The sequence below is a fragment of the Vidua chalybeata genome, chromosome 6 (genome assembly GCF_026979565.1).
Source record: "Vidua chalybeata isolate OUT-0048 chromosome 6, bVidCha1 merged haplotype, whole genome shotgun sequence".
NCBI classification, from domain to species: Eukaryota; Metazoa; Chordata; class Aves; order Passeriformes; family Viduidae; genus Vidua; species Vidua chalybeata.
In genome coordinates, this window is record NC_071535.1 from 16,915,795 (window position 1) to 17,059,973 (window position 144,179).

General features: G+C 38.4%; 2 protein-coding genes and 1 long non-coding RNA gene across 9 annotated transcripts; 1 reads left to right on the forward strand and 2 right to left on the reverse strand.

Moving 5' to 3' along the window:
• Positions 1-18,607: 18,607 nt before the first annotated feature.
• On the reverse strand, positions 18,608-68,023 carry KCNK13 (potassium two pore domain channel subfamily K member 13). 3 transcript variants are annotated; one of them, XM_053945636.1, is made up of 3 exons: positions 67,562-67,713; positions 34,531-34,603; positions 18,608-20,127 (listed from the first exon to the last, which is right to left on the reverse strand). In XM_053945636.1, exons 1-3 carry the CDS (start codon positions 67,628-67,630, stop codon positions 19,235-19,237), a joined length of 1,035 nt encoding a protein of 344 aa, XP_053801611.1. In that variant the 5' UTR covers positions 67,631-67,713; the 3' UTR covers positions 18,608-19,234. The 3 variants fall into 3 exon arrangements, with proteins under 3 accessions (XP_053801611.1, XP_053801612.1, XP_053801610.1); XM_053945637.1 differs by having other exon boundaries at positions 34,531-34,607; XM_053945635.1 differs by lacking the exon at positions 34,531-34,603 and having other exon boundaries at positions 67,562-68,023.
• LOC128789536 (uncharacterized) lies at positions 37,699-40,207 on the forward strand. The gene is made up of 3 exons (XR_008431437.1): positions 37,699-37,736; positions 38,486-38,588; positions 39,830-40,207. It is a non-coding gene; the product is annotated as an uncharacterized LOC128789536 (long non-coding RNA).
• Positions 68,024-72,434: 4,411 nt separating the features above from the next.
• TDP1 (tyrosyl-DNA phosphodiesterase 1) lies at positions 72,435-113,722 on the reverse strand. 5 transcript variants are annotated; one of them, XR_008431597.1, is made up of 18 exons: positions 113,675-113,722; positions 112,414-112,964; positions 111,460-111,503; positions 110,742-110,797; positions 108,671-108,767; positions 107,559-107,593; positions 106,415-106,507; positions 104,652-104,822; positions 102,997-103,075; positions 99,880-100,065; positions 99,067-99,115; positions 95,828-95,894; positions 90,896-91,003; positions 89,259-89,361; positions 88,404-88,499; positions 85,376-85,424; positions 84,635-84,694; positions 80,325-80,414 (listed from the first exon to the last, which is right to left on the reverse strand). XR_008431597.1 is itself a non-coding variant. In XM_053946371.1 (17 exons), the coding sequence occupies exons 2-17, from the start codon at positions 112,958-112,960 to the stop codon at positions 72,836-72,838; spliced, it is 1,920 nt and encodes a 639-aa protein (XP_053802346.1). In that variant the 5' UTR covers positions 112,961-112,964; positions 113,675-113,722; the 3' UTR covers positions 72,435-72,835. The 5 variants fall into 5 exon arrangements, 3 of the variants coding, with proteins under 3 accessions (XP_053802346.1, XP_053802347.1, XP_053802348.1); XM_053946371.1 differs by lacking the exons at positions 84,635-84,694; positions 85,376-85,424 and adding an exon at positions 72,435-72,909 and having other exon boundaries at positions 80,300-80,414; XM_053946372.1 differs by lacking the exons at positions 84,635-84,694; positions 85,376-85,424; positions 113,675-113,722 and adding exons at positions 72,435-72,909; positions 113,449-113,456 and having other exon boundaries at positions 80,300-80,414.
• Positions 113,723-144,179: the final 30,457 nt, after the last annotated feature.

Genomic DNA, 144,179 nt, shown 5'->3' on the forward strand with positions numbered 1-144,179 from the left:
TTTTTCTGTATGTGGAACAATAGTCCTACTGTTATTTAATGTATGGCTGTGCCATACAGCTTTGTAATAAAAAAAATTTATGAAACTTTCAGGCTGAGGATTTTGCAGGGCCAAGTCCCATTATCCTCAGATTGCAAGTGACCGTGGGCTGCTCATCAGTGCACTGTAGGCACTGATGCTCCCAGCCATAAAGAAGGATCCTTTTTTCTCTTCTCAAATACTGTGGTGGCATTTGTCATCAGGAAACCTGACCAGTGGGAAGTGTATAAACATCAAAATCAAGTTCCAGCTTTCCTTTGCCACTTGCAAGGTTACATCAATCAATATAGTGCTGATTGATGTACACATGAATCTAATGGTTTCATGCCCGCCATGCTATTAAGTTTAGGCTTAAGCTGGGACAGAATGGGAACATGCAGAAAAGACAGTTTCAAAGCAATAAATCTGTCCTTTGGAGGAAGGGTGTGCATCTATTATATTATGAGAAGTCAGAAAGCAATAACTGAAATATGCAATACTGTCAGACATCTTAAAATGAAATTATTAATAATTTAGTCAGAGTTCATAAAACTTAGGTAGTTTTTTAATATGAAGGATGCCTTAGAAGAAGACAATGAAATATCTTTGTTCTTTTTACTACTGCTGCTATCAATTATTAAGTTGTAACCATATGTCATCTTGTCTTATTTTGTTACCAACTTGGGAAAGTGTTTAGCTGAAAGGAATATAGGTGTTTACATAGGTGTAATAGAAAAATGTTAATTAGAAATGTTTGAAACATCCCAGTTTTAGGAGCACAGGCCTTATCTGCGCTGTTTTTCTCCTATATACTCTGTGTAGATGTTTAAAATGTTCCACTCAACCCATGAAACTCTGATACAAGGTTTACACAGAACAAAGTAAAACAGTATCATCCATCTGAATGTGACAATTTGATATTAGATGGGGCAATATTCTAAGCAATATACACTGTGTATAATTTCTAAGTGAATGACATTAAAGAGACAGCTCCCAGATAAGCAAATTATTTCATAATTACTGATTAATAGAATTCAGTCACTCTTCTCTAAGGCACCTTGCACTGGTTACTGCCAGAAACAGATTTGATACACCATTCATCTGTACTCCAGTATGGTATTCTTGTTTCCCCATAAAGATAAAATAAAGTCCTAGGTGTTTATTCTGGATTTTTTTTTTAGGGGGTGACTATATGAAATGAGACAAGGAGTTGGAGAATTTATGTTTTTTAAATTTTTGTTTCAAGATGCTCCCTACCACCTTTTTACTTCAAATGCATTAAAGTTATATTAGAAATAGTTTAACTACACTTCAGAAAATAAAAAAAAAACACAAAACCTATCACCACATCCAAAGAATTTCCACCATTAAAGGTACTGGAAACTGGATTTTGCGTAGAGCAGAAGAAAATTGTGATAATATTTTCCTAAGCAAGTCTTGACATTCTTTAAAATACAGAAACACATTATTTTAGGAAAGAGACTGACATGACAACAGATTTTAAACCCAGACATGCATCTGCTGGAGTTGGATGGGATTATCATGCCCAGGATGCCTTTATACAGCTTAATTGAGTAACAACAGAAGCAAAGCTATGGACAGGCACCAGCTCTAACTGCACAATCCTGCCAGAAAACTTTAATATTAACTCTTGCATCTAGGCCACGCCACAATGTTTGCACTGAAATTGTCATTCAGTCTCACTTGGCTGAGTGGGAATGCTACAGTGACCGTAATCACAGAACTGATAGCAGACCTCAGAATCAGTGAGCTGCAGCCCTTAAGCATGACTCCATCATGTCCAGCAGTGAAAGAAGAAGAAGGCAAAGCACAGACAAAATGTAAATCAGTTTTTTTTTTCACCTTTCAATAACTAGCTGAAGAGCTAGTTCATAAAGAAGTAGTGGTTCTGGAAGATCAGGTTTGAGATGTCCCATCTGTTGGAGCATCACTTGGTTTCCAGAAGGCAGGCTACTCTAGGGTAAACATTTTTCTCCCTTTCTTTTATTGCAGCTGTATTAAATCTTAATATTTGTATAAAATATTTGAACAGTCATAGTGCAGCAGCTTGGCCTCTCAGGCAACCTAGCAGGTGAAATACCAGGTTTTCCAATCCCATTCATGGGGAAAAAAGTGTCTGTATATGAAAAATGAGTTATCAGCATAACTCCTTGGGAAAAGGAAGAAATCAATTTGAACACTTGGGGTACAGGTGCAACGTGAAGTTAGACATCTTTCAAGAACCATGTATTGCAACCATAGGAACTATAACTCACAATCAAGGCTAGCAATAAGAAATTTGGTAGGTTTTATTACTTACTTGTGACCATTTGATCAGCATCTGATTCTTATAACTAAGACAATTAAAATGGTGGTTTTTTTTCCTTGTCAATGTACTGTTCTGTTAAGCTTGCATTATCTGAGAAGATAATTTAGGGGAAAAGTAAGTATCAAGCCCTAGATCACCATGACACCAGGAGTTGGCTCTGAGCAGAGGTAGGATCAGGAAGAGCATTCCCTCCCAGAAGGAGATGTGTGTGGGCAGAGCACAAACACAGCAGCAGAAGTGCTCAAGTGGGCAATGAAGCTGGTGGGGCTGAAGGCTGTGAATGACAAATGTTGCCAGCACAATACAAATTAGAGGTGGGAACAGGACATTTAAGTCCAGTTTAGCAACCTCCTAGTTCAAAAAGGGAAGGGTTATAGAAAGGATTGGGAACATGTTGAGAATACAGCTGGACTAAGGGGCTGCTGCAGGCATGGTCTGTAGTTGGCAAGGCCAGGGAAGGTTTGAAATGTTGGCACAAGTATGGAACACTTGAAGGAGAGGAAGTGGCACACCTATTGATTGGAACAAACTGGAACTGAAGCAGTCAGCTGCTACTGTTTCACCACAGTTAGCAGTTTTACAAAAAAGTGTTTACAGCTGGCATCACAGAACAAATACTATTGATCAATAAATGAGACCTTCAAACTGGTAGTTCCAAGTTGCCTGGGTTAACCATAGACAGTCTAGCACTCACCACCATAGCTCAGCTGCCTCTATATGAACACATATTTGAAGATCCAGTTGCTTAATGGAACATCCATAAGGGACAAGCAGCAGTTTCCTTCTGAAGTGTTCATCCGAGGAGCAAAGACCACAAATGAGTGATTTAGTAAGAGCTGAAATTACCACCCTCTTCTTATGAGTTCCATTTTGTATTTATCAGAGCCAAGCTGCTCTCTGAAGGCTTGTGTCTTTTTCTCTAGACTCAGATAATTTTGCCCATGAAAATATTCATTGAGCCACTTGAGATTGATGAGAATTCTGAGTCTTTTCAGGAAGAGATGTAGCTGCTATAATTGGTGAACAGAAATTGCAGTATCTTACTTTGATAAGCAAAGAGAGTCCAGGCTGCTGGGGAGAAAAATAATTTCTATAGCTCATTGGCTTCAATATAGCTTTGAATTTTCCTTGTTTCATGTTCTGAAGAGGTGGTCTGACAAGACCTAGGGATGTTAACCAGTCCCTGTCACTTGCACTAGTACAGTGATTAGCACAGAGCCACTTGGCTGTTTCAAGTTCTGATCCTTGCTGCCATGACCTTTAATTTTAATATCTTAAAAGCATTTTCCTGTTCACTTTCCATAACCCTACAACCACAGCCTTGTCTAGCATTCCTACCCACAGCCCATATTCAGTGTGTCTGCTAAAAGTGGAGTTTGATTTAATTTCCCTCAGATTGATCATTTTGTTGGCTTGAATGATTCCCTACCAAATGGGACCACAGGTCACTCCAGAGAAACACCATTATGACACAAATGCAAACGACTTAATACACTTTATCCAAGTGTGGATGTAAGTTGTTACTGCCCATGGTCAAATTTGATTCCTCACTCCTTGATAGAAGTGAAGTGGTAAAGAGCCAATATTCTCAAAATTCTGAGATTCAGTCATCAAGACAGCACCTAGTGGCAACAAAAGATACATGTCTTTATTAAAAACACCAGAAAACCACCTGCACTGTGGTGCTTTTTAAAGCAGGTGCTAGTCTAAACACTCCTGCAAGAAGCCGAATATCTACAAATAACCTTGCAGCTTTGTGACATATTCTCAGAGTATTAGAACTATTATAGATCAAAGCTATTTTTTAAAAGTGTGTAGTTAAAGTAGTGCTGCATTAGGGATAATTGTGTACAGAAAGTGTCTGATTATGCACTTAATGGCCAGATGTCATTCTTTTAATATCCTTTTGATGTTGGAAATTGCATTTGAACTTGTTCTTATATTTTTGCTGCAAGTGGAATTGCTCAACTTTGTGCTATATTGCTGGAGCAAAGTTAACTCCTATTGCTCGAGTGAAAGGTGAGTCCCAGATGACTGTGACATGCATGGTGATGAACACAAAATGGGTGGACATGGATTTGTTAAAAAGCTTACAGGTAAGTGACACTGTCATCACTTTTCCTACTACAGATGCTTCTGTTACTTATATCTTCAGGATTTGAAATTATAAAGTAATTTTAAGTACTTTTACCATCAAACTTGTCTGCTACCAAATCATTAAGAGGTAATGAATTCTCAAAGTTGGGAAGAGAGATACATAGCAGTAAATAGTGGATGAGTGAAAAAAAAGATTATGCACAGTGAACATAAATAAAATTTGTTTAGAGCCAATATAAAGTACATATGTACATGCAAGACATATAATTATGAAATTTTCAAATGTAGTTCAGTTGAATATGTCTCTGAGACATATCTCAATTATTCCTCTTGCACAGTCTGGTCTGTGAGCATATACTGGCGATTTCAGTTCCGCCTCATTTCTGAGATTATGAGAAACCTTACATGGTGCTTCTGTTTAATCTATTTAGTTATTCTAATAGTCTATTATTATTCTTAAGATTTGGCTACCATCCCAGGAAGAGCACATAGATAAGGGAAATATTTGCAAAATAAAGGTGAAACCTTGGAAGAGTTAATTCAAATAAGCTAAACAGGACTATTTCATTCAGGAATCTTAGAAAATCTAGTTGCATAAATTCAAGGAACTTTAACGTATAGAAATTGTTTTTACTGTAGTATGACTACCACTTGCAAGTAAATCCACTGCTAGTTGTTAATTAGCTATCTGGACAACAATAGCAATGAAAGCACAACTCATAAACACATTATCAGACTGCCTGTACATAGGAAAATTACATAGGTAGAATCCCCAGGTACTTTGTGTTTTGGTTCTTGGTTCACAATAAAACTCAGACTGTCATTTTCCCTACTGCAGACATTCCTGAACCTTCTTACCCACACATGCTCCAGACCTTCTCAGTGTTGTTCCTTTTACACTTACTTTCTTCCAGAAGGAAAACAAAAACATCCATATTTTTGAACTGTGTGCATATAGACTTGCAAAGATGTGCACTTCAAAATGGCATAGACATTAACTGGCAACTCCAAAGAAAAGTGCTAAATTTTTGTCTAAGGCAAAACACTTGAGGTAAAATCCTGTCACTCAAAATAACTTTTTCCCAGAGGAGACAGAATAAAATATTCTGTATTTTCAGCAAATAAAGAATGGAAAGGAGAAAAATGTTTCCTTATTCTTTTTGAGGTCGTATGTCCCATCACAAACTCCATTTAAACAGGCTAAAAGAACCCTGGTGTAATAATCAGGGAGAAATGGAATCTTCAATCATCTCCTTTTCAATCGAACATTTTAATTTGGAAGCAGAAGACTGAAGTAGAGGAATATATGGAAACTCATTCTGCTCCTGGATATTAGATAACTATTCATAAGGGTGCCACATCTGCTATATGCATCATAAAAGCAGAGGAACTGCCAGTGTATTAAGTGGCAAATTTCCATGATTGTCCTTAGATTTCTATCAATCTACATATGTAGACTTCCTCTGAGCACAGTTTCTGACATTCAAATCAAAAATAATGGTCAAGAGAGGTAAATGAGACTACTTGCATCTATATTCATCAGCAACAAGTGGTTTTAAATTATCAGTGTCATGGACATGCTATGAAAACCTCTGAGACAATCAGAAGTAACAGGAAGTAATCAGTAAATTGGGGGAGTCTAAAAAGTTAAAAAGAGGACAACTTTAGCAGAGAGTGCGTGAAATGTGGCATGAAGCACAATTCTCCCCTCAGATGCTCTCAGGGTTGGTATAAAAATTATCTAATCAAAAATCAGTTTAATCAACCTGACTACCCCTTGGAGTAGGAATAAGGCTTTCAGGCATGATTAGAGTAACCATACCAACTAGAAAACTATAAACTGAACAAAAAACATCCAAGATTTGCCTCACTACTTCATTAGGACTTTACTGATCAGCACTAAGAGAAATCTGTCACCCAATAAATGTCAGAAGTAACACTTTGAATAGAAAAAAAATGGCAGAATTTGTGATTATTGCATCTGAAGACTGAGATTTTTGGAACTCACAAACTGCCCAGCAAAAGAGGTTGCTGACTAAAGGAATATAGGTTAGAATGCAAACAAATGAAGAGTAGAAAATCCATAGCATAGTCTCTTCTATTCTCTTCCATTCTCATGGCAATGCACTGGCCTTGTCTGCAGATCTAATCGTTTGGACAGGCTTTCAATTCTGACCCTTTAGTTGACCAGAATGGATGAAGACCCAGCATCTGGAAGGCTGGACACTAGACTTTGGGTCTGAACATATCAAAAGGAGTAAAAGGGCAGAGCATGAATCTTCAAAACTGTAGCTTCCCAGAAGCTCCTCTAGTCTCCTTGGCACTGATAAGAAGGAAGGGCAATATCAGGCAGCGACAAGCCAGTGTCATGTCCAAAGTTTTTAACATCAAACGAGCCTGATGCTCAGGGTAAAGCACAACAGCACACTTCTAGCAGAGCACGTGGTGGTTGGTGTTGATTGCACTGGAAATGAGGAACAGGGAGAGTAAAATTAAAATAATATTAAGTTCAAGGGTACTGACAGTCAACGAGCAAAGAACAACAAGATTCGCACTGACATTTACATGTGTTTGTCCTTTTTCAGCTGCTATATTATCAGTCCATCATGCCACAGACAGTGTGCTACAGTCAGGATTAAAATGGGGCTTTTTTTTTCACCTAACACAGCAGAGTCCTTCACCACCCCAGCTCTTTCTGAAAATGCATCACATATAATTTTAGGTCCTAGAACAAACTCTTTTTTGAGTAAAAAAAAAAACAACACAAAAAGTACATGGAAACATCCCTAACAGACCTTTCCCCCACCAGTTTGTTTAATTTTCCTTTTAAATAATTTGATGTTTTTGCTGCTTACTAATTGGAGAAATGTTCTATACTATAATTTTTGTAAGATATAACTTAAAGGAAACAGATCATGACACTGTGACTAAGACACTAACCTGGTGTGTAGCAGACTGCTCTTTAGAGGAACAAAAACTAGGTCTGATCATTTATTTCCAACAGGAATTTCAATCTGAATACTTGTTGTCTGTTTACACAAAGCCAATGCCAGCATTTTCCTGTGGGATTTCTCCTATACTAAGCAAAGCAAGAGGGGACTAAATCCAGTCACAAAGAATCTGTAAAACATAACCCCCAGGTTATGCTCCAAGAATAAGATTATCATTTACTACCCATGTGGAACATGAATTCTCCCTTCACTCACCGCTGATAGTGTTTGTCAGGAGCACAAACTCAAACACAAGAATAGCTTTGGAAAAGATAGAACTGAAGACATAAAAATAATCTTAATTATAGCGATGGAGTTTCAGTGAACAGAAGCATCTGCCTTTGGGCAGACAGCACACATGGAGACTACGCGTGGGTGCGATGCCTCACATCAGAAGGGACGAGTGTCTCAACCAGCCATTTGCTGAGACCATGGGAGCGCTCAGACAAGCTCCTTAAACATCCCAAAAAGGTCTTTGGAAGAAACCCCAATGCGTTTCCTAAGGTCTGCTGGATTATAAGGTTAAGCATACATGTGATAATGTCACCACCTTTTATTGAAAAGAAAACTATCAGTATCCTAATTTATGAATAACTTACAAACCATCTCTGGGCAAGAAAATAAACGGATTGCATGCTGTTAATACTCTCATAGCTTCTCTGTTTGCAGGAGACAAATTTGGTGATGATACTGCTGAATGTTGGATATTGGGTATCCAGTGAGGTATTTGATTAGGCTGTCATTGTGAATAGGAAGAAAGGGGATGGAGAACCTGCCCCAGGAATGTGCAGGGGTCTCAGCACCCAAATTGCTGGTGGGACAGTGAAATCTCTGTCAGAGACTGGGCAGATGGCCCAAAGCACAGCCTTTTCTGCTACCATGGTGGGTGGCTGTACCCAGCGTGGGTACTTCAGGGTGTGGTGCCAAGGAAGCCCACAGGACAAGTGGCTGCCTGGCTGGAAAGCCTGCTCCTTGGGAAAATCAGGGCTGGATAACCGTGAAAACAAGCTGCAAGAGTGGGGAAAATCCTTGTAGCACTCATGGGATGGGCTGGGCATGGCTTGAAACCCTCCAGGTGTGAAAGGGCCCCAGGCGTCTGTGCAGAGAGAGAAGCATGTGGTGGCTGCGTTCCTTTCGAAGGAGGCATTTGGGGTGGCATGGGCACATTCCCCCTTTCTGTGGAGCTGTGGTGTAAGGGGACGGTCAGAGTGGGCTGGTGCTGAAAACATAGCAGCTGTTTTAAGGCAACCAATGGAACTTGGCTGAAAATAACTCTATTTTCAAGTTCACCTAAATTATCTACATATATTGGAAATTTCATTTGAGAGGATCCTAGTCTGTTTAAGATATTCAAGTCCTTTGCTTCCCTTCAAAAGAATACTCTGTTCCTGTAATAACTCAAACACTTTGATTATCATGCATTCTCCTGCTGCAGTTTACCACGACAATGGGATTACCATGCATTTGCTTACACATTTCTTAAAAACCAGGCCTAAAAATTTCCACTTTAGCATGCCATCAGAAAGGAGACCAGTGCTTCCCTTCTAAAAGTCCCAATGTGCATCCAGTCTTTAACATCCAGTGTCACTTCCTAATGGTAATAAGAAGATGAGGAGTATATTTAGTCAAGCCTCATCACTTTCCTTTCCGTAGTCCTGTTCTACATGGTCTCTGTTGTTTGTTATTATTATTAACCTATATTTGCCCCCAGAGGCCCCATTTAGCTCTGTGCTGGAAATTGCTTACTGCAGTTATTGCTGTTGCCAAACAGTTGTGGTACAACTCCTCTCATGAGCCCATTCAAAGCTGATCAAAATCAAGAGAGTGATGACTTTACTGTAGCGACCTATTTCACACAAAGCTGATTTTGTATATTTAATGTGTAACTCTCCAGGGTTCAGAGAGGGAGCAGCATAACTTCCCTCCAGCAAGCCTTAGCTCAGGCCAGCTTTCCTGCAAGAAGGATTTGCTTATGATGGGTACCTGATAGGGGCACTAAGTACATTTAACACCTTCTTTTTTCTGTCAGAAGAGCATTTGCTTGGACAATTAGCCAAGATGTCTTAAACTAATGAATAATGAACTTGCTCACGTTCAGCACATACATTTAAATCCTCAAGGTTTTTTTGGGAATCGAAGCAAGGAAGTTTCTATCATCTACTGGTCACATGTTCCTGCTGTCCTTAAGGAGATCAGTGTTTGAAAAAAGATAATCAACAGCCCAACACATCAAGGGAAGAATATTCTTGAAAAACCTTTTTGTCACATACACAAAAGTAGTTGTTTTGTGTTTTAGTACTTGTAGCCAGTAAAGTTAAATATATCTAGCATAATTCCACTTCAAATAGGATTTTATGTATAAGCTTAAACTAAAATGATATTTATGGAAAAATATTCCATGCTGATGTTTGGCTTTTTAAAAAATGGATTTTAATCAGTAGAATGGAAATACATGCTGTGTTTTACACATGTGTTGGGGATTAGGATTTTTACTTTTGTTTCTTTCTCTCATGGAATTTTGTCCCATCTGTAATAACTATTGTTTTTAAGAGAATAAAAGAAGAGGGGGAAGGTGCAGCTGGTTACTTTCTTACCTGGGGGGTTTTCTCTTAGGAAAGGCAAAGATACCGGGAAGTTTTGGCCGGGTGGTGATGGGCTGGGTCTCGCTTTCAGCACTGGAGGAGGCACAGGCAGTCTGTGGGTGCTGCCCGGAGGATTTGCTGCCATGATGAAGCTTTGGTCATCCCTTTGCTTCTGCTACTGTGGTGAGCCTTTGCTCATTAGAGCAGCTGTTGAGCTGGGACCTTACTAACACCCATTCTGACTGGAAGGGACCCTTACCATCTATTGAGGTGTCTCAGGGCAAAAACCCAGGACCCCCACCCATTCCCCCTTCCCAGAGGAGGCGTCTCCCTGGCTGCGTGTGACAGCTGCTGCGGAGGAGCCCGGCTGCCGCTGCCGAGCCCCGCTGCTTTCTGCTGCTGTCTTGGGCTTTTTCACCACACTCAAACCCACACTCCCTGCCTGCTGGGACACTCCGTGGCTCCTGCTACAGGTGCGGAGTTTCTGATACATTTCCTTTGCTACTCGGGGGTCTCCTCATCCCTGCCGTCCCAGCCGCCACCCCGCGGTTCCTGCTGCAGCCCATTCCCCCCCCAGCCCGGCCGCCATTGCCGCGTGAGGGAGGCCGAGCTCGCGCCGCAGCGCCCCCTGCAGGCGCGGGGGAATCATCGCACCCGCCCTGCCCGGCCGGGAGCCAGCAGCGCCCCTGCTGGCCGTGAGCGGAACTGCACGGAAGGGGAAGTGCTGCGGCCGAGAGGCGTTACTGGGTTTCTGGTTTGGTTTGTTGTTGCTACTGTAGTTGTTGTTTGTTTGCCTTGTTATGTACTTATACATACTAATAAAGAACTGTTATTCCTTTCCCCTTATCTTTGTCTGAGAGCCCCTTAATTTCAAAGTTATAATAATTCCAAGGGAAGCGAGTCTTATTTTTCCATTCCATTCCAAGGGAGGTTCCCACCTTCCTTGGCAGACACCTGTCTTTCAAACCAAGACAATGTGTAAAAGTTGACCCAAGTCCTTCCATGTATTGCCGAAGTACTTCTGTATTTTTCATCCTGAATTCTTCCAGGTGATATTTCTATTAGCTTGATCTGTTTCTGTAGCTCTGGGAACTCAACTATTTTACAAGATGCAATTGTAAAAGGACAGAGTGGAGTTTTATGTTGGAGACTTGGCAAATCAAGATTTACTTTTGTATAATTTTAAAATTTAACCATTTTTCCATCAACTAATCTGTTGTGCAAATTCCCTTGGGATCTGAATTCTAAATCTTTATTAGCTCATATCTGACAGCATGGAATAAAAATATTCCAATTGCAGCTTACTGTCATTTACGCTTGATGAAACTAACATGAAATGAGTGTAAAATTGATTGGGAAACAGTGTTCAGACAACAGTAGGTAGAGCGAATAGTTTTGTTTCAAACAGGGAGAAAGCATTGACTGGGTTTTACAAAAATAATGGGTCAGTGTTTTTATTACTAACTTGGATGATGGATTACAGGACACAATTTTAGGTCTGAAGATGATTCCAGGCAGTCAGGGTAGCAAAGATGCTGAAAGACAAGGATTCAAACCAATATGCATATGGGAAAGAGATCTGAGAAACCCAGAAACAACTCAATAACAATCCATGAAAGATGGTACATCGCAATAATCACCTGCATAACTGGAGGCACTGTAGTTTAGGTAACAGTTTTGAAAAAAAAAAATTGGCATTGATATTATATGAAAAACTGAAGATGAATCAACAGTGTTTTAAAATAGCAAGCACCAGTCCAGAAACAGGAATAGGATAGGTAGGTAAGATGAGGAAAATAATCATGCTGCTCCATGCTCTATTAACGATATATTTCCTCTGTCTCTGTATCTCATTTTGAGCACTGTACTTGAAAGGAAAAGTGACCAAGAGATGAAGCACAATCTGGAGCATGGTAGAGCAATGGTAGAAAATGTCACATAAGGAAGGGGACATTTCTAGCCTGAGATAGCAAAGACTGAGATGAGATATTGTAAAAAATACCTTCCTTTCAAAAAGGAAGGGAATATTCTGTTCTCCGTATCCAGCAGGGCTCAAATGCAAACAATGTGCCTCAGCTGTAGCAAGGGAGAGATAAATTTAGTGTTTGGGAAAATGTTTAAAATTAAGATGCTCTGCAATAGGTTTGAAGTAGGTTGCCTGAGAAAACTGAAATCTCTAATGCTGGAAATTCATTAGAAGCATGACAAAGTTCTCAATTTTCTTATCATCATGGGCTGTGGTTTGTGGATTCTAATTCCTGCTATTGCACAGACCTATTACATGGTGCCAAACAAGGACCAAATCTTCTGCAAATAAGGAAAACAGAACTACAGAAACTACATTTCTGTAGTTTCAGTTGTTCATGCACAGGTCTTAAAGCCTTAGGCATCCAAAGAAGGTAAAAGAGCGAAATGCAGGGATAGCATCATGAATAAAGAAGTTAAAATCCTGGCAGATTAAAGGGATTTCTTTTTTAGAGATGCTAAAATATCACAACACTTGCTGTTTACCCTTTGCATCTATGCTGCAATCTGAGGAGGTGTAAGCTCTGTTTGACACCTTCTCAGCTGATGGGGCATTCAGAACTCTCTGTGCCTCACTTGCTTTTCCTGCTGACTTACTTTGTGTGGTATATATATGTATATTTGGCCAACAGAAGAATTTGATGAATTAAGAAAAAAGATAAATGGAATGGAAAAAAAGAGGGAGAAGGGTCCTGCAGGTGTGGACTGAGAGCAGAAAGCTGAGGGAAAGAAAAAGCTTACACAAGCAGTCAGCACAGAGCAAAATCTACCCTTGCAAAACTGCAGGAATTTTAATGGAAAATGTGTTATTTGTTAGAGTTTTTTCAGCTGATGAAATGAATGACTACCAAACAATTCTTAGAGATAATAATCTGTCTACTGACAATTTTAAATTGGTTTTCTTTAGAAGTAGATTATTATTTTGTAGACCAAAAAATGGTTCCTGGGCAATAACTTATTGCAGAACACAGCACTGCATAAGTAGAGTTAGCATTTGCACAGTTGGTGGTAAAACCGAAGCAAAAGGCTAGTCACATTTCTTTGGATTATTTTGTAAAGTGAAATTAATTCTTGTGCAAAATACCAGATAAAGAATCCAGAAGCAAAGTCTCCATTGATTTCAGCAGAGCAGAATCCATTCTTGAGCGAGAATCCAGCCAAATCCAATGCATAGAGCCATAGTGCCATGGGTTGTTTGCCAAGAGAGTAATACCCCTGCCTAGGAGCCTAGGGCAGACAGACTGACCTTTTCAGTCTCTGCCATCTCAAATAAGACTGCCAACAATAATGATACCTAGGGATCAAAATACCCATCTGCTATGTATGAGGCTGAGAAAAGCAGCAGTCTGGATGCTATTTACAAAGAAATTTATTTAACTTAGAGCTAAGTATTTGCCCAAATGTAATAGCGCAGAGGAAGGTTTGTCACTTTCTCTTGGTAGGAGTGTTGTTCATTACTTCATGCAAGAAGGGCACTGTCAGTACACTGTGAAGAGAGTGCTGAAGAAGCATCACCCAGCAGATTACAGATGGGCAGGAACTAGCTAGGCCTGCTTTGGAAAAGGGTGACAGGATGGCATCCAGAGGCATCTTCCATAGTAAATTATTCTGTGCATCTCTGAAATGGTGGTTTTGGGCGTATTCACTGTCTAGTTCTGGCCCTGGGTGCTAAGTGCAGACAGCAGGACACCCAGAGGTTAATGGCCAGCAATTGCTGCTACTGCAGCACTAAGGATTCTTCTGGACACTACTCAGTGTCTCCCTGACCATTGCAGAGATGAGAACAATGCTAACAAACTTAGAACAGCACCCACTGCTCAGACCATCAGCTCATTGGCTCATTTAACAGATGAACAAATACAACTTTAAAGTCCTTTCATCTGAGCGGTGACTACTCACTAGTAAGACCAAACCTCTTTGGTGAGCTAGAGAAATTACTCTGGTGTAAACTTGAGTTAGGATAAAGAGGAGGATTTCTGCAACTCCAAGCAATACATGTAAAGGTTATGTAAGGTCATTTTTGTTTTTCTTCATGTGCATCTTTTTCTTCTAAAGATATGAAAAAAGCAACGTTAAGTTTTCTCAGATAAGACAAACAGAAAACACTGACAGTGTTCTATGGCTTTAAAAGGGGAAGTAGCTTTGAAAAGCATTTCAAAAGATAACATTTGTGAAAACTAAGCCATCTTGCTCCTCTGGGAGCTTCTGCTTGTGCCTAATAGGAAATCCATTTGAGTCCAGAAATTGCACCTTTGCTTGGAAAGTGTTGATTCTGCCTTTCATCAAACTTCCCCTTTATAGAAATCTAGGCAGCCTATGGGAAATAATATTTCATTTAAAACATATCTCACTATTGTGCTTCTCAAAATCTTTGCAAATTTTTATTTATTCTATTATCATGAATAATGAAAACTGAAGGCCTATATTAGAGTGAAACTGTAAAAAAACAAAATATAACATAGTGTATTTATTCCATAAGGTTGTTCTTAGACTTACTGATGCTCTTAAAAGTCTGCAGTGATGTGGTTTATGTGTGGTTTGACATAAAAGAGCTCTATAAACACAGCCTATATCAAAAAGCTTCTGACTACTTGGATATGAAGTGTCTTTCTTTGTGTTCACAGTTTCTCTTAAATCTAATGAAAAATAAGACTGTGTTGGTCCACCTTGAGGAGCAATGGCTTTCATTTTCCTAGTGAAATGTGACCTTTTAAGTAATAAGCAGAGTGCTGAGTAGATATTGTTGCCAATAGATGTTTGGAAAATAAGGAGCAGAGAAGGGATTATATTCTTATTTCCTGGATTAAGCAAAAAAGTGCTGTGAACATTCTCAAACAGACACATTGTACTTGTGTATTTGGCAGTATTTTCTGCCCAGGGGAAAGAAAACACTTGGTGATTCTCTACAGCTTGCACATGAAATTAGATAAAATAACTTTACTACTTCTTGAGGAATCAAAGAAAGTGCTGTGCTATCCCAGCATTAGTAGCCTAAATTAAAACAACAGAAGATTCCAACTGTATTGCTTGGAAATGCTTACCCTTCTCTAAGTTAAGGCTCACTGAGCTTCTGTTCTCAGCATGGGGACATCAGAGGGTCACACAAACAGTTCCACTTCCACAGCTATTGGAGAGGAGTCATCCAAACAACTTAATACCCTCCACCTCCAGATAAACTTTATTCAAACATAATGTTGATCAAAAAGCTCTCTTCCAAACCTAACCTCTTTGTCTTGATCAATTCAGTCAGAGAAATGGAGCTGCTTTATTTTTTATGCCTAGCCCAACCTTCTCTTTGTTCTTCAATTTGTAAATGTGTCAAATATAATTAAAACTGACAGAGGCCAAAATTAAATCAAACAAAATGTAAATATCATTTGTGTTATTTGGTTGATGTAAAGCTTTCATCATAAAATGCTTTTAGATAAATTAATTCAGCTATTAGAGTGCTGCAGCACTGAAACTTTGCTCCAACCGTTTGAACTTTTCAGGGACACTGTCAGGTCATCTTAGATTCAAAACCAAATACATGGCTGGGATTCTGAAACTGCCTAAAGGAATCAGGTTCCTGACTTCTACTGAAAGTTGGTGTGTGGTGGGAAGTTAATTGACTTCCAGCAAGAATTATATGCCTTTGAAGAGTCTGTTCATGTCCTTGCAAAAAGCAGCCCATGTCCTTCATGGAGATAAATGAATGTAACTGCTTTCACACCTACCTATGAGCAAAGTGCCTGATGCACTGAGATTTTAGTGTTAAGCAATATGGCATTAAAATTGACACAGCTTTGAAAATAGATCCCTGACTATCTCTAATTCCTCATTGCTACTTTAAAAAGTAATGCAAGAAATGTGATGTTATCTGTATTTTTGTTGTAATTTACTTTTCACACAGGATCGGCATTTGTGACTCCTGTGTTAAATTCTGCTCTTTTTTTGGTATGTGTATCTCCACTTGCTTTACATATTTAATATCTGATATTAAACTATAATATCATAGCTCATTATAATCAGAGCTTTTGGGGGTTTCTCTTGTTCTGTCAGTGTTACTGACAGAACAAGAGGACACAGTCTCAAGCTATGTCAGGGGAGGTATAGGTTGGATATTAGGAAAAAAAAATTCACCAAAAGAATAATAAAGTACTGGAATTGTCTTCCCAGGGAGGTGGTGGAGTCAGCATCTTTGGATGTGTTTAAAAAAAGACTGGACATGGCACTTGGTGCTATAGTCTAGTTGAGGTGTTAGGGCATAGGTTGGACTTGATGATCTTGGAGATCTCTTCCAACCTCATTATTCTGTGATTCTGTGATTCTGTAATGCCTTTAGTAAAACAACTGTAGTAGTACCATGGGACTGTAGTCAGAAATTTCTCTCTCTGATCTTAAAAATCTTATTTATCCACATATATTCTCTAAGAATTCTACACTCTCCTTGACAAAGTTACCTCATTCAATGTTGAGTGTGGCTGCTGTAAGGGAGTTTAATGACAAAGTCAGAGGTCTCTTAGGGACAGGATGATGTCATGGTACAAGATGGCACAGGGACAGAATATGCTAGTCCTTCATCTCTGGCAATTGACATCTGAACAGAGATGATTAGTGCAGCTATTCCCTCGTTATCTTCAGTGGACATAAAATCCAACCAGAAAACCAGAGCAGAGATCTTGCACCTGGCAGGCGTGGGTCACGAGGAAGGCAGTGCTTGAGTGAGCAGAAGGTCAGGGCTGATCAATGAAAACAGAGCTAGCGTACACCAAAGATCCCTCACAGCCTTGCCAGGTCTCTTGGATAAAGACTATTTATTAGTCCCTTGCTTTCCTAACCATAGATGTTTTCAGACCTATTGAAAATAGCTGACAAAGATTCCTCTGTGGTGATGAGAAACCAACACTGTACCAGAAAGAATGGAACACAGCAACACAACTGTCTCATGTCTTGAAACCATCTGAAGACCCTCTTAACGGTTGCTGAAGCAATGGGTTAAGTCCTATACGATTTCTGCTAGTTGGCAGAGGAATGCATCAGTAACAATGAGATCTTAGGATTACAGGCAGTGAACAGAGGTGTTTCTGAATGAATTTGGAAAGCAGGCTACAGAGCAGTACAACTCTGTTTTTATAGCCAAGTACTTTTATTCAGTGTGATTAAGACAAAGAAGGCCTTGAGATTAAAAAAAAAAAAAAAAGTGTAACAGTGTAATAATGGATCTTGGGTATTATATCATCTGAAATAGCTCAGTGGCAATTTTTGCTAATATCTCCAAAACCACAAATAAGACTGCTTTTCTCACAGAAGTTAGGTTTGGAACCTGATTCAGATTTTACATGGATGCAAATGTGAAGGGATACTGTTAAGACTATTCCATTGCTGCAATATGAGTTGACAGATATCAGAATCTGGACTGATGACTTCAGCTTGAAGCTTTCCTTGTAACTAAGAACAGCAAGATTTGACGTTAAATCAGGATTTTTACCCCTAATAACGTAAAAAAAGCTTGCAATTTTTTCACTAGTTAAGTACATTTGTTGAATATCTTGGGTTAGCTTATTATATGAAAGGATTCCAGGCTTCTGTTTTCAAATTCTAATATTGATAAAATGAGTATAAAAATGTTATTCTACAATATTAGAAATGTAAGTGAAAGAACTATAGGCTAGAATGAAGAAAAATAATTAATTCCTAATTCAAATTAAACTGAAGAAGCTATCTTCATTGTTCCATGTGAGAGAACTACATCATGATGTTCTAAATTTTTTAATATTCCAGTATTCTGAAAGGCTTTCCAGCTGTGAGAAAACACAGTCCTGATGCAATATACTGTTCTTTTCAGGGGATGGGGTCCTTTGTGACCAGTTCTGCTTATTTATGCTCTCATATATTGTTTAGCTTTTGTGTGTTGCATGTTTAAAGGAGAATCAGGAATTCAGCCCAGTCTTCCTTAAATTTTTGCTAGATTTTATGTTAATTTAATTCCTTATTTCTCTAGCTACCTAATACAAAGGATGATTTCACTGTCATTTAAGATCACTTATTTTCCTGTTTTCATCATCTTCTCACTGTTATTATTCTTCTCATTGAAATTTCCGTTCTAGTCATAATGAGCACTCAGAGCATTTCATTGAGAAAAACAAGGAATTAAAATTTTTTCTATTTCCCTAATCAAGACCCTGTCATTATTATCACTGAAAGCCAGAGAAACAGATGAAGAATGACAGAGTTACATGAAAAAGAAAAAGAACACTGCCAAAGTGATTCTTTTATCACTTTATCATTTATAATAACACTCTGGATGCTGGTATGGCAATCTAATTGCATACTAAAGCCTGTTGTGTAAACTCAGTTACTAGTTGCATTACACAATGCTGGTGCTTCAGTCACAATTGAGGCAAATATGAACAGAAATTTGGAAAATCTTTGATTGCTATTGTGGAATAATTCATACCACTCATCAGTATGTCAATTTTCAATTTAATTTGACATTTTTGTAATAGAAAGCCACAGTGATTCAAATCTAGAAGAAAAAGTATTCTTGGAAAAGAATCATGTTTTGCAAATGAAGAGAAGAAAACAAAAGTAAGATAAGTTTTTATTCTATCACTTTTGACAGTATCCTATTATAGGAAAGACTAAATCAATTCTAAAGGCAAAATTCTCTCCCCATTCACATTACAATAGCTCCAGAATATACCTACCAACTTTCATACTATTTTCCATTAAATTAGGTCTGCAATATCACAAAGGTTGATTCATCTTTTGGTCTCAGATAAGTCACCTCCAGGAAACAGGCATGATAAGAGTAAGACAGAAAGCTCCAAACAATTTCTGAATTAAGAATGTGCTCAGTAGACACACTTAGTTTCTTCCCATCCCACAGATTTCTTATCCTGAAATCTGTATGTCACATAATGGAGAAGAACAGGACATGGAAATTTTATCTGAAGGCTAAATTAAAATCCTCCTGCAGTAACCTGCTTGAGGAGCAGAATGATGGGGGAAAAGGAAGGCTGGGACTGGTACAATGCAAAACCATTAAGTGACAGACCCCATAAAAGTCAAGAGGTCTTCCATCAGGAAGATGTGATCACGTCATCGCACCCACTGGTGGTGCTCTCTCCCTTGCTATTTCACTTGATTCACATTGTTTCAATACCTGTTGAAATGGTTCACACTGTTTCACTGCTATTACTATTATTATTTTACCTATCCACACTTGTCTCTGCCAGTCTGTTATTCATAATTGCTAGGGCTCCAACCCCACCAGAGAACCCATTTTGCTTCGAGTTAGAGCTCATTTGCCGTGGATACCCATTAGCAGTTTCTGACAGCTGTTTCTGCATGATGGCCAGTGAGACTTTATTGGAGGCCAGGAAGTCTTTCATGGAGATCATCTCTTCTGACAGACGGCGTCCGTCCGTGTCACTCTCATTGACACCGTCTGTCTCGATGGAGATGTTCCTCCGGCTGCGCACATTTCCTGGCATCACCACATTCCTCCGTGAACGAAATAATCTCCTTTGGCACCTGTGGCAGCACTTGCAGGCTAGCTTCTTTAATATCCAGTTTATGGACTGTTTGATGACAATAGAGATCACATTAAATAAGGAATAGATGCAGCACACCCCCATGAGTATGAAGACAAAGTTGCCAAAGCGGTAAAGGCCTTGGCTCTCATACCTGATGTTCTGGCTGCTGACCAGATCACCAAAACCAATGGTGCTGAAGGCCACAAAGCAGAAGTAAAGTGAGTCAAAGTAACTCCACCCTTCAATCGGTGTGTACATTGCAGAGGCACAGCAGGAAATGATGAGGGATGCTACACATAAAATTAGCATTACATAGTACACAGAGGGCTTCCAGCCCGCCAGGCTGTCCACCTCAGAGGTCCCCGAGCCCCGCCGGCCGTTGTGAGGGAGAACCCCTTTCCTCCTCAGCTGTCTTTCGTGGCAGGACTTCATGATGTAAGCTATGACAGTGATCAAGCGCTCCAGGAATAGGTTAAAGAACAAAATGGTCCCTGCACATCCTATAAGGCCGTAAAATATCAGAAAAATTTTGCCTCCAACGGTGGCTGGGGTGGTCATACCAAACCCTGGAAGACAAAAAAGAACAGTTGAAAAAAAGAAACCTGTAGGTACCATGTTAGGACTTTCATCACGTGCAAGACAGATGAACTGGTAGCAAATCCTTGTGGTACAGCTCAGCTTTGAAAAAAAATACCTTCTCCCCAGATGTCACCCACTTGTGCTTGACTATGTCTGAGCTGTAAGGGGAAGGAACACATGCCAGCAATTCCTCCATAATCAGAATGAAACAAAAAGCAGAACAAAACACATGGACAGGAAAAGAGAGTTTAGAGGAGGCCAGAATTTTGGTCTGGTTGCTAGGTTCACTCTTTTTCTCTTTGTGCTTTGGATTGCTTCCAGGCTTTGGGGTTATTGCAGCCGCTTTCTTCTATCTGATGCTTTTCTGCACCATGGCTAGGTCCCAGGGGTAGCTCTTGCCTTCCAGAGACCCATCTGCACCAAATCTTTGAAATACAAGGTGAAATTTCTCTGAGGCTCACTTGACTCGTGGTGATAGTGCAGGTGGCACATCAACCAGCACTCAGAACCCACTGTAGCCTGGCTTTGGAAGCCCAGGCTGGGAGTACACATCAGATGACAGCCCCTGACAGGATCACCATGAACGTCCCAGTAGGAGTTAAAGATGCCCTGCATCTTACTTGGCTGTCTGTCACTCATTATCAACCCCTTTTTAAATCAGCATTGCTGAAGTTTTTCTGTTTATCTGTGTCTCACTCCATAGCTCAATTCTGCATGTGGATCTTATCAAAAGTCTCCTCTAGTCTGATTCCTTGTCATGGGATTTCTCAGGCCAGAGGTGCTTCAGTCTACTCTCAAATATTTCCCATCCTAAAGCCTGAAAATAGTAATTTTGTTTTGGTTAAAGCTGTTGATAAGACAATCTTGCTTTAAAAAGATATTGCTAAAGAATAAAAAGATGTCCAGAACATCACTGAGCAAATTGGAGTAACACTCATGACAAACCTTTACTGGTGTTTTATTAAGATTATTAAAGGACTACATAACTGACTAACTAAGCAAAAACGTTTTTGTTGACAGGACAGAAAAATCACAGGATTTTTTCTTTCTCTTTGTAAGTATGAGATGTCAATTATGACATTAGGCTCTGAGAAACAAAGGAAAATATAGTCAGTATATAGTAAATATAGTATATATATACTATATATATACACACACACTATATATAAAGAGTATATAGTATATAGTCACTTGTACTTCAAAGACAAGAAAAGAGCAATGTGAAAAGACCATGTTTCCAACAGTGCCAAACTGCACCTCTCTTCCCTTCACTGGCAACCTGCTGCCAGCACAGATTCTTCTCTAACACTGGCCCTGCCTCACAGTGTGAAGTGTCAGCCCTCACTCTCACCCCTCCAGCTCGAGCCCCACTAACACCAGCTGCAAGCGTGGGCTCTCCAGGGTCTGCACTGCACTTTTGCCTGCATCCCCAATCAATCCTCAAGTGGTCCTACAGGAGGCTCCAGCCTCCTCATTAAATTTCTGTGCTAGGGAGAGCTGGACCGCAGCTCTGTGGTGTGGAAAACAACATGACAAGTGACAAACCACAGGCAAAATGTTCTTCACGACAAGAACTTTCTCCTGTTGTTGCCTTTGGCACACAAATATTTCCTCTTGCTTTCCACCCTCCCTTTCTGTTCCATGACTTGATCCCTCTATAATTGTAGTTTTAATGCTTATTTTAGGTGCAGGCTGGCTTATATGCAAGTCATGACCTCCACCCTGTGGACAGACACAAAAAAAACAATGGACAAGAGGAATCTCTCAGCAGCTGGTGAGATCAGCCCAAAGAAGCTGTGGGAGGGAAGTGTCCCTGCCCTGGCCTGTTCCTTGAAGAAGGGAAGCAGCTGTAGGCTGGGCAGAGATGGAAAGGTGGGGAGCCCCGGCACAGGTTGAACAGCATTTATGGAGTGGCATCTCCTACAGCATAAAGCAGATGCCCTGGAAAGAGGAATGCAGTTAAGGCTCACACTCCCAGAGCAGTTTTATGCCTTTGGGCTGCTTCCCACTTGTCCCTCTCGGGATCCTGCCTCTGGCATCTTGGCCAGAGCCTGAACTCCTCAGGCTGTTTTTTTAACTGACTGGATTTTGTTGCTGGGTTTGTTCTGCGACCCACTAGCAAAGGCTTTACAAAGGCATTCAATAGGCATTCCAGGGAGTCATGGTGAACTATGAAAAAATGACTTAGCGAGCAATTAGAGCACCAAAGTGAGCAATTGAGCACCACTGTGCTCAATGGGACCCATAGAGCACAACAGCAAAAGAACAAGAAGTTACACTGCAGATTGGGAAGCAAATACAAAATGAAATTATAAAATCATATAATACAGGAAATAAAAGCAGTGGCTGACACTTGGAGACTATTTGAAAGTACAAAATTGCTTCTCGTGATGAAGATAAAAAAAAGGACACAACTGCAGGAAAAAAATGTCGGTGATTTTATGATATGAGAGAATGCTGATTAAGTTTAGCAAATTTTATTTTACAAGCTGGGTGACATTTCTTGAAAACACTGTTTCAAGTAGCAATTGAGATTATAGCTAATCAAGTGGAAATCAGATCATTCTGAGTTGGGAAAATAAAATGTTTTTAAGGTAGTAAAAAGTGTTTCAATCAATTTGTTAGACATGTCTTCAGATATGGCATTAGATTATCACTATTGATAGAAATGCATGACAAATCCTGACTTTACCAGCCCAGCAATGAAGGCAGCATTCTTAGTAAAAATTTCAGGATCCTATTTTGAAATCAGTATAATAATACTGATTTGCCCCTGTCCCATGATCCATTGACTTATATAAATTAGTGTGATCTTTCTTAATATTCCGTTGGACTGACCAAATACATTTCTTATGCTTCAATTTTCCTCCAAATATTGTGGTTTGTTTTTTCCACCTATTGCTTAAGCAAGAATTCTGGGTTTTTTTGGTGAATATTCATTTTAATTCTGAATTTCTCTGTAGCAGATATACTTTAATAGAAGCTGGAGGAAATTTAACTCCAAGTAGAGTCAGCAAAAATCTTTCTAAACACTGCACACCTCCTATGGAAAACAAATCTTTAGATTTTGTTTTGGTAGCAAAATTTCTGTTATGAAGTCTGGTACTGCAAAGCACGCTAAAATTCACCTGTGTGTTCAGGTTATATTGTGTGGATATTCCAAAAGTATACACTTACATTAAAAAAACAACTAAAATGGGAAATCACATCAACACTATAATCACGCTTCATTATTTCTTGAAGTAAGTACTGGCTATAAACGGAGAAAAGCGAGCAGCTGTAATTCTTATCAATAGCCAGTTTGATAAGGAGGACTGAGGTGCAACAGGAAGTTCTCCTAAAGCAGATTCCTCCAACAGTAAATAGTAAATAACATCAAGCTAGTATTAGTCTCAATCTAACAGTAAAAAGACTATTTTGAAATCAAACAAGAGGAAATAGGCATCAACTGCCTATTCCAGGGCAATATTAGGTAATTTCATCTTTTCTGTTGCAAACTGCTCCAGTGCTATCAACTGCTCTAAGTGTTTCTCCTGGGGCATTACCCACACTCATCTCCCTCTGCCTGGTGACACATGGTTTGGCATTTTGTGCTTTAATTCTGAATGTCCTGACATTCACAAGTTACATTAATTAAACTTCAGTATGAGAAATAGTTCATCAGTCCTAATCTGAATGAAGTTTGTGTATAGGGACTCTGCGACAAACATAGAGATTTCATACTTAATTTTAGATCATGCAATTGGATCTTTCTATTGTTCTCAAAAATATCTCTCTTTTCTGAGAGGTTTCATTTCCTTTCTGAATGTGTGCAGTTCACTGCTCCTGCCCTTCCCACATAGAGGAAGTAGGTAGAAAGAGAGGGCAACAATGAGTCATTGTGATGTTAGAAATATAAATATCAACACAAAACAGGCTCCAGTTTAGCCTACATTGAGAACTCTTTCTGATGTTTTGTCTGTATTCCTAATGTAGTTTATATTTATTTCTTTTCTCTGTCAGTTTGGTTTAGACATTCACTGGGGAAATTATGAATTTCCAGTGAAATAGACAATGGATAATAATTGAGGTTCCTGATATGTGTGAACCAAACTAAATAGGACAACGACTTTCAACTACAAAAAAATCAAGAAAATAGTAATTAGTAAAGAGAAATACAGGAAGACTTAGATACCTGCAAAGATGCTGACCCTCCTTTTTTCAAACACTTTCTGTACTGAACTATCTACATAAGGATGTTTAGTTCTTCTAAAAGAGACAGAAGAAAGAACTCTAACAGAAGCTGTACTTCAAAGGCTTCATTGAGAAAATGTCCTGTACTTTGCATTGTTCCAATAGTGTGCAGACATCAATACTTTGGCAAAATTTTCTTCTGCCTCCTCTGGTGCTCTCTGAGCAGGATAAGTACTCCTAACAAAACTACTTCTGCTGGAGTAATTCTCACCTGTAGAGACTCTTGTAGGAACAGCTAAAGGACTCTCAAATCTTGATACATCACTGCCCTCATGACACAGCTGTGTCAGTAAGCTTGTAAAAGTGCCCTGTTCCAGAAAGGAAGGAGGACATGAAGTCCTTCTTTCCAGAAAGAGAAGAAAAAGACTCATTTCTGTGAAGACTTCCACTGTATGAGAGGACACACTGATGGAGGCAGGCATGGTATTGTCACAGTTAACCGATGGCAACTTAGGTCCAATTTCTGATATGAAAAAACATCTTTAGTGTTGTTGATTTTGTTAAGTCTGTGCAGAAAAACACACACACACACACATACACACACACACACATGCACACAGACACCTCAGATTTTCCATCAGTGGAAGATCAGCCTCTGAACTGTGCAGCTGGCTGGTGAGACATACATCCATGCAACTTGTCTTAAACATTAATTCAACATCTTTATCTTGTCTCTTATGAGGAAGGGAGAATGAGCTAGCCATGAAAGTTTCCTTTAATACAGCAATTATTTGACAAAGGAATATTTTATCATGACAGTCTGGAGTGTGGTATCATTTATTTAGTTGTCAATGCTGTTTTCTTGTGCAGATGGCTAAGTGGTGGGGAAAGACTCATCCTGCCCAGGGAGGCAGGGATACATGGCTATAATGGCATTCCTTTGTGCTCTATGCTCTTCTGTTTTTTTTTTTTGATTTGTCTGCCTGAGCAGCCTCTGCACCTCCTGCCCAGCATCTCCAGCACTCCAGAGCTGTAAAACCTGGAAATGTCTCCAGGGCTATTTGAGCTGAGCCATAACAGCAGACTGCTATGATGAGTGCTCAGCTGCTTGGTGACCTGGGACCTGCCCTGAGTGCTGCTGCTGCTGCTTCCATCTGTGTCAGTGTGCATCTGCTATGTCATGCACAGGCAGGATGAGAGGGATGTAACCTCCTGCAGACCTCCTGGCAGGGTTCAGTCCGTTCCAAAAGGACAAACACTGATGCTGGAACTAATGGTGTAGGATGTATTGATGAAACAATGCATATATGAGATCTTTTTCCCTCTCTAACTTGTTTGGAGACTCATCACACCTGACAGACAGCACTCTGGACACTGTTTCAGTGCAGCTGAAGGGCTGGTTGGAGATAATGATTTGAGGACAGCACGGATGTCATACTTGGTCTGTGCCATCCCTGGGACAGAAGCCTTGTCTAAGAGATTGGGTGTAACATTTCTTGCCCTCTGAGAAAAGGCTTCTGTAAACCCAACCCTGTGACACAGATGTAGGTTGGTGTCACACCAAGTGTGTGAATGGCACTTCAAGGTTAGAAATAGAAAAACCTTGGGCTTTTACTGATTTGTTCTGGAAGGCATAAGAAAAACTGGTTTTGTGTTAGCGTGTGAGGCAATGTCTCTATTTAACACAGCAAAGTTCAGCTCACAGAGTCATTGTTAAACCCTCTCTGGGGAGTTGGATGCCTGTTACTGCCCTTCTCTCATTTCACATATGGGAGCTGCATGTTCTGCCTCGAACAGAAACCTACCTTAAGAAAAGCTTCCAATGTTAAGGAATCTAAAAGACATAAATAGAAGGAATGCTAAAGGGACAACATTAAATGAACAATGTCATCAAAAAATCAGTTTTAATAGACATCTTGAGGGGTCTGTTGACAACTCTGTTATCATGTCTGTGTAGTCCTTAAAGAATAGATGACTGTAATTTTCATTATTGCAAAATTTTCACATAAGATAATTTATGGAAACCTTGCCATTCTGTTTTATATTGTTAAGGTTATATTTTATTTAAAGTTCACACGAGGTCTTCTATAAGAAATGTATACAGCCTTATTACAGCTGCTGTGTGATCATAAATTCAATGTATAAATGTTTTATGCCTACCTTCAGGTTTCTGTTTATAATTTTTATGTAGTTTTTGATGCTGGAGGTGCTAGGCCTAGTGCCTTTCCATCACCCCTAGATAGACTTGTACCTCTGTACAGCTTTTGTGTTACTATAGGGATAGAACAAAGTTCAGTTTTGAAATACCTTATTACTATTTTCAAACTTCATAACTTGTTGAACAGTCATTTAAAGGTTTTTATTTAGCCTTAAAACATAAAAACATTTATCTAATTAAATAATATACATTGAATTTTAAATACAATTTTTGTATTTAATACAAAATCATATTTTTGTTTTAGTATGTTGTATGAAAAGGCACTTATGCCTACATGTGCCTGGCTCCAAGACAACCTGAAATCCTGTGCTCAAATGTGTTGAACAGCTTCTGCCTTGGTATGGGTACAGTAATACTGATGAGTGGTAGTTCTGTGGACAAGGTTCATAACTGAAAAATATACAAAATTACATCTGAGTCAGATATATATACATATATAGAAGCCTTCTTTTTTGTTGAATAGAAACATTTCTTTTCTGCTGAATAGTCTACCTTACTAACAAATAGCAGAATTTCAAACCATAATTCATCTTGGCAGGATAATAGTTTATCTGAATTGTGAATCAAAGTAACACTGTTTCAAGGGTTTGTTTGCAGTCATTCAGTCTGTGTAAACATAATAACCCCAACTATCATGGAATAGGAACATAATACTGTGTACTCATTAAGCTATAAGCTCATTTATTCTAAAGTTTTCCTTTTTAAATCATACAAAGCTGCCTGTATGTCAAGGATTTTCAAAGGTTAGTTTAAAATTGCTTATTGTTACTTTATTGCTGACATATACAGCTTTTCTCTGGAATAAAGTTTCAGCATTTCTTCTCATTTAGGGGTAAAACTATGGAAAATAAGGCAGGCTTTTTGGCCCCCTCAGGAGAAAAAACACAAGTGGTGCCTGCTTGAATCCTCTTGGTAACCTGAGATGGGGGACATACTGTTAGGGGTATCTCAGTGGAGGGGATTTAGTGAAATTAAAGCTCTTCCCTGGCTTTATATACCAACAATTTTAAGCAACAATGTCACTTGTGATTCAACTGAAGCAAAAATATCTCAGCTGTGAGTATTAAGCTCAAAAAAGAAAAGTAAAGAAAAATAAATCTGCAGTATTACAGACTGTAAGGAAGCTGGACACAGATAAGAACTTATTTTTGATAAGTTGAAGAAACAGTACATGTGCAGGTGGTGTCTGTGTGTGATTACATTTTCCTAATCAAGCCTTATCTGGATGTCAGAGAGGAATTTTGGTAGCCATTGCTACCAGAACCACCACGTGCCAAGGGCCTCAGCATCGCTACTTCCCAGGAAATAAAAACCTCATCCAGAAAATTAGTTTGGCCTGATGCTTGGATACATCAAACTAAAGGACAGATCAAAATACCATGGCATAAAAGACAGTACAGATACTGCTTTAGTTTCTTGGAGACTGACAAAAAGCCCCAAAAAGCTAAGAATAAAGGAAAAAAAAATCATAGTGCTCAAGCAGGTGCTGCAGGGACTAAAAGTATGAAGCAGAGCCCATGAGGTCACACCATATAGAAAAGGCTGTTGGTATTGTGTGTAATAAGGATTTTGAAATATTCCATGTAAAAGCAGAACCAGGTATTAATATTGTAATTTTAAAAACTGACAGATGATGACAGACAACATTATCAGAGATTTCAGTGAATATTCATCACTGGACAATTGGTTATGGAGAAATGACAAATCTGAGTGGTTGTGATGAGCATATGATGATAAACTTCAACTTTGGTTTTATTAACTCTGAATTTCTTATCCAATCTGTGTCTCAAAAGCCAGGAGTTATGAAGGGGGCAAAGGCTATTTCTCCTTTTTTTTATATTTTGAAAGCAAACATTTATTCTGGGGTGGGGGGCACTGATGGATGGACACTTGGAGAACAAGTCTGAGTTTTTCAAGCAATCACAGAATTACAGAACAGTCTGGGTTGGAAGGGGGCTTCTAAGTTCATCTCATCCAGTCCCCCTGTCATGGCCAGGGACACCTTGTACCAGACCAGGTTGCTCAACCTGAATAATGCTGGGCTTCTCCAAAGACAATACCACCTACCAAAAAAAAAAGCATTTTTGGCACCAGATGCAAAAATGTCAAGACAAGATACCATAACAAAGAGAAAGAAAATCAAAGAGATGTGACAACAGTAGAAAGCACAGTGAATTTTGGCTCAGTGAAAAGAGTAAGTCATTGCTGAAACCTTGTGCTGTCTTCTATTCACACAACAGCAAAGTGTGTACCTTTGTTTTTGAAATGTCTGGCTTTTTCAAAATGTAAAAGGACTTGCTAAATCCCTGGCTCATGGATGTCCTAAATCTAATGCATATGTCCCTTCCTGTGAGGCATCTCTAATGGCAAATGACAGCTCTAATGGCAAATGTCTGTAAGACAAGCATAAATTCAGTGATCAAGTCTACTCACATGATTTTAAGAGGTCCAAACATTTATGTAAAACAGGGAAGCCATTTGTAAAATATGACAGGGAGGTTCAACACTCTGCTACTCCAAATCCTCCACAGTAACTTTGGCTTGCTGTCTAAGTGTTGTGCCATTGCAAATGTAAAAACACCCACAACACAATACCTATTTCAAGGGCTGAATCTCTTCTCACCTATCTGGGTGATGATCAGTACTGCTCTCTGTGCATCAGGCATATTCACAATCTCAGCATTTGCCTTACCCACGCAAACAGTTAAACAAGGACAAGACAGGCATGCAGAGGCGGGGAGAGCTGAATGAGATTACGAGATTATAGCAAGATGTTAAGGAGTAGTTAAAAGCTACAGAGCTAGGCACTTTCTGATATAGCTGAACAAGTGATGTGCTATGGGCATCCCAAAATCAGACAGTGGCTAAGGTGGGAAGGGACCTCTGGAGACTGGCCAGTCCAGCCCCCTTGCTCAGCGGGGCCTCCCTTGCGTGATAGGTGCCCTGTCGGATGGGAATTCAGATAGACATTAACAGGGATCTTTGGCTTTCCACTCAGATATTTATGGATTTATAGAAATAAAAATTATACTTTAATTATGTCTGGAAACAGAACTGTTCATATATGCAAAGATAAAACTGCAGTAAATCCTTTCAGAGGTAAAATTATGAAACTGTTTCTGAAACACTTTTGATTAAAGCTTAAATGGCCCATAATAGATTTTGACATCTTTAATTAAAGATCTTTACCTATTTCAAAAAATCTTTCTTTACTTTCGCTCTGCTTTATGAGATTTTTCTCTGCAAGTGGGTTAACTGAATTAAAAGCTTTTGTTTTGTGAGCAATCACTGCACTGCTGTTGGAAGTGCAAGCCATTCTAGAGAAGCTCTCCTTTCTGCCCTGAGGTATCTGCAGCTACTATTTCCAACAAAATATTTGAGACCGTCCAGGGAAAGTGAGATCTTCTCTGATGACAATCCCTGAATGGAAATGATAAGGCTGAAAAACATAAGAGTAAAAACTTTGTGGGTGAAATGCCTGGCTGAACTTCTGAGAGGTTAGATGCACTCTGGAGTGCAACATAGTGTGCTGCTCATTTTCTTGAAGCTCGATGGTCGTGTGCTGGCCTTTGTGCAAAGGATCACGGACTTCAGAAGAGCCCATCTTTTCAAACATTAGTGCTTAAAGAAGGAAACACATTTTAAAATGCACAAAGAGAAATTTATCACAGGAATCATTCTAGAGATTTCAGATTATTTTGGAAGATAGCTTTTCCCAGTCTTTGGGAAGCTGTTAAACCTGGAAGCAGGAAGGTTCAGTGGTTGGCAGCTTATGTACAACACTCAGTTTTGTAAATACCCTTTTCACAGATGTGGCCTAGTTTACTTGATACTGTTAATGCTGATCAGTTAAATAACTAAATTTACTTAAATTGTTTTTCACACTCTGCTTTTGAAAATAGTGAAGCTGAGAAAGCTTTTATTAAATATGTTTATCCAAAACCACAGTTGTATTGCCTGTTTAATTCATTGAGTATTCTTCCAGAGGAAGAAAAAAATGCCCAATTTAATCCAAATACAATTTACTTGTAAATTTAAAAACCCTTGAAAAAATGACAAAATAAAGTTCTGGCCCTTTCTAGAAGTTTTGAAGATGCCACTTGTACTAGTAATAGGTTTAAAGACTTCTAACCTCATAGCTCACAGTACTTATTCTCCAGCTGAACAGCATATTTTGCTTTGGAAAAGAAGCACATAATTAAATAATAGGATTTCTTAGGACTCTTATTATCCAGTGGCTAACTGTGTGAACAGAAATCTGAAAGTTTTGAGGCCATTTATCAAGTCCTTTCTGCACTAGAAGGACTCTGCTATATTTTGTCTCTCTATAAAGGCTTCCTGGAAGTTAAGCCCAAAACAGTTTGCCATACATAAAAAGGCAACAGTGCTTTGATACAACATATAGTGTACATGCTGAAAAATAGGTACAAAACCCTGTGCCACAAAGGATTCTCTTCTAAAATAAAAACTTTTTAGTGAAGTACTTGAAGAGACAGAGTCTATCAGACTTGTGAAAGAAAAGTTTTTAAATTATACAGAAAAAAATCACCCAGCCATGAGCTGAAGAAATTAATGCTTTCAAAGTCACAGCAACTTTTCTAACAGGTAGAGAAGTCACATTCTCCAAATGAGTTTTAAATGAAGAGGCAAAGATTATTCTTTTATGTGAAGTTTTCAAAAAATTCTCAATACATATGATGAAAAATTATGTAGACAGAGAAAAATTAACCCTGTTTCAGCAGCATAGGCAGACCACAGCTGCCAAACTCCCACAAGTGCAAAATATAAAAAGAAACCCTAAAACAAAAAACACACCAGACTGTTGTCATGAGCATAACATGACTTAAGCATATATTAACATTAGAATGTTGAATGACCAAGTTAGCTGGTCCAGTACAAAAGTATTTTGTGAAATAACAAAAGGATTAAAAATTTGGCTAGTAATTATTCCAAAGTACTCTGCTTCATCAAGGCTATTAGAGCTCCTTGGATGCTGATACTTTAATGAAAACTATGGCTTTCAAAACTATAGCTTTGACCTGGTGATGCCATATTTTACTGTGTGCTGTATTGCTACCTTCCAGGACCTTTGGGAACACATGAAAATCCACACATACTGGATTTGACAAAATCCACCATTGTCCTTTCTTTTCTGGCCTCCTATAAAATGAAAATTGGCTGAAGTACTTTTTACTCAGTGTATTTGTAAGTGTGTGTATATATACATATATATATATTTATATATATTTAAAGATGTGATTTTAAAATTTGACTTTGAATAAAATTTTGTTTTTCAAGTGTCACAATGAATGTTTTCTAAAAAATGGTTAAATAAAAACTAGCAAAAACATAAAACCAGACACCAGCTGTTTTGCAGTCCCCAGAGTGATGTTTTGCTTACAAACACGACAGTAACATTCTTTACCAGATGTATGTCTGGGCTTGCTAAAATGTGGTTTTATATAATCTTGACATATTTATGGCTTTATAATTTATCTTTTTCAAAATGCATTGCTAATAGTTCTCCTAACAGAAGAACTGGAATGACAAGCTTTAGGTAATTCAAGTGACCACTTGAGAGGTGGATCTGTGCAAACTTCATGAAGTTCAACAAGGTCCAGTGCAAGGACCTGAACAGGTCAGGAGGATCCCAAGCACAAATACAGCCTGGGCAGAGAATGGATGGAGATTAACCCTGGGGAGAAAGACCTGGTGGTGTTTGTGGATGAAAAGCTCAACGTGACCCAGCAATGTGTCCTTGCAGTCCAAAAAGGCAAACAGATCCCAGGCTGCATCAAAAGATGTGTAACCAGCTGGTTGAGGGAGGTGTTTTTGCCTCTCTGTTCTTGTGAGACCCTACCTGGAATGCTGTGTCCAGCTCTGTGGTCCCCACACAAGAAAGACATGGATTTGGTGGAATGAGCCCAGAGGAGAGCCGTTAAGTTGATCACTGGGCTGGAACACCTCTTCTGTGAAGACGGGATTAGAGAGTTGGGGTGGTTCATCAGGGAGAAGAGAAGGCTCTGGGGAGACCTTACAGTACCTAAAAGGGGCTTACAAGAAAGCTGGAGAGGGACTTATCAAAAGGGAATATAGGGATAGGACATGGAGGAAAGGCCTCAAACTGAAGGAGAGCAGGTTTATATTAGATATTAGGAAGAAATGCTTTACTGTAAGAGTGGTGAGACACTGGATAGGTTACCCAGAGAAGTTGTGGACTCCCCGTTCCTGGAAATATTAGGGCCAGGCTGGATGGGCTTTGAGCAACCTGGTCTAGTGAAAACTGTTCTTGCCCATGGCAGGGGGATTGGAACTAGGTGAACTTTAAGATAATTTCCAACACAAACCATTCAGTGCTTCTATGAAATGATAAATCCTTCTGGTTAAGAAATAAAGCATCCAATGCTGTCCATTATTAAAAAGCATTTAAAGTATCTAGTGCAAAATCAAACATAAAATCCATCCTTGTTTGAACATTTAATGGCTATTCTGGTTGAGCATGCATAGTTCAGGGAAAGAGGAACGAAGATGTTTTCATGAGTGAATAGCAAACTAAACTCCACCCATCTGAGTGAATGTGCACTGACAGATGAGGATATTAAGATGCCCTGCCAACCCAAAAAAGTTTTCTTTTGTGTAAGATCTGTTATTGCCCATATAACACTGATGATGAGGTGTCACCAGACAGAAGATTTGAATAGACTTGAACAACCTTTGGCTAGCAATGGCAGCTGTTTCATGTGCATGTTATAGCCAATTCATGTTCTCTTCCTTCTATGCTCTAATCTGCAGTTTTCAATATCAGGACCATTTCAACAGCCATCTACAAGACTCACAACTGATAACATAATGTTTAAAGCTGAAGATGTCTTAGCAGACCTTCTACTGAAGACAGAACTCACAAAACCCCTGACACCTGGATTTCAAGAAGTACCTCAGGAACTGGTCAAGCTGCTTGACCATCTGTGAGTAATTACCACATACACCAGGCAGTATTTGACAGTGCAGAAGGTCTAGCAATACCTTCACCTCCTTCCCAAATCCTGGTATGGGTGGAGCCTGTAGGTTATTCTGTTTGGTTAGATCTTCACTGAACAGGTGAGCTTATTGGAGGTCATATTAATTTCCATTTCCATGCCTAGTAAACTTGTCTTGAAAAAGACCTGCTGCTGGACAAAGGGTCCACAAGCAGAGAAGATACTTTCTAACATCCACGACTGTGGATGCTGAGTGTGTACAAAGGGAATGGACTGATGTCTTTGACCAGGCTTGCATCCCCAAATGGCATCACCTCCTGCTGCTGTTCAAATGGCTAGGGGACAAAGGGGACTACTGATATGGCTTTGCTGAGAATTCTTCTAGTTTTTATAGGAACCTTGCTTCCCTGCTTGCTCTGTCAGGATTTGCATGTTATTCCAGCTCTGCTGCACATTCTGTCCTTCCTCCCTCCCATCTTCTCCTTTCATTTTGGGTTAGATGTCATATTTCTGTTGTGTTCCTTAGCAAAACTTCAACCTCAGAAAATCCTTTTTACCTTGCTTCAATACTTAATAAAGCATAAATATTAGAAAATAACTACTATGAAACTTCTTAGAAACATCTCATTAATCAGCTTCCAGCATTTCATAGAGATTAAACATGACATACTTACTGACACAATAAAAAACAAAGACATGAGGGATGCTGGGCTAACTGACATCATGCACATGATTGAATTTTGGATACCTCCTCCCAAACAAGTTTTGATGTGAGAACCAATCTGTTCTCATAAAATTATTAAGGGATATTAGCAAACCAGATTTACTTTACTGCATGTCAATTTAAATTTGAGAACAAGATTCTGTGGCTAAAAATATATAGTTTGAATGGCAAATTACTGTATTTTCTCCCTACATTATCAGGGTACATATTTCTCTTCAACACAAAATAATCATGACTACATGTATTTCAGTTTTATTCACAACTCAATTATGAAAACACAGAGTGCTCTGTAGATTACCTCCTACATGTCTTGCCACAGTTGAGGCCTTGGAGCTTGTGGGGAAGAGGATGAGCAGTTCTTCCACTCTTGTCTTTCTACAAAAAATTCACAATTTCAGTTTAAGACTTTGCCATTTTTACCTTGGAACCATTATGTCTGAGGAGATCTCTGATGATTCAGGCAAAGACTATTTGCTTTGCAGCCCATTCAGCACATGGAATTATTTTTTTCAGGGATGTTGTTCACCTCAGGTTTACTGAAAACATCAATGCTTATAGTATATTACTTTTGGTACATTAGAAAATGCAACATTAAAAAATGCCAAACTTCCACCTTTTATATATCACCAAAAAAAAGCATCCTTTTAAGGAGAATGTAGATTTATGCTTCTTTTAGTACAATTTAATATTGCTTTAATTGTTCTACTCAGTAAATTCTGAGGTTTTATTATGGTATCCCCCAATTAATTTTATTTTAAATAGGCTGAAGGGACTGTTTTTAAACTCAGCAATGTGAGGGCAGGTATTTCAGCATAGTCACAACTTACTGATGTGAGCAGGTGTGAGAAAATGACAGATTCATTCCAGTGTTGTATGAGTAAGCACATGCCAACACAGTCTGCTCAAGGATCAGGTCTTCCTCAACACAATGATACAGGCTGATAGAGTATAGATGTCTTTAAAAATGAAATGTGCTTTACTGTTTTGGCTTGTAAAATGTGAACATGTAATTTTAACACTTCTGCATTCCCCATTTTATACAACCCTTTGCAGCAGTGCTCTCTTTGGTGTGAGGATTTTGAATGAGTTAGAGACAGGACCTCTGAGTTCCTTTAGCTGATGCGATTTATTTTTCTTATATTCTACATAGGCAGGAAGGATGAGTTCGGCTCACACCTTCACTGTACAGCTCAGAAGGTCACAAGACCTCTAATTACAAGACATTTTAAGGATTTAGTAACCAATAAGACACTGTCAACAAGGATATTTACATTTTTGACCCAGTCCTTAAATATTTTGTCTTATGACTCATGCTGCAGTGTAACCTTTCTTAGCCAATCATGTTAAGACATTCACATGTTAAGACTACAGTACTGTACTCTAAAACTCTAAACTTTACTTAGCTTAACATATCTCTGCTTTAAATTATAAATCCACATTCTTGCTTCTAGCACCTACGTTTGGAAGCCTTCCAAGGTCTCAGATCAAATCCTGCGTTTAATTCTAAGCCTTGGCTTACAGGCCCAAAGTTCTAAGAATTCCCTGCATTTTGGATTCCAACACTTTGGAGTGAGCCAAAGCATACAGTGCTGCCTGTACTGATCCCTGAGAGCTGGGTCAGGCACACAAACAATTTGACAGGCTGAACAAATTTAAAACCTTAAACTATGGGTTCACTGCTTTGAGTAGGAAGGTATCTTGTGAGTAAACTTTTCTACCCATTGCACTGGCTAAGGAAAATCTAGGTTCCCACTACTGTTTCCATAAGCTTCTCTTCCAAGACTTACACATCTGGTGTGTATTTTCCAAGTCTCTAAAACCCATGCTCTACATGACCAATAGGAATTCACATTCAGTTTGAGAAGCTATAATATACTTCCATTTCACCATGTTTATTAGAGATCTGCCAAATACACTTCCTTTCTAATTTGTATTTGGTCATGAGAACAGCAATAGCTGTAAGAACAGTAATAACTCCCTCCTATTAAGATAAATTAATGGTGATGCACACCAAATAAGAAAATGAAGGCATTATTACCATTGATGGGGGGCAGGCTCGAGGATTTTGAAGCCTCAATGCCCAATTTTGAGCTGCACCACTATTTTGAGTAACAATATGCCAACTTCAGCTGTTCTTGATCAGAGACCTTGCCACATCCAGCCTTGTTAATTGCTGTTGCAGTTCTGCTATTTGGTTAAATAGAATTTGTGTAAATTGATGGATCAAAAGCTGCAGATCTATGGTTTCACAAGAACAAGAATATATTGGGGATGAAGGAAGAAAATAAATAGAATGCAGAAGGAGCTTAGAGTGAGGGTAAGTGACGTGATGTAGAGTGCAGATCTGAGTCCAAACATCCCAAGAGCAATGCTGAGAGACTGGGATTTGAATCTCCAGGAACAGACTTGAGAAATACTGACTCTGTATCAGCACTGGGCACCTTATACCAAATCCTTTATACTTTCAGGTGATGGCAAATTTGAGTGCAGAACTCCAGTGGATCTCACTGTAAGTGGATCCCACCTACCAAGTTCTGCTTGGGCTCTGTTGCTGCAGTTCTGCCAGCATCACCACATAAATACAGAAGTTGCCAGCTACACTGATAAAAACTCATTGCTTTCTCAATTTACACTGAAATTTGATAAGAATTTATCTCAGTGGCAATGACAGCAGAAGCAGGTCTTGCCCACTTGACCCTGGCATTGGCTTTCTTGTGCCAGTGCAGCTGTAGCTTCACATTGATCCAAAGGAGAAGTTAAAAATCACAGAATGACTTGGGGTGGGAAGGACCTTAAAGACCACCTCATTCCAATCCCCCTGCCATGGCCAGAGACACCTTGCATTAGACTGGGTTACTCAGAGCCTCATCCAACCTGTCCTTGAACACTTCCTGGGATGGGTCATTCATAATCTCTGAGCAACTTGTTCCAGTGCCTCACCACCCTCACAGCAAGGAATTTCTTCCTAATACCTAATCTAAACCTACTCTCTTCCAGTTTAAAAATGAACCTTTTGTCAGAGTAAATGTAACCAGTTCAGTCTTGATCCAGCTAATTGCACAATCCCACAAGAAGCAGGCAGGTGTGAGAGAGGAGGTTGTTCTGGGTGTGGAAGGGGTTTGCGACAATGGGGTGCAGCACTGACTCTGAAGAACATCAGGGATAGGGTATTTCCACCAGCTCCTAGTAGGTAAGTGATTCATCAAATGCTTTTGGTGCTGGATATGCCACCCTCTCATTCCTGGAAGCTGTTGCTTTCTGGAGGTGTGTTTCCTTCACTCCTGCTTAGCAGAGGAAGCCCAGAGAGCTGAGCTCTGCCAGTGCTGCTGCTGGCACTGTCAGAGCTCCTGTCCTGTCCTCTGGGGGAGATGACAGCGCTGGGGGCCTTTCCGTGGGTGTTGCTATGGGCAACTGTGTATAGGAGAACGTAGGCAGAGGCTGAGAAACCCAGTGGGATGGAGCAGAGTAGAAACAACAGGCCAGCAGGAGCAGCTATCAGAGCAGGTTGTAAATACTGATAAAACATTATCTCAAGCAGTCTTTAGCAATTCCAAAAAACTACAGCCAATGTGCCAGCAGTCTAAAAGTTATTTTATTGCTCCTGGAAGTACATGTAAGTTTCCATCCTTTCTAAAATGAGGGCACTAAGGATGGGGAGCAGAGAGGTGCAGAGGCACAGCAAAGCAGTCAGCTCTGCAGCTTCCTCTGCTGTTTTCTCTCCTCTTTTGAAAGATAAGGAGAAGCTGACATTTGCAGATGTCAATTTACTACCTTCCTCACATCTAACAGGGCACTTCTTAATTTTTTAATTTTTTTTTAAATTTTGTAACCATCTGGGAAATTCACATTTAGGTTCTTTTAGAGAAAATTAATTTCTCTTGCAGTGTGTGTGACAGGCATTTGTACAAACCAGTTTAACCTGAACAATTCAGCTGTCCAGGAAAAGAGCAGGTTACCCTTCCATGAAACCCTCCATTGAAGTAAGGTTTTCATTCCTTCCATTACCACAAAATGCAGCAGAAACAGCTATTATACATCTGAGTTTAAAAGCTGACTTTTATCTCCAGTTCTTTTGCAACTGTAGTTAGGAGTGTAAAATGAACAGGTCCATGTATGCCACCATGCCTCAGCTTTGCAACCTTTCCATGACTACAGCAGTGAGCCAGAAAGCTCAGTGAAAGCAAGGTAACAGGTATGTATGTCAATGCTACTGCTGGAAACCTGTGACAGTGTTTTTCCTCTGTGTCCTCCAGTTTGCCATTTCCTGTTGTCCTGATCTCTCTTGTGGATACTGGTGCAGGGGAACCAGGAGTGCAATACTGTTGCTTCCATCCCAAAGGCCACCTGGACAATCAGGTAATTGATTTTTCTTATTTTAAAAATCCATCCAATTGTTGTTTCCTTTCTTTTCCCAGATCCAAGATAAAGCTTAGATTAGCTTGCTTGCCTGTTTTGTTTTTCCTTAAGCACTTCACTGGCACAAGTCCAAGCCATTCAGGAAGAGGGGGAGGAACTAGGACATTACACAAATAGTCTTCTTTGGGACACACTTGTTCAGATTACACTCTACCTACTTCTGCTTTATATGATGGCAGTTCAGCTAAATCAACCTTTTTTCAAGTATGGCAAATTACTTACTTTTTAACAAACCCAAGTAAGACAAAAGTCTCCTGGGATCTTATTCAGCCAAACCTTATTCATGTGCAGCTTTGAGTTTCATGCTTTATTTATTTATTTCTATGACAAGAGATTCACTGCAAAGATTAAGAAGAACTTATCCTGAAATTTGCAAGGAAGTCTATCATATCATATTTTATTTTATTCTTCTATTTCCCAGAGGATAGAATAAAGCTCTCTGAAGAAGTTGTAGTTAAACAGTCATTGACAGTTTATATTTAATTGCATTTTTTTTCAATAAAGGATGATTTTATCCAAGCCAAACTCCAATAAACTGAATTAAATCAATCAGGAACTGTCACATCTTCAGGTCTCCAAACATTTTCCATCATCATTAAACAGACACTGCTAGCAGCTAGCACTGCTACACTGCTAGCAGCTCATCGAAACCTGAGACAGCTTCTAAGTAGATGCGGTTCTACCTGAACAAAACGTTCAGCTCTCCTGCTCCTATTTTTAATCTTCTCACATATGATACAGGCATAATTTGCTAGAAATCAACAATCTCACATTCTTCACGTTTTAAGATTCACCTCCCTACTATTTATGTGCAGGTAAACTAAGGGATAATTGCAGCTCTGTACACAAAATACAGAACAGTACAAGATTTCCCTTGAAAGCAAATGCACAACACGTGCACATCCACAGATGAAGTGCTGTATTTACCATCCTGGATAAAAGGCAATATTGACACCAATAATTAAGAAATAATTGCTAACATTTCCCACTGTAAAACAAGTGAACAGTTCCATCAATGCAAGCTTGGTCTTGCCAATTTAAAGTAATAAGATGCAGGAAATTGCCACATTTACTCTTCATAGAAAGTTAAGTGTCTCTTCATGGGCAATGGATACTTATGAGTTCTTTTCACACATTCTAAGATTTATCTTTTTCTGACAAAACTTTCTCCTGCCTTCCAGGATGAATCCCACTGAGTGTCAACAAGCAATATTCTACTGCTATGAAGGGATGCTTCATTTTAGCTTGACAGATAGAAATCAGAGCCTTTCAATGGAATGTGCACAGATGGTGTGTGGCTTATGCCTTGAAGACAGGAAACATGAACTTATCCAGCGAAGACAGAAAACATGAACTTCAGCTTTTTAGAAAGAAAAGCAGTTGTTGATGGCATGTGCAGATAAGAAGCAGGTGTGCAATGTGCACAGTGAGGTGGAGTCTCAAAGACTTCTTGAGCTTCTCACCAAAATATGAATGACTGAAAATATTGTCACTACTTTCAAAAACTTGCATATTTGCTTAGTTTATCCTATGGTGAGAAATTGCAGGCTTGAAGCCAACAAATTGCAGTGCATGGGTCTTTGCTTCAAGAAATGGATGGCCATTCAATCCCATTGATAATTCTTCTCTGCACTTTCAATTACAATGGATGGAACTGAAATTTTCTTGCAGTGATACAGAAATCTGATCTTCTGTGATCTTTATTTTTAATGGTTTAAACCAATCCCGATAGAGTTATAACTGGTTTTCTCAAATGTAACTTTTTCTCTACAATACAAATCAAAACCACCTCAAGAATTTATTTTTCTTCTTCATTGTTAATTACATAGTCATAGACTACTGAAAATGAGAAAAACAACAAGAAGAAAGCATTTCAGTAATTGCCATCTGTGGCTCTTCAGAGGATTTTTTTTAGTTAGTTGCCAGTTAGTGAAAGCAAATGAGTTCTGCTTTTACATCTGGGCAGATTCCTGGGCAGCAATATACAATGCCATAATATTTTGGATGTAAACGCTACAAGAAAGTGATGATTTAAAAATATTTCCATTAAATATTCACCATGTCTGCTACAATAATGTGTTTATCAGCAGATGGAGTGGTAATTAAAGGCTAGAGTAAAACATCAGACTAACATTCTTTCTATTATTTAGACTTCTATTTTAGAAGCTGGTGACAAATACCTGCCACAGAGCATTTTCTCATGTAGTTTGATGCCTAGAATGCAGATATATGGGAGAAGTCACATTTCTCCCTATGTATCACATGAAGTTCAGAAAACATGACAAATAAAAAAGCAAAAACTGTTAATGTCTGAAAGGAAAGACATCATGTAAGATGGGAGATTATGTTTAAAGCAACAAAACTGTTTATATTAAGAAACGTAACAGTAGTTTACTTGGAATTATATCAATATTCTTGCTGTCAATACTTCTTGACATGGGAAAGTAATGAAATTTTCAGCAGGAAAAAGAACCCCTTCTTCATACATTCTAAATGAATTAATCTCTGTCAATGCTGATGGACAGATTCTGCCATAATTCCAACAGCTGAAATGAAAGAAACACTCAAAGTCTAAGCTGGTCAAACTGTACAAACCCAACTGCTAGACTAGCTGTATCTAAAATCACTTTTCTGTTTCTCATGCAGGCACAAAAGGATCACAGCCCCATGCTTTTTCATAAATTAGAATGACCTCTAGACTTTTCTTAGAAAACAAATCTCAGGATACCCTATTATTTCCATTACTTTTTCCTAAAATTTTTATCTTCTCTCTCTACTCTTTGTACATAGCTTGAAGCAAGAAAGACAAAGCATAAACTTGACCAAGGGTGAGAAACCTGCTTTCTGAACATACTTCAGGTGTCCTATTAAAGGAAAAAAAGTAAAAGTGGAAAAAAACAAGCAATGAAGCAGGATATTAAAGACAGTCTGTTATAACAAATGTTTCAGTGCCCCCACGTTACTTATTTTCAAACCAGGTGAGGCACAATTTCCAAAGTATTTCCTAATAATTTTAAATCTGTATGGGGTTAAAATGGGGTATCTTAAAAACCCATTCCACTGGGTTAAGTATACAAAAACCCCTGCATTTGGAGTAAAATCTTGGCTTGGCTGAACTCAATGGCAAAGGATGGCTTTGAAAACTGCAGAATCTAAACAAATGATGATTCACAAGGCTTTCACACTGGTATTTGCTTGTATTTTTCATAACTCATAAACCAAAATATTATATTCCATTGGAATGGAAATGGAATGTATATTCTATTGTGATTAAACTGACTCACTGCAGTTGTATTAGATAATTGTTTGCCTCATTTGGCAGATGTTTAAAACTAAGACATAGGAGAAGCAAAGTCGATCAGCTAGTGGTAAAACTTTGACTCCTTTTTCTTTTAACAACTTAAAGCACTAATTCCTTGACTTAAACAGATGTACCAGGAGTATAAAATATGTGCTTATCAGGAAAGCATATTAAAGCAGTAAAAGTAATAAAGACACTGCAACTCATAGCATCTAACAAATTGATCCCAGTGGCTGACCTCTAATTCACTTCCCATGGACAAGTTACTCTACATGAAAGTGGACATGTGACTGCATGTCCACAGCTAAAGCTGCCCTACGCTGCTGCTGGGGGGGCAGAAAGGATGTACAGCAAAAGGCCATGAACAGCAATGGCCTCACATCTTCCTGGCCTTTCCCACACTTCCAGACTCCCTAACAAGGCAGCATGTTAACCCTGCAGCATAGTCCAGGTTTTTGGCCACTTTCAGTGGCTGCCCCCACCCCTGTGTGCTGTTCCCCAGGTTAGCACCACCTAAGTACTTCTGCACTTCTAAGAGAGGCCCAGGCACTGACAGTCAGACACTCTGCCTGCTACACAGTACAAGACAATATGCTCAGCATGGGGGCTCCTTGTCACCAGCTGGAAAAGATTTTAAATGGCATGAAAAAGCACAAGCATGTTTTTAGAATCATGTTCACTTCACCACTTCAGTGCTACTGGAGTGTTTGGTTTCCCAGGGAATATAGATATGGCATTATGCTGTTTGCATGCCCAACATGGTGTTTCCCACCTCTGAAAATAACCAGGTAACAAGCCTTGGTAAAGGGAAGGACTGCTGCCAGTTGCCTATAAGACAATATGTCTATATCAATTAGAGAGGCATTTAGCCCCCAAAGCATAGCTATTTACACAGCTTGTAAAATGGTTAACTCAATTTGTAAACATTCTCATCCACCCTACACAGATGTTCACAGAGGAAAGTTTTACACCAGCCATAGAGGTTGTCTATGCTATGTCCCCTCTTGCTTACGCCTTTGTAACTCCATTAGAAAAAATCTGTTTATACTGGGGAAACACAATGGTGAGTCAGACATCAAGAGACAAAATTTAGTGACATAGAAATCTGCTGTCAACAACTGATGTAAAACTTTGCACAAATGACTCAGTATCTAGAAAACAAAATAAATATGATTTCATAAGGTTGATAAAAACTGGGGGAAAACACCAAAATTCCCAAGTAATTTCAAAAGCTTAGTTGAGTAATAAGCTACATAGTCTTTCAGCTACATTATTTTTGTATTACATAGAAAAATATTAAACTATTTAATATGCTGAAAGCTATATGTTGGACTTAGCATTTCTGTTAAAATAAAGTTACATGGTATTCCTGAATTTAAAGTAGAATTCTTATTATATCAAGATTTCTAACTCACTGAAGTTACTATATTGGCTAAAATGTAACATGGATCTTAAGTAGGATCTGCATAACATCTAACAAAATATCCCTCGTTGACTCATAACATAATGAAGAGTCTTTTCCTGTGCAAGAACTCCATCTTACTAGAAGAGATGTTATGTAGGTGCCCCTTCTGCTTATGACTGAGCATGTCAGCTCTCCCAGCATCTGCAACTGTAGTCCATCTCACACTCCACTCGGCACAATTATAATGTAAGGAAATAATAGGAAAATATTCACAAATAATAGGAAAATATTCACAAAAATTTTAATTGACTTGCCCATAACCTAACAGACAATCCACATAGCTGGGACACTTAACACTAAGCATCTTCTAGATCACTGCTGATTCAAAATCACAATCTGCTATCTAATGATTAAAAAAACTTCTCTTTTTTTCCCTGATATTTATCTTATACGTTTTCTTGCTTAATATTAGCCCATTACTATTAATCATGCCTTTTCAAGTTAACTGAATCCGCTCTTTCCAGAAGGTTATGTTTTCAAATACTTGTAGACTGTCACCAGTTTATCTTGTACTATCAAATATTTACAGGCTATTACATAAGAGACTCTTACCATGCAATTAAATATTTGCCTTTTTTAAATCCTGTCATCTATTCACACTTTGACCTGCTGGAAATCAGTGTAGCTCTCCCTTAAGCTCTCTTTATTTGGTAACAATTTTGTTTACAATAGGGAAAAAAAATAGTCAAAAAGCTCTGTGTGCTTACCCAGATGAAGTTGTGAAAAAGCACTTCAGGGCCCCAAAAGACTCCTTCGCTTTGGCCAGGTGTGTGAGGAACTGGTTGAAGTGGGGAGCTGCCCCAGCTCATTGCCCACCCTCTGGCACCATTTGTCTCTCCTCTGCCTGGCTCTGGACAGGGATGGTGACACATGATCTGTTTGATCCACTGCCAAACCCTGTGCAGCCCTCTGGTATCCAAACAAGCTTCTAGGAAGCTTTAAGAGGCATCAAGCCGAGGGTTTTCTAGAGAGGTTTTGTGCTAGAGAGCTGGCACTGCCCCACTAGCTAAATGAGGGAGGCAGAGCTCCCGACTGCAGACATCTGCAGAGCAAGGAGAAGGGCATCTTTCCTCTCCTTCCTTGTCACCTTCACAAAACTCAGTGAACTGACTAAGCAATAACTGAGTTTTCTGGTTTCTAGAAGCACAGTGGAAATACATAATCTGACTTGCAAAAAAACAATTGCATTTTCCTTGCCACTAAAGCATTTATCATGAGGACATGCCATTAGTGCTTCTAGTGATTGTGACTCAGAGAGGGAAGGGAACTGTTGGGTTCTATTTTAAAGAAAATACTTCCTTAGAAGAGTGTGGGCTTATTTTTAGAAGTCTGTAAAAGTAATTTTGATTCCTCAGAGTTCTTTCAAAATTACTGGAATGTGTGATGTATTCATACTACAATAATCACATTAAGGTATTTGTTAGGAAACTCATGCTTAATAAATACTGTTATTTGCTCTAAAACTCAATTTCCATTGATGCTCATGTTCTGAACAATTATCTGTTAGAGTTAACTCAGGGCAGCTCTAACAACCACTAAGGAGAAAAGTTTGTATGTAGGTCCCTGTTAAAGCTTGTGGTGACTCTCCAAAATCCAGAGTTTCAGTGGTAAACAGTTAGCAGTAAATTTATCCCTCCAAATATCCTGTGTTATAGATTAAATGGATTTTTTTTCAGGGTTTTTTTCTGATGAAGACAGACTGAATTAAAACTTTATTTCTAAGCATCTATTCCAAACCACCATTCATATTTGACTAACAAGGGCTACTTCAACTGTAGCCTTTCTGATTTCATTATATATTCTGTCCATGGGCAAAATTAAAAGGCATACCAAGTGCTAAAATGGCAATAATACAAAATAGAGAGGCTGAGTTAATTTTATCACTAGCAATTTTGCTGTTACTATGGCAAGTGTGAAAGCATTCCCATTATTTAAGGCAGGATTTTGCAGTGCTACAAGTCCTCATCTCAGAGATACTTAAACCCTTTTTTAATATATTAATTACTTCTACTATCCACCTTTGACTTTTCCCTTGTGGATAAACATTGCCAACCCATGGCCTCATTGGTTGTAGCTTTCAAGACACTTTCAATACAGCATCTGGATCTGATTTTGTGTAAAACTGCATACATGAACTGGCTCTGCTTCTGAATTTATCTTTGGCCAGGGAGACCACAACTGGACTTTGAATTTTGCCAAGAGAATGGTTCAGTAAAGAATCTCCCTGAAGAAACAAAAATCATCAGACTGTTGGGGGAAAAAAGGAAAATATATATGGAAGAAGCAGCATAAAATATATTAAAAAAAACTATTTTAATGCAACAGTGTATGTAGGTCTCTCAACTAGCAAATTATTTCTTTAGCAAACTATGTCCAGCCTTTCCCTGAGAAGTCAAACTCCATGGTTTGTCTTCCAGGGAAATAATCAGAAAATACCTTCCCCAAATTTTCTGGTGCACTTGCTCATTTTCAGTGGACAACTTCACACTCTTTCTATTGTCTTTAGTTTCCAAGTGATTAAGTGGCTAATCCCTAAAAAGCAAGCAGCAAAACCATCACAACAGGTAAGGAGCAAACCTCCTAATGCTCCAATTTGTCTTCTTACCTGTTGTTTAAGGGAAGACTGTGAAAAAAAATGCTTCATCCTTGCATGGGAAGATGTGGGATGACAACCTCATGAGGTAGAACACTATTCTCCCGATTTCTTTTTACCTTGGCAGAATATCACAGATGATTTCTATTTGTTGTATAGCTTCTAGAAAAGTAGGGAAAAGTAACACCAGCAGACGATTAATCCTACTATGGTAAAGGCTGGGAGCTTAAATCAACAGCATTCATTTATGCACGCTGCAAAACATGAAGAATGTGTGTATAACAGCCACGTGTTCGCCCCTCACAAATGCATCATAAACAATATATACACATACATAAGTATAGTATCTTATGTATCTCATATATTATATCTTAAAATCATACAAGCATTTTACTCCTGCTACATTTCTGTAAGGCCTCATGCTGAGACATTAAGCCAGTGTTTCTTCTATTCATGCATGGTTGCTGTGGAAGCAGGATGTAAAGATCCAACAGCATTTAAAAGGTGTGGGGAAGTCTTGCTGCCCTACCCATACCCCTACCTCCTTGTCTGCCAAGGCTCTCATTGCTTTCACTCTGAGAAGGGTATGCCCCAAATATCACTGTGGTATGAGATCAATTTTAGAAAAACAGGAAGATCTGCAGGAAAACATTACTTCAAAGATAACAAACCACTAATTTTCAGTAGCTGGCAAATCATTCCTGACTTACATAAACAGGAACTCCAAGGTGACTGAAATTCAGATTATAGCATAGTCCACTTTAATTTTAATGTTCAAGACCATCTGTAACAAATTGACAGCAACACCTTGGCTGCCACATCTGCTTAAGTGTGAGAATTAATTTTAGGGTCTAGTCTCTTCTACTGAGATAATCAAGTCCATATAGTCCAAAAGGGAAATTTTATTCTAATTTCCTACTTAAAACACCTTGTTAAGGAAGGCAAATTAGCAAGATAACACTGTGTGCAGTATTGTAAAGACCTTAATCAAGTCACCCCTTTGAGGAATATCTGGCAAGTGTAGCTTGCTGATTTCTTGGCATTTTTCCCATTCCAAAGCACTGAGCCAATCTTAAGATATTTCAGGACTAAATACAAATCACCACACCTAACACAACTGGATGCATCAGCATGAAAATATTAAGTTACCCATTCCTTAAATACATTTCTTTCCTTCCAGATCCATGTTTATTTTTAAGAACAAAGCACCATTCCTCAAGGAATATATCCAGTAATGCAGAGTTTGGGGTAAGGAAAAAATACATAATCCAAACCCACGTAGGCGAGAAACCGAGATATGTCCTTTTCTCCTTACCTATAATAAACTGACTAGCAAGAAATAAATGTGTTGCTGAGTTCTCAAATTCAGGACTTTCTAGGCTTAGGTAATTACCATCAGGCTTTAAACTAAGAAAATAGACCTGTGACTCAAACCACACTCAGTTCTCAGTGACAATCAGTGGCATTGCCTCTATAAAAAAAAAGGAACTAAAATCACCATTAACAGCAAATTTCATATCCCTATGTGCAAAACAAAAACATTACGATTGTAAAAGGTGCAATCACCATTTTTCCCCTAATGGCAGAGCAACTAATTTCATTGCAATATGGCTCCTGAAGTGAAGACAGAAGTCTAAGGATGATTTCATACACTCACATTATTAGCAATGCATTAGCAGTTATTTTTCCTAGCAACTGACAAAATTACAAGGACAGCAGGCTTTCTTGCCTATGGCTGCAATACTGTTCTTTCTAGTTGGTATGTTATGTTGGTTCTAAATGGTGGTTCCATATTTTTAAAACTATAAATATCTGGGTGAATTGGTGTATTTTTTTCATTCTTTACATTTCGGGGTTTATTATTTGTCCTGGATTTTTCCTACTGAGTACTGAAAGCTCTGATAATTTATGAGCCCGAGGTTTATACTGGGGGATGGAAGAGTGAAAATCTCCCCCACAGAATTTCCCTCAACTGACTCAAAGGCTGCTTTCTCTGGTAACTCTTATCTTACAACTGCTGAGGAAGATCCATCATACTCTTGATTTTCATTAAATGTGATCATGAGCAATGTGTAAGAGTGAAAGATGATTCACTGGGTTTTATGGAGGAGAGAAGCACAGCTGTTCCATTTATACACAGCAAATTTTTTCATAGTCCCACAACAATGAGGAGAAATGGAATATTTCAGCAGAAAAACTGATGAAGGTAACAATAAGGATGCTGTATACTGATTTCTAAAAATGAAAGTAAAGTTCCATCTCAGTAATTTTCATAAAAGATTTCCATTTCATCTTACCCATTTCTGCTTCCAACTCAGAAGTTGCTCAACTTTTAATCCAAGTATATATGAATATCCAGTCTATATCCTTCCTTCTTATCCTTTATATTCTAGTGTATTTAGATTATTATTATTATTTACAAAGCAAAAATATTTTTAGACAAAGATCATGGTTTCCCTGACTCATTCTGTCATGAGAAGCCTCCCATAATTCTTTTGAACCTATGTGTGTACATTTATATACTACATGTGCATGCAAAACTATTCTTTTCATGCCTAGCTTTGTATTATAAAAAGTAATTACACCCACAAATATGTTGTGAAGCTCAAAGCTTTCAGAAATCTAAAGAAAAGCTTGGCATAGGAAAATCCAGTACTGATGGCATCTAAAACAACAACAAAAAAAGGGGCAAATTTGCAGTTTTACTCAGGCTTTGCAATAAAATGGAGGTTATGTGCCCACTTGCCCCCTTCTCTCTGATTATCTGTCAGTCACACTATGCTTCAGTAGTTTTTGGAGTTGTTGATCAGTCTCTATCAAATCTCCAAGATAATTATGATCCTACACATTTTCTGACAATATGAGTTTAGGTGACAGACAGAGATGCTAATTCATGTTGTTGTAAAAAAAAAAGCAGTCTGAGAAAACTTCTATATATTATGTTTGACAGAGGTCAGCATATTCACATTGCCTAGCATTTAGCAGTGTAACTTCATAAGACACAGAATGTGCTGACTTTTGTGAAATGAAGGTGATCAGAAGGTACTTAACAGTTTCTGTAGAGGGGGTTGGCTAAAGGAATGAAAGGAATAAAAGGAATAAATCAAAGGAAACTCAGTTCAAGTAAAAATTAAATTTAAATCAATAAAATCTTAATCAGGTTTCAATATATCCTCACAAACACCAGGCCATTTGGAATGTTAACACATCCACAGTCCATTTGAAACATGAGTTACAACCCTACTCTCTTTTCTGAGGTTATTACCAGATGTGTGAGTGCATCAGGTACAGATAGAACTAAAATCACTAAACTCAGCTCCTCTACAGGGATTTGACAGTCATTACTAATGTCTGTATGACTTTGATCACACACATTTTCACATTCATTACTCCTGCATTTTGATTGCTTAACAAACACAGAAGTCATCTACATGATGCATATGATTTCTACATGAAAACATCCTATCTGAAAACCAGAAAATCTCATATCAAGTACCATCACAGCATGTGTTGCAGTTGAGATGGCCACAATACACAGAGTATCATCACACAATTTCAGAAGGCTTTAAGCATTCACCCATATAGAGTAACATCACATCACATGGCTACAACTATCTGCCCATACAGAGAAACATCATGGCACTTCAGAGAGCAGCAAGCATCTACCATTTCTTGTTCTTCAGCCCAACCTTTTATGCCCCTCATGTTCATGCGTTGCACCTGTGTGCCCTCTGTTCCCTTTGGGAACTGGTCAGTGCACCTGGGCACTCCATGGCTCATTGCTTTCAGTGCTGCTCACCTGCTTTTCACAGCTGTACCCTCTGGGGATGAGGCTTGGCTGCAGCCCCACTCCCAATTACCACAAACTCTGTACCGACAAAATACTGATCAATTTGAAGGCAGATTTGCAGGTTTGGTTCATTTTTATGTATTATTTCACTTTCTTGTGTAGGTGTGTAAATGAATGCAGGTCTTCTACATCGTGCCATGTGTCAAATACACATTCACACAGAGGTGTCGCAACAGCCTGGGTAGCCCTTCACTGTAACTTCAGCAAGGAAGCAATCTGTAAGATTAGAAATCTTCCATGCTGATGCACTGAAAAAAGTAGTTTCTGCCCACAACTAAGCCAATCACAGCCCTGCACCTGCAGATCAGCACAGTCTACAGGCATGGAGGCCTTGGCACTTTGGCTCCTGGTGACACGTTCAGGCACCCTTGGCAGTGCGTTGCCTTGTGATAAGGGCAGAAGGGCTCCCAGTTTAGGCTTCACACTTCAGGCACAGGCTTTGACTAATGACCATGAAACTGTTATTGCCATGGTTCATTATGTTATGTCAAAGGGGACAATGACAGTTTTTCCAACAAAATGCTCTTGATTTAATGAAACTAAACTGGTATCAGTTGCAATCCAGAAAGGTTCAAAGGACATAATAATCTCTCAAGTGCTGCAGAGTTGTTGTTTCAATTGCTAATTTGTGCATATTTTGACAGTAATCACTGAACCCTGTGATGGTCCCAGAGGTTCCCATAGTGCTGCTATAAAAAGTTTTGGCAGATTCTGCAGTCCTCAGACCAACACTAGGAGGATTCACTCAAGAGCATATACTAGGGTTTTTAATTTGCTTCACACATCAGAACTTCAAGCCCATATATTTTTGCCACAATACTTTGAAATTTTTAAATGTAAAATTAAAGACTTGAAATTAATAAATCTAAAAAATAGCTTCTTTTTTTTTCTCCAGAGATTCAGGTTTTACAGAACACCTCACTTCCTCTTCTGTTTCACCTTGCTGTAAAAATGCCAGTATGAAGAAAATGAGCAATATTTCATTGTCCTGTGAAGAAATTGATGGAGAAAAAAAAAGGCAAAAAAGAAATTTTAACTACATTTTTGTTTTGTGTGTAATTGCAGAAGAAAAAAACAAAACTCATTTCTGCAGAGACCTGTTTATATGTTTTACTTACCCCAAGTAAGAAAATGAGTAGTTGTTACTTCAGGGTCATTACTAAGGATGCATAAGATTAACCATTTGCATAAATTCGGACTGTATTTCAGACTGTATTTCATTGTTCCTCCATCAAGTACCCAAAGCACCTAAATATCAGTTGCTGTGAATAAGCTACAGCAATTCAGCCAGACTATCCAAATCCTGCATGGTAGGAGTCATGTAGAGAGATGTCCAAACTCTCTTTGTATCTTTGACTTGTATTTGTTGACTTTACTAGGCACTGGCAGTTATGGATTCTATTCAAAAGCACTAGTGGTGTTGCCTGAATTTATTGTATTGCAAGGACTGAAATAACCAAACACCTGGGAAGTCAGAAGCTTCAGCTCTAAGTCTTGCTTGGCCACAGGGAGGCTTCAAGCATTGCTTTCATTCCCCAGAGCACTACCTAAACAACCAACTTGAACACAAGGCTGGGACTGAGCATTTTCTGTTCCTTCTTAGGGAACCTGTGCCATGGTGCTAACTTCACGGGAGGAGACATGGAGCATGGACACAGAGCTGCCAGGGAAGGTAATGATTGTGTTGCCTCCTCTTTCATTTCACCTGTATAGCGAAATTTTGACACTGACTATAACCACTCACAAATTCTGTTAAGGGGTCATCTTTCATCTCTGCCCTAGGAAAATTAGGTTCTTCACATGAATCTGCTTCTGGAAAAACCATTCCTGTCAGCCCCCTAGCTTATTCCACAAGACAGCTGGCTCAGGTAAAGCCTGATGGAACTTCTCCAGACCTCTGTCCTAGAAAAGCACTCTTCAGGGAAGCCAACATCGAGTTCAACACAGCCTGAAACCCTCAGTCATGCCTGTGTTGTCATCAGGGGCAAGGCAATGGTCAGGAAAAAACAAAGAAGTAAACAATGACGGGGGAAAAAGGAAGATTGAGGGCAAAGTCTGTGGTTGTTGAAAGCAATTTCATATAAAGTGGAAAAACCATTCATAGCAGCGTCTGTTGAGCTTCTGCTGACTTCAGGTGCCACAGCTTTACTGAGTCCTGAAACAAAAGCAAGACCCAGGAAGGCTCTGAGAGGGATGTGTTTCTCTAAACAAACTAATGGCAAACACAACATTCTCCATTTTAGAAATAAATTTCTGAAATTAAAAACCCTACTACTACTGCTGCTATTTGACACAAAAACTGAAATTCATTATTTTAATAAACAAAACAACCTATGTTATTTCTGAGCTTGATTCAGTGTTTGATTATGCATCTACTCTGCTGAGTATCTTTTTGCTTCATATTGCTTAGTTTTGTGGTGTCTTGCATAGATTTACTTTTTTGGATTTCCTCTGAAAGGGCAAGTGCTGAAGACAGTACATGGCTACAAAAACAGTAGTCATATGCTTCAAAAGTATTTGTCATTCTTTTGATATAGCTGTTATTCCCAGTACTTAAAAGCTGTCTTTGATGTAGTTGAGGCTTTTACTCCTCTCTATCTATAGGGCTTTTGATCACCTCCTAATTAATGAATTAATGACAACCAATTATATTTACATCTAACACAAAGCATATTGTTAAAGTTTGTCATTACCACTTTCCTTTCTTGCATGCTAACACAATGTTGTAACCCTAACATTTTCTGCCTCACTGCTGCTGGGAGCATCAACCAGTAAAGTTATTTATTCCATTTTAACATTTTTATTAACTGGCAATTATATATGAAGAGATAAAATGTCAACATAACTCATGACTCTCACAATGCTTCTTTCAAGCCAAGTAAAGTTATTTCTTCCATTTTAACATTTTTATTAACTGGCAATTATATAAGAAGAGATGAAATGTCTGCATAACTCATGACTCCCAGGATGCTTCTTACAAGTCAAGTTTTCAAAATACTTAAAATGTATCAGGATCTTATTGTTTTGCTCTAGACAAAGCTTCATTAAACCTATGGGAGGGAGCTACACACCTCTCTGCAGATCTACATCCATGTTTTATCACTGGTTTCAATTATCTAGTCTGAGAGCTCTGCAAGAGCACAAGCCTCAGAAATGGTGGGGAAGGCTGACTTCACTTTCTTAAATTCATGTTGATCAGCACTGTCGGGTTTTTTGCCAAGGAGAATTTGAATTTGGTGATGTATTTAAGGCAGAGGTTTCTGACATCCTCTATGAAACAAAAAAGTTTGTTTGCTTTCTCTGGATTTAAGTGGGATTCTGCTGGCCACCACAGATGAACTTCACCAGGCAGAACAAACTGACTTCTTACCAAGTCCCATTAATAGTTACTTGACGTGAAGAAAAGCCCATGATGCCAGTGGCTTGATTATTTTCTAATTCTAAAAATAGAGCATCTTTGAAAAATGAAAAACAATAAGGGAACAAAGAAAGAAAATTACTTATATTAGAATTGTTTCTCTGTAGTAGAATAAACTAGGAATTTTCTAACAAAGCATTTTTTCATGGGATATAACAAAGCTTCAAACCCAAGTGATTCACAGAAACATTTTGGTTTTGACATATTTTTCCCAAAACAGAAACAGGATTCTGACAATTGAGCAGCCATCATCCTTAGTGGTCTGCTAAAGAGCCCTGGTTTCTTTGTGTGTGGGTCAGGGACAGCCCCACTCTGTGGCTTGTCCAGTCACAAGTAACTCATAAACCCAACACGAGTTTGTCACAGAGCCAAAGGTCCATGACAGCCCAGCTGTGCTGGCAGTTCTCAGACACACAGCATTTCTCAGGCTCCCTTTGGCATGGGGAGAAACTGTCCTTATTCCAGGAACAGGTCCCCAACTGTCCCAATACCAGAAAGGTTCCAGAAAGCACTCTCTTTTTTAGATTCAGCAAGTAGAGTGTAGAATCCCTAGCATTACATATCTCTCTGCTCCATGCTGCTTTGAAAAATGAGAAAAAACATATATTCCTGCAGATAACTTTTTGTGTATGATCTGTAGAAACTTTTGGAGTCTTTGTATCTGAATGGTATCTTGAGCCTGAACTAGCTCCATGAGGTCACCTGCTTCCTGTGACTCCTCTGAAGACAGTGCTATTGCAAACTGTCCTGTGGTACTCTGAGCACCAAAACTGTGCCCTGCAACAGTTGCAGAGTTGAGGATTTCACTGGGCCAGTTACCAATTACCAGCCAGCTCCTTCCTCTGTAACTTGAGTGTCTGCTTTGTAAATACTTCTGCTAAGAAAATCTTCCATTTGATACCCTGGTCTGTATTATGCAGTAGCACTTCAAAAATGAAGTCTCAGATATTCTGCAGCCTAATTTGCCTTAGCCTGGAGGAGAATTTTCTGCCATCAAGATAGATCCTACCAGTGGCACTCACGGTGTAGCTGCAGCAATGTGAGGTGTATCTCTGCAACAAGGATTGTGCAGAATCTGCATAATTTTCTACATCCTTAGGAAGGTTCCCAGCATGTTCAGGATACCACAGGAGAAGGTTCTCAGCAGGAATGCCAGGCTGAAGCTGAGACAAGAGGGAAGTGATGTATACAGAGAGATCATTTTTATCCTAAATATGTTCCTGGATCATGTTAGCTCCTTGTTCAAGAAATTCTTACAACAGCTATAGGATGGATTTCTCCCCTATCTGTACATGTAGATGAAGTTTTAAGTTCAGAGCTCTTGTTTACAATGAGATGATGCCAATTTTAAGCCTTTGCCACAGTCATAGAAAACACAAACTGCACCTACTCCAAGTGATGATATTTTGTGCAAATGCTCTAAGGGATTAAAACACTTCCCACTAGAATGGTGAGAAGAAAAACAGGCATTTCCTGTGTGAAATAAATTATATAATTAATGAATGGATCCTTTCATTATGTTAAAGGTCTTTTCCTCTTTAGAAAGTCAGCAACAAAGGCTCAAGCTCAAGGTAATTAATAAAGAAATTAAATGTTGTAGGAGTAAGCACCCGTGCAATACCCTACTTGTCATGTGTAAGGGACAAAAATCTATCTTAGGACTGATTATAGAATCACAGAATCATTTTGGTTGGAAAAGACCTTTAAGGTCATTGAGTTTAATTGTTAACCAAACACTGCCAAGAGCACCACTAAACCATTACAGCAAGTAGTCCAGGAATACACAAGGCAGAAGGTTTTGGAGCATAGCTTCATTGTCAAAAGGCAAGTGTCCACACTAAACATGTTCTTTTTCCAGGCCTACGACTTCAAAATATCTGAAGCACCTGTGAATTAGGGACAAAGACATTTAACCTGGATAATATTCATTGGCACAAAAAAGACAGCTAGATCACTTCAGTTTGAGCGAGGCATAGTGAGTACATGTGCTGCTGCTGTAGGTCAGCAGGTGGCTCTAAGCCTGTGATGCTCATCCTTAACACCTGCCTGCCTACTGGCCCATTACAGGGAAGTCCTTTTTGTCTGCAGTTGCCTTGATCACCTCTGCTTGTCCTTCCCTCCTAATTTCTGCCAGCTTGCTGCCCAGGTGTCTGCTTAAAAAGAGTGATGATATCCAGATAACTGCAGCTCTGCCTTTAACGTGGACAGAAGATTGAAAGCAGGATTTACATATGCTTTTATGATGTGATATTTAGGCTGATGAGCCTCAGTGATAATGGGAAAGAACTTTAGGAAGAGCAAATATGTGAATTAGTATTAATGGGTGATATTGGATGTTTTTATTTAATGGAAACTAAATTAAAAGTGCAAGTTTGTTATAAAACATGACTGTAAAATCACCTAGTAAAGCAGATCTGTGTGTGTTTTGAGTCATACTAATGTTTTCTTCAGGGTGAGAAGACTCTGCAGACAGGTTGTATGAAACAGTATTTATCCCTTTGAATGCTAGTAAGATTAAAAAATCTTCAAATTATATGCAATAACCTCAGTGCAACAGTGTTGCAAGATAAAACATAGACTTGAAGACTAAATAAAATCTTACTTCTAAACTCAGTATTTTGTCCTTGATTTGAGTAGCGAAACACTTTACAATCTGTATAGAAGTACAGTGCAATAGATGACTTTTAAAGTGATTGAAACTCACCCACTTTGTTATTTACTTGCTCAGTTTTAAACACATCAGGGAAATGGTTCAAAAGTTTCTACAGTAAAACCTCATCCAGTTAACTTCTTTTTCCAGTACTCTCCTGAATCAGCTCTTGAGGCAGGAGATAATTCATTCTAGGGGAACAACAGAGAAAAACCATCTCTAGTAGGAACCTTTCTCCTTATAAAAGGACAATTTGCAAAGCTTTTTTTAATGCAGTTTCAGCTGCATAAATTACAAAATATTTAGGATTTTGTTATGACAAGCCTATTACCAGCTACCTTCTATTGTTCTGCTCTTGTGGATTCCAGACAAAGGAATTGGAAGGAACAAATGTAGAAACATTGAAACTATCACTAATGGACACCCATGAGTAAATATTTTATTTCTTTTTGCAATACTTCAATACTGTAACTTCTGAGAGTTTTACCCCATGGGGTACAATATGGGTGTTCTCTGTCAGAGAATAGCCAGAATACAATATCCAGAAAAAACATGGCAAAAATTCCTTTTATGTACCTTTACCTGAAGGATCAAAATTAAACTATGGGCAAGGCTAAAGTTTTACAGAGGGTGCCAGGACTCTTCTAATATTGCAATGTTTTGGTTTACAGCTTGTCTGAAAGGCAGCATCTCCTTCAGCACAAGGATGTTTATATTTGTGGTGAAAGAGGAAATAATGGCCAGTACTGCTCCCTGGAGCATGCAGATAGTCTTAAGAACCTTCTTATTAAGCCACAATCCAGTTGGACGTGCTGACTTGACAAACTAGGAATATTGCTGCCTGAGAGGAACGAGGTAGACTCTAGGTCTTTGAGCAGATGAGAATTTCTATTTAAAGCATTATACATGAAAAATGAAAGGAAGAAGAGCAGCCTGTATAACAAAATTAACTCCTACTTAGAAAAATTAGAGAAACTGGCCATTATAAAATATTTTTCTTGGAACAAACAGCAAAACAGTGCCAGTACATAGCATACAGGGAATGGAAAAGAGATGTGATTTAGGAAGACTACAAAAGGAAGACATATTATAAAAAGGAATTGTTCTGCAATATGAAAGAAAAGTTGCATATATAGAGATGATTTTACCCTAAAAGCACTATTCTGTTTATATCTTTATGGAAATAACTTCAGAAAAAAAATATTTCTGCCCCTAACTGGACTATAATATATCTTAATTTTCCATGCCATTAAAGGAACATGGTTTTGCTCTAAGTGGTTTAAAATTTTTGAGCTTGACTATATTAAGAACATCATGTGTGTGCATAAAAATATGGAATTCAGTATTGTGCCCATTTGGTAGGCATTATCCTCTACCAGAGAGAATCAACAAAGCTCAGCTGCCCTTACAGGCAGGTATGAATGAGAGAATCACCAGCACGGATGTGCATGACGAACCGTCTATTTTAGCAAGAAGGCTGAACAGCTGTTGCTGTGAAGTTCTGACCAATTACCAAAAAAAGAGTCTTGCAGAAAAATACAAAATGGATGCAAATACACACTTAAAATAGGAAACTGGGATTTTTAAAGTCTGCACCTGCCTTTTAGTACTTTTAAATTCAATGTTTTGCTACTCAGTTTGGAGTTTTTTTGCAATGTTACATTTTTACACTAAAGGAATGCATGCTTTCCACTTCTTTAGTTTTCTGATAACATATTTTTAGCAGAACTACTTTCTGTTAAAAACTGTCACACTTAAAATAGGCATATTAGTTCTATGTGAATAAAATCACAGGGTCTTATTAATATTCTCACTGTGAGAACAAAACCACCTCAAACTCAAAACCAGTTTGAGGTTGCAAAAAGCCTGGGCTATATTTGCAATCAACAGTACCTACTAATATATTGAATTTTTTCACTTGTCAAGAAGTCTGAAACACTTCCATGAGCCATATTCTGCCTTCAGGGATGGCAGTGTGAAATCAATGGAACACTGAAGTCTCATGAATGCTATAAAAATCTCCATGCTATAATACTATATATTTTTCCTGGCAATTTAAATTATAAAATAATATTTCACTATTTAGCCACAAAAGTTCTTTTTTTTCACTTTTAATATTGAAATAATTCTGGTTTTAAGTATTCTTAATGTGCTGAAAAAGCTTTAATATATGAACAGCTGGTATACCAGTCACCTGAATCTTTAACAGCAGAAATAATTCCACTGGACAAAGTACTATCTATGAGTAAACATAAATAGTAACAAAGCCTTTATTTTCAGTATTTTATATCCTGACCAAATTATTCTAAAACTCAGTTAAGACAGTCAAAGTCAGTCAGTACAATCAATACTGGGATTTAAGTTTGCAAGCCTTCCCCCAGCATTTATGATACAATTTAGAAAAAATTTCTCCCTCTTTGTATATGTGGGTTAATCCATGTCAAAATAATTATTCATATAATTATATGAATAACTATAATATATATCATTATTTAAACTGACTAGTTAATAATCACTTAAGTCAAGATAGTCTCTTTTTTTTTTTTTTTTGTCAGTCTCACTATTCTGCACACTCAGACACTCTTTGTTCCTAGTATTCATCCATGGGCCAAATTAAGACTGCTGTAACCAGCAAGTAATTTGTTTAAGTAAGTGTTTTTGTTTTCTCCATCCAACTTATTCCACTTCATGGCATGTCTAATCTTCTCAGCCCTGATTAAGCTTCTGCTTTCAATTAAAAAAGCAAGTTTTCCTCCAGGAAATAGGAAAATTGTGTCACCACTCTAGTCAGAAAACCCTCACGTGCTGAGTGCTTCAGTCTGTAGAACTGATCTCCAGCTCAGCCTGCAGCAGGCTCCTTAGGGAGCTTTTGGCTCGGAAAATGAGAGATACCTTAGAAGTAAGTGTTAGGCAGCAGCAGAGGGATCATAGCAGGGCTATCAGTTCACGAGGCCAGTAGGCTGGAGAGTGGCTTGGCTGGGGAATGGATGCATTCTCCAGCTGGCCCATCTGGAGGAAGGCAACACCTCCTGGAGCTTTCCTTGGCGTGGTGTTTGTATGCCCAGTCTGCCAGGGAGCTGCAAAGGCCCTGATCTCCTCCCCTTTCTGGCAAGGGCTGCAGTGCAATAGCCTGGGGATGGAGGCTCCTTCCAGAGAGCTGGCAACATTTCATTCAGACACACAGGACTCCTACAAGGTCCCTGCTGCATGTCACCTGAAAGACTACATTCAATTTTCAGCAGTGTGTTGTGCAAAAAATGGACAATAACAGAACTTTCCTCATGCTCTTTGTCTCCAAGTCATACTAGTATATCAAACACAAGAAGAAGGCGGTACAGCTGCCAGAACAGAGACTTCCAGCAAAGTACTTAATTCCTTGCAGGACCAAGTTCTTCAAAGTAACATTCTGTTTATTTTTAGCTGGTTTTCTTGATGACTATTCTTCCATCCAGGTTTTTTTTTTTTTTTTTTAATTCCAGCAGCAGTAAAGATATTGTTATATCTGATTTCACTGCTTTAATGAAGTAAGTACTTTTCAGTCCATGATCAGTTCTATTTTGGGCTGGTTTAAAGTTTATTTAATTTGAGACATATACCAACCAGGGTAGCATAATGGCACATCTCAAGGCCTGCTTGATCCTAATATTAAAATGCTGTTTCATTTCGTGAAGGTAAAAAAAAAAGCCAAAAAAAGAGTAAGAAGTTCAGTGTAAATTTGTCAAAAAATACTTTTTATCTGCACTCTAAAAATACAAGTAAAAAATGGCCAAAGAACAAGACTCTATATGCAGTGTGATTAACAACCTGCCTTTTTTTTTTTTTTTTTTTTTTTTAAATTAAGGAAAACAGGAATAATGAACACATATTATGACTGAATCTGGGGAATAAAAGCCCTGGCAGAGGCAAAAAAATGTCATCTCATCCATTCACTGCACAATGAGGGAATTAAGGAGTCTGCATAATTCTTGTGGAGTGTCTGGTTAACCTGAGTGTAAAGGACTCTGGTGATGAAATCTCTATGTCATTCCTAGGCAGACTGCACACTTGCTTCACTTCTTTTAGAAAACTTTTTCTCATATACAATCGGAATCTTTGTTGCATTTTAAGCCCATTCTTTTTTATTTCTTCCTGTCATCATTCCTTTTTTAAAGTCTGGCAAAATGTTTGTCATTTTAACTTACCTGGAATTTCAAACCCTTCTATGAGTTGCAAAAGTGCTCATCATTGCTTTAGTAATTTCTTTGAATATTCTAGAATGCAGTTGAGTTACCTTAAATGATTATAAAAGATCTGACAGATTTAGGGATTCTAACCTATTCTTTTACTTTCCCCTTTCTTACAAGTGTTAATTGTACCACACAACAGTTCAGAGTTGACCTTTTCAGAAGACTGATACAGAAAAAGCCAGTACACATTTCAGCCTTCTTGGAATCATTTGTTGAGAGCTCTTCCTCTTTTCTGTACAGCAGACCAATGTTTTTTTTAGTCTTTCTCATCACTGTTGTGCTGATGAAACAGCATGATGCCCCTTGCTAACAGCACAATTTTGTTAGAATATGTTTGTGTATTTCAATTTTATTCCTTTTATTTGTTTTCGCTGATCTAATTTTCTATCCATTTTCTGTATGCTTTCTTCTTGTGACAGAAATTAACTTTAAATTTTTACATCTGTCTTTTACTATAGTTCCTATCCTCCTCCTATATTTCACATTTCGATCCCTTGAGCCATCATCACTCATATCTTTTGTCCAGGAAACTGAAAGTCCCCCTTAAATAATTTTTCTTTAGTTTTGGTTTCTCTGAGATTCCAAACTGCAGATCTGTATTTAGAGCTTTGCTCTCAAAATCCCCTGGTTTTCTGTACTTCTTCCTTTCCCTCTGAAGAATAAATGAACTTTGCCACTGCATGGTCATAGAAATTGCCTTCTACACTTACTAGGTTAAAGTCAAATTCAGAAAGGTTTTTTTTTCTTAAGTTGCTTACATATTTCAAAAAGTTACTAGGGAATTTGTGCTCAGGTCCCAGCATATTCACCTGGAAACAGAGACATGCCCATATTATTATAAAGTCATGCCCTGGAAAATGCCAACTCCTCACAAAAAAACTAATCCCGATCTTCTTAAAAGAGTGTAACTGATAACATGACTTCCTTTACAGAGTTAAGTGCTTTTAACTGCTTAGTGATCTCATTTCAATGAAAGAGGGAGAGAACCTGTGGCAGAGAAGTTACAGTCAGCACTGCCAACAGTGGCATGCTGAGCTGGTTCTGCTGCTGCCTGGGTGTCCATCTGTAGATTGATAGGGTGGGATTTATTTCACCAAAATTTCAACACTAATAGTAGAAGTATGAACCTTTGCACTTGGCACATCAGCTGTTTTATTCTAGTCAGGGAACAGACACATTAAGACATATAAATTCATGTGATTTATTTTAGATATCTTCTGTAAAACTGTAGTAACAGTTTTACTGCAGTTACAGAAGTAAGAAAACTTACATGTGAGACTGGACCTGGCCTTTCTCCCAACCTTGTGGATTACAACCATATGGCTTAACTTTTATTTTAACCAGTATTCAAGAGAGAACATGCTAAGCTATCACATGCTTCCTTATTGCAAGATTTCCAGGTTGCTTTAATTTTGTACTTCCTTTCTACAACATGATTTACTTTAAGTTTTCTACATTGTTCTGCATATAGCAGAGACTGGTGACAATCTTGTAATTATAACCAATGTTCTCCTTTTCACGTTTTCTCTACATCTTTGCTTTACACAGATCTGTCATACATTATAGAAAGCTTTTGGCAAAGTTAGGGTAGACCATCAAACTCATCTTTCAAAGGTGGGAAATGTTCAAGTTTATTAACAGATGCAATCCAAGGCTGGTGGCACTTACAACTTCAGTGAGTGGACAACTACAAGGTAGTCTCTATAAGGCAAGCAAATGGCTTCAGTTTACCTGCAGCTTCCCTAAAAAGCCTTTTGCTCTAGAGATGCCTTTTTTGCTCTGCTTATGGCTCAATAGCTAAGGCAGGCCATTTTGAATTATTAGAGCTGTTTGCAGCTTGTGTGCAGTTTTGGGCTCTACAATATTAAAAAGACATTAAGCTGTTAGAGAGCATCTAAAGGAGGACCATGAATATCATGAAGGGCCTCGAGGGGAACTCTGTGAGGAGCAACTGAGGTCACTTGGTCTAGTCAGTCTGAAGGAGACTCAGGGGAGGCCCCGCTGCAGTCTACAACTACCTCGTGAAGGGAAGGGGAGGGTCAGGCACTCACCTCTTCACTCTCATGACCAGTGACTGGACTGAGAGACTGGCCTGAAGTTGTGTCAGGGGAGATTTAGGTTGGATATTAGAAAAAGGCTCTTCACCCAGAGGGTGACTGGGTATTGGAGCAGGCTCCCTAGGGAAGTGGTCACAGCACCAGCCTGACAGAGTTCAATAAGTGTGTGGACACTGCTCCCAGGCACATGGTGTGACTTGGGGCTGTCCTGTGCAGTGTCAGGAGCTGGACTTGATGATCCTTGTGGATCCCTTTCAACACAGGATGTTCTACAATTCTATGATTCTATGTTCTACAATTCTATGATTCTAAATACTTCAGGCATGGTACTGTTAGGTAAGGGCAGATCATTTAGTCTCAGTGACACCAGGAGTAAGCTTAGCCATGGCCCCAGGTGGAGCATTTACTGCAGCTGCCACTCCTTGCTCAGTCTATACACAGGAAACACAGGGTGACCTCAAGGCTACAAGCAGTCGTCCAGCTCTCTGGGTTTAACGGCCTTGGTGGTTTGCTGGGCATTATCACACACACTTTTGCACAGCTGTAACTCCACTTAGCAGGAACTGCACTGACAGGTGAAAATGAGGAAACAGGCACTTTCTGACACTTTTCAGAACTCCTTCCTTCACTGTAGAAGGCTGTAACATGGACACTGTGGTTGTTTCACCCCATACAGACTTTCCCATTAACAAACAACACTTCCATGAGCAACCCTTTCTATGAGGCTGCTTAAAGAAGATGCTATGACTCCTTCTATTCCTTCAGTACAGTACACCCTGTGGTTGCTCATTGCTGTCTATTGTAAAAATCCCAGCCTTCACTCCAGGCGATTTTATCTTTTGGGTCTCAGGTAATGAATCAATTGACAAATTTATTTTCTCATCTTGTATCAAGACTTTACACCTCCAGCCCAATTTGCTGCAAATTTCTGCAGAGAGGAAGGATGCAAATTTTAACAATTTCTCCAGAAAATGTATCTCATTTTGTGAAGATGATATAATTTCCTCCTTTGCCTCACTGCTCACACAGTTCACATAGAGAAGACAAGGAGCAACAGGTTCAAATTGAAATACTGGAAATTCCATTTGAATAGGAGAAAAAAACCCTCTTGTAATGTGAGGTTGGTCAAACACTGGCACAAGGTGTCCTGAAAGATTGTGGAAGTCTCCACCAAGAGAGATACCCAAACTCCAACAGGATGCAGCCCTGAGCAGCTGACTGTCACTGACCCTGCTTGGAGTATGGGGGTTGGACCAGACAATCTCCAGAGATCCCCTCCAACTTCCAGTGGCCTGTGAAAAGGGCAGGAATATCATAAGTCAGTTTGAGAAGTTGCTTCATGTTATGTGTTTTTAACAAGATACATTTTATTCCAGCTCCCTACTTCTTGGAGGCACTACTGTGCCAAAGTACCACAGAAGTCCTTGGATATCAGAGCACCTGATGATGACTGTGACCCTACAGCCTACTGGCTGCTGAACACCCAGTGCCTATCTAAGGTAGTATGTCTCTGTGTAAAACACATAAACATTCACTGAAATGCAAATTGGTACTTAGATCTTGTTTTATTTTTTGGTCTGCAGATGTTTTATTAGGCCATGCAAAGTGGAATAGTTTCAGCAGAAAACACTGAGAGTCCCACCTTAAAATTATTGCCCAGCGTGGTGGGCAGGGCACTTGGATGAGACACAGGAATTGCTTCAAGTCCTGGCTGAGAAAGAAGGTGATTTCTGACCACTTGATTTCTAGGCAAAAGGGACACTACATTATGTGACAAAGGGTAGATTGAGAGCACAGTGAGCTTTTGAAGGAACCCACTGGACATGTGTGGATTAGTTAGGCACCTGCCTTAATGAGATTGAGAGGCTTTGACACCATCTAATTCATTGGGGTCACTTCCTGGACAGTCTAGATAGTCTGCTAGTTGGGCAGGTATTTGTGGTTATGTTCCTTCATTCCTAACGTTTCCCTTACTGCAGAGGAAACCTTAGGACTGGGTCACACTGGACATCACTGCTCAAAAGATGCATCAATATTAAAGGTTACAGGCTGAGCACTGATAGGAATAAACACTTTTATGGAACAAACCCTTTAATTAATAACCTGATAAATTAATTATTTTGTACTAATTCAGCTCTGTTTAGCTTTGTATTTTCTTAACAAATGAAAATAGGCTGGTTATATTTAATTTTGACTTCTTGACTTGATGCATGGATACTATGTTCCAAAATCCATGTGTCAAACATTAATGCAAATCTTAATTAAAAAGACAGGATTATTTCCTGAGTAACTGCAAAACTCTACTTTCCTCTGAAATATATTATGGTATTTCTTTCTAGCTAAAGTACAGGAAGTAGTTGATGTGACAAGTAACATTTGACTGATGCTTTAGCAGTAAATCAAAATGGCTAGGTTCACCTTATTTACTGCAGAAGAAATAAATTTATTCCGGTGGAGTAGCAAAATAATTCCTATTATGCAAAAGAGAAAAAAAACCCATAAAGTTTGCTAAAAAAAAATTGTTTTTACAGCAACTTACCTGCTAAATATAAAGCTTCTATACCAGCACATAGTACTGAGTGTAGAAGGTGAGCTGATATCAAGAACATGTCATAAGCACCTATTCTAAAAAACTGTTTTTAACTGAAGACATCAAATTTTGTTTAGCTGTAGGAATGTACAGAGCCACCAGAAGTATAGACTGAAAAACACATTAAATAAGCCTTCATACTTTCCTAAGATTTAGCAAGGTTGCAGCTAGAATAATACATTAATATTGGAGCACTGTACTGGGGCATAAAAGAAGACATGGACCATTTGGAAAGGGCTGAGAAGAGAGACAAAATATTGATTTTAGAGGTGTAAAACAAAATCTATTATTAGGATGCCAATATGGTCGATACTGTGGTTGCCTGCAGGAGAACACTCCTGAGTGGCACATCTGAGGAGACCTGGTCGAAGCACAAGCCTGAGAATGCCTAGAGAGCCCAGCCTGCAGCGCAAGCTAAGTCAAAGCATTGAAATGCACAGTCAGTACCATAAAGCAGAAGTTCTACTGAGAAGATTAAAAAAGAGACATGCTATCGATATGATGAAGTAGTGCAATGCCACTGACTAGATTAAGAAAGAATGCAATTCATAAAACCCACTGAGAAAGTGTCATCACTGATAAGATTGAGAAAAGCAATGTCAGGTCAAAAGAAGGGACAGGATGTAAACTGCCAAAGTCTCCAGACCATACACAGTCTGAAGGAAAATGGAGTCTTGAGGACATTTCTACAGAAACATTAAGGGAGCTGTAAAATGTGGGCAATGGAAAACAGCAAGTCATAGAAATTACCAAAAAGTATGAGTGGGTAAGTGGATACTTGCGTTTGTGATCATCTGCAGTTAACAGGATCACAGATACACTTCTCTCCTTAACAATCTTACTTATATAAGACATACATTAATGTAGAAATACAGGCATCAGTTAACACCTGTGAAAAGTAACTGTATCACTGCAAAAGGGGTTACAACACTGTGGTTTTTCTGAACTGAAAGAAGGCTGAAGGGACATACTGACAATGGTCTTTGAGTACCTAAGAGGCCATTCTCTGAGTACAAAGGATGGCAAGACAAAAATAACGCAAGTCACTGAACTGCAGTAAGGCAGACATCGGGAAAACCTCATGGTAAAAATGTACAAGGATGCACAAGGCTGGATTCCTTGTTGAAGCTGTGGAATCTCCAACACTGCAGGTTTGAAATGGCATCTTGGACAAACATCACGAAAAAAAGGAATAGGATATTCTTCCTCTAGGAATAGAGGCAAAGCAGGTGGAACTTTTGAGATCTGGTCCAATCTGATCTGATCTTTTTACTATGATTTTATGACTGTAGCAAATGTTTGCATAAACTCTGCTCATTTATTTTAAGCATACAAGAAGCACACTTCAAGGGACATGTTATAATGGCAAACAAACTACAGCAATCCACAAAAATGGACTTAACAATGTTATAAATTACTTTCAATTGCCAGTTCAGCAGAACATTGAAGCACAGTTCTTGGGTCTTAAAGACTTAAAGTCTAAGGACACAAACCACTCAATGTTTGAAGCCCTGACGAACTACAAAACCAGCCCAATGACACTTTTAACAATAGAATAACCCCAGACTTAAAAAACCTCAGTATTAGAGAGGAGTGTGCTGCAGGACAGGGCAAACTCTTATACATCCCACATAAAGTAAGGCACCTCTAATCTCCTCTTCAGAAAAAAACAAACAAACAAACAAACAAACAAAAACACACAAAAAACCAAAAAAAAAACCCCCAAAAAAACCCCAACTGTAAGCAGAGATTTCCTGAAGAATTAAATAACCATACCTCAATGGACATTTCATTAGTGGAGAGAGACTGATGTGAACTGTCCATACCATTACTAAGATTTAGTGATCCCATTTGTCACAGTGATAACTGCATACAGATTGCCTGTCTTTAACTAAAGAAAGCTCCCTTCCTCTGAGGCTTTTAGCTGTCTGCAGATGCCTAAATGAAGACTTTCTGTTGAGACCCATGGGCTCCCTGGGGTGCTTATGTCAGTTCCTGGTGCTATCCCTTTTCATCTTGATGTACACCTGTCAGACTGCTCGGAATTTCTATTCAGTATCACCTTCCCCTGAAGGCTCCTTCAGCCTGAATAAACTTGGGTTTATTTATTACAAGTGCAACAAACTGTGCCCATCGACTTGATGGTTCTGCCTTGAAAAGCCTGAAGGAGCAAAAAGCCAAGTGGTTTGAAACCAAATCTTTCCAAGTTGTACACTTTGCAGCTGGACACCACAAAATCCATTTAAGTGTTCTCGTTAAGGCCAGACGATCCTCAGAAAGGGCTCTGAGAATACAGCCTATGAAACTGTCAGATCTAAGATTTTCTATAACATTTCCCAGAATTTAAAGACATACAGGATCGTTTAAAGCTTTCGGCTTTGGATGCGACTGGTCGCTCACGAAGTCTACCACCGTATCCCGAGCACAAGTTGATCCGTGCAGGTAAATGACACCCGCGAAGAGCATCTTTGTGTCCGTTGCCCTGCCTGCCCGGAGCTCGGCCCCTAGGGCCGGCCGGGCTGCCCGCAGCCTCCGCGGCGCTCCCTGAGCTGAGCGCTTCCCGCGAGAGGCGCGCCCGCGGCAGCGGCTCTTTGACAGCAAGAAGGCAAAAAAAGGAGCAGCGAAGAGACAGGACCATGCCCGGGCACCGACACCTGCCCGCTGTGAGCCCGCGAGCAGGCGAGGAGGAGACGAACAGCGCATCCCCGGGCCCCCAGCCCTGGCCGCAGTGCCCGCCCGGTGCCCGCGCGTCCCGCCGCTCACCGATAGTAGAAACGACGGTGCCCACGAAGTAGAAAGCGCCGGTGAAATCCCATCGGGGCCGGATGTCATCGACGCGGATGCCGGCCCCGCTCGCCTCCTCGTATTCGCGGAGGAAGTGCCGGAGCTCGGCACGGCTGAGGTTGTGGCGCCGGGTGAAGTTCTCCAGGCGTTCCTCCCAGCGCTCCTTAGCCTCCCGCTCCGTGGGCAGCTCGATGGCCGAGAAGACGGCGGCGCCGCACAGCATGTACAGCACGATCAGCACCGCCAGCAGGAGGAACCGCGCGTTGTCCGCGTTGAGGCGACCCGCGCTGGAGCAGCAGCAGGCGCCGCGACACGCCATCCTCCGCCCGCGGGACCGGGCTGCCGCGCCGCCACGCTACGTCGGGGCCCTGCTGCCGCCGCCGGGCATCACGGCGCCGCCCGCCAGCCGTACGCGGGGCCCGGGTCTCAGGGCGCCGCGGAGCCCGGCGGCGGCGAGCGGCGCTCCCGGGAGCCGGCCGGCACCTTCGCCCCGTGGGCAGGGCGCGGCCCCGGCACGGCCCCGCGGCGGGCGCGCTTCGGGCTGCCGAGCATCCTGAGCGCGAGGGAACCGCTCGTCCCGTCCCGTCTGGCAGAGCCCCTCAGCCCCAACGCCCGCCGCGCGGGGCTCCCGTCCCCGCCACTTTCATATCCCCTTCCTGCCCCCGCCCCGAGCACGTCGGAGCGGGGCGCAGGGACAGGCACCGCCAGGCGCCTCCTGCCTGCCGGGGGGGGACGAGGCGGGACCGGCGGCAGCTCGCCCCCCGCCCTCCCCCTTCGCCGTGGGGCTCCGCCGCCCGGGCCCCGGGCCGCCCGCACCATGGCCTCGGGGAGCCGCAGGCCGGGCCGGGCTGTGCCCCCGGGGCAGCTCCTCCCAGCAGAGGCACGGCCGCCGCCTCCGAAGCTCAGCGCCGGCAGCGGGCAGGGCGGGCTGGCAGAGGGCGGCTGCCCCGCGCCTCCAGCCCTCAGAGGGACCGGGGGCTGCCCCCCTTCCTGCCCTCAGGCACCCGGCCCCGGGCGGTGGGGCCGAGGAGCGCCTGAGGCAACCGGGCCTCTTAGAGAGACCGGGCATGAAACCCGCCAGTCGATTATATGCTCCCCATCAAAGCCATAAAAATTAGCGCCTTTTGGCAAAAGAGGGCACCTCCTTCTCCACAGGTCTGGTTACCCACTGCCGTCCCGACAAGGTGTTATATCTCTGTCCTCCAGCGCACGGTAGTCGAAGGGACATTGTTTAGGAAAGAGAGAAGCAGCCTCTCCAGCTGCAATGTGGTTTTAAAACGCGTTATTTGCAGGTTCAAAGCCCAGAGCTGTCGATCCAAATCTGCTGGAAATATCATTCTCACTATAAGAAGAAAAAGCTAAATTCAGCAATATCTGGTAGTTGCTACAGTGCTGCATTCTACTTTTAAATAAATGGGGGCTGGAATTCAGCTCTGCTAAACATCATAGTATACAAGCACATTCTCTCCAGGGAAGGACAACCTACACATATTTTTTTAGAAAGCAGGTTAACAAACTACCACATCCACTTCCCTTCCCCCCCCCCCCAATTTTCTAATAATTGTGTTGAAGTCAAAATGCAATGGGAATGAACACTACGATCTTAGAAATCTCCTTTAATGGCAGATAATTGTACAATCTGTGTAAGAGCCATTGATTGTCTCACGGCCTGAGGTATATTTGAGTATTGGTCTGAGCCCCAAGGGTGCACTGTGGGCAGTTCCAATGCCAGTGTTTGAGAAAGGATCACCTGTGTGGCAACAACTGCTAGAGCAGGAGGCACAGGGAAAAATGAGTCCTTTTCTTATGTTGCATAGTAAACCAGCAGCCAGGGATAAATGGGAGTTGTTTAATTTTTTCCTATTTGTTGTTATTCATAGGTGATACATCATGCTGCAGTTTTTATTCCCTCATAATTAGTCTTTAGCATAGACTTCAGCATGGAAATTAAAATTAGCAGCAATGCTGGAAGACATTAAATAGCCAAAAATAGGAAGATGAGATGCCAGCCAAACTAAACAGACTGTGCTAAAGGTAACCACATGCTTCCATAAAAAACCTCTGGTGTATCTTTAAAAATGTTGGCAGTTTTAAATCTTTAAAATTAATGGCAGCTCCTATTAGAAGAAAAAACCAAAACCTAACCTATACTTCCCTGCTTTGCCAGTCAGAAGGAAGACAGAACTCAGCCAGTGTACGCTCAACCAGCAAAGGCAGCAGAACTGAGTGAGCACCCTCTGTCCACACCAATGGCTCCATCCATCAAATCTGTTCAAGGGTGGCTTGGATTAGCACAGTGGGAAAAGGAGCCTTTAGCTGCTTGCAACCATGACATCAACCTGACTGCCCAAAGGAATATGAACAACAGTAACACTATTCAAAGGAATATTCAAGGCAAATTATTCAAGGTTATTGAGTTCTTCGTTATTTACATATCATTTTGTTAGTGTGGAATAGTCATTTTTGTATTTGTCTTGGGCATAGAGATAGTTATTGCATTAAAGCAGGTAAGATCATCTGGCACAATTTTGAAAGATACGTGTACTACTGTCATTGATCATCAAAAATTGCAAATTCCCTTAATTTGTCAACTTTGATCTTGGCAGTGATTTAATCATCTCTTGAGAAGGTGGCTTTTTAAGGATATGCTCTCTATTAAAGTCAAGAGCAAGTTGATATTGACTGGAATTTTAAAAAGAAAATGAGAATATGGCTTATTCTAAAGAATACTTTGTTGCAAAACAGGTCACCATTCCCACTGCTCTTGGGTAAATAGCTGGAAAAACTGGAGTGTGTGGAGAGCACCAGCAGTGTAATCAGTCAGCCAAGCATAACATTTAAGCAAGGTGGAATACAGAAATGCAGTGTATTCACTGGCATAAGAAAAAAAAAAAAAACAACATTAAACATATTGCTGACATTTAATCCCAAATCAAAATGAACATCTTGTGAGCCTGAGCCTTGAATGCAATGCCGTTACCCTCAGTACAGCCACTTGGCATCACTATCAGGAAACATGCTGTTTTCCCTACCCCTCAGCACCACAAGCACACACTCCCTAGTGTCAGTGTCTGCAGGCATTTGGTGACAACAGATTGGTGGTGGTAAGGCTTAGCACAATTGTAAAATAATAGGAAAGAAAAATCAATATATTTACCAATTCTGTTGATAATATTTACTGTCAGCCCTGTAATTAAGAAAGCTAACAGTCACTGAGTACCCCAATAATGATCACTACTATGTGTCTGGTCAGAGTAGAATTATTATTAATGAATCATGAAATTATTTGGAAGACTCATGCAGAGGTTTTGTTACTCTCACTGACAGTGTCAGTACTTTTTAATTAGAGGTCTCCTTTAGAAGTGATTAGTTGGTACACCTTACTGCTTTTCTTTAGTGAAGCTATGGAATGGCTGCAATGTACTCCTGAGCCAACTTTTAAGCCTAATGAAATATACTGACAGAGAAGCAAATAAACCAGCCCTCTATTACTTATGTTCCTCTTCAGGAACATAATAAGCTTGACACTAACAAACTAATTTGAACCAAAAAAAAAAAAATACAAAACTTCATGAACATGTGAAACTGGGCGTCTAGAGTAGGCTAAACTTTTCAACATCCCTATTGCTTTGCTAGGCGTTTCAAAAATATTCTGTCTTTGGGAGACTCCTTTTGAATGTGAGGTAGGGAATCACAGAAGTATTTATTGTGTCCAGTTCCGGCCCCTCAGTTTAGGAAGGACATTGAGACACTTGAGCGTGTCCAGAGGAGGCAATGAGGCTGGTGAGGGGCTTGGAACACAAGACCTGTGAGGAACAACTGAGGGAGCTGGGGTTGTTTAGCCTGGAGAAAAGGAGACTCAGGGGTGACCTTATCACTCTCTACAAGTTCCTGAAGGGTGGTTATAGTCAGGTGGGGGTTGGTCTCTTTCTCCAGGCAGCAACTGACAGAACCAGAGGACACAGTCTTAAGCTGCACCAAGGGAGATACAGGTTGGATATTAGGAAAAAGTTTTTTACGGAAAGAGTGATAAAAGTTCTGGAACGATCTTCCCAGGGAGGTGATGGAGTCACCATCCCTGGATGTGTTTAGAAAAAGACTGGATGTGGCACTCAGTGCCATGGTTTAGTTGAGGTGTTAAGGAATGATCTTGATGATCTCTTCCAAACTAGCAATTCTGTGATTTAAGATCATTTAGTCCAAACATTAGCAAAATACTACCAAGTCTATCACTAACTCATATCACTAAGTGTTACATCCACACGTCTTTTAGTAACTCCAGGGATGGTGACTCCACCACTTCCCTGGGCAGTCTGTTCCAATGCCTGACAACCCTCAATGACAGATTTTTCCCTAATATCCAGTTTAAACCTTCCCTGGTGAAACTTAAGGCTCCTCTTGTCCCCTCACTTGTTACCTGGGAGAAGACGCTGATTCCCACCTGGCTACAACCTCCTTGCAGGTAATTGTAGAGAGCAGTAAGAGCTCTACTAAGACTCCTTTTCTCCATGCTAAACATTCCTAGCTCCTCCAGTTACTCCTCAGAAGACTTGTGCTCCAAACCTTCCAACCAGCTCCACTGCCCTTCTCTGGATATGTTCCAGCCCCTCAATGTCTTTCTTGTCATGAGGGCCCAAAACTGGACACAGCACTCGAGGCGTGGCCTCCCAAGTGCTGCGTGTGGGGGGACAATCACTGCCCTGGTCCTGCTAGCCACTCTATTTTTGATACAAGCAATGTGTTCTCTATTAATGGGATGCTGTCAATTTTATAAAATACCTGGGAGTACAGTTGCAAGATACAAGTTCCAACCCAAACTGAAACATACACATTTAGAAGATAGAACAAAGGATATATTAACATGATTGCCTTTATTTTAATTTGAATTTTGCATATAATTTTTATTCCAGCTACTGGGGTCAACTGACAGTCTTACAGAACTGTCATTTTTAAATTAATTACAGCTATAAATGCAGAGAGACTCTCTCAGAACAGTTCTTATCTTGAAAACCACGTTAGGAACCACAGGAAAGAAAAAGCATATAAAAAGGTATTAAAAAAAGCAGGTTCACTTGTAATAATATGGTTGCAGATTCTCCAAGAATCTCTCCCTTATTAACATTTTAATGTTTCAACTACAAATTAGCCACTACAGCAGACATTATAGCTTACAGATCAGAAACAAGCAGTTTTTCCAAGTAGCACAACAGGCTCAGTGTCAGCAAGTGGAACATCCCAGAGTACTGGAAACATTTATGATGGAACCCACATATTTCCATGTGTATCAGGGGCATCAGTGTAAGGAATATTCCAAATCCATGGTTGATCTGTAAACCAAAAAGAAACATACTCATGACAAATTAATTTATCAAATGCAAAATTTAGTTCTCTTCCTCTTTTCCCTTTAGGGGGAAGAGGAAGGTCAAAATTCTCACTGATTTTCAATTAACACCATGTGCAATTTCAGTTTAGTGGACATTTTTGTTGTTTTCTTTGTTTAAACTGTAAGATAAAGAGTTTTCAAAAAGCTTTGCTTTCCCCCCAGATATTATTTTAAATATAGTTATAACCCAACATGCTCACCAGCTGTATAAGAATTGTATTTCAGACAATATACAAGTACAGTAATGCAGCCAAATTTGATATGGCCTGGTGCCAGCAAGTTTTGTGCTGCATCTCTCTTAACCCAATGTAATTATAAATAAGCACTGTAACATATTAATATTTTTCACAGGGACAGTAAGAATTCAGTACCTAAGAATTACACTGCCTGACCTCTGAAGAGTTCACATTTACCCCTCACTTCTTCAAACATTACATCTTCAGATGAGCAACAGGTTTGCACCATACAGTTCCCTCCCACTTCTCAGAATACAGAAGCTCTTTCCACTCTTGGGAAAGAGAAAAGGCAACACACCAGGAGTTAGCTGCTAGCTCCACAACCTGCTCTGTGCTCTTCCTCCTACCATATGTGTGGCAGAAATGCAGCTGTTCTGTGAATCCAAGGTATTATTCTACTTCTTGTAGGCTACTCTTACTGAAATAGAGAAAAATCCTTTAACACTTTTTTCAGTGAGTTTTCTCAATGAAGAAATTTATATAAATCTAGCCTGCTTCTTCTCTCCATGTACAAAATGAGCCCTGAAGGAATACAATTACATCAATCTGTAATATGCATAGATTAAACTGAATTGTACCTAGGATGACAGGAATAGCTATTGACAGAGATTACTTTTATCCAATTTTAAATTTACAGGACGCAATGACAACTCTGACAATATAGGAAGTGAGAATTACTGTAGCAAGGAGAGTAAGAAAGTGACAAAATCAGTAATGAAGGGTAATATAAATTACACAACAGCACACTGTGACAAGTACCATGGCAATTAAACATGGGGCAGAGGGACCACTGCTACTAAGTACTCATTATTACTCACTACTAGAGTGTCCTTAATTCTCATACTGTAGTTCCGAATGTTGCAGTAAAACATATCCCAGCTACACAGATGTTTTAAAATGTGTCTATTTACAGCAGGAAGAGAGCAATAGGTAATTGGGGTTTTTTTGTGTGGTTTTTTTTTTTTTTTGTTACAGTGGACAGGTGATTTCAAAGCATATAAAAAATAAAAGGCATCAGAAACTGGAAAAAACTACAGCACTTAACTCACAGTGCACTGCCAAGAAAGCTCTCTAAGGTTTCTGGCTCAACTGCAGGATATTTAGACTTTAAGTCATCTCTTAAAAAGAAAAAAAGTAGCACCATTATTTCCCTAAGCTTGTTTTACCAGTCTCCTGCTGGAGAGCCATGTGTACCTTTTGTATTTTAGGTGAATACCTTACCAGATAGTAAACATTAACAGTTAAAAAAATGGATACAGAATAAAGTAAATGCTGGCAAAAGCACTGAGGATTTCAAACATACATTCAGATTTGAATACTGACCTCTATATATGACATCAGAATAAATCCAGTCCCACTCAAGCACTGGAATCTGTCACTCAAGAGTACATTATGCAGCTTAGTTCTATCCATCTTCCCTACTTTCCTACCATATGGCAGTTAACTCTGCTTAATTCAGCAAAACATGCAGGCAGAGGAAAACTTAAGATGTACAGAAATAACTCCAGTCACCTCCTTAAAGCATGCTGAGAGGTCTCAATACCTAATTTAGTTCTTTCTAATTGTAGCGATCTAAATAAAATTTGCTCAAGGTAGCTATTATTGTACTTGGAACTTTGTTCTGTTAATGGGATGCTGCTGATTTTATAAAACAGCTGACAATATTTTAGTAAGTCATGTGTAGAACCATTGCTGATATAAATTATAATTCAGTTATTTATAAAATGTCAGATTCAATTTTAAATTATTCATCACTTTTAATAGGATCTATAACAGCAAGAGAAAGACAATGACTATGTACAAATACTGTATTATGGCAGCTGCTTACTGTTGTACACAAAAATGACAGCCAAGCTTCTCAAAGTTAATTCCTTTGATCTTCTTGGGGGGTGGAAACAAAAGCCTCATTAAATAACTTTTAAAGTGTCCTTACATACCTACCTTCCACACATTTCAAGATCAGTGCTTCATTTCTGATACCCCAACTTTGTCTCAACAGCACCTCACTGGAGTTAGTGTTACCTGCTAGGCTGGTACCACAGCTTTGCTCTTGCCTCATTTACAAGCAGCAGAACTCCAGCAGTAGAGTCAGCACTCAGTAAAATAAATGGGGCCATTCCAGCCCCACTGCTACTTAAACATTATCTGAAAGCTCAGGTGGAGCACTATTTCAGTTATACGCAGATTTTTGAACATCCCCTCACAACTGAATAGACAACCACATTTTACTTAAAGGTAGAGAGGCTCTGGAGAACAAGACAAGTTCTTTTTGAGTAACACCTGAGTACCACTCAAAGAATCCATGCTGGCAGGCCACATCAAGCTTCCGTGTTCTCACAAATATGACAGATGGCAGTACAGTCAAAACTAGGAACACACAATTGAATAGCAAAGTATAAAACACAATGAAAGCGCCTTTGTGATCCTCTTCCTATGGGTGTCTCTTGCACTGTGAGTGGAGATCTGGATGAGAGAATTCCTGGTTGATTTCTAAACACAGAGACTGAATTCTTACCTCCACTTAATTCAAAAGAGAGCTTCAAGGCAACAAGTATTCACATATATAGAAAGGTTACAAATAACCAGACTTCTTCAAGCCATTCTACATAGCAAACTCACTCCCCGCTGCATGAATTTGGAAAGTTCTTCCTTAAGCATTTGCAAAAGGTGCACTCTACACTTCAGTCTCTCTTGTCCCCTCCCTCTGGATGAGCATGGCATTTGAAAAGGAATGAATCTCGTTCTTCTCAATGAAAAATCATACTTAAAGATCTCAAGGAGTAAAGGCAGATGAGGAATAGATGTGGGATCTATATGAATATTCACAAACAAAGTGATGATTTCTGAATGCCAGGACAATGACCACTTGTTTGGGGGAAAAAAAAAAGATAAAAAAAAAATCACAACCCAGTACTGCAGTTTTAAATAAAGGATTTACTTTGTTTCTCAAAGTGCTGATGTGATGAGGGAAAAAGTATTTTACACTTTTCTGAGATCTCCCCCAAATTGTTATTAAAAAACCTTGATATACTTATGAATTAGAAGTTTCAAGTTCCCTCCACACAACAGATGATTTCCTGTAGTCAGTGTAAGACCTAAATCAAAAATGAAGTAAAATTCCTTGAATACAGTAAGTAACTTGTATTGGCAAGAGAGATAATAGCAATACTGCAACAGAGATATGATGATGGGAGCTCAATGAGAAGATAATGTTACACAATAAAAATGCTATACAACAAAATCGCAGTACTCATTTAAAAGATTCTACAAGAAAATAAAAATCTGAGTGCTGTTAAAGATACAAAGAAATTTTATTTATAAAGATATCTTGCTAAGTAAGATAGGCTATTGTGTGCATGATTCCCAAATACCAGACTGGGTAATTTTCAGCTTCCCTTCCAAGGAACTCTCAAATCATAATGCTGGTCTATAGGTTTCACTTATCTTTGTATCATCGATACATTGAGCTTTGCAATAGTCTTTTTTATTATGACAGCCTTAACCTGTTAGAGAGGCCTTCAGGAAATTAATGTATCTATATGATTTATTTATCTAGATATTGAGTAGTACTGTCAGCTAACAGATTTTTTTTTTTATTCTTTAAATGTTTTGCCCTAAAGATACATCTGCAGACCACAAATGGCCTTCTGCTGTTCAGCTGACTATTGGAGGTGATCAACTGCGATTGCTCAAAACAGCAATGTGAAAAGAGTTAATAGTGTACCTGTTGCACACAACAAATGTTATCTGCTAAAAATTAATGAGGTCCTTTGTCATGTTAGAATAGGAATGACCTCATTCTTTATTTTAAAACTGCCAGATGTAAAATATGCATGTTATACCCTGCAACAAGGAAGCATGCAAGCTATGTGTATCATGCATAATCTAACTCTTTTGTGCTGGTAATTTAAATCATTTGTGAAGAAACAGTCTACAGGAAAAATGCCTTGGTAAAAGTCCCCTGTGCAACCTTAACTCTGATCTGTCAGGATGTCATACTGTTGATTTCCTCAGACTTCAACTACAAATCTTGCACGCTGCACAAGATGGCCCAAATCACATGTAAGTTCCAAAACTAGACTGGGCATCATACACCTACCCTGAAAAAGAATACCCAAACCAAAGTTCATTTTACAATTCTTGAATTGACCAACTATTGAAGAAAAATACTGACCATCTGGTGAATTTGCCATCTCATGACAGTGCTCTCACCTAATAATCTGAAGCACATCTCCTTTAGCCAAGCATGAGCTTTGAGCTCAAAGAAGTTGGCTGGTAACATGTGGCAAACCAGACAGTCAAGTGGCTCCTTCTGGTCTGCAAGTATGCAACCTGATCATAACATTACACAGAAGTGGCCAAACTAAATACTGACTCTCTAACTTGAGTTTCTTCTCATGCAAATTGTTCATTTCTTTACAGTCATTCTAAACAGCTGGGAGAACAAGTGTACTCAAATGTTACACTTGGGCTCTAGGAGGTCTTCTGAGGCAGTGTCTGGTGTCAAGCTGCATTATGAGAGCTTCAATCTCAAACTGCAGGTTTACCAGTCAATAATAATGCTTTTGGTTCTGCTGAGGAAAGAAACTGAGACCAGCACAAATGAGATTGGTTCCAACCCTGGCTTCCTCACCCTGGGCTATGATTTACAATGACAATATACAATATACTTGTTGCTTCAAAAATTGAAAACTAAACTTCTAAACATACTTTGATTAATATTTACCATTTCTCTGAATGTTAAATAAGTGAAATATTTTCTGATCAATGTATTAGAATCACTAGCAACTGGACTAGCTTCTAGTTGTCATCTACTAAAAAGAATGGATTTTCTCTTAGACATTGTACCATACTAGGCAAACTGGAAGTACTTGAAGTTCTCTAAAAATTTATACAGGATGTTGCTAGTCTAGGTCTTTCAAACCCTAGAAAGTATACAGGTTTCAAGCAGCTATGCAACATTAATTATAAAAAATGGGTAGTTATTGAAAAATATTAGATACTTTCCCAGAAGTCTTCTGTCTTAATTTCTTCAAGAATATTTTAACTGCTTAACTACTTCTAGAACTTAGAAGAAGAAGCAAAGGTGAGAGAAAGGTGGAGACCACATACACTGACATTTTCCCAGAACTTACATGACCTCCTGAATACAAGTTATCTCAGAACTTACAGGACCTCCTGTGAGGGAGCTCAGAGTAACAAAGAATTCCTATAGCTTTGCTGGACAAGACACCAGTCTCTTCTTTTAAGCACTGTGCCACCAGCACAAAGCAGGGCAAATGAAAACTCTTTCAACTCTTTAAGTAACAGGTTAAACACAAATACCTAACACAAAATACCTAAGCTTACCAGAGCTGGAGGCAAATATGCCATGAAGTCTTTCTTCCTTTTATCCAGCACATGTTATATGTAATAAATGAGATGCAGTGTTACTATAGTTTCCTGAAATCACTATAAATATTTACCAAATGTAATTTTACCATACTCCCAACTCCCACTCATTGAAAATCAGACAAAATATCAATCACTGAATATCTGAAGTTACAAGAAAAAGGTAATTTGCTTTTCCATGTATCTGTGGCAGTGGAACACTGAACAGTGAACAGGGCCCTTCACAAGGGAGAGTGCCATTCTTGTGAGATGTGTTAAAGATCCTTTTATGCATCCTTAATGAAATCACAACTATCAGTGGCTGAAAACTTCAGCTAGAGAACTAATGAATTAAGTGGACTGTCAATTTCTGAACAATACCTGAACTTGTATTAAAGCTAATTTTCATCTCATTCCCCTACCATTTTTCTAGCCTCCTCACCATTTTTCCAGCATGAGATTTGACAGCTTTAGCCCCCATTTACCAAGGGTAAAATAGATTTTCCCATAGGAACATAATGAAATACATCTTAACACATTTTTACAAGTTGTGAGAGTTGTTCAGGAAAGAAATCTTCAACAAAGGGCAAAACAACTAAGGTAATTAATGTAATTGGCATGTAGAGAGACTTATGTAGCTTCACTCTAGATTCATCTTAACTGAGTTGGAACCTGTCTTATTTTCTTGCATACAAATTTATCTTCTATATACTATTAATCAGCTAATAGTTCCTCTCTTTGATCTCAATATATACACTTCAGAGAAAATTAAAGGAGAAAAAAATTGTTTATTAGAATGCATTTACCCCCCTATTTTATAGGGTTCTCTTCCAGAGGGTTTAAGAAGTTTCAGAGCATTTTGAACTAAGAGCTCATTCATTAGTTCAAAGATTTACTGAAACATTTGTGTTTCAATAAACTATGTGTGTTACTCCTATTTCAAGCTCTGTCCTAGATACTGTCTTTCTTAGACCAAGGCTTCTCAAAAAGAAAGTTAGTTTTGACATCTTTTGACATTTCTTTTAAGGACAAAAACATAAAAATTTACTCTTCCCAAATATTGCAGGTTGCACATCAACATTATCCTCAATATATTTTTATATATTTCAGCCATCACCCCCCAGCTGCACGCTCTTATCGCTTTCCTGATTTGCATGTTCTAGAGATGATCTCAGAAACTGAGACAGTTGAGATTTTGTACACCTCTTCAAGTGTTATGAAATATAACCTATGAAATACAGAATGGAGCAAAAGCAACTCTTCTTTCTTCTTATTTACAGAAATACTTTCACATCTGCACTACAGTATTTCTTTCACATTCCATTTCCAGAGGACTGTTTTAGCTCATGCCTGCTCTCTTCCAAACATTCCCTTTTCAACACTCTTTTCCCTATTAGTTCTGCAAAAAACCATTTTGATTCCATAAAGAACATCTATTTTCTTAATGCATGTAAGAATCACAAAAGAGGAATAAAAACTAGCATAGAAGTTACTGATCCAAAACTTAAACAATAAAGAAAAATATTAGAATAAAGAACCTTATAGTTAGTTGCTTTCTTTGAAGTCACAAGCAGAACACAGAACTGATACCAAATGGCACACAATCACACCACAAAAACGTTAAAATAGATCTTTGGAACACAGCAGTATTCAACTGACTCAGAGTTACTCAATTAGCTTGCTTCATGTAGAATACAAGCCTACTTTTCTTCTGAAGTCACACCTTACCTTTGCTTCCATACTGTTCTGGTGGGAGGTCATAAGGTACAGGAAAATATGTTGCTGAATCTTTCCTTTCTGGAAGCTTTCCCCTTCCTACATGAAAGTAACCTTTGTCCAATCCCTATGAGAGAAGGGAAACACATAGAAGATTCATTAGTTTCTGGGGAAAAAGACAAACGTAATCTACAATAGATGCTTTCTCAGTGAGCTATTTTAATGAACAAAATTTTCTGCCTCCTTTACTGAGATTAGATACTTCATGAAGCATCTTCATGTCTTAAAAACTCAGCTTTTCTTAAGTCTACTATTTCAGCTCTTCTCTTTTTATTACATCTATTGGCTTGGCCATGTGGGTCCATATTGGATATATTCTGCCTTCTCAGGCCCCTACACATACACCAATTTATTTCCATGTTCACTAGGTGAACTCCTTCAGTGTTTAATATTTAACTAAAGTGAAAAGCTTCTAAAAATTTCTCTTTGCTGCTTAGTTTCATTCTGACATTAATTGGATGCTCAGTATGTTTCATGGACTAAACTAGAAATCACTTTGTGTTACAGAAGCAAGTCTTCAAATCTGTACTTTTCAGACATGTTGAGTAACATCATCCACAGACAAAAAAAATTAATGAAGATTTTAAACTGCTTGCACAACAGCTTCAAAGACTACACTTATAGAATGACAGCATTACTGTCAAACAAGGTTAAGGACTATAAAAATAAAAAATGCAGTACAGTACAAAGGTAGACAGATTTAAAGTAATTCAAGTAACTTGGGCAGGTGGTATTGCTTAGCTACTTCTCCAGAGAAATTGGATCCCAACTGTAGCGAGTTACACAAAAGCAAAATCTCTTAGTTCTGAGATTTCAAATAGCTTACTGTCAATCAAGTAGAGTTTGATTAGAACAGACTAGAAATCAAAAGGCTATCAAGTTTCTTTCTTTATTTATAAGATATTACTGACAACTACTTTTCTTTCTAAAATCATAGAATAGTTTGGGTTGGAAGAGCTCTTCAAGAGTCATCTAGTTCAATCCCTGTACACTGGGCAGGGACATCTTCCACTAGTAGCAGATTGCTCAGAGCCCCGTCCAACCTGATCCTGAATGCTCCCAGGGATGGGGTATCTACCACCTCTCAGGGCAACCTATGCCAATGTTCCACTACCCTCACAGTAAAGAATTTCTTCCTTAGATCTAGTCTAAATATACCCTCTTCTAGTTTAGAACCACTGCCCCTTGTCCTGTCCCTGAAGTTCCTATTAAAAAGTCTGTCCCCACCTTTCTAATAAGCCCCCTTTAGGTACTAAAAGGCTGCAATAAAGTTTTCTTGGAGCCTTCTCTTCTCCAGGCTGAAGAACCCCAAGCTCTGTCTTTCCCCATAGGAGAGGTGCTCCAACTCTGACCATTTCTGTATCTCCTCTCTGGACTCAGTCCAACAGGTCCTTCCTGTGCTGGGACCCCAGAAGTGGATGCAGCACTGCTGGTCTCATCAGAGCAGAGAGGCAGAATCCCCTCCCTCCCTCCCTCCCCTGCTGCCCATTGCTTTGGATGCAGCCCAGGACACAAGTGGCTTTCTGGGCTGAGTGTGCACATTGCCAGCTCATGTCCAGTTATTGACTTACACTTTATTCAAACTCTATGGTCCACCAGTCTGAGTTTCTCAGCATTACTATTTTGTGATAGTACAAGCAAGCATCCTAATTACCAAAAAATCCCATGGTATACACACACACTGTCTGAATGGAGAGTCCCATCTATACACAATACTGCAAGTCTTTCTTCACTGGAGTTTCACACTATCAAATGCTATCATTTTAAGTTGGAGACAGCAACATCCACGTGACCACACAAAGCACAGGAATCAATGCAGCCTTGTGCCTTTTTCTTTAATATTCAAGAAGAATAGTAACCTACAAAAAGGAGAGCTGCCAAAGACAATGTCAGACAGTAGTCTGGGTAAGTCAGTTCAAGAATCTCCTTTAGAATATAGATGCATCTTTCGTCTCATGACCCAAAGTACGAGCAAACTATAGGTTATGCTGTAAGAAACATTATATATTATTTCAAGGACTAGGCAAAAGCCACTGCCCTTTAAATGAAAGAACAGAGGAAACAAACAAACAAGGTCCATGCTAAAGGACTGTGTGAAAGAAAATCCAGTTTGAACTTCCCTTTCTTATACTATTTCAGTCAGATATTTTGATAAATCTGCATTAAAATCAGGCTACAGCATTTTGTGGAGCTCAGCCTTGAGGTAACAAGTAATATGTTCAAAACAGACCAATGTAAATATGCAAGATTATTTTTAAAAGCTCATAAACATTTAAGGGTTTGAAAATGACTGGAAAAAATTCATAATTACTTACACAAAATGCAACAATCAAGTTGTATAGCCTTACTTCCAATAAATTTGAATCACTCAGGGATTGGTAGAAATGTCATGTAAAAATGCAAAAGCCATACTTCTGTTTGTAGTGGAAAGAACATGAAATATGCCAGGGATTCTAGAGCTCACAAACAACAGGAACTGTGTAAGTGATGGTGGTGCCAAGAGATTTTTTCATAACTCACAGCAATCAGGTTGCACTTGGTAGGAGAGTCTGGGTGGTGTATATTCATAGATACTACTCACAAGATAGCATGTAAATTGTCAGCATGTATGTGACATATGTGACATTTGATTGCCCAGACATCCTGTGAGATGGTTCTTATGCTACAACAAACTTCATACACCTGATGGAAAGCACCAAAATTACAAAGCTGCTGCCTGGCACCATCTGAGTTGGACATTTGTGAAACCCTTACTGTCACAAAGCACCGTGTAAAACACAATCTACTTCAGCCTCTACCTACAAAGTAAGGACATTTTTAATTTGTTTTTTTTCCTCCCTGTTATCCATTGTTTTCTTCAACCTAGCAATATTTTTGTTTCTACTTCATTTCTTCTACACTCCATGCCCTGTTATTTCTTTAGCATTTTTCTTTTCAGGCATTTTGCTTCCTTCTCTTCTTCTACAACTTTACTCTTCTCTGTCTTCTTATTCTTCAGTACTCAGCAATTATATTTCTCTTTCCTCTGAAAGACTCTGATGCTGTCCTCCAATGCTGCTTGACTCTACCAGTTCATCCCAAAACTGTTTTGTCTGTCAGAATTTAACCTATAGAGATCCTCCATTCAGGAAATATTCACCTAAGAAAAGACATTTGGTTTTCCTCAAAACACCCTGGAGTAAGTGTCTAGTTTGTGGAATACATTCTTTAACAAGTCTCTCTGAGGAGATTCACATGCTTTTAAAAATAACTCATGTGTCTATCTTCACACAGAAATTGAAGTAAGTCACACACTTTGTCTGTTTTGAGCATTTCCTGAATGTTAACAGCTCTCATTGCTGTTTCCAAAGAACAAACCAGCAGGATCTTGCATAAAATAATTTTGTCTGACTTGCAAATTATCCTCAGCCATATTCTATTCTTTCAGAATTTTTCCCTTAGCAGCTTTAATTTGCTCTTTGACTGTTGGTTACAGCAATACATTCTGAAATGTTGATAAATAAATATCTTAATTGGGAATTTTTTTTTGTACTTATAAAACTTTAGGTGCTGATATGGCTTCTTTTAGTGCCATAGCATCATATATTGAAAAAGCAGTCACTGGGAAGAATGGGAAAAGGAAGTTTAACAGCTTTTGAAATACTCCCTTCCAGTTTTTGAGTGTTTTTTGCCCCAAACACAAAGCAGACTGCAGGCTATAAAAAAAAAAAAAAAAAAAAAAAAAAAAAAAAAAAAAAAAAAAAAAAAAGATCACATAAGATAAAGGTAAGAATAGGTAAGAATTGCTAGCCCTACTGAAGTGGGAATTCAGACTGATACCATTACAGCATTTTGATCCTACCAAAGTAACTTTTAACAGGAGACAACTCATTATCTCACTGGATGATTATGGGATTAATGTTTCCAATGCTAGTAAACAGAAAAATAGTCCTCTTTGGTAAAACTATTTAAAAACATGCTAGTTTTGGCAGCAAAGAATTAAGGATGCACACAAACTCTACACTGGCCACACTCATCTGGCCAGCAGAACACACAGCAAAATCCTTTCTCAGCACTGGGTATAATTATTCCAAAGAGAGCTTTATCCAACTGTACTAGAAGATTTTCCTTTTTTAAAGAAGCTCACAGTCACAAACTTGGGTATCTAAACCCAAAGTTTCTTGGTTTGGAAAACATGTGTCTGGGTGTCTTTAACACTGGAATTTGAAAACCTTGTGGCAGTTCTGTGAACACTTAAAGCACGGCTCAACATCTTGAAGTTTACATACAAAATCTTGGTTTACTTACACTGTATTAGCTTTCCCACTCCCACTCCATTTTACATGGGATGAAAGACTTCATCTAAAACTAGAGAAACCAAAGAAGAAAGTGCTATTACATTGCCATGGAAGTTGATGTTACAGTCAAAGAGCTTAATTGACTTGATTTTGGTTCTGCTCTAAGCTGAGCTATGACTGAAGGTGCCGGGCTCAGTTATTCAAATGCAGCAAAAATTTAAGCAGTTCACATGCATCACATGCATAATGCCTGGCTGATCTCTAATCCAGATTCAGTTCATACACCCAGACCCAGAGTCAACTACAAAACAGTACTTCACTCCAGTGAGTATTCAACATCAAATACAGCACTTCAGAATCTGAAATACTGTTGTTAGTTGTCTGGGGTTGATTATCTAGATATAATTGCAGGATTTGATAGCACTAGGTAAGCAGTTATGGGTAGGTTTTCAGTTTAATAGCATCTGTTATATTTCTCTGAGCTTATAGTTCTAAAAGCTGACTCAGTCAGTACCATATTCAACAAACCTCTAGAAATATTTAAGTATTTCACAAATTTTATACTATTTTACAGGTCAAGCTCAATTTATCTTAGCATCTTATCAGACACAGAAGCTGTGAGGAAGAACTATTTACTTAAAAGGCTTTCCATTAGCCACTTCCAAGATATTTCAAATAAAATAATTACTGGAACATGAACATCCCAGAACTCCATGCTTTTTGGTCATTGCCTTCTCACTATATGTTTTACCTGTTAAAGCTGCACTTTATCATAGCCTCTGGAAAGGAATCCCCAGCAGCTGAAAGAGCAAGTTGAAGAAGAGAGAGTGTAGATGTAGGAGGTGAGAAATAGAGATGGAGATGGAAAGGGAAATGTAGTTCAAACACAGGACAATCTTATAAACATTATTTTTTACTCAATAGAAGCTTGTGATCTAATGCCAGCATCAGCTGATTTTTCCTTAAACACTAAAACTGTAAATGATAACAGCTGCTGCTCTATTGGGAACAACCATTCAACATATTTCTGAGAGTCTGTATTAGCACACGAGGCCAAGACCCAGCCTCAAAGCATAATTCTGGAAGCATTTGTTAAAAAAGACAAAAATGGGCAGTCAGCTGATAGCAAGTGAGGAACGATCCACTTCCAAATTTGTATTCAGCAGAAAATAGAAGGCACAAACTGCAAAGCTTGAGGAGTTCTTAAGATAAGTGACATTAAGTGTGTGCTATGCAAATACACCAGGGTAGTGTGGCCAAGTAGTCCCAGGTGCTGGATTAAGGCTCCAATCTCTTCTGGGACATGGGTTCAATTTCCATCACTGCCAGGGATATTTTAATGGTTGGATTATATGATCTTAAAGGTCTTTTTCCAGCCTAAATGATTCTGTGACTCTATGATGCTAAGTCTTAACTTCTACAAGAATACATGTCATGAACTTTGTGATAATACTGCATGAAACAACCTAAACAAACAGAACTATCAGAAACTGGCAGCATTAAATCAGCATTCTGATAGCTACAGCATGGTGAGTCCCTCAAGGCCTAGGAAAGCTCAGTTATGTTTCAAAGCACTTCATGTAGCTTATACTTTGCATAACTTTAGTTGTAAACATGCATTTCTGTTTCTAAAAATTTTAGACTATTCCCAGTTCTCTGTTATCTTCACTTAAATCTACCCTGCCACATAGTATTCTAAAACCACACTGAACCAGTGTGACAAGCAGACTAATTTATCAAAGAAGCATTTTTTAATGCAGTTAACTGCAGGGCATATGCATAAGAAATTCATAAACTAAGCCGTGCAACTTGAGTATCAGATGACTGCATGCACATAAGCCCAGTATCAGTATCTGTTTGAATATGTCCTTGCTACCAAGAGTCTCTGCAGGCACTTCTCAGTAAACAAAGAAAAGCAGCTGCAGTGTCTCTCCCTGCTTTGCTCCCACATACACCATGGGATATCACATCCATGTGATAATCAGGTGACTCATTCTCTTCTGGTTGCCAGTCTTCACAATTAATTATCAATATATAGGCATCTGGGAGAAAAAGAACTAAGTATTCTCTCCCAAAATATGTACTGTTACATATTCTTGCAAGTTTTAAATAAGCTTCAATTAAGTTGTGCTCTGAGAGGTCTGAAACTCAAACATAAGACTACTTCGTGCACACTGACAGGTTTTAGTACAGCCATCTAAAAGCATAGGAGCTTTCTATAATTCACAAAGACAAGAGAGCTAAGAGCTGTAGAGAGAAAGCATTGTATTCACACCATGGTTAGCTAACCTATTACACACCACTTTGTAAAAATACAGCAGGCCAAACAGACCCAGTGAGGAGAACCCTGAGAACATCATTGTGTAATAGCTTTATATCTGCATCTGTTTCTCTAGAATCATATTTGCATTTTAAGTACAACTTTTGTCCCTCTACTTATGACTCTCCCAACTCAAATGATACAGAAGGAAAAAAAATGAGAAAATAAGTAAAAGTGATCAAAAAATCTCCCCCCTAGGAACAACTGAGAAGGATAAGAACTCTTCAGTCTAGACAAAGATAAAGGTGTCTGGAAAGAGAGGTATAAAAAGAATGATTAGGGATCACATGGTTCTTGCATCTTTCAGTGCAAGAGGAAAAAAACTTCAAATGAGTAACTTTCAGAAGTGCTTCATGTGACATTATTATGTTGTGGAACTCAGAGCAGACTGTGACTGCTAAAAGCCTACAGACATTTAAGAGCAGATAAGAGATGCTCACAGAACAGGCCTCTAAGTCATGAAATATGCAGAGACAAACTACTACATAAATCCCTGGCCATTATACTTTCCTAGAAGTGTCTGCTTTTGACCACTAAATTTTGAGATGCTCCTTTGATATGGTAAAGTAAAGCCTTCTACTCCCTCAACAATGGCTATTTTGAAGTAACCAGAGTGACAAAAATGGAAAGAGCTGGAAAGCTTGGCTCTACTTCATACCGCACATCATGTTTTCTTACTTACCCAGATCCTAGCCATTTATTCCTATTTTCTATCCAAAACTTCACAGACCATCATTCTCCATAAGTTCTGGTTCCAGAGCCAGGCTGAAAGAAAGGTACCTCAATATGATTTTCCCACTCACCTTTCTGCCTGTTGAATTTGTCCTTCCTACTCTTTCCTTGCATTAGCCCTCACCTGATCATGTCGAGCTGGTCCATGGAATGACTTTGGAAACCTGTCCTGTTTTGTTCTGGCCAGTCTGAGCTGGTTTAAGGGATAAGGAATCCAGTCAGCACTGATGCCAGTACAACTAAGGGAATGAAGACAGCCAGAAAGTTGTGGTCAATGGTTCTGTATCCAGGTGGAGGCTGGTGATAAGTGATGTCTCTCTGTGCTGTCTTGGGATTGGTGCTCTTCAGTACCTCCACCAATAACACATACAGCAGGACTGAGTGCTCCCTCAGCAAGCTTGTCTTGACATCAACCTGAGTGGTGCAGTTGACACACCTGAAGGATGGAATGCCATCCACAGGAAGCTGGACAAGCTCAAGGAATGGGCCCACAAGAACCTCATTAGCTTCAACAAAATCAAGGTCAGGGCAATGCCAGCCAGGACAATAGACTGACAGAAGTCACTGAGAGCAGCCCTATGGAGGAGGACTTGGGATACAGACCAGACATGACCTGGCAATGTGCACTTGCAGCCCAGAAAGCCAAATGTGTCCTGGGCTGCATCCAAAGCAGGGGCCAGCAGGGCAAGGGAGAGGATTCTGCTCCTCTCCTCTGATGAGACCTCACCTGCAGTGCTGTATCCACCTCTGGGGTCCCCAGCATGGACATGTTACAGCAAGCCCACAGAAGGGCCACAAAGATCAGAGGGCTGAAGCACCTCTCCTACAAAGACATGCTGAGAAAGTTATTATGTTACATGACTGTATCATCTGGTGGTCAGTTATGTTTATACTAAACCCATCATTTACTAGGCACAAATATACCAGTACCATAAATTCTTTGCCTCACAACACCCAGAGAGAGCCAACTGGAAGTTGGAATACCCAACTTCCAAGAACATTAATTCATCCCTTTCAGGTCAGTTGCTGTTAAAAGTCAAATTTTTGCACAACTTTGTTTGCCCAATGCTTCACTATTCTGTTATTAATAGTTGTTTACACAAATGGCGTTTCCTTTTTTTAGAGCTCATTGATATAAAAAACAATGCTTCCTACTCTAAGAAGCTGTAGGATTTTTCTTGTTTCACTCTCTGATAAACACATTTTCTTCCACATAATTTTCTTCCACATTTTCTCCATGCTGGAGAAAAACATCTCTAAGGTTCATGATATCAGAGACCTCACTAATATGCAAATTCATTATAAATGTCAAGAGTGAGATACAGGAATTCTTCAGCTGCAGTCAGAAACCATCAATCTTAATATGCAATCTCAGGAGACTACAATTATCCAGTTATGGAAGGCAAACATTTTTACAATGTCATAATATTAGAAAATACTTATTTGGGACTACATAACTAATCAGCAGAAATGACAGAACATGATGTGATCATCTGTGAACATTATTCAGTTATGCTTGTATTCTTAAATATTTGCAGATTTTCCTCATATGCCAGGATTTTTGCTTGAACTATGGACTTACAAATGCTGAAGGCAAGAAAAGAACTCCAAGTTCGTAAGAACGGATCATCAGTTGGATGCCATTTTTCTCCAGAGCTCCCCAGGCTGCTTTAGAGAGATTGGCACTGTGAAGAGAAAGCATATTAGTGAGGCACACTCTTCAATGCAGAAAATGTTTAAATAACATAGCATAGCAATGTCCTTCTAACAGGAGAACTTAAATTCAATCAGAATAGTCTTCTCACAAAAAGTGACTTGGTTGTTATCCTTATTGCTATTTTTACAGCACAGTGGGAGCAACAGAGACAATATGTAGAAAGGCATTCATACAACACATGTGGATAATTATACAAGCCTATTTCTGTCATACAGATCTACAAGACAAATTCAGCCTTTTGAATCTTCTCTGCACATTTCAGAAAGGAATTTGGTACTGGTAAATAGCTTCAATTTGATGACTTAAGAAGATTAAAGGCTAGCTCAGTTATGACTAGTTACAACACATTCAGTACAGAGTGGGTTTGCATTTTACATTTTAGTACAGAGTGTTAAACAGTATCTTTTGTTCTTGGCATTTTGTTCTTGGATCTATTTATGAAAACAAGTATTTATCAAAGAGGTTTTGTTTCAATTTGCTATTCAGCACCATGGTGTAGTTAATCTTTCATCAGTATCTACTACAAAGTAGATCAATTTGGGAGTCAAAAATATATGCAATTCTGTTGTTGAAACCTACTTCTACAGCACAATACAAAACTTACACAATACAAAATTTACACCTTATGTTTCAACTGGATGCTGTTTGGTAAAAGCAAATGGTGGAACAGAAGAAACATAAAAAGAAAATAAAGCAATTTCTGTATTAGATGGCGTTAGCATCACATTTAAATGACTTAAAACCTTTTAAAAAGCACATTAATCACCAACACTATTGCAAGCAACAGTATCAATGAGTGATGAAATTTAAAGAGACCAAGTATAAAGAGAAAAAAATATTAACGTAACTGAGCATTTAAGAGTAAGGACAGATCATAATCTGTAGAATATAAGGCTGCATAAAAGTCAGTTTTGGCAAAACTGAAACATATCTGTATTTTTCACTTACAAAAAGACATTCTCCCCTCAAGTCAAGAAATTCTTGCTTCCTCTTTTGGCTTTTTTAACAACTAAACAATAGAAATAGAAAGTTTATACTTCAAGGCAGACTGCTAAGCAACTCAATCTGACAAAAGATCAGATTCCAAATTCTATGTATCTGTATGTTTTATTACAGTAAGGCAGCTGAAAAATAACTTCAGCTAACCCAAACTACCTATTGTGTAGAAACCAGCACATTTATACTAAACCACACCATGTCTTAAAGAAACTTAACTCAAATTTAAAAATATCCATCACTTTAGTTGGTGTTGAACCCCAAAACTGGCAGTCACAACTCAGACAAGATTTTAGTGTGATTATCAACAGTTTCTGACATAATCATGTCAATCTGCAGCCTCAAATGGGGCAACACAATGGAGAAACATTTAATATGGACAAAAATTTGTATCACTAATTGAAGTATTATGTGGGTTATGGAAGTAACTCATCTGGGCTTGCAGCTGACAAAAAAACCCCATATATAAAGTTCTTAAGTGAGAGCTGTATTGGTTAGATGTTTACCTTGTTACCAAGAACCAAGCAATCTTCTGGAAGTCAGGAGAGAGTCTCATGTATGTCTTAATGTGAGGTATAGCATGAGTTCGACCCGTGACTTCTGCTGACCATTTGCTAGAAAAGCAAAAGGAATTATTTTTCAATATGGTTTTATTTTGCGGTCTAAAAAATACTCATCAGATGACAGCACCATGATTTCAGGAACACTACTTATACTTGTCACACTCAATACTTATTTCTCCTAGAGAAAATCTTAAAATACTACATTTAACTGAACTGTTAACAATTCTAGAAGTCAGAAGGGCAATGGTTTTTTTTCTTTACAACCAACCCAGAGAGATATTTTCCTCAGTGTGTTAGTTTCTCCTAACAAGTTTTTTCCACTTCTCTGTTCCAGATAGCACTCAAAGAACTAAGTCTAACCTTCTGGACAATTCATTTTCTTTGAATACTACCAATGTTTATGACTTCAAGCAACTGAGTCTGGCACCAAACTAAACCTCATAGAATTCCCCAAGTTTATTACAATTTATTATCCATGACAAAGGCAGGGAGCAACTGGTAGATTGTTGCTGCTATTCCCATTTCTGTGCCTCTAAGCCACTGAGAAATTTGAGAGTTTAAGAGAATAGAGAGGGCATATCTACACGTAAATAAAAAAATTAGATGAAAATGACAAGCCATTGCTGGATTAATTCAGCATCAATGTTACAGAACTAAAGTGTAAGCAAGCAGTAAATATATGTACATAACTGAAGGTATGTAGTCACAGCATTATGTTCACAGCTGTTAGTCCTCACCCAAATTCAGGAAAAAAGCTTCTTAACACACCTTCCTTTACTCAGAGACATTTCTTTCCCCAGATTTGAAGAAGATTCTTGCTTCAGTTGTCACAATCCTATTTCCCTAAGTCAGCATTCTCTTCCAATAGGCAAATCAAAAGGATCAATTAACTCTAGAAAACTTAAGTGCACAGTGCTCCTCTAAAAGCCTGAGCACACTGACTTGGAAGGGCTGGAATGATTTACCTATGTAAATTTCAGGACTAACACTTACATACAGTGCACTTAAAATTAAGAGGCTTTGTATTTCCTGGGTGAGGACCTAGTTACTTTCACAACTATATCTCCCCTGACAAGGGGAAAAAAAAACTTCTGAGAACTGGTCTTGTATTCTTAAAGGGCAAGAGGTAAAACATTGCACATTTGATGCAAACTAGACTTCTTTATATTTTGATTTAAGCAGCATCAAAGTCTTTTTCTATAGGACAAATTAAGATACACATGATAGAGAATTAGCTGACTAAACTTGTCTTTCCCTACAAACTCCACACTTTCCATACATACAAACTATAAGGCTTAGTCATGACTCAACCACCCTGGTTAATAGTTTTTCTCTTACAACTGACAGTTTAGACAGGCATCTTTAAGTTTATGGGACAAAAATAATTAGGGAACTCCAATAAAATTGTAAAAATGAAAAACAGGAAAAATGGTAGAACTGGGAATTTAAAATTGATTTTCTTTAGATTTACCTCACTGCTTTGACCTGGGACAAACTTCTCCCCTCACCACTAACTGCAGTTATTCTGAGATACTATCTCAGTCTACTGCCTTTTTGCCTCCTTATCTTAAGACAGATGCAAGCAGTGTGCCTTAGCAAGAGTAACACCACTTCTATCTATCACCTACAGTACTTTAACTGCAGTTTGATTTCATCAAAAGTGATTAAAACTCCTATTTTAGAAAGTTAAAATCAGAAAGAGGAAAATATATTTTGGCCACGTTTTCCCTAGGAGGACAGCACAAACATGTAATGACTAAAAGGGGAAAATGCATGCCAGTTTTGGCTAGGATAGAGTTAATTTTCATCATACTGGCTAGTATGGGGCTATGTTTGGATTTGTGCTAGAACAGATATTTCAGCTGTCACTTACACACCGTTTTCTGCCTCTCAACCCACCCCACCAGCAAATAGGCTGGGAGGGGACATGGGCAGGACAGCTGACTCCAGCTGACCAAAGGGATATTGCACACCATACACCATTATGCTCAGCACATGAAGCTGAGGGAAGAAATGGTGATGGGGGGGGGTCATTCAGAGTGATGGCCTTCATCTTCCCAAGCAACCATTAGGCATGATAGAGCACTGCTTTCCTGGGGATGACTGAACACCTGCCTGCCCATGAGGTGTGGTAAACCAACAATTTTGCTTTGCTTGTATGAGTAGCTTTTGCTTTATTAATAAACTGTCTTTATTCCAACCCACAAGTTTTCCCATTTTACTCTTAGGATTCTTTCCCCTATCCCACTAGGGGGGCAGGAAGGAGGGTGGGGGAGCCCAAGTAAATGGCTTTGTGGTGCTAAGCTGCAGGCCAGGACTAAGCCATCACAAAGTCCAGGAAATTTAACTGTACAGACATATCCAATTCATAAACAGACAGGAATAACTAATTCTCTACAACATCACCTCTTTCAGCATTTAGTTCTCTTACTTCAAATACTGAAATATTTTTCTAAAGATACTGGCAACAAGGCTGGAGAAGAGTTAAAACAACTCATACCATTAGTTTCAGCCTAAAAGAACACTTGTGATCTCTGTGTAGATGCTCTCTCATCTTTTGTGATCTTAGGGGAACAACACTGTACTTCTGCAAACTGAGAAGAAAACTCAAAACTTATGCAAAATTTTATAAATCTAAAGAACATGCAAAGCTCTAATACAACAATCATTATGGACTTATGTCAAACAAAAAGGCCTATGTCAAACAAATTCTTGTCAAACCAACTTCTTCCACTCTTTGAAAACAAAAATTTGACAAAGTAACTGCACAAACATAAGGCACACCATATTAAAAGCAAATCAACTAAAAGGAACGTTAAAATACAATACTATTAAAGCTGATCAAATGTTTTGAAAGCAGCAATTAACAAAAATTATTAATAATTGCAAAAATGTCCTCATAAATTAGTAATACTGGAAGGAAAAAAAGCAGTAATACCAGAGAGAAAACTCTGCAAATTACTCTGTTTACACAGTAGCTAATCTAACAAAGCAGTCTAGTCATCATTTGCTACAATCAGAAAAGTAAAAGCAACATTAAGTTTAGTCACACTATTTTTTTAAAAAATTAAAGTTCTGAGCTGTATTATAGGTTAAACACACTCAGCTGGCAGAAGAGAGAAAAACAGCCCACAGACATTATAAAAAGTTACGTGCCTGGGGCAGACATCCTGCCTCTTCAGTTGAGAGGCTGCAGGACACCATCTTCCAACTCCATTAACTTCTCCCTACTTGCAAAAAGGAGTTATTCGTTTTCCTTTACTGTAAGCATAAAAGATTTGTTTTTTTTTTTCCTTGCAGCTTTGGTAGAATCCCTAGTCTCCTGCTGGTTTCATGCTATTTTCCAGTTTGAAGAAGAATTTTCTAAATTCCTCTAATCCCTCCACTGCCCAAAGATCTGCATTATAAGAAGTCTTTCAAACAGCTCATCTTATATTTACATCTACTGAAACCTGCTGTTTTCTGTGTGCCCCAGGTTCCACAGATAAAAAGCTGCAGCCTATCTCTTGCCCTGTTGTAAGAGTTCACATGCAGGCTCTCCTCAAGGGCTACTGTCCTGCATTACTGCAGGGTAAGAGTCTGCATCTGGGTAGTCGCTACAGAGCAATTATGCAGGGCCACTGCCATCTGCAGCCAGTTCCAGAGATGAACTTGAAACAGCCCTTTTGCTGCCAGAACAGGTCCCTGTATGTCCAAGGAGACAGGTATGTGGGCATTTTCTCATTGAAAAGGAATAAATAAATGTATTATATAATTATTAAGTAACATTCTGTGTACTAAATCAGAGACTAACTGAAAAAAGGTTACATCTTTTTTCTAGTAAGATTCTCATGAGGTATGACTACAGAAACCGAATTAAGACTGCACAAACACCCCCAGATTTATGATGTTTTTGCTTTTTGAATCACGACTGAACAATCTGAAAGCTTCAAGTTGATTGCAGCTTTCTTCCTTTGCTGAATGTGCTCAGAAGACACAGTTTAAAGGTGGGAGACAAAGCCTCACGTGCTTTCTGCCCAAGTTCCATTCCTTAGACATTGACCAGCAAGGTTCACAACAGCAATCACCTTCACTCTAGAATGGAGGATACTCTGTGCCACTAGCAATTCTATTTCAGTCTCCTGAATATATACCCAACTGAACTAAATCTTACTTAGTAAATTTTCTTACCAGAGCAACTTCCATCCAGAAGAGTTAAAATTTTCTGATGAAAGGAATGGGAAGTTGTGGTCTTGTAAGAGGTTACAAGTTCTATTAATTTTTTTTGATCTTTGCAAAACAACTTTTCCCATTGTTCTCTAAACATGCGTAAGTTTTTAACGATTCAGCCTGAGGGAGACATCTGGCATGGAATGTGTCAGACTTAGAATTTGGCACAACTAGTAGCATATGAAAATAGAAATTCTTAATAGAAAATGTCAGGCATCTTTAACAAAAGATATTGCCACAAGGGACTGAGAATTTTTGCAGCAGGACTGCTGTACTTAGAAGAAAAACATAAAGCAACCACCAAAAAAAGCCTTCCTAGTCCTGTTGTGGCTCAGTTGAAATTCCATTAATACAGAGGCACAAGCAGGGAAAGTGAAATGCAACTGGAAGTTAAAAAGGAGTAACATTATATAAAAGTTTACAGAAACCTAAATCCAGTAGCAACATTATCCCATAAATTTTTTAAAGGTAAACAGTATGTTTTCTACCAACTGCAGGAGATAAGACCCAGCAGATAAGGAACTAAAGGCCTTTAAGGAGTTTAGGAAATACCATACTTGTAACCATTTCCACTTATTTGCTTTTAACACTCAAACATTACAGCACTGTAACTTTAAACACACAGTCTGAAATTTAAAAAAACCCAAAGAATTGAGTTCTACTTACTGAAAATAGGAATGCAACCACAGCTGTTTCTGTGCTGTCTGTATACTGTATGGAAGTGAGCCACCAGCTTAAGGAAAAAAATAGAACATGTACATTTATTTTTTTGAAAGACATTCTAAAAGCAGAAAACATCTTGGTGAATAAGCTATCTCTCCTACCGTCATAAGTTACTTTCAGGAAATTGTTAAGTGCTCCAGTAGTATAAAATGGTATGTACTTGCTGGACTTCTTTCCATTCTTATAATTTAGCAAGTTCCTAAACACTACACAGCACATTTACAAAGAAAAGTCACAAACTGTATATAGGGAGAACTATAAGTATTTTTTTTATATGATACTACTTAATATCAACAGATTGGAATCATTACCCATACAAACTAGAGGAAATAAACCAAGCAGCTTTCAGAAGAAAGAATAAACCTTCCAAATCCCAAACAATGTTATTTTAAAAAGAACTTCTATGATGAAATTATATTTGTATTGATTGGGCCTTGTGCAATGCACCTTGTGATTTCTTGAAATGGATTTAAGAAGAATCAGCCAGGCATACTGAATTATATAAATATATATATAGTGTTGTATAGTAAAAAGCATGATGCAAAGCCTACTGTATACAACATGTCCTAGAAGACAACAAAATAACCCTTTACAAAAGCTTTACTACTCTCAGGAACGCACTAACTGCAGGAGTCTACACAACTGCTCATTTACACAGAGTCATGTAATTCACCAAGTGTAGTGGGTCTCACCCACTAGAATTATTGACTCATTATCTGCTGTGAGATAAGGACTAGGAAGAGAGCAAAGCAGGCTCAAACTTTAAAGGGCATAAAGAAAACTTTATTAACAGAATTAAAAGAAAAATAATAAGAAATCAGAATAAACCTTCAGAACAAACCTTCAGAACACTTCTTCCCCCATACCCTCTTTTCTTTCCCACTGACAACATAAAAAGGCAAGACCCCCTGACTTTCAGTCAGTTTAACACCTCTAAAATAGTCTTTCTTCAGTTCTCTTAGGGAGAAGAGTCTCTCTTGCCATGCCATGGAGACTTCCCCACGAGAAACAGTTCTCTCGTGGCTCCAATGTCACAGCGAATCAACCGGCCAGGAAAGGAAAATTTCTACGTATGTCCAAACACTAACAAGAGGAAAGACAAACTTCTGAACACATTCATGCTAGCTCCATGTTCAAAATCCACCAGCTGCCAGAATTCAAAAGCTACTCTTGTGCACAGGAGCATAGGTATTCCAGCTTGGAACAGGAACACTTTTAATGATTCAGCAAAGCCAAAGAACTCCTGAATTGCTGAAGTTGAAAGCATCCTCTGGAGATTATCTAGAGTAACTCCACGCTCACAGCAGGGTTGAACAAAGCACACTGCTCAGTAGAGTGTCCTGTCAGGTTTTGACTATGTTCAAAAACAGAGACTCTATAGCTTCTATGAGCAACCTATTCCATTTAAACATCAGAAAACAATTTTGCTGTAAGGATGAATTTAAATACAGGAGATTCCCATGTACATGAGCCTTTTGTTCTTTCCCTGGTCACCACCCGTACCATCTGCCCCTACTTTGCATCTTCCCATAATTTATATTTATACACACTGATAAGATTTCCCAGGAAAGCAATTTTCTCCCAAGTTCTAAGAATTATCCAGCTGTCTCAGCCTCTCCTTCCATGACAGATGCTCCAATCCCTTATTCATCTGTGTGGCTTTCTGCAGTACTTTGGTTCAGTATGTTCATATCTGTATTATACTGTGAAGTCAACAACTAGACACAGCACTCCAGAAGTGGTCTTACCAGTACCAAATAGAGAGGATAGATCACTTCCTGGCAATGTACTTCCTAACACAGCCCAGGATTCTGCTGGCCTTCTTGCTACAAGGGTGCATTGCTGGTTCATCTTCAGCTTGGAAGACCATCAGCACTTCCTGGTCTTCTTCTGCAAAGCTGCTCACCTCTGGTTAATCCCCAGCATTCACTCGTGCCTGGGGTTACTCTTGCCCCAACTCAGCACCTTGCAGTGCCCGAGGTTGCACTGCAAGAGGCTGCTGCCTGCTCATTTCTCCAGCCTGCACAGTTCCTCTGACTGACTGCACATCAACCACTCCTCCCCAGTCGGCATTATTTGGAAACTCCCTAAGGTGTACTCTGCCCCACCATCCAGGTCACTGATGAAGACATTAACACACCACCCCAGTATCCAATGCTTGGCACATGCCACCACTAGTGGATGACCTCCTGCTAGCCTTTATGCCAATGCTCACAGCCTCTGAGGCTGGCAGCTCAGCCAGTTTCCAAGTTGCTCCATTTTCCACTCATCTAGCCTGTACTTAATCACATCATTGTAAAGATGTTAGAGAAGACAGTGTTTAAAGACAAAGGTAAGCTAAACAACATCTAAGGGCACTCCCTCCTTCATCAAGCCACTTATCATAGAAGGACATCAGGTTAATTAGGCATAATTTCTCCTTTAAAAAATCTACACTGACTACTTGCAGACACCTTTTTTTCCATCACATGTTTGGAAATATTTCCAGGATTCCTTGTTCCATTACCTTCCTAGGGATCAAGGTGAGGCTAGCAGGTCTGTAGGTCCCCTTCCTACAGACAGGAAAGAATTCTTTTCTTTCAGTACTCATGAATCTCTTCCAATTGCCTTGTTCTTTTGAAGACTTGTTTTTGAATAACAGAAGCTTCCCTGCATCAGAATACTACAGTACCCATTTCTGTTTCAGGTTGGCTGGGGCTATGCTTTTACAAATATGACTTAATGAAAATAAATATGGGAATAATGAACACTTTTGTGTATTACAAAAGAATAAATTACAAAAAAAGACCAATAACACCTTAGCCTCCATTTTATCTGATGTGCAGAATCATATTGCAATCACAACAGAAGAAGAACATGACACACTCAAACCTGGATTTTCTGCCAAAATTAAATGGTAACTTGAGTAAAAGTAGTGGGCAGGAGCTGTTGTTTTCCAGTATAGTGACATATGAACATGGCTAGAACAGACAAGTGTTACATACCAATGCCCACAAAACCTTATCTATTCAACCACAACAGGAGAGCTGGAGTCAGAGCTCCAGCAAAAGCAATAAGATTCTACTGCCATCTATTCTACCACATTATCAGCAAGATGAGAACTTCATGTTAACATTAACCACTGAAGTGATTTTGCAGGACATGACCACAAAAAACAAATAAATGGGGATTCATCTGCTTACCAGGATAGCCTTCTAGACTCTGCCTCACATTGTTCACAGTAGGATAAACCTTCACGGAGGTAGAACAAAAAGTAACTTTAATAACAAAGCTCTCTGAATAGACAAGCTATCAATTTTCAAAACTAACTCCTTAAAGAAAACTTGAGAAAAAACAAATATTAAAAGCTACATTTTTTAGAATAAATTTACACTGCAGCTTACAACTACAATTGTGCCAGTTACACAGAAAGTCTAATATTTTCACCACTCTTACAGAGCTAAACAAAACTAGCTATCAAGTCTCAAGTAATACTGCTTCAGCCACTTTCACAGCAGCCAAAGCTAGTTCTTAACATTATTTTATGAGACTTTAGTCTCACACCTCAAATATGAGATATGAGTATGCAGGGGCAATTAGCACATGGTAAAGGCATAGTCTGACCATCATTTTTTCTTGGTTTAACAAACTCCTGCCACAAACTTTTCTGCTCCTCCCATTAATTGCGCTAATAACCAAAGGTATTAATGACTAAGGATTCAGTTACATCTCAGTAGGAAGAGCAGCTGCATCTAAAAACCCAATGGAAGACAAGCTATAGAATGAGAAGATAATTTTGATGAGATGATATATAATCTAGTGTCATGCAGACAGAAATTATGGTACATTTTTATAGCAAACCACACACAACTAAACGGCTTTAAGTGGCATATATATAATTTCATTATGAAAACTCCATTACTCTCTTCCAAAAGTTGAAAGCAAAACAATGACTAAGATTTCCAAAACAAATGATTAAGTTTTAAATAAAGGTCACCAGCATCTAAAAGACGTACCAAATGAATTGGGACATCGCATTTACGGAAAGTTGTCACACTGCTGCCTGCAGCCACCAGGCTCTCCTGGAACTCTGAGCACAGCCATTTGGATCCATCAGCTCCCATTGAACCAATGCTTGAGAACTGTCCCACAAGAGGCCAGGATTCCTGTGCTGGTATTGACAAAGCATGCTCCTTCAAAAGCTGATGAGAGGAATTAAAACACTGTTAGACTTCAACACACAGAGAATACTTTAATCAGTTTGATGTCACTTTTGATGTAATAAATCCTCTGTAATTTACTTCTGATAACGAAGGAGACTAACATTCATACTACACATTTAACTTTGCAATTAAAAAAAAATCATCAGGCTTTCCAAATAAACTCTATTCAAGAGAAGATTATACATCACAAGTTTTATCCAAAAGCACCAAAGCCAACCCATTAAATAATGGGTGAAAAGAATGTTAGCAGCTCTTTGTAGAAACATGAAACATTAGATTCAGAAGTTCCAATAAATAAAACAACTAAATATTTTTCATATTTGGTGGTTGTTGGCCATAAAATTCTTCTTGTATCCTAAAACGATGACACCCAGCTACAACAGAAGTCTACAATAAGAGGGGAAAAAAGAACAATTGAAGAGAAAACTGAAATGATCTTTTTTTAGAGGAATTCTTCAGCTGTGGATGGAATTTAAAGTCACATTAAAACCAGACTGATATAAACAGATATTAAATTGTATGTAGTTGCCACCTTTACCCCACTCTAGACAAAACACAATCTAATGGTTTCAGTCACCAATGGCTTCATCAACCATCAGTTCTATCTGCATTGTCACTAAAAACCTTTTCAAATCACAGAAACATTTGCCACAATATCATCTTTCTCTCTTACAAGCTTTTTCTGTTTTATTTTTTCTTCATTCTATGTCTAACTAGGCAAAAAACATCAGACAATGTGTACTAGAAAGGACAAGCTCTTAATGAGCAAAGGGATGTCCATAAGAGTAACCTCATGTTGAAAAGCAATGTGATACATAAATATTCTGTATGTTACAGAAGTTTGCCACAGACAGCATTACATTTCCATATAAAATTCCTGACAGTATTTGAAATAATGCCACTTCAGCAGGAGGTACAGGTCAAAAATTCTCCAATTACGAGAAATATTTAATATATGACATGAAATACCTCATCAAATTCTGGAAAACAAACAACAAAAAACAAAAAACCAACCAACCAAAAAAACAAACAAACAAACAAACAACAACAACAAAAAAAAAAACACCAAAAAAGAGAAAAGAGTCCAAACCAAACAAGAAGGGTCCCTGCAAACTTGATATATGCAATCTTGAAGATTTGCCATTACTGCTTACCTAAATAAACATTAGACCTCTAAAGGCAAGAGAGTTCAACTATTAGCATAATACTGTCATATTCACCCCTAACCATATCCCTAAGTCCCATACCTATACATCTTATATATCTTTATATACATCATAAATATCTTCAAGGATGGTGACTCCACCACTTCCCCATGGCAGCCTGTTCCAATCCTTGACAGACTTTGAAGGAATTTTTCTTAATATCCAAATTATACCTCCCCTGGCACAACTTGAGGCCATTTCTTCTTGTCCTATCACTTGTTACTGGGGAGAAGAAACCAACCCCCAGTCAGCCACATCCTCCTTTCAAGCAGCTCTAGAGAGCAATAAGGTCTCCCCAAACCCTTTTTCTCTCCAGGCTGAACACCTCCAACTCCCTGAGCTGCTTCTCATCAGCACCATGGTCCAGGCCCTTCGCCAGCTCTGCTGCCCTTCTCTGGACACACTCCAGCACGTCAATGTCTTTCTTGTCATAAGAGGCCCAAAACTGGACACAGCACTCGAGGTGTGGCCTCACCAGTGCTGAATACAGGGGGAAAATCCCTGCCCTGGTCCTGCTGGCCACACTATTGCTGACACTGGCCAAGATGCCATTGGCCTTCTTGGCCACACACTGGCTCATGTCCAGCTGCTGTCAGAATGCACCCCCAGGTCCTTTTCCACCAGTCAGCTTTCCAGTCACTCTGTCCCCAGCCTGTAGTGCTGCATGGGGTTGCTGTGACTCAAATGCAGCACCTGGCACGTGGTCTTGTTGAACCTCACACAGCTGGTCTCCACTCATTGATCCAGCCTGTCTAGATCCCTCTGTAGAACCTTCCTACCTTCCAGCAGATAAACACTCCCCTCCAACTTGGTGTGCTCAATAAGGAGCCCTGGGGAACACCACTCGTGACTGTCAGCCAGCTGGATGCAACTCCTTTCACCACTCCCTGAGATCAGCCATCCAAGCCAATTTTCTACCCAGCAATGAGTAGCCCCATCCAGGCCAGGAGCAGCCAGTTTCTCCAGGAGAATTCTGCATTAAGGTTTTACTAATGTTCAGGCAGACAAAATCCACAGCCTTTCCCTCACCCACTAGTCTGTTATAGAAGGAGATCAGATTAGCCAAGCAGGACCGGCCTTTCATACTCATGCTGATTGGGCCAAATGACCTGGGTATCCAGTCAACTGTGATCTCCCCAGCTAGCCAGAACAGCTGATAAATGATTGGAAATGCCTCAATGAGCACTTTTGTCAGCTCCCTCAGTGGATCCCATTTGGTCCCATGGACTTGTGTACATTTCAGTGTTGCAGCAGGTCACTGACTGGTTCTGTTTGGGTTGTGGGGGTTTCATTCCACTCTCTGTCCCTGTCTTCCAGCTTGGGAAGTTGGACACATGGAGAACAGGTCCTGCTGTTAAAGACAGAGGCAAGGTAGGCATCAAGCACCTCAGCCTTTGCCTCATCCTTTGTCACTATGTCTCCCCCTGCATCCAGTAAATGATGGAGATTCTCATTCTCTCATTCTCATTCTCTTTTTATTGCTAATGTACTTATAAAAGCATTTTTATTGTATTTTTCATCAGTAGACAGATTAAGTTAAGTTCTAAGTTGCAAGCCTATATATGTTATTGCTAACTTTAACTGTAACAATGTATTAAAAGACTTATGATGACAGCTGGAAAAATTGGAAGGAATTGAAGGATTCGATCCAAAATTCTATTTATATTTTAAGGGATATTAACAATAATGGTTACAGTTTTGGTACCTTTCTGAGTCTAAGATGGCCCCACTTTTCTTTATCACTGCCTTGATAGCGTCCAGGGGTAGAACCAAGCAGATACACTCTAAAAAAAGAAAAAAAACAACATATTTTTGTAGATCTCAAGTGCTTTGGTTTGTAAAGTAGCAACGTATTTAATTAAAACTTACCAGCAAGATTGAACACTCAAGTGCAACCAGAAATATTTAATGTCTCTCATGGGATTTATAATAAAAAGAAAAGTGGATTTTCAGCTGTATAATTTATTATCAACATCCTATATGGCTGTCATATATCATCAGGCTGTTCTACAGCAGAGACAAGAACTAGATCTTTTTCAGTGTGCAAAAATGCAGAAGATAGATAATGCTAGCAATACACACAAATAGCTCTTTTGGTACATAACTGGGCACGTAATTTTGAGTAAAGCCAATCTACTGCTACATCCAAATCATCAGATTCAGGTATGAGTTTTCATTTGGGCACCTAATAGTTCAGATGCAAAGTACAGCTTTCTCAACACTTCCTAATAATGGATTTAGTAACCTATTTGACTTTGTCTTGAAAACAGGGAAGAGACCTGCCTAAAGTCACAACAAATTGATGCTTTAAGAAGCTGTTCCCTACTGCATACATCTCATGCCTAACTTTATCCATGACTGAATGCCCCCTACAGAACATCAAATGGCAAACCTTATCCTAACAAGTGACTCTTTCCTATCACATGCATAAATTCCTATCAGCTAGGGCTCATCTGTTTAAACTCATGCTGATGGTCAATGCAATCAGAGCAGCTGTTAGCTCATCTGATTATAAACTACATACTTTTTTAAAATACCCTCTGTAATCTTTTAAGACTCCTTGTAGAGATAAAAGCACTTTTTAATGTATAAACTAGACAAGGTTTCAGTCTCTATTACCACTGCAGTATATGACCATTTTCAGCTTTTCTTTTCAACAATTTTTGTTCAGATTATAAAAGAGCAATTAAGTTGCCAGGGAGATTTACACTTTCTGAAGTACATGCTCATATTTAAGTGCAACTATTTATTAGAAGTAAATTAAGCATCCTGAATTATTTTAAAGTAATATCAGCAATGTGATATTAGAGAAGACTATTCCAAGACCAGTTAGACACAACATTGCCCACCAAAACCAATCCATGCCTGTTATAGGCAAAATTCTACAGATATGTATGTTGATTAAATTCTGCCTTACAAACAGATTCCTACTCTGAATAAAAGCCTCATTCCAGTAACCTTTGCTTATATGACCACTCTTACATGACAAACCCTATACAACACAATTTTTTTTCCACTGGTAATATTACTGGAGTAAATACTTGAGCCAGACTGGCTCAAATGAAACCAAGCCCTTAGTACGTTTTAGCTACCTTCTGCAAAGTTGCTGCTGGTGTAGCTTTCTTTCTTCTTTTAAAATGCATGCTTATAAAACTAGAAGTTGGTCTATTTGACATAATCTACCTAAGAGAATTTTTTTAAAACTATATAAAGTCATGTTTGAACACTCAAGCCTGAAACAAGATTACCTTACAAAATAAGCATGAGGTCTAACAGATCCTAACACAGATATCTAATTTCTATGAAAAAAAGAAAAAAACCCACATATGCAAGTTACAAAAAACTTAAGATTATATATACCTTGTTTCTGATAAATCATGTTCTTGAATCAGATCTATCCATTCCTTGAGTGCAGGAGAATTGTAAGCTGCCAAGTAACTTATTAGGTCAGACTTAAAATTAGTCACAGATTCACCAGCAGAACCAGATGCTCCCTTAGACAGCCTTGGATATAAAGGGCTTAGCCATATTCTTAAAAAGAAAAAACATCAGCCATTTAAACAAGCACATGCATTAACACCACACAGGTTTAGTATGGGAGTAAAACACATCTGAAGGTCCTGAGCAAATACTTGACAGATTCATTGTGGTACTAACTATAGATGTTTGTCTTTACATCTACAGAATCAGCTCATATTTGAAATCATAAAACTAATACTTTCAAATGAAATCAACATTCTCATAATTTATCCACACATACATTTACAGCTTTCACCACTGTTGAACTGGTCAGGCTCAGACTTAGCATTTCATCAACATTTTCTATAGGAATAGAACACTGCAATGTGTTTTGCTAAACTACTGGTTTGTGCAACTGCATAGAAAACCACCAATTAAAGCATCTGAAAGGTTTATACAGTTTGAAGAGTAGCCCACAATATAGGTTGCCTCTCAAGAACCTCCATCAGAGTAAAAGAGGATGGGCACCACACAGGGAAAACATTTAGCATTTCTTTCCAGTCACACTTTACTGCAGCCATGGGAACCAAAGATTCTGCATTATCAACTTTACAATGTGTTGATTCTACCCTTTGAAATTCAGAACCACCACATTGTGATCCTGCATAACACCACAGTATTCAAAAGCGAAAAAAGAAAATTATTTCTCATATTTGACAAGTAGGGGAACTTATTAAGCATCCCAACAGGTATTTTCATGCCTTCTTAGCTTTCTGAAAAGCTAACTGTCATAAGATACTAAAGCCACCCATAAGATTTAAAGGCAAAAAACAACCAGTGTGTAATTTTGCCACTCAAAGAGCTTGCATCAGACAAGTAAAGTCTCAAAACCCAGCCATATTTAATGGCAGCAGAATGAATGTCAAAGTGACAGTAACCTCTGAAAAGCAACTTTCCATTAGTTTGAAGAAATTTTATACCCTGATTTATTGTGGTCATCTAACTAAAAAAATGCTCCCATAAAAACAGCCAAAAAACTGAAGAGTTGAGGACCCTTATATTAACATGCCACTTCATCCTGTTTTTTGGTGCTCTCAACAAAACTATGTCCTAAGCTGGTCATAAGTCATTAAGTTTAAAGACTTCTACCAAAAAAATAAAACAGGAAAAAAAATTCCTTCCCAGGAAAGGATACTGGGTGAATACTAGGTCATCTACTGTATTACAGAACCAATAATGCCCAATATTTGTCAGACTACATTCTAGATACAGTCACAACAAAACCAGAATATTTGCACATCCATATTATTTTTGCAGTATTAAGATAAGTTTTAAATAGCTGCTTCAGTTCTATCTAAACAGTACTTTATAACTACAAAGTTTTTTCATAAAGAGACAGCACAGCATAATAAAACTTTGTCTCAGTCAGATTGATTTTAAACTATCAGCCAACTAGGAACATAGTTTTGTTTACAGGAGAAAGCAAGTTCACACCCAGACAGCTACCAGCATTCTAAGTCAAATTTTTAAAATTTTTGTTTTAGAATAGCTCTATTTTAAGAGTGTAAGGCTTGCAACACTAGATCACCTAATATCCCATCTCCAGCAGGAGCAAATACCTATGGAAAATATTAAACATTCACCTGCTAGAGATTGTTGCTTACCCCTGAGTTTTCTGGTACCAATCTTCAGCAATAAGATTGGATGTATGTATCACAACTCGAAGACCTTCTTCATACAGCAACAGCATCATTTTCCTTTAAAAAAAGATATATAACTCTTCATTTATAAGTACACTGAGAGTAGGAGATAAATCAGCAATTCATTAAAAGGCTCCAAGATAATTATTTTCAAAAATACGTTCTCATTCACGCAAGCACTTAGACTTCAAGTGCATGCCAAGCTCACATGACAGTCATTAGACTATCCCCATAAATTTTATCCCAGAGTACAGCTTAACTAATTATCCACAACAAAGTGAATATTTGCAGAACACTTCCTATATTTGCACAGTTCTTTAGATACTTATCTCTTTGGAGATAGTCAGAAAAAGCACTAAGGAACACTGAAAGGCCTTTACTTAAAACTGAATTTATTAAAACCTAGTTACTTCCTCTTAAATTGACTTTTACTTTAAAAGAATGTATTTACTTATCATAACTCTTAACTCAAGCTACAGCACAAAGGAATTTTAAAAATAGTAGCTGAGATAAACATACACATCTGTATCTTTTGTAAAAAAAAATCCTCAAATTTTCATATCCAAGTTTTCATTACCTGTGTAAAGGCAGCATGTGATCCCAAAGGATGATATCTGAAACTCAAACTGAACTCAAATGACCTTTGGTAAAACATAACATCTGCTCTTTTCTGTAGATTTCCATCTACAAAATTTGCTTTGAGACACTTCTATTATATCCAATTCAAGTTTTTTTCTTTGAGAAGAGCCCTAGATTCACTAGTTTGTCCACATGAACTGGAAAATGTCACAGATTGTCCATATGAACTGGAAAACATGATCAGTAAATGAGTGTTGTGTTGGTCCTGCCTATGACTGAACATGTTTGCATTACACTTTTGGTATTAAGGCATGAGTTAAGAGCCAGGACCTGCAGTCCACCTGTCTTAGACCAGTTCAACTTCAACTGTAACCTGCACATCTCATATCTACTCAATAGCTAATTTGTCTCATAAACTAGAACAATCCTGTCATCTCTAAATAGAAGATGTTTATGGAAGCTTTAAGATTCAACAATTTCTATGAAACCCAGTTTGCTGCAGACCTTTCTGCTTCATAATGTTACTTACGTATGGTGAGTTCCAAATGCAATATCCAGTTTAGCCTACAAAATTAAAAGTTGACCATTAAAAATTGCTATTGTACATTGCTTCTTATTTTGTGTAATTTCACTGCTCTCTGGTGGACAGATCACAAAATACATGATCTTCCTTCTCCGTAATTCTAATGCACTTTCCACTTTCTACAAGCTAGATTTTAAATGGTAATGTAACTCTTGCTGGAACTGTTACAGAATTTGTGCCTCTCTTACTAGCAGGATTTTCAGAAACAATTGCAGAAAATTACTCAAGATACCAAACAGAAGCCAGCAATGTGCCCTTGCATGAAAGATGACTAACAGGGTCCTGGCCTGCATTAGAAGGACTGCTGCCACTAGGTCAAGGGAGGGGATGCTTCCCCACTGTTGAACACCAGTGAGGACACACCTGCAGTACTGGGTCCACATTCAACAGGAAACTCAGGATTATCAGACTGTTTCAAAGAGAACAAAATTCCAAGATCATTCTCCTTCTAACAAAGAGAACAGCATCCCCATGATCATTAATATACGTCACCTGGCAAAATCTTGAAACACTGGGAAGCTGCCATAGCCACACCCTCCCCCACAATGAAGCCAATGTATTCACCACTTGGGGACAGCAAAACAATGAATATAACATCAGAGATAAAATGGCACGTGCCAGGAAGTGTGCTCACAGCAATTTTAATTGTATCATGGAGATTATTTGTATCAGCATTTTCTTGTATAGAACATATTTGGGAAATAATAACTCTTTAATGAGATTTAAGATTATAGTTACACTAAGTTCTGTGCTTTACACAAAAATAATGCTTCCTTTTCAGCCACTGTAAGAACTTGAATGTAACATGTTAGTGGAGAAGGTGAGCAGCTCTTCTGTGAGCCCTGTGGCATTTCTGTGGGCAGCTGTTCTATACAAACTTTATACCATTATCACATCTGACCAAGATCACTGTTACCATGTTCCTATGGTCCTGGTATGTATATTCCTCAAAGCTTAACAAAAAACTTCCCACATGAGGTATGTCTTCATCAGTCACAAGACTTTGAGTATAAGAGATGGCTTAACTTCAACCAAAGGATGATACAAATGTTAATTACCTGACAAAAGCTAATATTCTCATAAGGCCGCGCTTGTGCAATTAGTTCAGCTTTGGATTCTCTCTTCTCACCGTGAACTATCAGCAACGGCTTCTTCCTTAAACAAAAGGAGATTACCATTAAAACATCAAGTGAATCAGCAATTAGCCTAAACCATTCCTTCATGTAGCTATGATATCTGGCCCCTAAATCTGATAGTCCAGCAGAAAGATGGCACTGAAATCAATATGCCTTATTAACTCACTCAAAATAGCAGTAACTACAATAGAACCTCTAAAGAATAGACAATGGAGAACTTTAACAAAAAAAGAAGGGAAACAGGAAATGTGGAGTAAAACAGGCACCAAAATATAAACTCTTAATAAAAGATCATGAAAGGAACTCTTGTCTCTATAGCTCGAAACAGACAAATGTAAGCTCTCAAAAACACCGATATACATAATGTGGATCTAAGACAATTTAGTAATTATCTTACAGAGAAGGTAGAAGACTGATAGGGAAAAGGAGGTCTATTCTGGCATTACTTTGGTGTTCACTTCCTAAAAGTACACTTCTGGTCCTGCCAAGCAGATCTAATCCATAGGGAGGTGTGTTGCCTCCCTGTGGTCCAGGTAAGAGACACCACCAAGAAAACTCAGCCCACTGATTATTATGGGTTTTTCAAGTGAGTACCAACAAAGTCCCAACAAGACTGCAGACAAGCAAGAGGGACCTCAGGGCCTTGGGACAGCTGTTCAAGACATCTGGAGCACAAGCTGTGTTCTCTTCTCTCTTGCCAGTTACAGGGAATGATGGGACAGGATGGAGATAACTGCACAGAGTAAAAGCAGCTAAATACATAACTACAAGACAGGACTATGGGGCATCTCTTTACACCTCCACTGGGATACCGGCACACTCAAATACTTCCATAAAGCACCTGCATACCATAGTACAGGGAACAAACAGGAGGAACTAGAGAGCTGTGTGCAGTCACAGGGCTTTGATATCATTGCAATTACAGACACATGGTGGGATAGCTCACACAATTGGAATATTATCATGAAGGGCTACATGCTATTTAGGAAAGACAGGAAGGTGCAGTAGTGGAGTTGCCTTCTACATAAGGCAACACTTGGAATAAATCAATCAAGATATGTTCCAAGTGTTATGGGAAGTGTATGTGTTCCACTGTTATGGGTTAGGATAAAAGACAAGTAAGGGTGACACTGTTGTGGATGTTTGCTGCCTGCCATCTGATCAGCAGGGCTAAGTGGATGAGGCCTTCTACAGCAGCAGTACAAGCAGCCTCAGACCCAGGTTCTTGTGGGGGACTAACTACCCGGACATGTGCTGGAGAAGCAACACAGCAAAGCATGAACAGTACAGGAAGCTCCTTGAAAGTACTGATGACAGCTTTCTGACACATGCAGTGGAGGATCCCACAAGGAATGGTGTGCTGCTCAACCTAATGTGGTCCCTTCCAACCTTACCCACTCTGTGATTCTGTGAACTCTGGTTCTACTGCACTTCCAACAAAACAAACAAACAAAAAAAGGCACATTATATGCTCACTTCATCTGCAGGAATTTGCAATTTTCAGAAAGGAATTTCAAGCAAACAAGAACTGCTTTTTTGACAATACCTATCAACTTACTATATCATAGCCATGAAATCGTCCTGATCCTTTTCACAGAGTTTTCTTGTGCCCTTGCTACATTCTCCCTTTTTTCTTGCACTATCTGGCTCTTGACTCAGTAAACTGTATGGCAAAATGCTTCTTGTTCCATCTTTACAGGTCATCTACTACCACGTCATTGAGGCCCACAATGGGACCTCCTCAGTGTTAACTAATAACAATCAGAAACCAGCTATCCTGAACTCTGACTATTTTCCAGTCTAGAAAAGAGTTAAGAAATCAGAGAACTACAGCTGTGGAATAAGAGAATAAAGAAAACTAAGTCTGTGCATATCAAACTGGTAACAATCATCTGCACTGCAAAGACATGCTTATCATTCACTTATAATGGGACTTGTACAAACAGAAATGACCTGGAAATTTCATCATTTCACCTTTGTAAAGTAAACATACCTGAATTCCTGCGGGTACTGTCTTACAAGCCATCCCACATCTATACAGTAGTTAAACTTGTATGCAAGAAAAAGAAAACAGACTCATTAAAAAGAATAAAACAGCTAGATAAATGAACTACAGCAAAAGCCTTTTATGTTCATCACATTTTACTATGTACCTCATATATAGCACATTCTAAAAACAGGTGTATTTTTGACTTTTATATCCTCTTTAATTTCTCTTTAACAATTCAAGAATGAATTTAAGTTTCTCAAAAGTGTGAATTAGTGCTCATAAAATCTACTATCCAGGAAAAAAAAGAATCACATGCACATAAATGCAAAAGCTTAGGTTCAAGGATCATCTCTTTGCCACGTGTTTATATCATGAATGATAGCAAAACTTCTAGGCAATAACAAAGATATTATTCCTAGACTGTAAGGTGTTCTTTCTGTCAAAAAACTTCATTTATATGAACATAAATACACGCTTCTCAGTTGCACTTTCCTCAAAAACAGGAGACAGTAGTCTTATAAATGCCTGAATTCTACAGCAGAACATAGCATGGTGTTTGTATTTCAATAAATTGTTCAACAGTTGAAAACATTTAAAACTCCCTCTGTATTTTAACATTCCCTGTTAATATCAGCTACACGGCACAAGCATGGATTATCAAATTTAAGATTAATAAAGTGAAGCAATCAAGTGAAATCAGTTTAGCAAACAGGAAACTCACCTGGGCAGAAGATATGAGAGTTCCAAAAAGAGGAGACAAAATATCTATTAAAAATATTAAAGCATAAATAAATAAAAAAGACTTCAAGTAAACATTTTGCATCTTGAACAGCTTGATAACTACCACAGCACAAGGGCCAGATTGTTCATAGACCTGGTGTAACAGAGGCATTCACAAGTTCAGTGTTCCAAGTATTCAAGTCATTGACTCTCCTGCGACTCATTTAGGATCATACGCTTACAAAAATTCATAATCCTCTTTCTGCTTTATTTTATTGTATTTCTATCACAATTCTCTTACTAATACTTGTTTCTGATTCTGTCTTGTGATATATAAGATTTTATTTCTAACTACAGGGATGTTTAAAGGTGCACAAAGCTCTTCCCCCTTACATCAAATGACAACAGAGCATTCCTAAAGCATCAGTATTGTACACTAAAGGCTCCAGTCCATCTTGACTGATCGACAGCTCTTTCCCAGCTGAATTTAAACTGATGCATGAACCCCAGACACAGAACTCCAGAAGTACTTCATCTATTAATAGTGAATTACTAGGCCCAAACCATTCAGCAGCACAGAGGCAAGTGCAAACAACTACTCAGATAGTTATGCACCCAAGAAAAGCACCCCTTTAAGTGCCACAAGTGCTCTTCCCCAGACTAGCTCACAAGGAAATCAGCAATAAGAAGCAGCATGACTTGGCTAAATACACATTATATTTCTGCAGCCTAAGTCAAGTTACAACAAAGTATCAGCAAATAATGCTTTATACACTATACTTCTAAAAGAGAAAGGTTCAGATAACAGAAACAATTTCTACAAACCAGCCCATTTAGAATATGAAATATCAGCAACACCAAGAAATACACGCATTTAAAAATACCCAGAAACCAAAAATAAGCATTCTCTTGCTTTCTCCCAAAAGCCCTCTTCTAGTAGAAGCCACTTGTTCACCTTTTATGTGCAGGGCTCCAGAATTATAGTTCTGTTCAATTCCACTGACTTTAGTGAGAAAAAACCTGAAAGGATTGCCTCCAGTCACCAAATCCCAGGTATCCTGGGCTTCACTGGGTGTTACATTATACTCCTCTTCTTTCAGATTCTCCAAAAGTTTGTCATCTTTGCAAAGATTCAAAGGATGCTCTTCAGGCACATCACATTTTTCTTCTTTCACTGTTTCTTTGTAGATATGCTTTTGCTGATCTTCAGGCTCTTCATCACTACTAGAAAGGCACCAACCTGAGCCTTCTTGGCTTGGTCTCTGTTTTACTGCTGGAGGTGCATCTGTAGAAAGACTTTTATCAGTGAGCTTCAGGGGAGAAGCTCTTCTCTTGTGAGCAGCTTTCCTAGCTTCAGAGCATGGATATTGTGGTCCACTTGTTCTACCACATGCAGGATCTGACAGTGAAGATGTACACGGTTTTTCACTGTCAGAATTTTCCTCGGCACTTTCATCGCTGCTAGATACTGTCCATTTACCGTGTGCGCCTTCCTGAAGCATGTTCCTAGGAAAGAAAAAAAAAAAAAAACAAACAAAAATTGTACGTTTTTGTTATGCTCAGGTCTGTCTCCCTTCCTAGCTTCTATTTGTTTATTGCTAAAGAACCGTGCTTCGGTATTTGGCAGAATCTCTGGGAAACTTCGTAGTGTACTAGGCTTGTTTCTGTGCCCGGGAAACAAAGAAACACGTGCAGTGGTGGCAACCATCAAATAGGAAGCAGCAAACGTGAAAACCTGCACATGGAAAACGGGCTAAGATAGAGACATCTATGGGAAAGCATTCTGAAAATCAGAGGTGTGAGCTACACGACACAGATATTTCCCCACGGCTGAGCGATCCAGCGCGCTCTGCTGAGCGGATTCAGGAGCAAGGGGCCCAGCCGGGGCGGCGCTTTCCGGCAGTCCCCGCGGTAACACCGCGGGACCGCAGCCTTCCTCCGTCAGCCCCGCGCTCCCAGCCAGCCCCTCCGTCGCGCCTCCCTCCTAAACCTCGGCGGCAGATCCCGGCCGCCGCCGCCCCCAGCGCGCCGAGGGCCGTGCGGCCGCGGCTCCCGCCGCCGCCCCACAGTGAAGGCAGCGCCCGCGGCAGGGGGAGGCGCCGCGCGGGCCACGGCACCAAAGAGCCCCGACAGCCGCTCCGGGGCTGCAGTCCGCCGGGCCCCCCGCCACCGCTTGCCCTGGCCGCCGCACTCCGCAGCCGCCAGCACTCACTCACCGACCGGCCGGCCGCCCGGCAGCGCCCGCGATGGGGAGCGCGAGCAGGCCCAGGCCCAGGCCCCGGCCCCGGCCCCGGCCCCGGCCCGCCCTCTCCGGCGCGGCCCCGCCCCCGAGCCGCTGCCGCGCGGCCGCCGTGAGGTGGTCAGGCGGCTCCAGGGGGCTGCACCGGCAAAGCAGGCACGTCCCAGCGAGCTAAATTATTTTAACGAGCCTTCATTGGACCTTTATATTAGTTATGGGCAGGTGTGGAATTTGCATAATGGTTCGTTCGCCGCGGTGTTAATTACTGTGTCTGAAGTGCCCCGCTAATGAGATAACTGCGTGAGGACTTCGGGAAGGAGAGGGAGGAAAGCAGGTGTAAAATTAATCAAAGGAGGAGCGCGGCCCGCATCAAAGCGGGCTTCGGCTGCTGCGGTGAACCGAGCGCTCTGTTCTCGTTATCTAATTTATTGTAAGCTTGTGGCTGCAGTTAACAAATTCTGGAAGTACCAACACACAATGAAAACGGTAGGCTACTCTAGCAAAAGCTTTCCTGAAAATTCAGCTGGTTTGTGTGATTTTCTCAGTGCTTGTCCGCAGAGTTGTGTGTAACGGTTTTCCCTGAGATGCTCTGTGGATAAACCCTTTGCTACTGTAAGATATGATGCTGTATTATCAGCCCTTCCGAAGGTGTTCTGTGGGAAAAGCTCTTAGCAACATTGGATGGCTTTGTATGTTATGTGTGTAGTCTCTTCTCTAAGTATAGGCTCTGGAAATTTTTTTTTTTTTGTTTTCTACAAGTACCTCAGAAAATTTGATGGCTTCTGACTACGCTTTCATTGCACTCTCTTCCTCATAGTTCCTGTCTGTGTGGTGACTTAACTGAGAATTAAAGCTATCTGGCATTTTTCAAGAAAAAAATGTATGGTCTGATAGAAGGAAATTTCATGTGATTTATTTCCTATAAGTCTGTACTGTGTATTCTAAGTTTGCAAAAACCTTTTTCATCATAAGCACATAAAATGTAGTAGTATGAAAAATTTTATTTTAACCTAAAATCCCAAACTGAATGGACTTGCCCATTTTCAGTTTTACTGGAACAGAGTGGATGAATAGAGGTGATTCAACAAGTGCCTCTTTTTTTTTCCCCTATAAGAGTTTTGCAAAATAAAAACCCCTAGGTTAGGTTTATTGGCTTTTAATGCAAATCACTTTCTTTCTGCAGGATTTTGAAGTGTGCAATGAAGATAGTAAAGGCTATTTAAGCAGAGAAGACTCTATAGTTGGTCTAATAATGGATTTTTTTGCTAGAAATGCTCACAGGTATATACTTTTCCGTTTATGTTCTGAAGATCCAGCTTATAGATGTCTCACTCTTGAGAACACTATGTACTGATTGGTCTACTCTAATTGGAGTGGATTGCTGTAGGTGTGGTAAACAGAAATACCTACAAATCCTAAAAGTAATTTTCTAATTTGCACATATTTATTCTAAAAGAAAATAATCAAACCCCTGGCTTTTCTGTTGAAGACTGATGAATAGAAGGTTGTATTGTATTTCATATGTGTACAAGATATATAAAGTAAGTGACTTACTGAGCTTGTTATTGGTTTTTATCAGTAGTACATTCAAACAGTAGAGGTTTCAGTAAATGTGAAACTGCTACATGTCCCAATAATAAATGTGTAGTCTCAAAAATATATCTGGTTTTGATTTCATGTAATAGTTGGACATTTTTAGCCATGACTTGTCAAATGTAAATCTACAGCTCTACAGAAATCTTAAGAAAAGAAAGATTAATTGAGAGAAATAATGTGTTTCCATACTTACAGGAAAATACAGGATATATTGTATGGCTTGATGTAGTTTTAGAAGTAATATTTTTACTCAAATAAGTACAAGTGAATTAAAAAAGAGTATAAAGAACACAAAAGATTTCAGAATACACACAGTGTATCTGTGAGTCTGTTTTTCTCATGGCATGTCAATAAATGAGACTAATCTACTATAAAGTGTATTATATATATAAAGTATAGAAAGGCTGAATCATCTTTCTTCTCCAGCTTGAGCAATCTTCTTCCCCAATGACTGCTTGTGACTAATTATTATTATTTTTTTTAAATTAGACACATATTTTACAAAAACTGTCTTGACGAGGTTGTAAACAAAATTGTGTCTATGATAATTTAGAGTAAAACCCACAAAAATATTTTAGTAAACTATGAAAGTAGTAATTTCTGATGCATTTCAGCTGTGGGTAAACATTTTTTCAATGAACTGTGGCCGGATCTAAAAATTCTTAAGGCTTCTAACGTGAGTCCTAACTGCTGAATTATGAATCTCAAAATGCTCGGCTTCTTTCTTACCTATCTTCTCCTAGCTATTTTTACCATATAAAAATGAAGTGTTCTGTCAAATTCCCTGTATATTTCTTCCAGCATGAGTACTCAAAACATGCTTAAGGCATTTAAACAAGAGCAGGCTCTGTGCATGAGTCACTGATGGCATCTCCTTGGAAAGAGAATACAAGTAGAGGACTCCTGGGATGACAGGAGATGCAGGTTTAGTTATTTCTTCCTGAAAAGGTGCCAAGTCGCACCTGCTGTGGCTTTAGGCATTACTGTGACCATTTGGTCTGTGCAGCTGCACAAAAATTAATTAAGAAACCTTTGTTCTAGGGCTGATTCTGTCATCTAGTGGTTTTGCTAGCTCCTTAAGTGGGCCCAATTCCAGCAACTGTTGCCCTTTACCCAGTTACTGCTCATTGTGAAGATCCCTAAAAGGTCCCTGGGGAGGCAGATACTTTTCTTTGTGTCTTCTGCTAGTGTTCATTAGGCAAGGTTTGTAGCACAGCCACATGTTTTGCTTTTGCTGATGACTAGGTCCTGAGTGTGTTCCTTTCAAAGTGTGTGCATTATTTCTTAAGGTGAAACTGTTCTTCAGCTGCACTACATACTAATATAGTTTTTTCAGTAGAAATGGCAATTGGTTAGCATAATGAACTGCAATCAAGCAATTGAATTTTTAGTAAATTGTTGCTGCTTTTTTTTTTTTTTTTTTTTTTTTTTTTTTTTTTTTTTTGGTCACGTTTGCATTTATTCTGTAAGTTAAAAGTAATACTAACTTTACCCGCTAGATGTCATGAATGAACTCTTCCTTGGAAAAGGTGAGCTCTACGATTTTGAATCACATTCCTACTCCACATGATTTTTCTAAATAATTTGTTATAACAATGCTATATTGTGAGTAAAATACTATTTTAGTGTGGTTATTAATATAAATTTTGAACTTTATGTAATTTTAATGTTTAAAATTGAACTTTCTGAGGCAAATAACTGGGAAAAATGTAAACAGAGATTGAATTCATTGTTGAACTGATATTGTATGTTTATCTGCATATAAATACTGTCATTTCTGGGAACTAACAACGTTGTAAGGAATCATGTCTATGTGATTTTTTTTTTTCATTCTCTGACAGTTTTTTCTCTTTTCCTCAAAATTATTTCAAGTCATCTAAAATGCTCTTATATTTCAGCAACCATTCAGCTAACCAGCTGCTAGCATTTAATTTTCCAAATGAAAAGGGGACTGCAGGAATTGTAGTCATTAAAATACATCATTTCCCAAGCTGAAGTTTCCTTCCTGGTACTTTACATTTAGATCTAGCTAAAAGCACTTTCTGCAGTGTTCCTGGGAGGCCAGGTCCCCGATGTCCAGTCTTTTCCTTGACCCAACACTGTACCTTCACAGGAGGACACCAGCAGGTCAACAGCTGCTGCTGAACAAGATGCCAGCAGCAGGACACCCTGACATCCAGAGTAGAGGAGGGCAGTCTGAGCTCAAGGCTGCTTCCAGCTGCTCTCCTGGCACATCTTATCAAAGCTTTCTAGACAAAACTCCCTAGTCTGTTTATGTATCTGACATGGTCATGGGGAAAGTGTTGCAGGCGTGGTGGAACATACAGACTTAGCTTAAGTGGTCTCATCATGTTTGGCTTGTCCTTTCTCCAGAATGGAATAAGCTTAGGTTGCTCTGGAATGTGCTCACATCCCCTCAGGTGGCTGTCTCAGTGCTGCAGCTGTGTGCAGTCTTGTACTCTGACAACACAGATCTAAGAGTTCAAACTCATGAGCATATAGTCCTGTCAAAAAGGGAAATAATATAGCTCAAAGTGGACCTCTCTGCTTTACTTGGCTATATTCTCCCTTTCTGTTCCTTACATTGTTCAAAGATGTTTTGCAGGGATCTCTTGGTCACCTCCTAAATCAGTTCTGATTTTTTTTTTTATTGTTTTCATCATGTAATTTAGCTTATTGCTTTTGTACTCTAAATTAATCCTGGTAACACACTAATATTAGTGAGTATTAGTGAATCATGGAAATTTGCTAATCAACATGTAAATGTCGCTCCAGTGTTCCTGTCAGATAAAATTTTGAGGTAAGAACCTGCTGAAAGGCACTAAAGGAAATATATAGTACATAAAATAAGATGGGTTTCAGAAAAGCTGTAGAAGCATAAATGATGCAAATATCTTTTGCATTTTTTCTTCATTTTTTCTATATTTTTATTGACGTTTTTATTTTAGACAGATTTACCAAATTAATTTTGATCCAGCTAGTCTTCAGTAAATATGGTTTCCAATCTGAATATTAAATGAGAAAGTTCTTTCATTGTTTGGAGGAAATAACAGATGTGGGTGCTGATGCTTCAGAAGTTAGATTTAAATGTTACACTTCCTTTGTTATAAAGAACTCAAATTTCTATGAAGTTAAGCATCTTTGTTCAAACATACTGAGTTTGAGATTTTAATATTGATTAGGACTACGTATATATTCTTTTTTTATAAGAAGGTGGTTTTATTTTAATTAGAATGAAATATTTTCTTACTTAAATGCCATAGTTGCTACTGTTGTATAATATGTCCTAATCATGAAGCTGGTGAGGGGTCTGGAGAGTCAGTCATAGGAGGAATACCTGAGGGAACTGGGGTTGTTTAGCCTGGAGAAGAGAAAGCTCAGGGAAGACCTTATTCTGTATAGCCACCTGAAAGGAGGTTGTAGCCAGGTGGGGGTCAGTCTCTTCTCTGAATAACCAGCAAAAGTGCAAGAGGAAATGGCCTCAAGTTACACCAGAGGAGGTTTAGACAGGATATTAGGAAAAATTCCTTCACCAAAAGACCTGTGAAGCATTGGGACTGGGGAGGTGGTGGAGATTCTGGAGGTATTTAACATACATGTAGATGCACTACTTAGGGACATGGTTTAGTGGTGAACAAGGCAATGGTAAGTTAACAGTTGGCCTAAAAGAACTTAAGGGTCTTTTCCAACCGAAATGATGCTATGATTCTAATATTTGATTCTGTAAATGAGCTGACCATGGCTATTAAAGAGATTTCATACAGTTTTGTAATACTTTTAGTGCTTCTATGTTATGCTTAGCTTGAACTTATTCTTGCCACTCAAAGTGGCATTTCTTAATAGCAGCATTGTATTGATTAATGAATTTTTTTATAATGATACACTACTAACTTGGGAAAATACTGGAGTCCTACACCATAATTCAGTAAATAGGCTTCTCATTTATATAGTCCTTCTTGGGTTTTGTTGTTCTTGACATTACCAATTTACACTCAAACTTCTGTTTGTGGGGTCATGTGACAAGTCTTATTGGATAAATTATTCATATTAAAAATGAAGTTGCAAAATACTGAGGTTGCTTTTATTGCTAAATTCTGTCTTTGCTTTTGCCACATGGCTCCACAGGTATTTGTATCAATATATTTGAAAGGCATTATGGAAGCTGATCCTGTTTATTCTAGTGTTGATGCTAGAACACATGCTCATTAAGCCACACCCTTTCTTGTAAATCTTTAATTTAGGCAATAAATACAAAATAAAGATTGTTTGGTTTGGGATTTTTTCCCAGGAGAAAAACCACATGAATGTCTGAACCAGAAATAGTGAACTAAGATAAAAAGGTAGATCATGGATTTGTTAATACCTAATGGCTTTTATAATTTTTAAGATGTCCTTTTTGTATGTTGACATAGCTTTGCAGCCTGTTCTAGTAGCACATGAATCGGCAGCTCTCCAAATCAATGAATAGGCGGGACTCTATTATAGGAGTCATTCTATAAAAGGAAAATTGTATGCTCTAATTTTCTGGGCTCTTGTGTTACTATGAAAGAGAAGGAGTAGATGGAAGGAAAGCTTATACTGCTTTTTTATCATTTCACTTCCATAGTTATCCAATTGAATGGAAAGTGGCTCATGCAGGCAAGTTCAGCATGTTTGGGCAACCTCTGTTATTATAGAAATGGTGCATGTACAGAACATAGCAGTTGAAAGCAGCAAGACAGTGTAATCCTGGAAACTGAGATGGTAATAGTTCTTAATATATGATTTTCAAAGAAGAAGTAAGCAAAAAGGCACTGGAAATCTGTATACTGGTACACAGATTTGAATTGAGACAGCAGGTGGAGCTGAAGGAGTTGTCCTTTTGAACAACTGCAGAAAGAGAATATGAATGAATCAAAAGAAAAAGTGCAGAGCTTATGTTATGTTATTAGATAAAGGAAAAATTCCTGTAGGATACAGTCATCTTCTCAAGAAAATGGATTTGTTTAAAATGAACATACATAATATCTCAGAAATTATGAGAAAATAGTATTAATCTGTGTTTACATATTGAGCTGAAGTGGGATCCCTTTTTCAAAAAAACCCCATGCATCTGGTGAATTTTTGTATCAGGATTTTTATATGTTTTATGGAGAGGCCTTAACTTTTGGGGGTCATATTTTTATTTCTTACTTTTTATGTTTTACTTTGATTTTAGAAGAAATGGTCAATTAAGAGCTTACAAACTAGATTTATATTTTAATTTCTTTAATTTTCTATTCATTAGAAAGGTAAGATAAATGTACAAGACTTTCATACAGCTTACAGAAGGAAAAATCAATTCAGTTTTTCACTCAGTTTTTTTATGGGTTTCACAGGAATCTCTAGCTGGGGTTATACATTATTTCAGACTTTGCTTCTGGGAATGATGCCAGATAGATTGTTTATGCAGCATGGATCTTTATCCATGGCATGCAAATGCTATTGGCTTAGAAAAGTCCAGGTTTCTCTCCAGTGTAAAGAAATATGAGATGGCAGGTAACAAGAAAAAAGTAGAGGTAAACAGAAGCATTATACTCAAGTATAGAAAATATGTGAGAAAAAATTAACTATATGGAAATGTTTTCATGGTTATTCTCTATCTTTGAAGGTTATTACTTCAGTTTTTTAAAATTTTTACAATTAAAACTATTCATAATAAGTAGACCTTAGTTGTACATATTTTTAAGGATGAAAATTAAACTGACTTTTTTTTTTTTGGCAGGGAGTTTTATTTAATTTTACATTTTTCTAGGTCCATTATTTGAAAAGTTTGTTAAATCTTATGAGCACAATGAAGATTGCAGAGTTATACAGTAACAAAACAAGTAAATATTTACAGCTCTTGATATGCAACATAGGGATGTTTTATTCTTGATATTTGGAATATTAATTTAATTCTGAAGCAATTAAGCAAAACAGAACACCTGAAGGAAATAAAAAGACAAGATGTCCTGGATGCAGCAAAGTTAAATGAAGCAGTACTAGACTAATAAAGATGGTGTTGATGTGACTATGAGTAAAGTCAGGGTCAGTGGGCTGCCGTGTTCTGGATTGTAGCTTTGTCTATGGTAGCAGGAGCTCCTCCAGCTGTTAAAGGAAATCCCTGGCCATTCACCTCTCCTAATTGCTGTTACTGCCTCTCATTATGTCTCTATGGCTCATATTTCCCGACTCATTCGTGCCACAGGTTTTACCAATTTACTTGGTTTTGGCTATAGATTTTTTTTACTTCTCAGAACAGACCAAGGAAGGGAAACCAAAGGAACAAGGGTTTTTTTCTCATTCTCATTGGGAAGTAGATGTGGAGATTCTTTCTCATTCCTATTAAACAGCAGAGGATGTCCCATCACCAAATTGAAAAGGGAAAACTTTATCAGGAACCTCTGAGCTGATGGATTTTCAGATTTTTCTGCTTGATCTCAGACAGGACTATGGTCCTTGAAAAGAGGGAAAGTGAAACATATGGCAGATCAGATGTTGGGATGATCTGATAAGCATGCATTCAGCTTTTTACCATGAACTAAAAGTAGCTTTTCAAGTGTTATTTTTAGTGGGTTATTTCAAAGGACTTAACTGTTTCAAGCACTGTGCTTTTTGTTTGCCTTGCCTTGCTGCACACAGTCTACAGAAGCCTTCTTTGCTTTACTTTCCAGATGACTCTGGAAGTGAATTCATAACCTAAGTGATTGATCAGCTGATATTGCTCTGATGTAATGCATTCAGCAAGACTAAACTGAACTAATAATTTGAATAAGTGGATTGTAACATTTGTGGAAAAAAAAATTTGAAAGACAATGTTCAAAATACCTAAGTTGTCGATGAAAATGGTAGATTTGAAAAGTAATTTTGAATATCTTACAGTCTATATTTTCAAAGCTTTGCAAATTTGAAATTTTCAATTTGTTTGTTCAGTTTTTCAAAATGTCTACTTGTAAAATGGAAACTTAAATAAGAAAGTTGTAGATGTAGGCACATTACTTTTGAACAGAGTTCACACTGGCAAAAGGGAATAGTCAGTATAAAATCTGTTTTAGATTTTTCATGTTTATATAGTTGCCTTTCTAAAACATTTTTCTAATGCAGTAACTTAGAATGTATCACCATTTCAAAACTGGGAATTTATTAGCTTACATGCAAACATTGTATTAAGTAGTTTTAAAAAACACCCTAATTTACATTATTTTTCTCTTGCCTATTCTTGATCTAAAAGATAGAGGATTTTTGCCTTTTGAAGACTTCAAGAGAGCTTTCAATTCTGTTTCTTCTAAGTTATCTGAAAAAATAATATTTGAAGTCACCAGGTAAGATTAACAAATTGATCCATATTCCTGGATAGCAGTCTTTTTGTTGTTTCAGTTCATTGAAATTATTTGAATCTATCATGCAGCTGAAGATAAAAGCTTCAGCACCCCATTACTGTTTCAGTGCCTTTATTAATAAAGATTATACACAAATTAATGTGTAAATAATGTAATAATTAATATAAATTCTATAAATAGTACTTAATAAATAACAGGCACAGAAGGAAATTTGTTGCCCATACTGTTTCTTAAGAAGATTAAAGCTATTTGTTTTTACATTTTCCTCCTGTAATCAGGAAATCCGTGTTCAAGAGGTGTTTCAAAAAAATTTAGTAAAACAGGAGTGTATATTGCAAGGTAGTAGTGCTGAGTTTTCTTACAAGGTGAGATTGGCTCAGAGGTATGAATGTTGAGCTTTATTTAGGGAAACAGAGTTAAGACTTTTGTCCTAAATTGATCTGTACAATTGGATTAAGACTGTATGAAAAGAAAGCTGTAAGAAATATTTTGGACACAGATATTTGTGAGAAGTTTCATGTATTTGTGACACAGAATCTATATTACAATAGATTGTTGTAGCAAATGAAGCATATATATTTTCATATTTATAGATATGTTTCTTGTTCTTCCCTCTTTTTACCACAGAGATCAAAATTAAATTTTGGGACGGAACAGAATTTAAAAATATTTCTTTTATGTTAAGTAAAATAATGTATGATACTTAGAAGACATTTAGGGTTTTTCAATGTGATGACTAACCAAATGTGACTTTTAAAATTATCTGTGTATTAGCAATTAATACAGCACAAAGGGATCAGGTCTGTAGAGCAAGGACTTTATTATGGGGACCCAATATCTGTATTGAGGGGGTTACTATGCCTAATTCTAGTCTGGTCAACAGACTGAATGATCCCTAGAAGGTGGAGTCCTTTGGGTGCATGCCAGGAGCATATCCTTCAGTTTAATTTCATCTGGAATAAATGCAGTTTGTATACTGTGAGCACTGTGATGTTCCCCATAGTACAGTCAGTGATGAAGACAGGGAAATTCAACATAAAAAAGCATTCCAACTCTAAAGTAAAACATAGGTAAATATTGAGACAAGGGGGAAAAGCTTAATTTGTATATTTCAGAGCTCTGTGATATTGTTAAATGAAAAGGGTTTTTTATGTTTATTTTTAAAAATTTCTCTTTGGTGGAAATGCTGTCTTCAAACTGGTTTCTTTAATTTGGAATGCATTGTTGCATGCATTATTTTCTTATACTTTAAGTAAAATGTTGCAGAATAAATGAAGTCTGTGGCTGGTGTCACAAAGGCAGGAATGGAAGGCAGGTAGGAAAAAAGTTCAAGGCACATTCATGATACTTAGCTTATCTACTTACTATACAGAGCAGGGATTTTTCTGCTATGGAGTGTAATTCTCAACATATTCTGAGATGTACAATTGAAAACAAGTGTATTCAAGCTATGCAAAACACAAGGAAGGAATACTACCAGTAATTAATTTGCATGAAGAGTGAAGGGCCCCACCAGAGTAATTTAGCTTTGACTCAGGTAGACTTGATTTGTAGGTATTCAAAATACTCATAATAAGGGCATGTTGAACTAATTTTAACAAATTTGCAGCTTGAAATGGAATCCTTTTATTTATCATTCATATATATGCATTATTAATATAAAAAAATCTTTAAATGTTCAATATAATATAGCAAGAAAGAATAATGGATTATTCTGGATTATTCTTCTAACCTACATGTAAAGAGCTTTTATGCTCAAAGTCTTTATATGGCTATAAAGGAGATCCACTTGATACTTAAAGCCAGTATTTATCTTTACTACATACTAAAATCTTAGCTGTCTAATTAAAGAATTATTTTTAGTACAGATTTAATAATCGAAAAAAGAGAAGGATAAAAAAAAAGTCTCATTGCAGTTATGTTAGGTACCTCCTACTACCTATCCCTTTCTCTGTGGTTACTCTCAATCTTCCACTGTCCCTCTCAGTCCTCAAGCTGACAGGTTCAAGGCAGGCATGCTAGAGTGAATTACCATTATACCAACTTTTTTGCCAGAGGAGTATAATATTCATGTTTTCTTCTCTCTCTAGCATCTGCTTTGGGTTATTTAAATATAAAGTTTACACCTTCTTCTTTCTTCTAAGGTCTGCAAGCCCACATTGCATTCTAATTTCCAATATATGGCACAAAGTGCATATCTCAGGTATTTGTTCTTTGCTCTGTCACCTATAAAAATATTTTTGTCCAGTTCCTGTGTCTGCATGTCTTTAACTGACCATAAGTGAGTTTTTAGTCTTGCTCCTCCAGTGTTAGCCTGTGCCCTGTGTCTTAACATCCCATGACTTTGCTACTCCATTTGACATGTCTTTATATCTGCTGTCATGCCAGGCCTATATTTCTCTACATAAATATATAATTTTACATAGAAGAAATTCTTGTTACGACTATCTGTGTAAAGCTATGTTTATCCTGTATAAAATTAAGAACAAATTAGACATAGCCACCTAGTCCTTGAAAGAACTGTTGTAACAGATAAAGCAAGTAGAATCTCCAGGGCAGGTCAAAGAAGTTCAGACAAAGCCTGAAAAGCCTCAGTCCTTGCAAACTCACTGCAGAGTTTGTGGCCTGTTACTTGGAGTGGCTGTACTGAATTTACTGAAATTTCTTGAGGACCATATCTAATCTCATCTCATACTGATAAAATAATATTTCATGTAGATGTTCTTTCTCCTCAGAGGTTGTTTTCTTACAAATGTCAGTAATATACTGCACACAGCTGTTGCTGAAGTTTGGAGAATGTGGACAGGTTTTCAGTTTATATTTGATTGTATTAACTGACTGTAATCTTGCCTGAACAACATTTCAGTAGAGTAACATTTGTTTCTGATCTAATATTGCAGTCATATTCAACAAAATAATCAAGGGTTTATTATACACCTGATGTGCACCTGATTAGAATTCAGTTGTTCCATAAAAACTCAATGTTCTTGCCACAGGAGTTGCAGAAGTTAAATGGTATGTTCTTCCATGGTGGGGCTCTCTGTAATGGGTGGCCCACAGAAGAATTGCTTTATAATAGTGCTGCTGATCTTCATGTAGCTACAAGTATATGAATTGTGTCAAGTCCTTTGCAGCAATTATTTGTGATAAATGGCCATCTGTAAGTGAACATGTTGTCTTTTAAAGTGGGATTCAAATTCTTAAAAAACTACTTTAAGTACTGTTTTTCTTTTTTTAATGAATATGAATGTCATATTTGAATTATACTATATTATTAATTACAGATGCTGAAAAAATATTTGTCCTAGCTATAACATTTGCTCAGAAAAATAGTTTATTTGTATGTTAAAGCCTCAGAGCATAATGGGAATAGTAACAGAAGTAAGCTGAAAACCAACCACATGTGAATGTGGATGAACCTATAAATGATGAAAAATGTCTTACAAAACCAAAAGTAGACAGAAAATTCCCATACAGTTTTTAAAGCTAGCAAGCATAACTCAGATCTTAAGGAAGAAAAGAAGCCATTCATGATTGGCTTTTTATGCTACTGTTCCTTTAGATTGATAGTATCTCACAGTAGAGGTATATTAGTACTTTTGTATGTGTTGGTACTTTCCATACAAAAAATGACCTAATTGTCTCATATTTCTTTTATGTAATTATCCAGTAATGAGAAAATAACCTGTTTTTCAGAGCCACCCCATGGAAGAAATCTTATGCTCTTCTATGCAAGTTTGATTTATAGACATGTACTGCAGAGCACAGTGAATGTGAGACATTCATCTTCCTATGGCTAGTTGCTATGGAAACATAGTACACAGTACAATGTCATTCCAGCTCTGGTGATGCCTGCAGTAGTTTATCCCTTTGTTGTTCTTGTTTCTTAAGCAACTGTCTTGCAGCCTTTTATATTATCACACTTCATCACCTATACAAATCTTTTTCCTTATCTCTTGAAGACCATATCTAATAGAAAAGATCCATTTTTTTTCTAGCTGTGCACATCAGTGTTGTTTTTTTGTTTGGTTTGGTTTGGTTTTTTTTCCATCATGGGTTTAAAGCTTGTCCTGTGCCCAAAAATAAGATACCATTGACCTAACATTGGTAAAAAAAGAAACAAACCAGACTGCACATCAGAATGTAAGGGACATGTGTCAGCATCTTTATTTACCATTTCCTGTCAGGGACTAGAGTTAAGAATTATTTTCTCTAACCAGTATCCCACCTGAGGAAGACAGAAAGGAAAATTAATCAGACTGTCCTACCTGTCCTTAGCTGGTGTTTGTGAAGTGTACAAAAATCCAAGAGCTGTCTCAAAATACCCACTCTGTTTCACACTTGTGAGGGAAGAATTGGAAGAAGTAAAAGGAGATCCTCATAATTTACCTAAAAAAATACTAAGGGTGTTATGGGGAACAAGAGTCAAATTGAATGTTTATTGTATTGAGAGGTTGTACCCTAACACAAGTTCTTTTTTGAGGCAGTATCTGTTTCATAATTTGTTGCACAGGGAACCAACACATTAAGTGCATGTGTCCTAGGTTCTGCATCAGTGGGGTGATACTTTGCAAGAAAACTTTTTCAGTTAACACCTAAAGAAAGATGTATCTTTTGGGTAGTAGTAGTACTAATGAGTTTTGTTTTTCTTTTCCTCTCTCTAACTCTTGCCAATTCTGTCATCCAATTACTTAACAACATACTTTGCTATTTGTGGTGGCTTGACCCCAGCCAGTGACTCACTGACTGCCCCCACAGTGGGGCGGGGGAGAGAATCAGAAGAGCGAGAGCAAGAGAACTCGTGGGTTGTGTTGCGGACGCTTTAACGAGTGAAGCAAAGCTGCGCATGCAAGCGAAGCAGAATATAGAATTTATTCACTACTTCTCATCAGCAGGCAGATGTTTAGCTGCTTCCTGGAAAGCAGCACAGCTAATCATTACTTTGGGAGATAAACTCCATAACCACCAAAAGGAAACTTCGCTTCCTTCCTTGTCTGTTCCCTAAACTTTAATTGCTGAGCATGATGTCAAAGAATTATAGACTGGTTTAGGATGGAAGGGACCTTTAAGTATTGTCTAGTCCAACTCTCCGGACATGGGCAGGGACACCTTCCACTAGACCAGGTTGATCAGAGCCTTGAGCATTTCCAAGTGTGGGGCATCCATAAGTTCTCTGAGCAACCTGTTCCAGTGTCTCACAACCCTCACTGTAAAAATTCTTCTTTGCAGCAGATCTAAATCTACCCTCTTAATAGTTAAAACTATTGCTTCCTGTCTTGTCACTACTACTATAGATAAATCTGACACCAAATCATTCTAACAAAAATTTTAAATATAATTTTTAGTGGTTATAACCCAAGTCTGTCTGTTATCCCAATCCTACAGAAAATTCATTAAAAATCTGACCTTTTTTTCTTATCACTTTTTCTGAAGAAAATTTTGCATAAGTACAGGTATGAAACAAATGTTTTCAGATTTGAAAGCAAAATCTAGCATGTGAGTGTAATACAATGTGCCACACACATTTATCCCTTCTAAATAGTTCATTTGAGCAAAATTACTACATGAAATAAATATTTCAATATTTCAATATTTGAAGTTATTAATTTAAATTAAGTTCATATGTAAATTTTAAATTTGTTTTTTTTTCTATTTTTGAGGGTATGTCCAAACAAGTATTTAAAATTATTTTAGCAAATTTAAATAAGTCACTAGTTCCTACCTCTTAGTTGTCATTCCTGCCTTTCACACTGGCCTTCTTTCATTGGGCCTTGAGCTTCAGCATAAATTGTTTCAACAGAGACCATTCTTATTTAACATGAATCCTTTTATTTTGTATTGCTGCAAGTAGGGATATGCATGTGGTCAGTTGCCATAATACATTCATGGTAATACAATTTATTAAAATATGTTAATGCCATAGGAAGTGCTTAGCTGGTCATATCCTCAGGACTCTTCTTTCAAGCTATTCTCCTTCATATTCGAGAAAACTGTGACACAATAAAACTATTAGAATGTGGCAGCTATAAAATAGACATCAAAGATTAATTTGTATTATGATTAATATCTGTGGTAATAGCAGTACACCTGCTAACATGCCTCAAATGTCAATCAGTTCTTTTAGCAATAGCTTATATTTATTCAGTTTAGTGATGTCTTTACAGGGACTACCCACACAGATGTTGATGATTTTTTAATTGCATTGGATGATAGAAACTGGAAAAAAGACTGACCCAACCAAACTCATTTCAAATAAACTATTGAACAGCCATTAGATGACAACAACTCATGCTCATTTTCATCTGAAGCTGAACCTTTACCCTAAATGGAAAATTATTACTTAAGTTCTTTCAGAACATACATTTTATTAAAAGCAGATTTTTCTCCAGAATTAAGAACACAAAAAATTTCTTTTCAATATAAACTGCATCTTCTATTTGAAGTATAATATTTGATGTATGCTGATAGACTGAAAACCTGATCCATCACCTCTCTAGGAAACCCATTGCAGGGTTTGATCACTGTCTTGGTAAAGAATGCCCAGTCTAAAGCTCCCTGATGGAGCTCTGAACCATTGCAATGTCCTGGATCACAGGGAGAATGCTTCAGCACCTCCCTCTCCATTTCCCATCCTCAGGGAGAAATGAGGCCATCCCTCAGCCTCCTTTTCTCCAAACCAGACAAGCCCAAAGGCATTAGCTGCTCCTTACAGGACATTCCTTCCAGTTTTTTTGTCCTCTGGACACGTACAAAGAGTTTCCCATCATTCTCAATTGTGAGGCCCAGAATGGCACACAGAACTCAAGGTGAGGCCCACCACTGCTGAGTACAGTGGGATAACCATCTCTATTGAGCAGCTGTTTGTGCTGGGTTTGGGGTACCCCAGGATGGAGTTCACCCTCCTGGCTGCCTGGGCACTTGGCTACCTCACACTGAGCTGCTGCCAGCCAGCACCCCAGATCCCTCTCTGCTGGGCTGATCTCCAGCCACTCCTTTCCCAGTCTGTACTAGTGCCTGGCCCTACTCTGTCCTCGTGCAAAATTCAGCATTTTGACATGTTAAATTTTCTCCTATCACTCATTCTCCAAAGCCCCAATCTATCTAGATCCCTCTGCTGATGTCTTCTGTTCCTCAAGAGAGTCAATAGCACCTCCCAGTTTGGTATCATTAGTAAACTTGGTAATGGTGCATTCCAGCTCCTACATCCAGATCATTGAGGACTATATTGAACAGACCTGACCCTAGAATTGTACCTGAGGCACACCACTGGTGACCAGGCACCAGCCAGATGCAGCCCCATCCATTACAACTCTTCGAGCTCAGCTCTTCAGCCACTTCTTCACCCAGTATGCAATGAAACTGCTCATCCTAAATTGTGAATTCTACTGTTGCACAACTTGTCTTGAAGGAAGTTGTGAGGGACAGTATGAAAGGCTTTTTTAAAATCCAGAAAAACTACATCTACTGCCTCCCCTTCATCCCCCAGGCGGGTGACTGTATCGTAGAGGGATATCAAATTGTTTAAACAAGACTTTACCCCTTGTGAACTTGTACTGACTGTGCCTGATGACTGTGGTATTCTTTAAATACCTTTCAATATCCTCCAGTATGATGGTCTCAATAATTTTTCCAAGAACTGAGGTTAAACTAAGTGTAGTTTCCTGTGTCTTTCCTCACAGCCTTTTTATAGATATGAATAACATTGGCTAGCATTCAGTCAGCAGGGACCTCCTCAGACTCTTAAGATCCTTAGGAGATGACAAAGTGGGATCCTGCCATAACATCTGCCACTTCCTTTAGAACTCTGGGATGAATCCCATCAGGCCTTGTGTACCTGTGAACATTCAGCCAATGCAGCTGATCCCTTACAATTTTGTGTCCACAAATGCAAAGTCACTGTTCCCACACTTCTGGTCGTCCAAGCCAAGGGCCTGAGCAGTCCAAGGTCCACCAGTGTAGTTAAACACTGAGGCAAAAAACCACAGAGAGCACGGTAGAATAATATAGTATGAATAGTATGAGTAATATAAATAGCAATAACTTCTTTGCAGTAGCAAAAAAGTGTTTGCAAAGTCCACAGTCCCTTTATAGTAGGAAAAAAACATGACAAAAATAAAAATGAGACAGTCTATGGCATAATAAAAGAACAGTCTTATGTCAAATAGTTAACTAGTTTTCTTTGGATTTAGATTTTTTTCTCTTCTCTTGCAGTCTCTGCTGCATTTTGAGAAAATGAATCAGCATCAGAAATGTAACACAATTAAAAAGAGGATATTGTAATGCTACATCCTAACAAAACTTAAACTAGTTTAAAAAATACCTGTTTTTTAAAAATACTTGCTTTTATCATCACAAAGTAAGTTATTATGTAATTTATTAAATTTAAGTGGCAACATGTACTCTTTATAACACAGCTGCATGGTGTCCATCATTAGTATTTTGTTTAAATTAAGGATGTTATTAATAGCATTTAACTGATCTATGTGCTCTTAGCAATCCTTATATTCCTGAACTGAACAAAGTTTATTAAAACATTCCTGTTTCAACTTTACAAGAATTTCTGTGGGATTTTTAACTGTCTTCTTATGAGACTTACAGAATAATGGGTGTCCACTCACTGATACCTGTGGAGCTTACAGGCTGGTTTCAGTGAGAGCTGAGATCAAAGAAATTATTTTACTTCTGCAAGTTTTATAAAAATAGGTGAGCAAAGAAAAGAGAAATGTTGCAATTGCCCCAACAGAGGAAGGGATATTATATGAGTTAATGAATCTTAGCAAGCATCACAGAGTCTTCATGGAAGCAAGACCTCATGAAGACCCAACTGTGGAGAAGCTTTAGACAAAGATTTCATCCAACTTGATACTTTGTCAGTCATATCATACAAATATACAAAGAATCAGGAATTGTTAGTAAAACTATTCCCAGAATTGTTTGACATGATCTATAACTTTATGTTCTTTTCTTGTAATATTTCCCTCAGAAGTTTGAAAAGCATAATGCCATAAATCCTGAAAGTTTAAGATAATGTCTGTATTTTTTAAATGCATTCACTGATTTTTTCCTCCAAAGTTCTTATACCGTGTTCAAATTCTCTTGAAATAAACATTGTCAAGAGAAGATTCCCTTTTAATCGTAGATTCCTAGAAAAAGTAAGATTACATTTGCACCTAAGCACATGCTGCATCTTGTGCTTTGGTGCGTTGATGATACTACAGAAAAGGAGTCTTCAGTACGTGACAATGCACCATGAAAGAGGCAGTGTGTACACGTTGTGTCAGGGAAAATTCTGGCTGAATGTGTGGAAAAAATCTTCATTGTTGAGAATAGCCCCACTCTAGATTTCCTTCTCTCAGATGGAGCCAGAAATTGAGTCAAATTTCTTCAATGTGTTTATACACTGCAGTCATTGTAGGAAAGGTAGTTAGTTCACACTGAATTCTCTGTTCCTTTGCAAAAAAGATCTTTCATGGCAATTCCTCACCCTGTTGGTCTTTGGTTTCTAATGTCTTAAAATTTTTTAGTTCTTCATCCCATCCTACACCCTTCCTATGAATTCACAAGTGTTTTATGATATTTATTTCTTTGTCCATTTTGGCTATTAACTAGGAATAGGAAAAAATTTGTTAGAGAGTAAAGTGCTCCATAATTATTCTTTATTTGGAACATCTGATGATGCCCACTGTGATAGGTGGGTAATGGGGCAGGATGTTACTTACTCATCAGATATCCTGTTGTTATTGTTATATTGCTGTTGAAAAACATTCTTTCCCCCAGCTCCTCAAAATTCCATTTCAGTCAGGAACTGCCCCTGTTCAGGTTCTGTACCCTAGATTCGAACAACAACTGAAATTGTATTCTCTGCATAGACCCTTCTAAATCAATTCTTATTATTTATTTATCTTCAGGCCCTGCCAATGCTGTTGAAGGTTTAAGTTTCCAGTTCTATCACATGATATGGCATGGGATTAATCTGATGTAGCCTCATTACTTAAATTTGGACCAAGATAGATATTAACAAGACAAAATGAACCTATTATAAAAATCGGATGTACCACCAATGCTCTGGGTCATCTGTCAGGACTACTAGGCATCACATAATCTTTCCATCTTGATATGAGATATGCCTACTGTATGAGTACTGCAGGTGTATTCCTGCAATGTTTACCTGTGTTTAACAAACTCTAAATTCATTCAATAATTTAGATTTGGTTTTTTTCTCTTTCAAGATGTTTTCCTCTAAGATAATAATCAAGTACCAATAGGCTTAGAGCTTTAAGGCACATTGCTGATACTCAGACTGCTGGTTAGCTTAAAAGCAGAGATTCCCCTCTGTTTTTCCTTCTCAAGTTCCAACTGGCTGCTAACAATCTAGAATTCACCAAGACTTCTCTGATAAATAGGATTGTGGGTTTTAGCCATTGTGGAGCCTCTTATACCTGTTCAAGTATTTTCTTTATAGAATTCGATTATAAGAATTACAGAATAATTGGTTTGGGAAATTTAAACCAATTTCAAGAAAACCAAGGTTTTATTTGTCATGTTTCAGTCAATTACTTGATTAACTGTTGACAGCCTGTTGTCAGAATTAGTAGAAGGCATTAGAATGTGTGTGCACTGTTCAAGCAGTAGAGAACAGCCCTGGGGTTGCTCAGACACACACAGAGATTATATTTCTACACTCAAAAATGCACACGGAGACAAATTCAGATCTTACTAGCAAGACAACCCAACATTTCATACTCCCAAATGGCCTAGAGAAACAGGTAAAGAAATTATTTCGAGTTCTTCATGATTCAAAGTCTTATTCTCCAAGCTATTTATGAGTCTGAAAGCAAGCCAATTCCCATATTCAGAATGCAGTTTTGCTGTTGAGAAAGTGATCAATTAGCTCTGTAATTTGACTAGTAAGTACATTTACCAAAGCAAAATAATGATTTTTTGTAACTACCTTGTATTAAGGATTTTTATTTTTTATTTTTAGCATATTCTTAGTCATTCTTAGCATATTCTGTCTACTGTGTTATATGTGTGTGTTTTTGTCTCCTGATTATAAACTCCTAGTACAGTTAATCTCTTTTGAAATCAAATAATTCTAGGAAATGAGCAAATTAACAGCCCTTGTTTTCTTGACAGATAGCTTTGATTTGTCTTATCTACTGCAAATAACTGTGTGTCTTGCTTAATCTAATAAATACTAAGATGTTTGTCTTACACATCTAAATCACAAACTTGGCAGCAAATCTCTTCTTCCTTCTATTGGTTTTTATCTGCTGGGTTTTTCTCCCCTGAGTAACATAAATATGGTATCTGCACTACAATGCCAAATGTAATATTAATTTTTTACCTAAGTAGGGGAATGTAAATACATAGTGGCACTGTCTTCTGCTTATGCATAAATATACATAATACACTATGACTATAATTTTTGAGCATGAGTGTTATTCCCATTTAGGGACCTAATCATTTTTTTTAAATATTAATACTATTTTTATTATGAAAAATATTAATTATTTTTTAAAAGTAGCATTTTAGTGTAATTTTAAAGGGCGTGTTATATTTTATTTGAAAGAAGGAGAACATCTACTCTTTGTTCTTTTCCTCCTGGCTTCTTATGTTGGAAGATTATTACATTCTTCAAACAAACATTTTTATGCTGTCAAACTGTACTTCATAAACACTTCAAATGGAGTCATGTCTGGAGTCATCTAGTAAAATGGTCAGTAAGGAGTCAAAGATGCATTTCAATAACAAGACTTAATTAACTAATTTCTTCTCTGGCCCTCAGTGTTATTTTTTCTGTTTATCTTAGTAAATATGTGCTATGCTTATTTTCATGGATGTATGTAGCACAGCCATACTGTTTTACAGACTCATATCTCTGTTTCTCGTGTTTAAAATCCTGACTGTTTAGGACTGCAGGATTTTCACCATCAGCCCTCTCTCATAGTGAATTTCCTTTTGCTTAGGTTCATCACTTAGAAAAGAGTAAGCAATAGTCATACCTCACATATATGCCTGCAGATAACTCAGGTTGGTATGAATTTTAGTAGCTTCTGAAGTCAAGTGACTAATACTATCAGTACTCAAAGATCATTGATTTCCCCTGAGCAGTGGCCGTAGTTAGACTTTAATGGATTTGGAAAATGCTGTTCTTACATGTTAACAGTTCTTCATAGTAATGGCTTGTGATAGTGGACATTTTTGTATTTTATTTGCTTTATATTTGCACTTTTAGGAGTGGAATATCTACACAGAAGCTGAAAATAATGTCTTCCTATTCTTTTGATGAATTAGTTTTTTGTAACAACTAATTCTAATTTAAGTCCAGAACTCAATGTCAAGGAATATGGTGGCAATGCCATAAAACTTTATCCAAAGGTTTTTATGCAACTTGATTAGGATTTTTTCACTGGCATGAGTTGAAATGATGTTATTTTGCTGAACTGAATGCATAATGAAACCTATAGAGGCACTCATATGCATTTATTGCTTATTTAGTGCATTTGTTATTTCATTTTCAAATCTTCATGAATGTTCAATGTAACAAGATAACATATACAGCCTCCTAGCCTCATGTGATCTCCTTCATAGTCTTGTGACTTGATAACTGTCATGGCTTAATTCCAGCTGGAAACTAAGTGCCCCACAGCTGCTTGGTCACTCCACCCTCAGTGGGGAGGTGAATCAGGTTAAGTATAGTTTGATTATTGAAACAAAGTAAAAGAATTATAATAATAATAACAAGGAGAGAGGGATGACACAGAGAGGAACAAGTGATGCTCACTACCCACAGAGTGACACCAAGCCTGTTCCCCAACAATGATTGCCTCCTCCCAGCCAATTCCACCAGTTTATATACTGCCCATGATGCTCTATGGTATGGAATATCCCTTTGGCTGGTTCAGGCTCCCTGTCCTGGCCATGCTCCCTCCTGGCTTCTTGAGCACCTGCTCACTGTCAGATCACAGGAAACTGAAAGTCCTTGACTTAGGGCAAGCACTGCACAGCAACAACTAAAACATCAGTGTGTTACCAACATGATACTCATACTGAATCCAAAACACAGCCCTGTACCAGCTACTAGGAAAAAAATATTGCTGCCAAAACCAGGCCAATAGTATAAGATCTTTTGGATGTTACAGAAAATATTATCTACAACTGCAGCTTTAATAGGGAATAATGAAGTGTTCTTGATAGTTTTTGAGTTCATTTAGATTAAGTGGGTTTAAACTTTAGAAAATTCAGGAAAATACAGCATGATGGCAGATGTCCAGGCACATCCAGCTGTGATTTACCTTTGGTGACCAAAGGGATACGGGACCTTTGATTTGGTTGGCTTGTTTGCTGAAGCTGGTGCTGCCAAACTGTATTCCCATATGGATGGTATAATGTACTAGAGAAAATCTTAGGAGAAATTGTTGTATCAATGGAATTTCTGGTTTTCTACTACCTCCTCCTCAGCCTTTTTAATGTTTTAATGCTTCTTAGTCCCAGGAAGACATGTATAAAGTGGAACAAGATTTTTTTAATAAATAGGAAAACTTTGTTGAGATGAAATTTCATGCCAAAGAATAAAGCTTTCTTTTTTGTATTAAAAGAGTGATTCAAGACTGACATATCATATAACTGCAATTTATTAAAGACCTTGTGCATTGCCTGTGAATGGTGCCATTTGGCCTGCTTTCAGAGAGGGGTACAGAATAGTTTTGTCAGTGCTTGAATATAGTATTGATTTAAGAGGTCAGTCTTTATTGTATAATTCAGTGCCAAGTTAAAGGAAAAGTTAGAAGTCCTGTGAAGGGACTGTGTATGTGCTGACATGTAGAAGAAAGACTTAAGACTGGGTAGCTGCAGCAAATTGCAACATGCCTACTCTGGAATAGGGAGACACCTTGGCTTTTCATTCTCTATGCTGATTTTTGATCAATACTAACTCTATTTTTTTCTTTCACTGTATACAATTCTAGTTTGCTAGGGAAGCAATTCTAATGTGTTTACACTTTCTGGCTATCCTGTCTTAATTATTTTTTAACACATTGTCCAATTTCAACTGAATTAGAGACAAATAGAGGATAAATCTTCCTAAGTTTCTATAATTCAGGAACATGTATTGTTTTCCAGCTGAGGCAGAAATTCAGTCTGAGAAATAGAAGCAAATTATCTGTTAAGCCTGTATTTATTAATTTCTTGCATATATATAATTTTTAAACATAGCTAAACCTTCAATCAGTTATGGCATATAGTTAATCAGTTATGGCACTAGCCAAACAAGGAAAAAGAAAAAGGTGAGAAGTGTGAAGAGAACCAGAAATACTGTAAAGTGAGAAGTCACTGAGGAGTCAGGTTATTGTGGTAGGTAGATGAAGCAAGTCTGTGGAAGGCTAGATGAATTATTTCTCCCTTCATTAAACAACTTGTTTCTACTCCTCTAAGTAATTTTTTTCTAGAAGAGAAAATTGGATTGATGCTGACAGCATCTGTTATTGGCAAGGCTAATTCCTTAGGACCTTATTAACCCCTTTCAAGACTGCTGTAACCCTGAGTGTCTTTTTGAAGAGCATTTGTTAAATATTCCATGACTCTGGAAGAATATCAGAGAACAAAAATGAATAGTTACAGGAGACTGAAGGATGGCAGATGATTGAATTTCTTTTATATTCTGTAATAGCTTATGGCCAAGATTTTTCAGTTTTTAGTGTTAATATGAATGCTTGAAAGCAGACACCAGTGATGTCTCTATAGGAAGTCTTAACAGTCTTCCAGAGAAAGCTTACTGAAGTGAACCTGTTTGCTATTCTATGTATCTTAAAAGAAACATACGGTACCAAAGTCTTCTGTTTCCTAATGGATGAAGCAATTGGTTCATCCAAAACATCCTATGTTTTAACTCCTACATTTGCTCCTGTGTCTTAACTACATCAGATTTACTCTCTACCTCCATGACTGTCATACTTATGAAACAAGGTCCGTCTTGGGTACTAGCTCATGGTGTCTTCTACCTTTCCTGCAAGGTCTATTTTTGATGGTTTTTCTCTTTTTTGTATTCTTGACTTTGCACCTGTATCCAAATTAAGAGATACATTCATCATACAGAATATTTTGTGCATTATCTTTCTTTTTAATTAAATAGAGATAAAAATCAAAGAAATACCATTAACACTGCATACTAAACTATATTGGCTGTTTAAGAATTATTTTTAAAAGTCTATGGGTATTCTTAGGCAAGTTACTCTGAACAAGGTATGAAAAAATGTGGAAATAACAGCAGAATGGAATGGGATAAAATACTGGAAATGAATGACACAAACAGGAAGTAGAATGTGTTCAAAGATAAATGAATGTATATCCTAATGTTATGCATGTTGCTTAGCAACAGGCAGTAAAAGTGTGGATGAACAACTGAGTACAAAAAGTAATTAAAGGAAAAAGGCATGTGCAAGGCATGGTATGGATAATAACCAGAAATACAAAAGAGATGAGAAAAGCAAATATGGAGAAAAAAAAACAGATGTAAAGAATGTTGAGAGAAATATTGAAACTTTTTTTTATTCTTTGTAGACAGATTTTTCCCCTGTAACATTAGCTGGGAAAAAATAGGCAGCAATTTCCTCTGTAATAATGCCTCATTGTAATATAGCTTATTCTAAGGAAAAATAAATTTGAAAATGTGAATTAACTGTAAAAAAAAAAAACACAATAAAACACTCCCACAAAATAATAAAAGTTTATTTGGCAACATAGAATTATCACAGTTTTAATTACTTAAGTTACTTTGGAAATGAGCATTTGAAATAATAGCATTCTTTTTTAGCAAGAATCCAATTTGCCTGTCTCTGAATCACTTCTCCAAAGAGTGTGTCCATATTTTTTCATCTAAAGCCTTATTTTCAAATGCTTAGACAAAATATCTTAGAGTGCAGTTGTTCACTTAACTGTCTTCAAATATAGTTAAGAATTTTTTATAAAAAGTCTATCAAATATAAGCCTTTTTTCTTCTCTGTAGTGGAAGATAGAGTATTTTTTAATCAAAGGTAGAATAAGGTATAGTTCTGGAGAGCCTGATCAGTGGAAACTTCATAAAAAATACCTGATTAGTATATAGTACTTCTCATCAGCACATCACAAATCTCTTTGTATAAGAGAGAGTGTCATTCTTTCATTTCATACAAGTAAAATGTGGTGATCTCATTGTAAAATATCTGTCATTTTTAAGTGTTTTAAGGGTTCTTTAGATGAAGAAAGTATTTTCTTTTGCTTTGTTTTTTTTCTCTTCACTCTTGCTTGCAATTTTTGGAAGGTGTAGGATTGTTATGCTATGAACGTTGAAATAAAGTTTCTCCGTATTTGAGGATCATACAAGGTCTTTGAGTTGGGAGCTAGCTTTCAGCTTTCCTGGATATAGTGAGAGAATGGCCAAATGTCAGCACTGACATAGATAAGACAAACTCATAGATGGGTTGTAAATAATATTTTCTATAGAAAACTTGGTGCAGTTGGAAAACCTAAAGTTTTTAAGATGTAACAGCTTTTATTGAGGGCAGAAAGCCAAGCCTTCCTTTATAAGTCTTGTGTATAAATTCAATCTTTATCTGAATTTGTGCCAGAATTCATCAGTTGTAAATGGGTATCTAGTTGCTTAAGCTGGGCTACCAAACCTTAGCCATCTCATACTCATGTTGTTGCCTAGAGAAAACAGCAAGTAGAAAACTGTTCTACCGTAGTGACTGCCTGGTTTGGATTTGACTTCTGATCTTGACTCTTCAATCTTTCTTTAAATCTTGTACAAATATATATTTCGATTGTAGGCCTGTACATAGATAAATCAGTGATGCAGTCTTGACTGAGATCCATTGATTTTAAGAGCTGCGCTGGTGCTTCAGCATATGCTGAATCAAGAATCAATTGGTTAACAAATGCTGCTCTGAACTGGGCATTAAGAAACACGGGCAAGACTCCAATTTCACAGGTACACAATAAAATACCTTTGGCTTAGGTTTGAGGTAAAAATTCTGTAAAGTATTAGTTCTTACAGAGTTTATAAGAATTTAGACTTAAAGCACTTCCAAATCCTCACATTCTCTTTCATTTGACTTTATTGGTAATATATTTTTTTACTAGTAAAAATATTTCCAAAAGTAACAAACTTCCTGTTGTAGAGGCACTAGTTCTATCCTGAGAAGAAAGAGATTCCTTAAAAATATGTTTGTTAAAGCAGACATAGCCAAGCTTTGCTTGGAGGGAGTAATTTCTCTTGTGATAATTGCAGCTTATAAAAGTCCTTACCAAAAACAGAACTGTGATGTTTCTGTGTCCATTCCTGGACCCATGTGATGGCTAATTTTTCTGCTGTTGAACAGGAAAGTGGCCAGTGAAGCGTTGGGTTTTGAATAAGAATCCAATTTTATATTACTCCCAGAGGGTGATTTCAGTATAATATTATCTTAAAGAACTCTACCATGTACATGGTATACCAGGTTGGAAGGGACCTCATGGGTCATCTGGTCCAGCCTTTATTGGCAAAAGCATAATTTAGGTAACATGTTCCAACACTCTGTCTATCTGGATCTTTTAAGAGTCCATCACTGGGAAATCCACCACTTCCTTGGGAAGATTATTCCAAGGGCTGATTTTTCTCGTTGTGCAAAAATTTCTTTTTGTGACCAACTGAAATCTCCTTAGGGGTAACTTGTACCCATTACCCCATATTTTTTCTATGTAATTCCTTGTAAAAAGGGAGTCTCCATCTTGTTTGCACCCGTCTTCTATATACTGGAACAGGGTAATAAAGTCTTCTCTAAGCCTTCTTTTCTTAAGGCTGAACAAACCCAGCTATCTCAACCTTTCCTCATGTGGCCAGCAATTCCAGTAGCAGAAGGCAAGTAATTAGTTCATTTTGGTTTTAGAAACACTTGTCATTGGTCAGATTAACATATTAATCTCTGTGATAACCCTCAGATAGCCTATATAGCTGAGTGCAATGGTGTACCCAGCCACTAAGCACATCCATAGTCATGGCTCACCATTCTCAGAGAATGTCTTCAGCATACTCCTCAGGCCCTTGTTTCAGGCTCGCAGGATGATGTAGACATGTAGCCAAGATCTCTCCTAGCAGCAGCACTGTAAGTGATGCTAGTGAGACAGTCCAGTGAGATGCAAATGTCTCATTTCCAGATCTGGGTCAAAACCAACCATCTGTTTTAAATTCAAGGTCACATACCAGCAATGAAGCATAAGTGCCCTTGAGAGTTCCCATCTCATGTAGCTTGGACAAAAGGAATGACATTTTGTTATAGTTTTAATAATGCTCTTTGGTTAACAAGTTTCTGAAGTGTCTGCTATTCGACTTTGGCTCAAAACTGAGCTTTCTGTATCATTATAAAGTACCATTAGTATTTTTTATAAGTTATAGGAAAGACCATGCTTTTTACAGCTACCATTTAGAGGTAATATGAACTATGACAGTATATCCAGATTCTTTACATTGTTATATTCTCAAATGGAATTATACCAGAGCTGAGGGAAATGAGAAGGAAAATAAATATGGGTTTAATTCTTATTTGACAGATCAAAAACTGAGTCACAGAAATGAGACATACAGAAGATAACACATGAAATCTGTAGGTGAAACATAAACTGAACACAGAGTTTATGAGAGCTGACAGATGTAGGGACCGCAAAGTCATTCTCTTTTCCTTGGACAGGTCTTTTTTCCCCATTTAACCAACCATTACAACATCCATTTTCAAAGACATTCAGCATCATAGTTCTGTTACTCAGTGTGCATGGATCTGTGTCCTTTAGTGAAAGGAAACAAATTCAGAGCAACTGCATGGTTCCTGCCATCTTTTTGAAATAATTACATGGGGGTTTGTGTTTTGCCTCAGGTTCTGTGTGTGCCTCACCTTCATTAACTCTAGTCAGAAAGCAAAGTAAAGTGCAAACTGAAATTACTGCACCATAGCTGCTAAAATTAGGCAGTTTGCAGTTTTGTCATTGGAGACCTGGTACTAACCTGCAGTTAGTCTTGCTACACAGTTACATAAAGGTGGGCACTGAAAAAAACTAGAAACACTGAAGACCAACAGAAAAGGAAATAATTACCAATTTTTTATGCTAACATTGAAGAAGTAGAGAAAAAGCCAGCTGCCTTCTCCTTCCATCTTCTTCTCTCTACAGCAATTAGTAATAAAACACAGTTCTCTCCAGAGAGTCCTGAATCTTAAAACATGTGTTGGCAGGGTTATAGGTGATATGGTAATTATTTAAAGATGAATCAGTTATGGACACTGAAGCTGTAGGCAACATGTTACTTTGACTCATATTTCAGAATTTTCTCAATTTTCCTTATAACAATTGGTCATCTAATACCCATGATATGAATAGATTCCAGAGTTTTTTAACAAGAAGTAAAACTGTGATAACTTGATCTTTAGCTCTGGAGGTCAAAAATGTAACCTTTTTGTAGAGCTCATTAAAATGAACATGATAGATATGTGCAACCATGTAAGTTCAGAAGACTTTGTCAGTAAAAAGACTTTCTTTAACTAGAATCCCCTACCTGCCCTGTATGTGTACTTTTTCATGATTACCTGACAAGACTAATTATCCTACCCGCATCTTCTCTTTCATAAAGGTACATAATCCGTAGCAGGAGTTCTGCAAGATACTTAAGAAAAATATGGAGCCTGAAGCAGTTTCTTTTACATGTACTGGGAATGGCTGAGGATCTTAAGTTTAATATGTGAAATTGTCCACATAAACCCATTAATATCTTGTATTTATGCATTTTTCTTTTTTTCTGTAAAATAAATAGTGGGAATGTTAAGGTTCCCCAGAAGCATTACAATTTAATTCTTTAAGTTGTTAAAACTGTACAACTTTTATGGACTCTGCTGATCCTGATAACAGCTTGAAATTCTATGCTCCAGTTTTGAAAATTAAAAACATAATGTTATTAATGGTCAGAAGAAGGTGTTTCAAAACCATGTTCCTAGTATACATTCCTTAGACACTACGAATATTTTATCATAGGAATCACAAAATTATTAGGATTGGAAGGGACCTCGGGATCTAATCCAACCAAGGCACTGTCACCTAGAGTAGGAACTCATCCAAGTGGGCTCTGAATGTGTCCAGAGAGGAAGACTCCACGGCCTCCTGGGCAGCTGTTCCAGTGCTCTGCTGCCCTCAATGGAAGCAAGTTTTCCCTTCTCTTGAGGTGGAACTTCTTGTGGTTTTTTTATGGCCATTGCTCCTTGTCCTGTCACTGGGCACCACTGAAGACAGTCTGGCACCATCCTCTTGGCACCTGCCTTTGAGATATTTACATGCATTAATGAGATTCCCTCTCTGTCTTCCCTTCTCCAGACTAAGCAGGCCCAGCTCCCTCTGTCTCTCCTCATTAAAGAGATGATCCAGATCCCTCATCATCTTTTTGGCCCCTGCTGGACTCTCTCCAGTAGCTCCTTGACTTTGCTGTACTGAGGAGCCCAGAATTGGACACAGTGCTGCAGAAGTGGCCTCACTAGGGCTGAGTAGAAGGGGAGGATCAGCTCCCTTCACCTGCTGGTCACATTCTTCCCAGTGCACCCCTGGATACCATTGGCTCTCTTGGCTACAAGGGCACTACTGGCTCATGGCCAACTTGTGTCATACAAATCAAGCAAAAATAATCCACAGCTCTTGTTTCTTTGTAATCAAATTAAATATTCAAAAGTAATTCCATAATCTCAAATTATCCAAGTCAGAGCATCTCTGTCTCTTAGATACTCAAGATTTTGCAGGAGCATACAGAGATGCCACATATATATGGCCATACAGCGAGACCATATCTAAAATTAGACAAAATTATCTTTAACTGAATTGTTTACTATAGGTATAGTTCAACTGTGTTCTGTTCTACACTGCCCATTTCTTGTACTTCAAGCCTAGGCTAGTGGAGCCCATTGTAACAGTAAGAAAATAGTCCCTTTTTGTGCTGATTTTATCACTTAATTTCTGTGTTTTCCTGGCTTTTACCCACTAGTTTCTTTGCTGAGACTGCACATGGAGCTATTGTAAGTGGTAGGTTTTTGGCAGAGGCGTTAACTTGTAAGATACTAGATAAATACTGTAACTGGGTAATAATTGGTTTAATGGTTTTAAGAATTTTAAAGAATATAGATAAGATCTGGTAAATTGAAGGTGGAGTCCTCTGTCCAATTACTAATCTCTTTGAACAGAGCCCAGTTCCTCCAAATATGCAGTTATTCAAAATACTTACTAGTGTGAAGAGTAAGAAAAATGGCAGAAATTCCATACTTTGTTGCATTTTTTAAGTTTCTTTGATCAAAATTGTGTTATACACAGCAGTGTCAGAATTTTTTGCTTTTGGAGCAGATTCTATTTTAATATGAACACATAAAAATTGCTACATATGAAAAAACGTCCATGGCTAATTCCATCACAATTATTAATTCCTATTGTATTTGTGGGACGGGATTTCATCCAAAGACATGGAATGGAATCACTTCTGTTCTCAGTAACCTCTCTTTAGATATGCTT

Coding starts and splice junctions, on each gene's coding strand:
- KCNK13 (XM_053945635.1), bottom strand. CDS start 67,901: ATGGCGTGTCGCGGCGCCTGCTGCTGCTCCAGCGCGGGTCGCCTCAAC. Junction 20,128..67,561: donor CACCGTCGTTTCTACTATCG/GTGAGCGGCGGG, acceptor TTTGTCTTCCAG/GGTTTGGTATGACCACCCCA.
- TDP1 (XM_053946371.1), bottom strand. CDS start 112,960: ATGCTTCAGGAAGGCGCACACGGTAAATGGACAGTATCTAGCAGCGAT. Junction 99,116..99,879: donor GCGATGTCCCAATTCATTTG/GTACGTCTTTTA, acceptor ACCTCCGTGAAG/GTTTATCCTACTGTGAACAA. Junction 95,895..99,066: donor GAGTCTAGAAGGCTATCCTG/GTAAGCAGATGA, acceptor TTTTTCCTTAAG/CTGGTGGCTCACTTCCATAC.